Below are 131,608 nucleotides of genomic sequence, written 5' to 3' on the forward strand. Positions count from 1 at the left end.
AAATTAGCCGGGCGTAGTGGCAGGCACCTGTAATCTCAGCTACTCAGGAGGCTGAGATGGGAGAATTGCTTGAGCCCAGGAAGCGGAGGTTGCAGTGAGCCAAGATCACGCCATTGCCCATTTCCTGGGCAACAAGAGCGAAACTCTGTCTCAAAAAAAAGGAAGCAGCTGGTTCGTTTATTGTATACCATCATGAAAATCCAAGCTCAACTATAAAAGGGTCACCTTTTCGCTCACCATTACATCCAGGAATCTAAAAATACTTGCTTAAAAAAATGAATGAAAAAGCAGTAGAAAGCAAGCAATTTTACTTCTGAAAAATTATTCTAAAAAAATACACGTCAAGTTTACCAAGATATAGATATACATTTATAATAATGAAAAGAAATTGTCTATCTAACCAATCTCTCCAAATGAGTATTTTCTTTCTTTCTTTTTTTTTTTTTTGAGACAGTCTCATTCTGTCACCCAGACTGGAGTACAGTGGTATGATCTCAGCTCACTGCAACCTCCTCCTTCTGGGTTCAAAACAATTCTCCCACCTCAGCCTCCCATGTAGCTGGGATGATAGGTGTGCACCATCATACCTGGGTAATTTTTGTATTTTTAGTAGTGTCGGGGTTTTGCCACGTTGGCCAGGCTGGTGTCGAACTCCTGGCCTCAAGTGATCCATCCGCCTTGGCCTCCCAAAGTGCTGAAATTATAGGAGTGTGCCATTACGCCTGGCCATGATATTGTTAAATTAGTTATGGTATCTATAGAGGTATCAAAAAGAATATCAAAGACATTTTTTCTATTATTGAGTGAAATAAGCAGATTACAGGCCAGTATGTACGGTATGATCACATTAATGTAGAGAAAACAACAAAAATAGTATGTTGTTGTATAAGTTTAGAAGAAAATAAAACAAACAAGATATTAAAAATAGTAGCTGTCAATTTACTTTTAACTTTTTCCTCCAAGTTACCTCTGCCATGCCTCCTCCCCCACCTTTGCTGTATGAGAGAAAATGTGGACAAGAACAACTTCAGGTGACTACAAAGGAGTGATATTTTTTCTCAGCCTAGCTGTGGTAAAGAATGCCTTATTTTCATCCTTATGCTCTTTCACATATGATTCCAAAGTGTACATATCCAAATGCCTACTTTACCTCTCAAGATATCATTGCCAACAAAGTTATTACCCCTCTAAGATCCTAATATTTCAAAACAAACAGCATTAAATCTTAGTTTTGACTGTTCACTGTGTAAATCAGACTATTTCAGGTCTGAACTATGCCTTTTTAAAATTTCCCTTTTAAAAAAATCTTTATGGAACAACTACAATTTTTCAACAGACAGTGATAACTACTCCCTACTTTAAATACAGGCTGGACAACTCATACACAAAACAACAGTATAATCTTGTAGTACTTCAATTTCATTCTACTCTCTATGTTTGAAGAAAGAAAAACATTATAACTGAGTTCACAGCAGCTTTGTTTTATCTTAACACAAGTTACCAGTGTATACATAAGAAGCTGTGAACAACAGAAGCTGTTTATGATATTCAGATACAAAGCTGTTGAGAAAGTCTCAACAATGCCAGTCAAAGAGCAAAACATCTGGTTAGTTTTCAAACTAAGTGAGCTGCTTTGCCCTCCATGCCAACTATTAAGCAATAGGCCCCTGATGTCTTTCCCATTCATTACTGACGAACATAGCAGTTCTCAACATTCTCACTAGTCGCAGGATCACTCAATTTTTTTTCCCTTTTCTTTTAAATAACTCTATTTGGTTACAGATTAAATGAGCAAGTTGACAGCACACAAGTTTTCTTTAAGTTCTTAATTTTTAAGAAGTACTGTGTAATTTTATTTTCTAATTTTGGTATTTTTTTCAATAAAATGTTTTTCAAAACATTTAAACAAATCATGTAATAGCTGACCTGGTATCGAATGCTGTACTTAAGACATTCCTAAACTATTATTTTTTATATTTTAAACTAAGTTTAAACAAAAACTTTGTTATTACAGAATGAATATCCAAGGATCTTAAAGAAATCATTCAAAGTGTGATACAGTCTAGTGTTTATTTTATGTTATGGCAGGTACACTTGAATTTCAAAAATTTAAAACATATATAAAAAGTGGTTAGGGACTAACATTTGTATCAACAGTTGATAAATGTCTAAGATTGTTTATTATACAGCAGGGTACAATGGTAGTGCTAATGCCAACAGGGCACCATGGAAGTTAGTCTAAAAATTATCCCTAGGCTTTATACAAGCAACAACATATGCTGCTGTTTTTAGAATTTTGGGAAATGATCTGCTTCTAACACTAAGCAGTTCTTTAACATTTTAAAATGTTATACAGTGTTATAGTATTTAGTTTGGCAAATGTTTCAAAATAAAGTAGAAATGTACTCATAACATCACAGAAATGCACATCCAATTTTGTTTTCAATAAGAACCATAGGTACAGATCAGAACTCTTCCCTATATGAAATAATTTACACACAGATGAATGCTATAATATCACTATCTAAAATAATCACTAAATACAATTCTTTTTCAGAAATAAACAAGCAAAGATTTTTTTCATTATCAAATATCAAAAACATGTTGATAATGTATGTTGTTCAAATAAATGATACTCTAAAATTATAGGAATAATCTCAGTGAATTCAGTGAATGTGCAACCTAAATCAACCAAGTATACTGTAGTACAACCATATTAAGAAACCAATGATCAGAAAATACAACCGTATGAAAGAAATTTATAATCCACAAAACTTTTTCAGGCCTTAAGGTAAAATAGTTCCACAGTCTACAGGTAAAACCAAGGCAACAAAAATGCGTGCTTGTCTTGAATAAGTAGGTATTTTATGCAGAAGATGTAACACTTTGTTTGTAGACAGCATGGTATGCATTTCTCAGCAAGACATAAGGAAAACAAGATTCCAAAAGATCCATTGTAAGGAATGGGGATTCTTGTACAATCTGAAAAATTCAAAAAATGCATCAAAACTCAAGTTATTTATAATGGGAACATTTATTGACAACCAGTAAGACAGAATTTCTGTATTGTTCTTATTAGAAATAGACACATGTTATTTTCCTTTTACTTAATCTAAAATGTAAATGTGCCACAGTGAATATATATCAAAAAGTTTAAAAAAAGTTTAAAAAGGGCTACTTTTCAATTATAATATTTAATCAACAGGAATATACTGAGCACTTTCATTTTCCTCACTGATATACTAGAAATAAAAGACAATACAAAAATATTTAAAATATGGTCCATACCACCAACTCTACCTGGCAGTCCAAGACTAAGCTGGGAAGCAAAACCAAACATAAAACCAACTATAATGAAATGGAAAGCTGTAAATTCTATAGGAATTCAAAACAGAAGAAAAATTAACGCAGGCCAAAGTAATCAGGAAAGACTATCTGGAAAAAGATTTGAGGAATCATTAGGATAAATCCGATTTCTGCAGGTAAGGAAAATGATTCTAAGTGGGGAAAGAGCCACGTGGTAGAAACAAGCAAGAGCCGATTCATAGACACTGCAGAGAGGGAAGTGACTAGGCACAGAAAATTACAAGAAATGGGCAGAATAGAGTCAGAATGTAGAAAACTCAGAAAACTGGAAGAGAGCTGACGCCAATACACTAGAAAAATACAAGGCCTAAGTGTTTTCCAACAGGTTGAAAAATTGTTCATAAAAGAATACCCATAGTTAATACTAACCTTAGATTTTGTTATTTTCTGATATTACTGAAATGATAAAATATGAGTGATGTCAGTCTTCTCTGCAAATTTTAGAAAGGTGTGGCTTATGTGAAGTAAACAAAAGGGATCAAAAAAAGTATTAAATGACTAAAATGCCAAGAAAAGACTCTCAGGAATGACTGGAACTCTTTTATTTTTAGTAAAAATTAAAATGAGACTTACCATATCTAGCAGTAAATAAACTGATTCTCTATTTCTTGTTGTAGTTTTATCTGTCTCCTGGCCAATTTTCAGTAGACTGGAGGATGCAAGCTTAAAAGTATACATACACATAAAGTGAGTTAATAAAAGGTTCATCAGTTACTTATTTTAGGTATGCTTCAGCTTCCAACACATTTCAATCATTCAGTGCTAAATATAAAATAATGAGCAATTAAATAACAAATAAAACGAGCTTAGATACCCTACATTCAAGCAGTAATTTAGAGAGTAATTAAGGCACAAAGAGACACTAACATAATAAATGTAATCAAATATTCTTGTTGGTCTTTAAAACTGATTTTTTTCAGAACAAGTCTGCTTTTAAAAATGATTCAAATTATTTTCTCTTATCCCATCATCTATACTGACTATATTTCTTAGTTCCCAAGGAAGAAGACAGTTTCACACTGGATCTGACTTCACAGAAACACTGTAAGACTAAGACATTAAACCCTGAGTGAAGGAATTATCTGCAAATGGAAAGAAGCACTTAACGATTTTAATAGTGTTTTCCTTGAAATAGAAGTTATTTTCTCCTCAAGTTAGTACTGTATATGCATTTTTAATTAAAAAATTATTTTTGTAAAAAGCTGACAGGATTTACAACCGAAAAAGAAGTAAATGTTCTAGAGTTCAGTATGCCATGGTACATCTTTCCTTTAAATAAAATATGGAAAAGGTTATATTAATAAAGAAAATAAAGAACTACATTGATACAGAAATTAAAAACCATGTTTCATGAGGCTAATGAAACCATGTTTCATTTAGCACTCCTCTCTTTTGGTAGTGTGTAGTATTTTTAATGATGAATTTATCACCATTAATGGTCTTTCTCCAAAGAAATGGAAATAAGCAAAATACGTCTTTTTAGAGGGAACAGCCTCTCTCTTGGCCTCAATTTTCCTTTGCTTTTTTCTCTTTCAACCCTAGGAAAATTTCTAAGGCAGTCCAAACATCAGCTTAGGGAGAAAAGGTCATACCGCAGAGCTCTAGAGTTGGGAAAGAAACTTCCGAGTCTAAGGGAAATAATGGACTGCTCCACGATTTTAATGCCCCACCTTTACCTGTTTCTCCCTCCAAAAAAAGAAAATAAATAAATAAATAAAAATAAAAGGAGACTGAAATTCATATACCTGAGAAAATAATTTGAAAACAATATGCCATTAGAGGGCACAAAATAAAATGTAAAATTAAAGAGAATTTATTCTTATATCTCATAGTTGTGATTTTTAGTTTTCTTTATAAAATGTGATGAGTTTTGTTATTTGATTATACATACCGCCAGAAATTCTTTAAGACGGTCTTCAATGCTTCCTTTGTGAATTGTAAACAAAGCTGCAGCAATCTGGTTGATGGCTTTGGCCAAGCAATGTATGTTGTTGCAATGCCCTGAGAAAATGCAAATAGGGTTGTGTAGACCCCAAAATAGCAAATAATACATAGCAGGCAAATCTTTAATGACTTCACAATCTACAAAAATAGTGGCATAATTAAGAGGAGAGTTGGGACATGACCGGACTTGCTCTCCTTTGACTTTCATGAACACTGATGTTTTCAAAACTAGTGTAGCAAGAGAGTAACAAACGATCGTGTATACGTTAAACAGGCAAACACTTCTGAAAACATCTAAAAGAAATCACATATCAGTTTTATAGTACCTCGGAAACAAAAAAGAAGTGCTTAGCTGCTTTACAACATCTTATCATTCAATCCCTAAAATAATCCTATGAGTTGGATACGCCCTCACCGACCTCTACGCACATTCAGGCACATATGAGCTTACTTACACACATTTCATATATCAGGAAATTGCAGTTCAGGAAAAGAGAAACAGACTATCCCATGTTCCACTACCAGTTAGTGGCAGAACTTAACTCATATTTTATTATAAAATACCAAAACCCATGATTTTTCCATTGCCAAAACAATTTGAAACCACTATTACCTTCTATAGCGGGGCTATACTGGGACATCACATTACTGGCCAGTGTTGGCAAAGAAACTGCCACAAACACCATGAGAAGGCAGGCAATTTTATACTCCTCTTCTGGACTAATGTTTTCTAAGGGACAAAAATTAAGAATAAAATCAAGGTATTTCTTCAAGATTAGTTAAGATTTGATAATCTAAACTAAACAGATTTTTATTTTTAAAATGGCTTACTTTTTTTTAGAAATAGTAAAGTATTTTACTAGCATTCTATAGAATTGGTCACAATTTTGTTATAAAAAATAAAGTAGAAACAATTTATGTTACAATTGACTATTATCAACTACTTAGGCATATTTCAAGGACGTGTGATAAAACAATAAGGTAACATTTTATTTCTCTTAATTGTAAGATTATAGAACAAAAAATACAGTTAGGATAACTGCAATCCTACAATTTCCTAATTGAAAACTAAAGGGGAATTATTACTTTATGAGAAAGTTATATTTACAATTTAGAAAACTTATCTCATAAATTATTCTGCAAAATCACCAAAAAATTCTTAATTACTTTTTGAAATAGATATGAATATAATTTGAAATTTACTATTTAAAAGACATAAATGTGGGAAGTGGACTGGGTTTTCAACCTCTCTATTTTAGAAGACAGAAGAAACTAGTCATGAATAAAAATACCTAGCCTTGCCCTGAAGTTTTCAAGACACAACCCTTTCTAAAACATTATTGTGATATGCACTCAAACTGTGGGTTATTTAGGCTCTAATCACCATTAGATATAATTAAAAATTGAATATAAGAAAAAAGCCGAAATATGTTTTAAAGATTTGGTGACTACAAAAAATACAGCTGTAGAAAATCAAGTAAAAATTATAATTATCCATGTGACTAAATGTAACATACTGTATGAATAAGGAAACAAAAAGCATTGTTAAACGCAAAAAAAAAAAAAAAAAACTGATTACCTCAAACACCAGGCTGCTGCCTCAAGGGGGCAGAAAGGGCATTTTTGTAGTAGAAATAGATGAAATGCTGTATTTACTTTGTAGACAAATCAAGAAATATCTACAGGATTCTAAGCACTTTATTTCTAAGGGCTGGTCTTAAAAATTTCTGAATGTTTTATATAACACTGTACAAACTCTTGATGGTGAATAACTCTAGTCCAATAAAAATTTCTAGATCTCAATTTTATGCTATCTACTGGACCATCTCCCATCAGCATACTTCTCCTCTATCTTAAAAAAATCCTTCTCTTGACTTTGCTCTTGCCTCCAGCTGCTGAGATTTTATTTCTTTGCTCCCCTTTACAATAGAACCCTTTGAGAGAGTTGTCTTATGGTTATCTTCAAATCCTTTTCTTCCTATTCTCCCTTAATCTCCCTTACTCACTAATCAGCCTTTTGCCCATAAAACCTCACTGACACTGATCTTGTCAGTACCACCAATTAACTCTACATAGCTGATCATTTCCTTTCTATCTTCCTGGAAGCTACTCTTTTCTGGTTTTTCTTCTACTTCATTGGTCCTATCTTCTCAATTTCTCTAAATTTCTTTTTCGGTGGTTTTTCCTTTTCTCCCTGAACTCTTAAATCTTAGAATGGCTCAAGGCTCAGACCTGGATCCTCTTCACTGCTGCATCTATATACACTAAATGGCCCAGTAATCTCATCCAATCTTAAATTCCAGAAGGTGGGGATGTTTGTGTTTTATGCACTGATATAGTCCAACTACCAGCAATAACAATAACAAATTTAAAAAGATGAACACAAAGCAGGCATTTGAATATATGATTAAATATCATACCTATACCTATGCTGCCCTGGTAGCTTTAACTAAGAGAATTTAATATTTACTAATGCATTTTACCCGATTTTTGTGAAGAAAGAGCTACGACCAACGCAGGATCAATCTCACAAGGTAATCCAGCAGCTGACGATAATTCATACACATTCATTGCAACCTGATAAAAACATAAGAGTTACAGAGCAATAAACAGTCTAACAAATTTCTGAAAAAGCTCACTGTTTGAGTCTGCCTAGAAGAACACCAGAAAATTTCAGAAACTTGGCTGAAGCAGAAACTATAGCATAACTAAGTATATTGAACAACAGATTCAATGCAGGCTGAATAGTGTGAGGTGGTGCTGGTTCTAATTTCCTACTGCTAGGCCAAACAAAACTTGTATACTTTCTGTGGCACATTCCAACAGGATCATTCTAAAGTTATCATTTCTTTTGGAAGCATGAATATAAAATATCAAGTCAGAAAAGATCAATAAATGAACAAAGTGAATCAATTACTAGACCTATGTTTACATAGTAGTTTAATGAAAAATTATAGTGGTTCAATGTCCAATCATATCATATCTATAAATATGGCAAATTACTTACAATAGGTTTTTAAAGGAGTATTCATTTAAAAATCTGATTAGGGAGTTTCTAATAACGAAAGCAATTTTTCTGTATCACATATAGATTTCAAATATTCAAGATATTCTGACTGCTTAATAACCTCAGAAGAAAACTATCTATCTAACTGGTGTTACCTCTGATATTGTGACAAAAAAACCTTAGTATAAAATATGAAGTAAAACAGTATAGCTTAGAAAAACTGGGAACATGGCAGGGATTAAGTTCTAGATTAAAATGTTTGTAATCTATTACTCACTTCACACACACAAATTAACTCAAAATGAATCATAAACCTAAATGTAAGAGCTAAAACTGTAAAATGCTTAGAAGAATACATAGGCACAAATCATCATGACATTGCATTAGGCAATGGTTTCTTAGATTGACACCAAAAGCACAAACAAAACCCCCCCCAAAAATCGATAAAATGAACTTCACTGAAACTAAAAGACAACATCAACCTATAGAATTAGAGAAAAGATTTGCAAATCATGAATCTGTTAATGGACTTGTATCCAAAGTATATGAAGAACTCACAAATAGAGAAAGACAACCCAATTTAAAATGTCAAAGTTAGTTATTTCTCCAAAGAAGATATAGAAATAACCAGTAAACATATGAAAACACGTTCAACATAATTTGCCATCAGGAAAATGCAAATCAAAACAATGAGATGCCACTTCACACTCACTAGATGGCTGTGATTAAGAACACAGACAATTACAAGTATTCGTGAAGATGCAGAAAAAGTGAAACCCTCATACAATGCTGGTAGGAATGTAAAATGGCACACCCAATTTGAAAACAGTTTAGCAGTTCCTCAAAAGGCTACAGTTTTCATATGACCCAGCAATTCTCTCCTGATATATACTCAAGAGAAGTAATACACGTTCACATAAAAACCTGTACACCGATGTTCACAGTAGCAGTGTTTCTAATAGCTAAGAAGTGAAAACAACCCAGATGTCCATCAATTGATGTGAATAAACAAAATGTTGTATATCCATACAATGAAACATTATTCAACAATCATTAAAAAAAGTGCCATTATATGCTGTAATATGTATGAATCCTGAAAATATGCTAAGTGAAAGAAGCCAGTATCAGAAGACTACACATGACGATTTATATAAGTGTCTAAAGTATTCTAATTTAAACAGAAAGTAGATTAGTCATTGCCTAGGGCTAGGGATGGGCGACAAGAAGTGGAATGGGGAGTGACTGCTAACGGGTACAAGACTTCTTTTTGGGGATGATGAAAATGTTCTAAAGTTGACTGTGGTGATGGTTGAACAATTCTGGCACTACACTAAAAACCACTGAATTGTGCATTTTCAATGAGTAAATTTTCTGAGGTGACTTATAACTCAATAAAGCTGTTAAAAAACATGTTTGTTTGTTTGTTTTAAACAGTTAAGTTCTACTGAAAGTTTGCTGGAAACTAAACATGACTATGTCAGGTGAAAACTGAATGGCTGCTCAGAATATATATAGAATTCTCATAATTCTGCACATTAGTGTCTTCTCAAGAACTGATTAGTTTTTGTCTCCTTATTTTTTCTGTAGTGTTTCCACTTAGGAAATCATTTTGAGCTATTTGCACATAGTTTTCAATCATAGAATCACTAGACAATCACTGATCTCAAATGTTTATTCTGTACAACACACTGTAAGAGAAACAACAGCAACAACAACAACAACAACAATAACAAAAAGTCTGGATCTTCAAGATATATATGATTTGGTATAAATATAAGTAGAAAAATATAATTATAATACAAGGCAGATTATGTTCAACTCCACAGGAGATAAACAAGTTCTCTGATAACACTAAGAAAAATGAAGTTCTTTATCAGTGGAGAATCTAGGAATGTTTCTTAGAAAATGGCAATTGAATGAGGCCTTAAAATACAGGTAGGATTTCAAAAGGCAGAAAGAGAAAAGGGTGGTATTTTCAAGTAGAATAAATTACTTGATAATAATTAGTTGATAATAAATGCAACAGAAAGATCTAGTTAGCTCACAGAATACCATATAAAAAGAGGGGCAGAGTAAGAAAGAGAAGAGAGTGGGAGAAGGAAGAAAGAAGTGGTAGAAGATAAGCCTCAAAAAGTTTGAGTGGCACCAATTTTTTTTTTTTTTTTTTTGAGACGGAGTTTTGCTCCTGTTGCCCAGGCTGGAGTGCAATGGCAAAATCTCAGCTCACCACAACCTCCGCCTCCCTGGTTCAAGAGATTCTCCTGCCTCAACCTCCCGAGTAGCGGGGATTACAGGCATGCACCGCCACACTCAGCTAATTTTGTATTTTTAGTAGAGATGGAGTTTCTCCATGTTAGTCGGGCTGGTCTCTTACTCCTGACCTCAGGTGACAGAATCCACCTCGACCTCCCAGGGTGCTGGGATTACAGGCTTGAGCCACTGTGCCTGGCCTGAGTGACACCAATTTTAGAAGATTCTTGGTGTCATACAAAGGAGTTTAGACATTTTTTTTTTTCAGTCAGTGCTTTTCAAGATATGTGAAACAGAAACAATCTAAGAAATGTGTCAGTTTAGAAAACACAAACATGAGTCCTGATATATCACTTACTAGATGTATAACCACTGGACAATCATTGCTACGTTTAGATCAATAGTTGGATTTCATGGCTCAATAGATTTCCAAAACAAAAACGGTAAGTTCACAGAAGGCTGCCAACCTGCTGTTTTATATATATTACATATAATCGAATACTAAAAATATTTTTAAAATTACAGCCTACAATTACATCCTTTTATAGGAAATGACTTAACATCAATTTTAAACTTAATGAATTTCATTGTATTTAAAACAACTATTATTTCATTGCCTCATCTTTTTTTTTTTTTTTTTTGAGATGGAGTCTCACTCTGCTGCCCAGGCTGGAGTGCAGTGGCATGATCTTGGCTCACTGCAAGCTCTGCCTCCCAGGTTAACGCCATTCTCCTGCCTCAGCCTCCCGAGTAGCTGGGACTACAGGCACCCGCCACCATGCCCGGTTAGTTTTTTGTGTGTGTATTTTTAGTAAAGACGGGGTTTCACCATGCTAGCCAGGATGGTCTCGAACTCCTGACCTCATGATCTGCCCACCTCGGCCTCCCAAAGTGCTGGGATTACAGGTGTGAACCACCGTGCCCGGCCGCCTCATCTTTCTTAATTTCTTTATCCCCATGTATAAACAGCTATCCATTTTAGAAAAAAAAATCTATTTTTAGTCAATTTTGCATTGCTATAGGTGATCAAAGAAGATTGAATTTCAAAATGCCTAGGTAGTATTTTGGTGCTGAGCTCTCAAAGATTCAATTACAAAGGCAAGCATGTTAACTACATTACAAAGGCAAGCATGTTAACTAACCACTCTAAAATAGAAACTTTATAGTAGTTTAGGATTTATTACATTTTATTGCATATGTAATTTAAATATTTTGCTTTAGAGACTGTAAACCCCAACCATAAATTATATTATTACCTTCATATCAGTTTCCCTTGGAATGTGATCCTTAAAATCTTCAATTGAACTTACAAGAAAAGGAATGTGGTAGGACAAGACCTAGGCAGGAAAACGAATACAGAATTATTTTTCAATGGCAAACCCTAAACTTACAAAATATTACCAATTGATTAATTTTAGTTTCATAAAAATTATTTTACTTTATCTACTTTGTGAGTTTTCAAAAATTCGAAGACATATGAAAATGAAATGCATTCAAAATTATTCAATATTAAAGCAAGTATAGTCAAAATTGAAAATACTCTACTGATAATGAAGAGCAATAACCATGCAAGTTATATTCTCCAAGCAGCAGTACCACAACAAAAAATGAGCTTAAATAACTAATGTTATGTATGTTATTTTCTGTAACTACTAAAACTGGAATTTTAATTATATCATTGCCAAGTATGAATCTGAAAAGTAAGTTTAAACTTCTGAGAAATTAAAAGGGATTGTTTGGATACACAGTATATACTTGTAATGGTTTCTTACATCTCTAAGTGCTTCTTGTGCCAATGATCGGAAGGATAAAATTACACCAATTATTGTCATCCTCTTCAAGACACTGTCAACAGCTAAATTCAAAGAAACAGAAGGAGAAGAGAATAAAAAAGTGCGAACTGGATTCTTTCTTAACCTTGGAAAAAAATCTAAATTTATTAAAGTAATAAAATTCCCATGATAGCAGGCACAATTAACAGTAATTTGATTACAATAATGATTAAAGAGAGAAATATATTGATAGCTGATATTTAATCTGGTTAAACTTTTAAGTAACTATAGTTCACATCAAATGGAGTATATTGTATTCTTTTAAAAGGGTTAGACGGTTCACAAGTAGCTAACTATATAACCCTATTTCACAAAAGGTAGGGGCAGGAAGAAGGGAAGACAGACTAGATGAGAAAGAAGCTGATCAGAGTGAACAGGAGTTAAATCCTCAAGCAGCCCAGAAACTCAGCAGTGCTAAATTCTTAAATTGTTAAGGTCTTGAGTTAAGAAACAAAAAATGCCTGTTGAGAACACAAGCAGTTTTGGCAGGACCAGTTTGCTGAAGCCTATGAACAGATTTGATCACTTACATATTGGTTAGAGAGCTTTATTCTAAAAATTATTAATAGATTTTCAAGGCTGAGCACGGTAGTTCACATCTGTAATCCTAGCATTTTAGGAGGCTGAGCCGGGAAGATTGCTTGAGCCCAGGAGTTCACGAACAGCCTGGGCAACATAGCAAGACCCTGTCTCCACAAAAAATAAAAAAAATCAGTCGGGTGTGGTGGCATGAGCCTGTGGTCCTAGTATTCGGGAGGCTAAGATAGGAGGATCCTTTGAGTTCAGGAATTAGAGGTTGCAGTGAACTATGATCACACCACTGCACATCGGCCTGGGTAAAGGAGCAAGACCCCATCTCTAAAAAAAACAAAACTCTGTTAACAAAATAGGATTGGAAGAGTCAATATGATGGTTCAATACCTTCACATTTTATAAAGCCAAAATAAACATTTATTGCACACCATATACAAAGCCTTATACTATGTAGTAAAAGAAGAAATATAAACAGCATAATGATCTAGACCTCAAACAGCAGACAATCTAAATGGGCTGTCATGAAAACTAAGAAATATAATTCCATTTATGTAAACTAAAAAAGATATATATACAGACCTATATTTGTACTTACATAACAAATTTCTGGAAAGAGATGCATACTACAGTAACTATTTAAAGTTAACTAGTTGAGGAGTAGGAATAGAGAGAAGTATTTTATTTTCAACTTTCTACCTTCTGTTTAGCTTATTTAAACTTTGACCACAGCATCTTTTATTAAACCATACAAATAGGCCTAATATAAGCGAAATGTGAATTAAAATAGTCATGTTAACAAAATTATATAAGGCACAAATTAATTAAAAATTCCATGTGAGCAGGAACTACTCTTCATCTTTTCATCTACCTGTAGCACTCAGCATAGTATCTGATACCCAGATGACTAGTAGATATTCAATTAGATGGTAATAATCAAGATGAGACTCAGTTGGGTGGCTGAGGCGGGCGGATCACTTGAGGTCAGGAGTTCAAGACCAGCCTGGCCAACATGTGAAACCCCGACTCTACTAAACATACAAAAATTAGAAAAGCATGGTGATACATGCTTGTGGTCCTGGCTACTTGGGAGACTGAGGCAGGAGAATCGCCTGAACCCGGGAGGCGGAGGTTGCAGTGAGCCAAGACTGTCCCACTGCACTCCAGCCTGGGCGACAGAGTGAGATGCCACCTCAAAAATAAAGGAAAAAAAAAAAGAGACTAGGAAATTGCTACTACCCAGAGAAAGAAATGATGGTGAAAGAAAAGATTTCTCTGAGAAATGTTATCCAAGTTGGGCATAAAGGGGGATTAAGAAGAAAAAAGCCTTCCAATTCAGAAAATAAAGCAGTAACAAATTCAGAAAAAGGAATGATAGAGAATAAAATGAATCAGAGAAGATTCAGTGTGATATAGCCATATATTTTCCAAAGTACGTTACCCAGAATTTAATCAAGTTCTCAAAGACTATACCCTACAACCTCATCTTGAATGTGTACAATAATGACACATTAAAAGTTCTAAGATACTTCACAGTAAGAAACACTGCTTAACGTATTGTTTAATGGATTATTTGCCAAACCATTTGGCCACTGGCACTTCCCTTCACCCCACATAACGTCCACTAACTTCCCAAGGAACTAACTCTAGAACAGAGGCTACGTGGGTCTTGGACCAGGCAAACAAATAAGTAGTGGGGGACAGGAAGAGAGGCAATGCTGGTCAATTATTTCATTAATCCAAATAGCAGCTTTCGAACGTCATGCTGAGGAGTTTATACTGTATCCTTCAAGCAATGAGTGTGTTGTTCAGGGTTTTCAAAATATAAAGAGTTATATGAAAAGAATTCTGTTTAGAAATGACTCTTCCCATTTTAAAAATAATAACACAATTTTTAAAAAAAAATCTAATGTAGCATAGGGCCAAACAATGTATACCTTTGGACCAAATGTGACACACCAATTTATAAACTCTCATCTATAAGACACAGCTACAGCACATGGAATATGAGGAGTGAAAGAATCAGAGAGGATATCCAGTTTTTCCAGTATGACTCACTGGATGGATGGTGAGAGAGGTAACAAAATAGTTAATAAAGAAAACAACAGGTTTTTTCTCCTCACCTACTTATGCCTGCCATGGAAGAGATACTTCCCATTCCAGGGATGTTGTGGAAAACCTGTGGGTCATATAGCTGAAAATATTTAACACAATGTTTCTAAACTTTTGTATGATTCCAAATGACCCAGAGGACTTGTTAAAACACAGACTGCTGGGCCTCAAGCCCAGAGTTCTGAGTCAGCATGTCTGAAGTGGGGCCCAGTAATTTACATAGTTAACACATTCCCAGGTAGTGCCGTTGCTTGTCCCTGGGTTATACTTTGAGAAGCCCTGGTCAAACTAGTACTTGGTTTATTAAACATCTGGAGATCAACAGAAGATAGTTAAAGCTGAAGATAAATATTGGATAAGGGAAGAGAAAATTTTGGATAACATTTTTCCGATAGGATTGCTGAGTAAAAATGGAAGAGTAAGATATCACTTACTCTACACTACATAAAAGATGAACCTGCAAAAATGACGAAGAGTAGAGGTAAAAGTATTGGCAAATAAAGAAAATAAACCTTTAATAAAAAGGAGAATAAAACAGATAAACACTACAAAGAAATAAACAGAATGAGAGTTGAGGAAAAAGCACCAAATCTTGCAAATGAGTAGTCAGTAACAAACTTTCAGAAAGGTTTCAGGAAAGTGGACATATTGCAACATACCAAGAGTGGACAGGTGGGACGATCAAACAGTGCATACAAACTAGTCAAAAAGTTTCTAAGTAAGACAGGCGGTAAGATGAAAAAGAGGCCAGTTTAACAACAGACTTAAAAAGTGTTATTTCACAAGCAGTACTTGGCTTTCAGGGTGCAGAAGACTGTCTAGGGATCAGGAAAATTGCTTTGTGGGAATGAATGTAGCAAGGAAGAATGTAGCATAAGGGGGAATGTAGCAAGGGAGAATGTAGCATAAGGGAGAATGCATTAACCAAATTTCATAGTCCAGAATGGACAAAATACATAAAGCTAGGAATAGGTGATCAGGAAAGCAGACAGGCATAAAAGTTTCAATGAGGTAGAACAAGGAGTTCAATAGGTGCAAAGGAATAGGAGAGCTAGAAGGCATGGCTATGATCTGAGAGTTGAATTTCAAAGTTCAAGATTTTTACTAGTGGAACAATTTCAGGAAATAATAACATCCAAAGTACTGCTAAAGTAAAGATCTACAGAGGCAACTTTTGGGGTTTGTAGATGATGGCAGAAAGGCATAAGTGAATCGAATGAGTTTTCAAAGAAAAAAATTGCTGTAGGAAAACTAGAAATATTTTTAGTCTGGAATCAGGGAGTCAGTAAAGTGATGAACCTAGTCCCAAGAAACAGAATGTCAGAGAATTAAAAAATATGAAACAGAGACATAGATTTGCTCAAATCACACAGGAAGTCTTAAAACTGATACTAAGGCCAGGCACGGTGGCTCACACCTGTAATCCCAGCACTCTAGGAGGTCAAGGTGGGTGGATCACTTGAGGTCAGCAGTTCAAGACCAGCCTGGACAACATGGTGAAACCCCATCTTACTAAAAATACAAAAATTAACCAGGTGTGGTGGTGCATGCCTGTAGTCCTAGCTACTTGGGAGGCTGATGCAGGAGAATTGGTTGAACTGGGAGGTGGAGGTTGCAGTGAGCTGAGATTGTGTCATTACACTCCAGCCTGGGCGCCAGAGGAAGGCTCTGTCTCAAAAAATTAAAAAATAAAACTAGATAAAATAGAATGAAAATAAAATAAATTCTAGATTGCCTCCCAATTCAGACCAGCTTTTAATAAATCATAATGCTTTATCTTTTTAAAATAACGTGCTTGTTGACTGTGAAAAACTCCTTCAAAAACACATTGACCTCTGGATATGGACATGGGGAGAAGGAAGCACAAAAGAATAAACAAAAAGAGAATGTGTTAGAAAACAGTTCAATTGCTGAAAAAATAGTTCTCTCTACTCTCCTAAATGAGTCGCTCTCAAGTAAATCTTTTCTTTTCCCAAATTACAGAAAAGATTTAATAAATTATACTTAAAGACAAATTTGTTACATATGGTTCATTAATATTCAACAATTTAGATTTTGGCTTTGGCCAATTCCAAAATGGTCAATGAGTTAGTGGTCATCAGTCACCATTAACTATTATATGCAAAATTCAAGTAAGCAGAATCTTGACAAAAGACTATGAATTTTGTTTTGAAAACTTGCAAATTCTGTTTGGAATTTTAACAAATTCCATTGTTTCAATTCCACAAATGAGAGTTAAATAAAGTATTGAACACTGCAGTGAATTATTTGCTTCTCACTAGATGGTACAGTCAAAAGATTGTTAGTAGGAAAGTAAATAGGGTTAAGGTCAATGGAGCGGTCAAATGAGTATTTAAAAATGGGAGAAAACATGAAGAAAACAAAAATAATAAGAATAAAGGAGTGGAAAATATAAGTAGCTAGTAAACCAATGTACAGTAACAAAAGAAAGATCAGGAGAGGTTTAAAAAGTAATTTCCTACTTACTCATACTCCTTCTCCCTATAATGCTACCAAGTCTATTTTTTTGTTTTTAAAGTATCATATAATAAAAATGACCTTTTCTTTTCCTTTTGGTGTACAGCTCCAATTTTTTTTCCCTTTGAAATACAGTTTTGTTCTTGTCGCCCAGGCTGTAGTGCAATGGTGCTATCTCAGCTAACTGCAACCACTGTCTCCCCGGTTCAAGTGATTATCCTACCTCAGCCCCTCAAGTAGCTGGGATTACAAGCATGTGCCACCACGCCTGGCTAATTTTTGTATTTTTAGTAGAGACAGGGTTTCAACACATTGGCCAGGCTGGTCTGGAACTCCTGATCTCAAGTGATCTGCCTGCCGTGGCTCCCAATATGCTGGGATTACAGGCCTGGGCCACCGCACCCAGCCCCAGATGTTAACATGTATAGATTTGTGTTACTACTATGTAACACAGTGATATGTATTGTATGATACACATGATAGATTTGTATCACCACTATGGTGAGCAGCAGTTTCATCACCCTAAAAATCTCCCTCACTGCTTTCCCTTTATAGTCCTGGCAATCACGGATCTGTCCTATAAGGTAATCTTTAATTCTTATTCAATAAGAATTAAATAAGTTTTACAGGATAAAACAGCCTAATAAAGTGATTCTCTAAAGCATTTAAGAGAAAAATGTCAAATGTGAAGTATGTTAAATACTGCATGGCTTTACTTTTCTTTTGGATTATTTTTTATTTAGGAACATAAACTTGTTCTCTGGCTTTCTCAAATACAAAGAATATTTTATCTGGGATTTCATTTTTTTTTTTAGTGTTGAGAAGGCTTTTAAATTAATCAAGAAGTATAATTTTAAAATAATTTTTCATTATAACTTTAACAGTTCAAGTAAAAAAAGCAAAAGAAAATAACATTAAATCAAATATATCTAAAACAGTTATCTTGCTGAACACACTTTAATACTTAAGATTCACTGTTATTTCACAATATACCTCCCACAAAGAATCAATGTCAAGAAGACATCACACTTTTTTTTTTTTTTTAAGTTGTAGGTTCAGGTTTTCATCAATGGAATATTAGCTAAGAACAAAAAGAAACAAATTACTGATCACTTAACAACATGGATGAATGAATCTCAAAAACATTATGCTAAGTGAAAGAAGCCAGACACAAATTTAATCTATAGTGACAGAAATAAGATCAGTGGTTGTCTGGCCTGGGGCCAGAGACTGGGGTAGACCAACTACAAGCGATAGCAAACAATTTTTCAAAGTGATGGAACTGTTCCATACCTAGACTGTGGCAATGGTTATATGAATGTATCCATTTGTCAAAATCCATAAGATCGTTGGCTTAAATGGTACATTTTATTGTATGTAACTTATACGTATAGTTGATTTTTAGAAAACAGGCTCAGAAGCTAATCCTTTTAGTCTAAATTAATGTAGATTTATTGTATTAAATTTAATGGGCTCAAAACTAAATTGATACCGGTAATATTCAAGAAATAGCAACACATAGTATACTAAGAGTATGGTTAAGAAAAATTATGAAACAGATAAGTCACACACACGCTTATATGATCCTTTGCAAAAATGTTCTAGTTCTCTTCATAAGCTAAAGAGTACTTTTCATAATTTATTACTTGTATTTGTTACAAATGTTGAGCCAAAGCTAAATACTGAGTATCAACATCTTCTTATGTTTATAAAAAGTATCATGAGTTACCCACATGATAATCTTTTAAAGAGTGCAGCCATCTGGTCTGGTTTGTCAAAGCTGGTCCTCATTTGTGTTAACACATCAACATTCTCCACCACAAGTTTCTAAAAAAAAGAAAGATCCTAGGTCAGGCACAGACCTCTTCGTGTTAATGAGATAAGAGCATGCTTGGAAATTACAATCTGGCAAGTAGGAAACACGATTCATGAAATCCAGATGCCCTATGCTATATATTTTTGTTGCTGTTTCAAAAGAATCTGAAAATTATTTACATAGCTTAGTGTTTCCCTGCAGTTTACAAATTAAGAAGGAAGGAGTTCAGGAAAAGCAACAAAGATAAGTGGTAGGATAAAGAATCACCTTATACTTAGACACTGAACAGCATCAATAAAAAAAAGTAGACACTAAAATGGACATAGCAACAAATTCCAATTGAAACAAAAGAACTTGCTAAAGTTAAACCTGGCCAAAGTATGCCTGTAGACAATGAGTTTATTACTGGATACATACAATCAGAGGGAGAATAACTTGTTAGGGTCTGGTACCACTTGATGGGGATTACAAAATAGCAATGTTTCCCAACAAAAATTATAAAATGGAAGTATAAACTATCTACTTCTCTTTCACAGACCCCTGAGAAAAGGGAAGAGAAAAGAAGGAACAGATAAAGAAGGGAAGGGTGTGAAGGATAACTATTCAAGAAAAGTGTAACTCATTGAAGAATGCTCTCCTTAAAAGAAACATTAAAAAAGTAATTTAGTTTAAAAATTATAACACAAATGGAGAATTAATTTCATTCTGTCAGAGGTAAGCCTTGACAACGATAAACAGAGTTTCTAAAACAATGAAGGGAGAAGTGAGAGAGACATTCTGCTCTTTGTTGCACTGTTACCTAAGCGGTCTGCTTTTACCAGTAAGTTCACCACTATCACACTTCCCAGTTCTTTCACAATGTAAGTGAAGTTTATAATTTAATTTCTGATCTCTATATCTCTGCAAAGTTCTTATAAATCAGAATTTTCTTTACTTTTGTTCTCTATAATGGTTCTCAGCCCTTGTATACATCAAAATCACCTGTGGTGCTCTTTCCAAATACACATATCCAGGCTTCATTCCTGGTTATTTCAATGCAGCAGACCTGGTTGGGAAGGTGCAGCAAGCATATAAAATGCCACGGTGGTTTTTTACAAATGAAAGGTTGGTAACATCTGATTTAAGGGGAAAAAACTATGCAGAAAATCCATAAAAATATTTTTTTCAAAAACACTAGTATAAGTTTTGTTTAGGTTGCTTGATGTTACTACTTCAGATTATTTATTATGCTGCTAAAAAGAAGTTAAGCTCTAGTCACATTTATTTGCCGAGTTTAACTTCTATGGTCTCTGATTAGACTGCCTGCTCACTCTGGGCCAAAACAAAACTCTCCCAACCTAAAACTCGATTCAATAAACACTCAAACTCTATGCCCAAGCCTGACAGTGACCATGCACTTTAAACGTAGTATCACGTATTACTGAATCAACATCATGAATTTAAAATGCACCTTATTCTATGTATCACTAAAAGGAAAAAAAAAAAAACTACTAACACTATAAGATACATACAATTTCAGAAATATTAATATGTTTAATAATAAGAGCAACTATAACCATTAGCTCTTATACAAGGTAATTTATAACCATATTTACTATAATCCAATTAAGGGAGGTAATATTCCAAGTTTACAGCTGAGGAAACTAAGGTCAGAGAAGTTGGATAACTTGTCCAAAGTTACAATGATATTCAATAGTTAATTTGGAATTTGAATTCAGGTATGTCTCATTTTAAAATCCATGTTCTTAATCCCTAAAGAAATGGTTCCCCATCTTTTGTGTGCATCAAAATTCTCTAGAGGACTCCTTAAAAACACACATTGCTGGGTCCCAGCCCAAAAATTTCTGACTTAGCAGGTCTCAGACAGAGAACAAAAACCTGCATTTTTAACCAGCTCCAAAGTAATGCTGCTTCTGCTGGTCTGAGAAGTAAAATTTGTGAACCATTACCCTAAATTATTTGCTGGCTTTCTATTCTTTGCTCTCTATAAAGTTATTAATTAATCTCACTGATGAATAAACTGAAAGCTGGCAGTAACGATAGGAATTACCAATGCAATGGTTTAGAATAAGTTTAGACAGAGTGAGTGAAATAAATCAAGATTTTAAAAAATGTTTGATTTAATTTACTTGATATTATGTTAAAAAGAAAGTGTTAAAATTCTTGGTAAAATTCATATTTAAATTTCCTCCTTCATTTGAAAAAATGTCTTTTAGAATCCCATGAAGAACTAGAAGAACTGATCTGTAAAATGAAAACAATTCTTTTGGCCGACTGGAAGGAGAAATGGACTCAATGGGCACAACCCCAAATAAAACACCCAAGAGTTTTAGTAGAAAAAAAGATGGCTGCTTTCTTCTCCTGAAAGGAAAAAACATGTTTCACCATGAGTACACATACATAGTGTTATGTCTGACACACAATTTATTCACAACCATCAAATATAAAAAAGCTCTACTTAATTAGCACACAAATTTACTCTATAAAACAAAAAGGTCCTCAGCTAAAACAGGAACTAAAATAATTAAGGTCACCTTTAAGATAAAAAGAAAAAGATACAATCAAATGATATTTAGTTTCTATCAGTTTAGATTAAATCTTTTAAAAATGGAAATAAAAGCAAAGAAGTGGCCAGGCATGGTGACTCACACCTGTAATCCCAGCACTCTGGGAGGCCACGGTGGGAGGATCACCTGAAGCCAAGAGTTTGAGACCAGCCCGGGCAACATAGCAATATTTCGTCTCTACAAAAAACTTTAAAAGGCTGGGCACAGTGGCTCATACCCGTAATCCCCATGCTTTGGGAGGCCGAGGTGGGCCGATCACCTGAGGTCAGGAGTTCGACATTAGCCTGTCCAACATGGTGAAACACCATCTCTACCAAAAATACAAAAAGTACCAGGGCATGGTGGCAGGTGCCTGTAATTCCAGCTACTCGGGAGGCTGAGGCAGGAGAATCGCCTGAACCTGGGAGGCAGAGGTTGCAGTGAGCTGAGATTGTGCCATTGCACTCCAGCCTGGGCGACAAGAGCAAGACTCTGTCTCAAAAAAAAAAAAAAGCTTAAAAAAAATTAGGCACAGTGTTACATGCCTATATTTCTCAGCTACTCAGGAAGGTATGCCCAGAAGTTCGAGGCTGCAGTGAGCTATGAACGTGCAACTGCACTTCAGCCCAGGGGACAGGAAGAACCTGTCTCTTAAAAAAGAAAGAAAAAAAAAAACCAGCCAAGAAATTAAGAACGTTTAAAATATTACAGTTTCCCCCAAAACAATGTATATACTAACTCTGCTATTAGAGATATCACAAAGTTCTGCTGAGGAGAGTCACAGGGATATCTGGTAATATCAAAAAAAATTAATGTTCATACTCTTTGATCCACTTTTAGAAACGTTTCCTATCAAATGCTCAAACATGCTGCTGAGGTTGCAGAGAAAAAGAATGCTTATGCACTGCTGATGGGAATGTAAATTAGTCTAGCCACTGTGAAAAGCAGTTTGCAGATTTCTCAAAGAACTTAAAACAGAATTACTACTCAACCCAGCAATCCCATTACTGGGTATATACCCAAAGGAATATAAATCGTTCTAACATAAAGACCCATGCATGTGTATGTTCACTGCAGCACTATTCACAACAACAACAAAAAAGACAAGGAATCAACCTAAATGCCCATCGACAAGAGGCTCAATAAAGAAAATGTGGGGTGGGTGGATGGGTGGGTGTGGGTGGGTGGGGGGGTGTGTGTGTGTGTGTGTGTGTGTATATATCATGAACTACTACACAGTCATAAAAAAGAACAAGATCATGTCCTTTGCAGCAACATGGATAGAGCTGAAGGTCATTATCCTAAGGGAATTAACACAGGAAGAGAAAACCAAACACCTCACATTTTCACTTAAAAGTGGGAGCTAAATATCAAGTACACATGGACGGCACAGTGGCTCACGCCTGTAATCCCAGCACTTTGGGAGGCTGAGGTGGGTGGATCACAAGGTCAGGAGATTGAGACCATCCTGGCTAACACAGTGAAACCCCATCTCTACTAAAAAATACAAGATATTAGCCAGGCATGGTGGTGGGTACCTGTAGTCTCAGCTACTCAGGAGGCTGAGGCAGGAGAATGGCATGAACCCAGGAGGCAGAGCTTGCAGCGAGCCGAGATCGTGCCACTGCACTCCAGCCTGGGCGATAGAATAAGACTCTGTCTCAAAAAAAAAAAAAAAAGGTGACAAAATAATCTGTATGCCAAACCTGTGACATGTCATTCGCCCATGTAACAAACCTGCACATGCACCCGCTGAATGTAAAATAGAAGCTGGAAAGAAAAAAAAAAACGCTCAAACAAGTATGTAAACTGTGTAGAAGTGTTGATTAAATGTAGAGAATTTTAAATGTCTAAAACTGCTCCTTTCAGAAATCCACTCAAGTCAGAGGTAAAAAAATAAGGCATAAACCTATCAAAAAAAAAAAAAAAAGGAAACAGCAGAAAAAACAAGATCAAACGAGAAAAGTCAACACATTTCTGGAAGATGGAAACTAGAGCAAAGAATAAGGAGAGGTGAGAAATATGATTAGCAAGTTCTTATAATGGAGACACAATGTAGAAGCAAGTTAAATCACACCTCAAGAGGGAGGAAGGAATCAGAAATTGAAGGCAATGGCACAGAAAGGAAGGCTTGAGGCTGAAAACAAGACAATGACTTAATCATGGCCCTGCCAGATATATAAAACCTCCTATCTCCACCCTGCACTAATCTCCAAAAGACTTCTACTCTCCAGCTGAAGGTCCTGTGCTTGATGAATTATTTGCAGGAATCCTCTGAAGCCTAGGATGACTATACCTTTCTCCAGAGAAGATTTGTATTAGCTTCTGCTAAGTACATTGGGGCACTACTAACCTAGGACCACATTAATCCAGGTCCAAGGCTTGAGATGCCTTAGACAAAGCATACAACATAAACAGGCTGCAAATTCCCGGGAGGGGTGACTCATTTCCAGTTCACCCTTACCCTGAAGGTCTAACCCTTTGGAGTGTCTATATAAAGAGGGTTGGGGAGAAATTATGCAGACTTCTCACACCCTTTGAGAAAGTTGCTCTAGGTTTTTGACTACTGACACCCTTGTCCCAAAAGGCCACCAGAATTCAGCTTAGTTTTCCAAATGTTACTTCTGCTTCAGTACACGTACCTGGGTGAAAAGTGGCTTCTAAAGCTGGGCTTATGTCTCTGATTTCCCAGGTTCTCCCTGGCATTAGCCTAGAAATACTTCACTATCTTTTTAGTTCTTCTTTAAAGAAGATTCTTTTATAGATATATCTATGTATCTCCAGCTTTTTAAGTTGTTCTTTGAAAATAAGGTGGTCTGAATTACCTAGACTACCAATACTGGAAGCAAAAATCTGTAAGTTCTTTTGCTTCTATAATTTCAAAAATTAGGTTATTCTAAGGAAATTTTATAGGACACTAAAGAAATTAAAATAATCACTGACAGAATAACTTTTAGAGATTTCAATACAACATACTGAATTTATCTATATGAAACATCATTATGATCTGTAGGATTTCTTATGTAATAAAATACAAGAATACATATGAAGTATGCCTCTGTACGCAGAGGCTGAGAAAACAGAGTCACAAATAAACACCTTCTCAAGTTCTTAATAATACACAAGCAGTTGAATACTAAACAATCCGGATTACACCTTGAGGTTATTAGGAGAGATCTCAAACAAAATCACTATAAAACATTATACAATTCCAGAAAATGGAATCCTTACAACTAACCTTGTTTTGAAGAACTGAATGATGAAGGCACAATATTAAAAATACAAATATTTCATAGGAAGCCTTTTGAAAAACACAATCCTTAAATAAGTCAGGATTTAGTATTTGAGAAGCAAAAAAGTAAAAACAAATACCAAAACTAATCATAATTACTACAATATTAAATCTAATAAAATATGGAAGTTATTATGAAGGTAAAATGAAAAGTCAAGTAAGAAAAAAATCACACAGGAGATTACCAGAAAGCTAACATCAAAAGTTTTCAAGAAAAAATGCTTTAACATCCTTAACCATCTTGGTTAAGGATATTTAAAAAGTCAACATTGTTTACAGTAGTTCCACATTCCCCTAACTTTAAATTTTAATAATATCTGAGAAAGAGAGAATACAGCCACTCCAACATATGAGAGAGAAATGTTAAAACATAAGCACCTTCCATTTCTTCTCAAGAACGAGAATGTATTTGATAACATTCATACTTAGAGACAAGGCTAAAACAGTTAAGTTTATAAAATAATTGTTAAAAGACTAGGATAAAATCTGTACTCAAAAGAAGACCCTAGAATAATGGACAATACCTAACAAGATAAACTTTACTAAGAAAAACTACAAAGCATACACTCAGGTCTAAAAATTTCACAAAATATAAGATGTGGAACGCCATGGTTTAAGGTTAGCATAAGAGAAAAAAAGAGAAAATTCATCTGATTGCAAGTTGATTGTGAAAACAGTATGCCTACCAAATGTGTTCATGCTATCTTAAATTGTATGAGGAAGTACAGTATCCAGAATAGATCAATGTACCCTCACTTACCAGACCTTATCTGAAACTCATTATTGGTTCAGGGCACTATTCTCTAAGAGTGACACAAAAAAACCAGAGTGTGTACAGAGGAAGGAGTGACAAAGATGGCAAAGAGACTGAATATGAATCTATTCCACACGGGGAAGAGAAAGATGACACATGAAGGGAAGCAGTTTTTAAATATGCGAAGGGTGATCTTGTCAAAGGCAATCTCTGCCTCTTGATGTAAGAATGAGGACCGATAAAAAATTACTACTTAGATACGAAATCAACATAAACTAGAGATGTACAGTAACTGATAAGATGGCCTCATTTTCAAAAAGACCAGATAATACATCTAGAAAAATGCAACATGTGCTCCTTCATCAGATAAGAGTAGGTTAGATGACTGCTGAGATCCCTCTCAGTTCTACAGGCAGTGTAGCATGGTACTAGCATAATCTCTGGTGCTGGACAGACTGAGTTCAAATTTCGGTTTCGTCACTTACTACAATGTGAGCTTGCACAAGTTATTTAATCCTTCTTGGCCTCACTTTCCTAATTTGTAAAATAAGGAAAACACCTCTTTTAAAAATGTAAAGGAGTTAATAAGATAGGTGAAGATCTTAGAAAAGTCCTGGAATAAAATAGTTAAGAAAGCTGGGGCCAGGCACAGTGGCTTGTGCCTGCAATCTCAGCACTTTGAGGCTGAGGTGGGTGAACCATTTGAGCCCAGGAGTTAGAGACCAGCTTGGGAATAAGGCGAAACCCTGTCTCTACAAAAAATCAGCCAGACTTGGTGGCACATGCCTATAGTCCCAGCTACTCAGGAGGCTGAGGTGACAGAATCGTTTGAGCCCAGGGGAGCCGAGCTGGCAGTGAGTCATGATCACACCATTGCACTCCAGCCTGGGTGACACAGCAAGACTCTGTCTCAAACAAATAAACAAAGCTAGCTATTTTTATTTTTGCATTCAACAAATATTTACTAAGTGCCTACTATGTGTGAGGTCTGCAACAAGGTTTTAACAGAGTTTAGAACTGCGTTTATACACTAATGAGAGTGACATAAACAAATACATGGCATGAGAGGTCACAATTAAGATACACATACAGCTGAATGAAGAGAATAAAAAGTACTGTTTGCTATTTTAGAAAGTCTGGTCAGGTAGGACATTCTGATACAGTGACATTTGAAAAATACATGAACGTCATGAACAGGCAAGTTATGACCATGTCTTAGTGAAGGGTAGTCTGAAATGACACAACAGCAAGCAGGCCAGTCAGGCCGGGGGAGTTAAGGAGGAAAGAAAAGCAGAAGGCCAGATCCTTGCAGTACTGTTAAGGAACTGTTCATATAAACGAATTCAGAGAGATTCAAAATAGGCTAATTTTTATTACTGTACCATGATGCTGTATCCATCAAATTAAATAACAAAAAAGCAAAAAATAATACAGAAAATTCTAGAAGTGCCTAGTTTATTCGGTCTGAAATAAAAAATGGCTAAAGTAAAATTTTGGAGCCATAATTCTTCTATTATCTCATACTGAAGGAACATAAGAAAAAAAATCGGAGATGAGGAATTGGTTATTTGAGAACAGTAGGATAGAAAAAAAATTATGTATTTACAGGAGAATCAGTCTAATAAGAATGATACTGCTTGTAAAGAACCAAGACTAGCATTTCAATGTATGTATATTTTCAACCATATAAAGTTTATAAACTTCATATTTTAAGGCATCTAAAAGTTGACTTTTATACAACAATTGCAGAAAACTTCAAAAATAATGAGAGGATAATGATACGATCAATACTAAAATAAGAGACATTATGCTGAGTACCTAAAAGCTTGACATGCATGATGATCTCATAAAATTCTCTTAAAGTAAAAGCTTAAACATTTGACTGAAATCAAAGCTTGTAAGTGATTGATAGGTCTGAAATTCAGGAAAGCCTAACTTTAAAGCTTGAGTTCTTTTTTTTTTTTTTTCAGAGTCTCTGTCATGCAGGCTTGAGAGCAGTGGTGTGATCTCAGCTTACTGCAACCTCCGCCTCCTGGGTTCAAGTGATTCTCCTGCTTCAGCCTCCCTAGTAGCTGGGATTACAAGTGCCTGCCACCATATCCAGCTAATTTTTGTATTTTCAGTAGAGATGGGATTTCACCACGTTGGCCAGGCTGGTCTTGAACTCCTAACCTCAGGCAATCCGCCCACCTCGGTCTCCCATAGTGCTGGACTACAGGCATGAGCCACCGTGCCTGGCCGAAAGCTTGAATTCTTAACCAATGGGTAATATTGCCTCTCCTTTTTAAATCTTTGACTATACTAAGCTTTTAGTCACATTGACTCTTGCTATTTACTCACTCAACAAAATACTATTGTTTGTGGAAATTGTTCTATATATTTGCTCCATTTTCAGTAAATCAGATTATCACATTTAGAACTCTATGTGCTACATCTGAACCGTAGGCTACTTACCAGTACCGTCCATCATTTTTTAAGAAACTAAAAACTGGCCAAGCATGGTGGCTCGTGCCTGTAATCCAAACACTTTGGGAGGCTGAGGTGGGTAGATCACTTGAGGTCAGGAGTTCAAGACCAGCCTGACCAACACGGTGAAACACTGTCTCTACTAAAAATACAAAAATAAGCCAGGCTTGGTGGCGCGTGCCTGTAGTCCCAGCTACTTTGGAGGTAGAAGTTGCAGTGAGATGAGATCATGCCACTGTACTCCAGCCTGGGCAACAGAGTGAGATTCCATTTCAAAAAAAAAAAAAAAAAGAACTAAAAAATCGAGATGCAAGTAACCACCAAAAAGCTTTTATTAAAAAAATGTTTATTTTAAAACATGACTTCTCTATTCTGCTCATAAGTTCAAAAGTTTTGGTGGCCTAAGTTCAAATTCTTTCAAAAACTACATAGTTATATATAAAGATTCATTCAATATAAATCACCTTAGCTCTAGGATATTTCTAAAAGGCTAAAAAAAGGTATTTAAAATGCTGTTGCTTCAGTTCCTTTACATATTTACTGAAACATTAAGTATTCTAAAGGCATTTTTTCATCCAACTTAGAGGGCATAAGATAATTACTTAAGAAAAAACAATAAGCCTAATAATGTTTGTATTATAATCTATGGAAAGCAAATACATTCAAACTCCAAATGTGAACACATTTTTAACTCTGGCTGGAATTTTGAACCTGGTATTTCAAAGAAAACATCATGATACAATACTATGAAGGCTTGACCACAAGCCAAAGACCCTGAGGTTCTGTCCCCTTTACCAAGTCAATTCACCTCTTTTGGCTTTCCATTTTCTTACCTGCAAAACAGAGAAAACTAAAGTAAGATGCCATAAAAAGGCCCTGCTAGCTATTTAATTTCATTTTCATATTATTACTTTCATGTTGGAATAAAATAATTAACATTGTAGGCTTGCTGCTCATATCCCTGAAATGTTTTTCAGGAATTAATATTTAAAAGCTAAAATTAATAAAGACTATATTACCTTAAGTTCAGCAACTTGTGATGAAATATGCCACATAAGGCTTTCACTTAGAAACTTCATACCGTATGGGCCTAGTAGTTCTGATAATGACCTCATTTCTGAAAGAAAATGTACTTAATTTTATACTTCTGACAAATACTTTAAGAAAATGAACATTAACACAATAAACATCTCATTATAAAAACTAATATAAAATCCTGATAAAAGCCTCTAGAATGAAAGAATAAAAAATACAAAGGTAATTCTAAGATACAATATGCAGTTATGCATATAATTGAATGAAATAGTCACAACAGAATCAAAAGTCAAAAGAATCAAGACACTAGCAAAAGAATTAAGTTTTCTTCATTCTCTAAACTGTGGTATAGTATTATTCACCTGATATGTCAGAATATTCCTCTGCATTGAATGTTAATTCATTTTCTGTAGGTAAGTTCACAAATGCTTTCATTGCAGGAAAATATGCTATATGGCCATTGCTGACTTGTCGTAACAAAGTTTCCAAATACCTAAGGAGAAATGTAAACTTATAACTGGAAGAAACTGCTTAATTCAGAATGTATTATGATATACATTCCTGCATATAATTTTAAGTTGACTGATAATATGAATGAGTACTTATTCACAAAAAATAAATTTTCCTAAGTAGTTCATTACAAACTTTCCGTTACTACAAATTTCTAAATGCATTCCTTACCAATTTGTGTATAGACTTGTAATGGTTGGCTCTCCATGACTGTCTAAATGTTGTGTTTGTTGAAGCAGCACATTATTAAATACTCTTGTAATATCAATCTGCACATAGTTTTCTATTGACTGGAGTACAGTCATGTATGCTCTTACACTTGTTAGAAGTTCTGAAGGTTTTGCAATTTCCTGTGTGGCTTGATTATACATAGTCATCCCAACAATTGACCTGGGGAGAAGAGGTAGAAGAATAAGAAAAGCCTCTGACTTTTCCATTCATGTAAAATAAACCACTCAACCTACTGTTATCTAATGTTAAAGCAGCAATAAAATTAACTTTAAAAACAATTTATTACAAAGTATAAAATTACTGTCATTATCTTCCCAGGAAACAGTGTGAAAAAAGAATGAAGGCCAGGCGTGGTGGCTCACACTTGTAATCCCAGCATTTTGGGAGGCTGAGGTGGGCAGATCACTTGAAGTCAGGAGTTTGAGACTACCCTGGCCAACATGGCGAAACCTTGTCTCCACTAAAAATACAAAAACTAGCTGGGCCTGGTGCACACCTGTAATCCCGGCTACTTGGGAGGCTGAGGCAGGAGAATTGCTCGAACCCAGCAGGCAGAGGTTGCAGTGAGCTGAGATTGTGCCACTGCACTCCAGCCTGGACGAAAGAACAAAACTCCGTCTCAAAATAAATAAAATAAAAATAAAATAAAATGAAATGAAATAAAATAAAATAAATATATCTTTCCTCGGTAAACAAGCTGCTCCCTTTGCCTTGATCCTAATCACTAAGTAGATGTTTGGTTAAAAAAAAAAAAGAAATTGCTTCTCTGTGGATTAACAAAGCAGACTGTTTATAAGGAAAACAAGGGAGCTGTAAACTGAACCCTACCTTCCACCCACCAATCTCCCACCTCTAACCCACTTGAGAATAATAAACACCACAAGGCACAATGTCCCTTTGGTCTAAGTTCTAGGGCATTCCGGGTTTTACTGTCAGGCTGCCTGACTTACTAAGGAGAACAAAAGACAGTTCATCGCCAGACTCTTCTCAAGTCAACTGATAATTTAACACTCAACTTACTGCCAATGTATATACTGTCATATTCTATTCTCTAATTCTTTTAGTCATATCTCACCAGCTACAGTTCTATCTTTATCCCATTATTACCTAGAGTATTTAACACAATTGTTAAGTATATAGTGCAAATACAACTACCACCTGTTAATGACTACAGAAACTTTGAAAACCTTTTGACAAAATTTTGTTTTATAAATTGCTTCAAGGCTTCAAAGAAAAAAATTCTCAAATAAATAAAAATTTTCATGAATAAATATTAATAAATAAGTAGGTAACTTTAGAAAAAGGTTAAAACAATATCTATAAAGTTGAAAGGTTTCTGACTTATCAATGCACTATTTCATATACATACATAAATATATATTCATATATAACGTAGGAAATTCTAATTAGAATTGAGAATTCAAGAATCTGGAATTCTACTGGCTTATTTAACAGCAACATGTGAATTCAGAAAACATGTAAGGGTTCATCTAGAACTTAGGTTTTCAAACATCCTACTGTGACCTACTGCAAGACATGCATCTTAACACTGCATATATGTAACTGAACATTTCATGCATATATGTATGAACATGCATATATGTAACTGAAACATTTCCTGAAGCAATATACATATTTAATACATACAGTGTACTGGGTTTTTTTTCCTATTATTTTCTTCCTCTTGTCCTTTCTTTCCCTCCCGCTTCTTTCTCTAAACTTTGACTACAACCTAATAAACTGATTTCATGACCCTATTGGGTTGCCACCTGCAAGCTGAAATACATTGATTTGCTACAATCTTGTCACTTTGTATATAAGGAAGCTATGACTCAGAGATATTAACTGGCTTGCCTGGTGTTCCTAGTTAATACTAATAGGTAAGAGAAAAGAATCTGGGTATCATAAGTAATTTTCAGTTCACTATTCTTTGCACTTCCCAGTTCATTATTCTTTTCTTTTTTGAGATGGAGTCTGGCTTTGTCACACAGGCTGGAGTGCAGTGGTGCGATCTCACTGCAAGCTCTGCCTCCCGGGTTCATGCCATTCTCCTACCTCAGCCTCCTGAGTAGCTGGGACTACAGGCACCCGCCACCACGCTCAGCTAATTTTTTGTATTTTTAGTAGAGATGGGGTTTCACCGTATTAGCCAGGATGGTTTCGATCTCCTGACCTCGTGATCTGCCCACCTCAGCCTCCCAAAGTCTGGGATTACAGGCATGAGCCACCGCGCCCAGCCTGGTTCATTATTCTTAACACTAATCCAGTTCTACTAATGCTTTTCCTTATAAAACACTACATAGTCATTAATAATTAAATAACAAACTCATTACTGAGTCAACAAACAAAAACAGTTAATATTCTTTCTTACTTCGTAAAGCGTATTTCCAGATGAGAAGTCAAATATTCTCGTGGGGTAAAGGTATGTTCCCAAACCACCATGTTTGGTACATAATTTATAGAGAAGCATAACTCAGAAAGTGCAGTGTGCAATTTATCAAGGCTGAAAAAAACATGAATAAACAGTTAAGTAAAATGTTCAACATGTCGTCATAGGCAATAAAATATTAATTTTATAAATATATCAATCTTATTTGGAGATAATGCTTACAGAATTTGATTTTTTGATCTACTAAACTGAGAAAGTTCAAAATTTTTAAGGTTATAACATATAAGAGCAATATTCTAAAGATGGCATCATTTGTTTCTACCTTTAGGTAGTAATGACTATACTGACTTAATGTACAATAGTTAGAGCTTATTCTGCACTCACAAACATAATCACTTCCAATTCCTGCAGTACTTTTTGTTATGAGAGAAGGAAAGTTGTCTATAAAAGGGCAACGGCTTGTTCAATTTAGCAAGAAAGTAGGAACTATACTTTAAACAAAAAATATTTACCCAGTTATTACCCACCTACACCTCCCCTCCAAATAATTAAGCAAGCAAGCAAAGATCCCTGAATGCTACCTGGTCTGTTAATTCTGTTTTCTAATAATGACATTGGGTATGTTCTAATATATCACAAACATGCCAAAATAAAGTCTCAGCTATCTGATTTTAAATAAATTAAAAATTACAGATTGCTTATAATGTACCACACAAATTTTTTTAAACATATAATTGGCCTTCAGTACATAGTATAAAAAGACAAATATCACCTATTACATAAATTTTCTTCTAAAGGCCAAAATCTGTATTTTGAGATGAAATAAGCAACTAACAGGTTAATCAAGCTCAGAAAGATTTTTTTAAATGGCTGGAAAATGAAGACTATACAATTATTAGCATTTCCTCAGGACTAATGTCATAAAAAAAATGAAACAAATATTTTACCTGGAACAAAAACGTATAATGTAAGTGGACACTTACTTGGTCACAACCAGCCTGTTTTTCCTCATGCTCTCAACACCTGGTTTCTCCCTTTCAGGTTCCCCTTTCTTACCAGTCTGTTTTTTTGATTTCTTATTCACTGCTTGACTGATAGTTTTGGCACAATGCTTGGGCAGCAACTAAATTTAGAGAAGAATGAAATCTTACATTATACCAATTACTATGAAAGCATACTAACTATTCAAGCAAACATTAGCTGAATCCAGGCTATGTTGCAAATATCACAACAATATTAAAAGACAGAAATATAAGTGAGATATAGAGCTTGCTTAGCTAGCTTGGGTAATGCACACAGCTTGGTGGAAAACAGAAACGGGTAAATCTTGTGTGAAGAAACATATCATAGAGGAAATTCAGAGAGGCTTATTTAAATTACTATTAAAAAGACAAGTAAAAGCATACCAGACAAGCAAGGAATGAAAAAGAACATTTCATTGGAAGGATGAAATGGCCTTTGGAAAAAAACTATGTAAAGATAGGATGGTTCAGAGCTGTAGTGAGAACTACTATGTGGGGGAGCATGGCGTATAAGGTAAAGTACAGAGATTTCAACTATTAGGAAGGGCCTTGAACGCCAAGCTAGAAGTTGGATTGTAAACTGCAGGCCAAAAGACAGCAACAATTTTTTTTTTTTTTTTTTTTGAGACAGAGTCTCACTCTGTCTCCCAGGCTGGAGTGCAGTGGCGCAATCACCGCTCACTGTAAGCTCCGTCGCCTCCCGGGTTCTCCCCATTCTCCTGCCTCAGCCTCCCGAGAAGCTAGGAGCTGGCTAATTTTTTTGTATTTTTAGTAGAGACGGGGTTTCACGGTGTTCGTCAGGATGGTCTCAATCTCCTGACCTTGTGATCTGTCCGCCTCGGCCTCCCAAAGTGCTGGGATTACAGGAGTGAGCCACTGCGCCTGGCCAACAATTTTTTAAAACAGCCACAGCATAGGAGATATTTGATGTTATTATTATTTTTTTTTTGAGATGGAGTTTCACTCTTGTTGCCCAGGCTGGAGTGCAATGGCACAATCTCGGCTCACTGCAACCTCTGCCTCCTGGGTTGTCCTGCCTCAGCCTCCTGAGTAGCTGGAATTACAGGCGCCCACCACCACACCCAGCTAATTTTATTTTTGTAGTTTTAGTAGAGATGGGGTTTCGCCATGTTGGCCAGGCTGGTCTCAAACTCCTGACCTCAGGCGATCCGCCCGCCTTGGCCTCCCAAAGCGCTGGGATTACAAGTGTGAGCCACCATGCCTGGCCATGAGGAGTTTTCTAAGGCTAATTCTGATACTGGCAGAAGAAAACACTGAAAAAGGAAAACTGTATCAGAGCTGCTAGAAATAGTTCAGACAAGGCATGAAAAAGGGGTAAGAAATAGGCAAGTGTAATAAAAAAAAGTTAATGGGCAGATCTGAGACAGACTTCTCAGATAAAATTGAAAGTACTCTAACTCAGATATGTGAGAAAAGCAGGAATCAAGCATCAGGAGCTTTCTACCTAACACATCATTAAGACCAATAACTAAAAAAAAAAAAAAAAAAAAAACCACACAGGTACAAGTGAGAAATAACTGATTTCACTTGACAGGTAACAAAGCAGGCAAATGAGAAATGAGAACATTTTAGGTAGAAGGAAAGCTTCACTGTACATTACAGTAACCACATGTGAAATGTGCCCAGTCCAAATTCAGTTGTGTTGTAAAATAAACACCAGATTTCAAAGATTTAGTATAAAAACTATATAATATTTCATTCATATGATTACATGCTGAAATAACATTTTGGGGTATATCAGGTTGAATCAATGTTTTTAAAATTAGTTTTACCTGTTTCTTTAAGTTTTGTGTATGGCTACTACAAAATTTTAAATTACATATGTGGTTTGCATAATATTTCCACTGGACAGTGCTGGGCCAAGGAAAGTTATTTAGTCATTATACCTAGATAGTAACTAAAGCCATGGGATTGGTATTTGGGGAAAAAATGCATAAGAAATTACATTGCATTTGTATTGCGACAAAGGAGTTCCTTCCTAAAATGAAAATTTCTAAGGACATTTGCAACTTCAAGAATATTAAAGAGACCAGAGTGTTGAATATTTACAACACTCTTCATAAGAGACAGAGCTACTAGAAAGGCTGGTACATCTTGTCACACCAGATAACAAGAAAGCTCTCAAATGACTATAAGGACTCCTACTAGCCAATGATAAGGCAATCTGAGCTTCAATCTGAATTATAAGTACAGTGGATTGAAAATCACCAAATATGCTTAATTCCAGTTATTTTGCAACTTTCAATGAAATAGCAGAATCAGGTGCTAACACTACACACACAAAAAAAATATACATGTCTCCTGATTAAAGAACACAAACAGTACATAGAGTCTTGCCAAAAAGTTTACATTTAAGAAATTATACCTGTTAATGGAGTTTCACAGCAGAGGTATGAGGTTTACTAACATTTGTGGGAACTAAAGAATGGAAAGTAAAACAACTGGCTAAAAGCATATTTTCTTGCCTTCACACACAAAATTTCCTATCTGTTGGAAACATTTAAATTATTACCTGGTCACTAAGAGTACACTGTTCTGTGCAAATATCAGTGATCAGATTTCGAGCTTGTTTGGCCATTTCATCTAGGAACATATTACACAAGGAAAGACTGCGATCTCCAATATGATGTCGCTGTTAAGGCAGAATAATAATAATACAAGTTATAAAGAAAGTACTTTGAATTAAAAAGACTTCTAAATAGACATGGAAAATTAGGCTAAAGGTACATTTTGCAATAAGAAATAGGGGTGGGAGATGTCAAAAATTGCTTTTGGCTCTTGTAACAACTAACTCACCATACTGTATTTGAACATAAATGACAAAGTATTTGGTGATTATGAAAGCAATGTATAATTGGGAGGAGTCTTAAAAAATCAGTATTTTGCTTAACATGAAAAACTATATATTTAATTTTCAAATTCCACAAAGTCCTATATCCAGTTCTTAAATGTTAAAATAGTAAACTTATAATGTGAAAGGAAACAGATTTAGAGTACTGTTTCCAATCTTATTTCATTTAAAATCTGTGTCTCCATAAATGTATAAATTGTGACACAACTCTGTAATTGTGTAAATAGGAAAGAAGAGCTCAAATATTTAAATAGAAATCAATTTGGTAATAGAAAGTCCAAAGCATTCAAATCTCTAAACTCAAACCCCATTGCTCCCAGGAAGAAAAAACAAAAAAGCTGATCGTGCATCCATCTCTACAGGATTCTCTTTTTAGTTTTAGTGGGTTGCAATTGTTTGATGGTTTTTTTCTTATCTATGGTAACTGGAATGTTGAGTATAAAACACTGTAAATTTTTGCACTATACATTTGTGATACTTTACAAAGAAAAAAAATTTTTACAGTTTTCCTGCCCTGACCTTCCATAATCATATATGTAGAGCTTACATAGAGTATTTCTATGATGAAATGTAAAATACATAACATAAAAATACTTGAGCATACAAAATAATTTTTCCTAGATCTATTATGATATCTAACATATTTTATTTAAAATGCCCTGTAAAACTTTAATAGAAAGTAAAACCAAAAAAAAAATTTACAACCTGATACAATTAAATATTGGTTCACCTTAGGAAAGATTTCAATTAATAAACACTTAGTGCTTTTTCAATCAAATTCTGACTCCTGAAAGATAAGACATAAATCTTCTGCTATTAATTTTCCCTGAAAAAAGAATACTGAATTAAGACTGCTCAAATTTGTTCTTTACAGACACTAACTTATTTAAAATACAAATCTGACTTCACTACTCCCTTTCAATAGCTCAGAAATGCTGAGATGGAGAAAAACTAAGGTTTAACATGTCTTACAAGTCTCTTCATGATCTGACCTTTGCCTTTGGCTACAGTGCTGAGAATAAAGTTTAGGAGAACAATAGCAGAAGCAAAGAGACCACTTAGATAATCCAGGCAAAAGATGAACTCCATTTAGAGTACATATGAAGAGTATCGTAAATCTGAACTGTAATAATTACAACAGCAATGGAAAGTAGAGGATGGATTCAAGACATGTCATATAAATAAAATTAGAAGGACTTTTTATGGGTAATTTAATGAAATTTGATGGTGAGGAAACAGTTAATAATATATCTCAGGTGTCAAGTTTGGGAGAAAAAATCTATTAAATCTAAAAAATTTATAAATCTATTAAAATTGGTGGTATTAATATCCTCATTGGTATAAATTCTAAAAGTATTCCCTAATAAACTTCCTGTAAGCTAACTTCTGTCTCAAAGTTGGCTTACCCTGGAGTACTGGCATACAATCTGCAACAGATGTTGTCTAATGCTTAAAGAAATCGACCATGTTCCTGCTATCTCTAAGTTTCTTTTCTACAAGTTCTGCAATTTTACGTAAAGGGACTAAACACTAAGTTAAATTATAATAAAAAAATACATTATTTAATCTTTATATTCTTATCACACTTAGAAAGTATTTCTTCTTTAAAGATTAGAAGAAACACTGAGTACATTTTTCACAGATACTTGGCATCAGCAAAACTACCAAGCAGTTCAATTACCCTGCAACTGTGTGTGTGTGTGCACATGCATGTATGTATCCCACAAATAACAGCAAATCTGGATTTTGCTTAATACATTTATTAACAATTTAGTAATAACAAGTTAGTGAATCTCTCTGACTTGTTTGTTTATTCAGTAATCCATAAATTTAATTTTTGAGTCCTTTCCATGACAGTTAAAGAGGAAAATTAAGTATACAAAATCAATTACTATATAAATCTTTTCCACAGATATTAATACCTGACCCACCATTTATCTTTAAAAAAGGTAATTCCAAGTGACTTTATGATATATTATACTTATGTTTACTTATCTATATACATATTAAACCTATGTATCTATTCAAGCACTTTTCTGATTCTATATAGAGATGTATTCGATGGGAAGCTAAGTTAGGTAACTACGACTATAAATAGTTGGTTGGCTACAGGTTTGAACTAGTTTACTTTGCATACCATATAACTCACAGTAGTATACTGTAATTACCTCTTCTGGACATAGTTCATGCGTGCAACTCATAAAATGAGTGCAAAGTAGTGGAAATGCAATTGAGTATCTTGATTGAGAGGGTAACTCCAAACACTGTTGAAACATCTTCTCAAAAGCACGACTATAAAAACTATATAAACAAAAATCAGAATCACAATTTTTACAGTTAAAGTAAGTTTTCTGATATAGTACCTTATAGTTAATTTGATTCAAGTGAATGAATGATAACTGGTAGCACTGATTTAAGAAGAGAATATTTTTCCCCCAAAGTATCTTTTACACACCAATAATTATCCCAGAGTAATAAAAATATTATTTATATAACATTAACAACATTTTAAAAAACAATAAACCATAATCTATGGCCCCTTACGTAATCAAATTTCATCAAAGCTAAGTCACTATAAATAGGAAAAAATACCATTATTATGGCCAAGTGTGGTGGCTCATGCCTATAATGCCTAGCTCTTTGGCAGGCCGAGGCAGGTGGATCACTGGAGCCCAGGAGTTTGAGACCAGCCTGGGCAATGTGGCAAAACCCTGTCTCTATTTTTAAAAAATAAATTTAAAAAAAGAAATATTATTTTATGAACCACTAAGAAAAAAACATTGCCAATTAAATAATCGCATGCCATCAATTTTTTTTTTTTTAAACGGGGGACACTTTGTTGCCCAGGCTGGAGTGCAGTGGCACAATCATAGTTCACTGCATCCTTAACCTCTCAGGCTCAAGCAATCCTCCATTTCGGCCTCTCATGGTGCTGAAATTACGGGCGTGAGCCATGGCACCCAGTCTGACATCAGTTTTAATTTGCATCCACATTTAAGATGTTAAATCTACATGTAAAAGAATGTGAGTCAATAAAACACTGCATATCTTAGAGTAATAAGACAAACAGAAGTAGTAAACATTTCTTTATTTTAGATGTGACAGGCAAAAATAGAATGTAACTGAAAAAATATAAATAAAATCTAGGTATGACTGAAAATTACAAATTTCAAACATGATTCAAAGTGCTTTTAGTTCCAAGAAAGGGGATAGGATTTTCTAATTGTTGTATTTTTCTTTTGTAATAGGATCCTTTGCATAGCTAAAAATATCTAAACATATAATGTTCCATGTTCTACCTAAGTTAGACTTTGTGTCAGATAGACAGTAGTCCCTGGCTCCAAATAATCCTAAATATTCTTGCAAATTTGACCTGTGATGTGTCTAAATCTAAAAAGTATATTTCCCAATGTGCTTCATTATTTCCTTTAAGAGGCATGCTTTCTCTACCTGGCAATTTGAATTTCTTCTGCAATACTGCTAATTCAAGCCTTCCTAACAAACTGCCAAAATCAACATAGATTACATTATTTTCCAAAATCAATGCAATGAGAAGCTTTTCATGATGATCTCTACACAATACATAGAAATGACTATTACTATCCACTGAGATCATTACAGCATTTTAGAAATCAAGAGACATACTAGGTTATTCCAGTCCTCTTCCCTAAAGGAAAAAAAAGGTCCAAGACGCAGAAAATAGAGTTGATATTATACAGCTCTGAAGCGAGAATACTTGAGGTTGAATCCTAGCCCCACTGTTATTTATTTATTTGTTTATTTATTTATTTATTTATTTCTGAGACAGTCTCGCTCTGTCACCGAGGCTAGAGTGCAGTGGCGCGATCTCGGCTCACTGCAACCTCCGCCTCCCAGGTTCAGGCGATTCTCCTGCTTCAAGCCACCCAAGTAGCTGGGACTACAGGCGCCCACCACCACGTCTGACTAATTTTTGTATTTTCAGTAGAGATGGGGTTTCACTATGTTGGCCAGGCTGGTCTCAAACTCCTGACCTCAGATGATCCACCCACCTTGGCCTCCCAAGTGTTGGGATTATAGGCGTGAGCCACCGCATGCCTGGCCCCTCCACTGTTTATTAATCTGATCACAACCAAGTTGACTTATTCATTCAAAGATTTATTAAATAACTACTATGATAGACACTAACAAAACAAATTATAGCCATTAAGGACCACATTTTCTGGGAAAAAGAGAGGGAAGAAAAATAAACTAAGTATAACAAAAAGACTATAATAGACAAAGAGGAGAATGAAGCACAATGCAGGAAGTGGTCACCACATCATCTTAATATTAATTTTTAATTTAATATCATAGAAGTGAAGCTACCAGGCATTTAATTTCTAACACTTGCTCTATTTGACCCTAATCTACAACATTTCTTTCCCTTCAGTCTAATCATGCAAAGAAGGGCCTTAAGGTAATTTGAAGTGACTGTTTTCAACTCCTCAAAAAAAATGTAAGAAATAAAAGTCACATCAGTAAGTTGCTCTTTTAGAGAATTAAAAATAGACATAAAATCCCAACTTGGTTAAACTTCTTTTTGTTGGCACATTTTAATAAAAGTTCACTATTTCCTTTATTCTTAAGGGTCTATTACTGAACTGTCTTAAGGACTATGCCAACACAAAAACAATCAAGAAACATATACTCACATACTAAAACTTTCAAATCCAGATTTAGAGAAAATTACAACATACCAAAATATTGAGAGATCTGATGTTTCCACCAACATTTCCACCAAGGAATCTACCATTTTTGTATGAAAAATTATTGTATTCATCATCTTTCCAAGTTCTCTGTGATCTGCAAGGCCAAGTGAAGCCTTAGAGACACTAGTATATGCCTATAAAATACAGAAAAAACAAAAGTAGTTTAGGTAGAGATCAATGACTTTGGACTTGTCATTTTATAGGGGGGAAAAGCATCATTGAAAGATACTTAAACTATTTACTGTGACACTGATAGTAACATCTATTGTGTTAGTTGTCTGTAGTGAGCCTACCTTGAAATTCCTATCAAGAATTTATTTAGTTAACTGAAATACTCATGTCCATAAAACAGTGTCTAATATATGAGTCATTCATATTGAACCTCAAAGGAACTGAAATTACAGTATCAAAAGTGTAAAACAATTAACTGTCATGTTAACCATACCAAAAGAAATCTTCAATCTAATTTAAGAGACAAAACACACACAGGAAGCAATCAGATAAAACTAAGTACTGTACATGTTGACTCAATGAGGTTTTAGAGTATACTGATTCACTAAAAACTGGATTATATAATACACTGCATTAATTTGACACATTCTAGAAGAGTACTGAAGATAGTAAAAATTGGTGTAGTTTGGCCAAAAAAGCAAAAGAACTAAACAAAAATCATTAAGATAGGTTGTGGGGGAAAAAATTCTATAATTGGGATACCAAATCACAAAAAGCAGATCATGTCCATGGATAGGGGACATTTCAGAAGGGCAGTGAATAAGAATAGAAGGGGTGCCTACAGCATAAATACTGTTATGACTAGAGTTTGAGTGCAAAGAAGAAAAGAGAAATACTAAAACATGAGATTCAACCAGATTGGGAACAGCCTGTATGCCATATTAAAGAATTTAAACTTTTTAGTGAAGCACTAAGGGTTCTATGTGGTGGCCAGTTTTTGTTTTAGAAAGATTACTCTGTATAGTGGAGAAAACAGGGAAGCATGACTGGGAAGGGAAAGGAAGCAGAAATCTATTAGAAGGCAGTAGTGGCAATAAGACAGGTCTGGTTTTGAGTAATGGTAGTTTAAAAGAGTCTACTCTAGGAAATAATTAGATGTAGTGGAAAATAGAAGAATTATAAATAAGGGTCAGGATTTTGGCTATTGGGAGATACTCCTGCATGGGTCTCATGCTCCCACACAGCTTGCTGGGTGTGTCAAGAAGGCAAGGCCTGAGCCACTCATTATCTAGGCCATTTCTTAGGGTTATACTTGCAGCTATCAAATTTGAGGGATGAGGTAATGTCTCCCTTGGAACAAAGAGTAAGTATGCTTATGGCTGATGATAAAATAGAAGGTTCCTCAAACTTAAGTGTTCCTTATCTGCAACACAAACAGACTGCATGCACAGAATTCATTTTGGCTCCTCTGTACCACACCTGCAGAGCTTAGGGAAATAGCAGAAATAATGCATATATGCTGATGCCTATACTGCTTTCTGTGCAGTGAATTAAGTCTTTTGTCTTTTGTCGCTGACCCAGGAGCTCCATATCTTCTTGCCAGCGTCCATGAAATAGTAAGAGAGTAAATTGTCACCTTGTAAGTAGGATAAAAATTGAATCTCAAACCCTACCATGGTAAGGGGCCAATAGGTGGATGATGTTACTATTCAATGAGACAGTGACATCACAAAGGAGACTTTTGTATTTTGCGGTTTTTGTCTACCAGAAAAGGAGGAGGAATGAGGAAGAATGATGTCAATATTCTGATGACAAAATATACTTGACATTTATCACAAACTAAGCCTAAGGAGTTTTACTTACCATTTATCAGCTTTAGAGTATAAACAGGAATTAGCTATAGCTGTGGCCATGAATTCAATAAAGAGTTCCATTAACTGCCCCACATTTTCAAAAAGCAGAATTTATTCTTCTCATCAGAACATGGGATATTCTCCAGGAGAGACCATATGTTAGGCCACAAAACAAAGTTCAACAAATTCAAAAAACTGAAATCATATCAAGTATCTTCTCTGACCATAGTGTAATAAAACTAGAAATCAACAAGAGGAACTTTGGAAACTAACATATGGAAATTAAACAATATGCTCCTGAACAATATAGAAATTAAGGAAATAAAACATTTATTGAAAGAAATAAAAATAGAAACACGATATACCAAACCCTATGGGATACAGCAAAAGCAGTAGTAAGAGGAAAATTTATAGCAACAAGCACTTATATTAATAAAGTAGAAAGACCAAATAACCTAATAATGTAACTTAAAGAACTAGAAAAGAACAAACCAAACCCAAAGTTAGCAGAAGGAAATACGTAATAAAGATCAGAGAAGAAATAAAGAAAATTGAGACTAAAAATAATACAAAAGATCAACAAAATAAAAAGTTAGTTCTTTGGAAAACTAAACAAAATTGACAAACCTTTAGCTAAATTAAGTAAGAAAAAAAGAAAGACCCCCCCACTAGAAAAAAACCAGAAATGGAAAAGGAGACATTACAACTGATACCAAAAACTTCCAAGGATTAGAGATTATGAGCAACTATATGCCAAAGAACTGGAGAACCGATATGAAATGGATAAATTCCTAGACACATACATCCTACCAAGAAGAAACAGAAAACCTGAAAGGACCAATAATAAGTAATGAGATAGAAGCAGTAATAAAAAGTCTCCCGTGAGAGAAAAGCCCAGGACCTGATGGCTTCACTGCTGAATTCCAGCAAATATTTAAAGAACTAATACCAATTCTACTCAAACTATTCCAAATAATTGGGAAGGAAAGAATACTTTCAAATACTCATTCTACGAGGCCAGCATTATCCTGATACCAAAACCAAAGACACAAAACTACAGGAAAAGAAACTACAGGCCATCAACACTTACGAACATAGATGCAAAAATGATGAACAAAATACTAGCACACAGAATTCAACAACACACTAAAAAGATCATAATCCAGTAAGATAAATACAAGATGGTTCAACATATGCACATGAATAAGGACGAAACTGTATAATTTTAATATATGCTGAAAATGCATTCAATAAAATTCAACATCTCTTCATAATAAAAACTCTTAAACTGGGTATGGAAGAAAACATAGCTCTTAACAAACAAGGTATGGAAGAAAACATAATACCTCTTAACAAACTAGGTATGGAAGAAAACAATAAAGGCCATATATGATGAACCCGCAGCTAGCAACACACTGAATCGGGGAAAACTGAAAGCATTTCCTCTGAGATTTGGAACAATACAAGGATGCCTGCTTTCAACACTTTTATTCAACACAGGACTGGAAGTCCTAGCCAAAGCAATCAGACAAAAGACATAAATTAAAAGCATCCGAACTGGAAGACAAGTCATCAAATTGTCCTTATCTGAAGAAAATATGATATTATATTTATAAAAACCTAAAGACTCTACCAAAACACTACTAAAACTGATCAACCAATTCAGTTTCATGACATAAACTCAACATACAAAAATCAGAGGCATTTCCATGTGTCAATAGCAAACATGCTGAAAAAGAAATCAAGAAATCTCATTTACAGTAGCTACCAAAAAAAAAAAAAAAAAAAAGCCTACCAATAAACTTCACCAAAAAGTGAAAGATCTCTACAATGAAAGCTATAAAACATTGAAAAAGGAAACTGAAGAAGACACAACAAGATAAAAGACACCTCATGTTCATGAATTGGAAGAACTGATATTGCTAAACATACCACCCAAAGTGATCTACAGATTCAATGAAATCCCTATCTAAATACCAATGACATTCTTTACAGAAACAGAAAAAATAAATCCTAAAATTCATATGGAACAAACAACAAAAAAAACCTAAAAGAGTCAATCCAAAAAAAAAGTACAATCCAAAAAGTACAAAGCAGGAGGAATCACATTACCTCATCACAAAATCTACTACAAAGCTATAGTAAACAAAACAGTATGGTGTTGGCATAAAAACAGATACAAATATCAATGAAACGGAACCCAGAACCCAGAAATAAATCCACGCATTTACTATTAGCTCATTTCCAACAAAAGTGCCAAGAATATACATTGGGGAAAGAACAGTCTCTTCAATAAATTGTGCTGAGAAAACTGGATATCCACATGTAAAAGAATGAAACTAGACCTCTATCTCTCATCATATAAAAAAATCAAATCAAAATGAATTAAAGACTTAAATTTAAAACCTGAAACTATGACACTACTAGAAGAAAACACTGGTGAAAAATGTCAGAATATTGGTCTGGTCAAAGATTTCTTGAGTTAGACCTCAAAAGCCACAGGGAACAAAAGCAAAAAATGGATAAATAGGATCACATTAAGCTAAAAAAAACTCCCGCACAACAAAGAAGGAAACAATCAGCACAGTGAAGAGACAACCTATAGAATGAGAGAAAATATCTGCAAACTATTCAACAGACAAGGCATTAACAATCAGAATATATAAGGAACTCAAACAGCTCAATAGCAAAAAAAAAAAAAAAAAAATCTTATTGAAAAAATGGGCAAAAGTTCTAAACAGACATTTCTCAAAAGAAGACATACAGGTGGCCAACAGATATATTTTTAAAGTGCTCACCATCAGAGAAATGCAAATTAAAACCCCAATGAGACATCGTCTCACCCCAGTTAAAATGGCTATTATCAAAAAACAGAAAATAAATGCTAACGAGGATGTGGAGACAGGGTAACTCTCATATACTGCAGGTTGGAATGTGAATTAGCAGAGCCCCTGTTGAAAACAGTACTGTCTGAGGTTCCTCAAAAACTTAAAAACAGAATTACCATATGATCTAGCAATCAATCACACTGCTGGGTATATATCCAAAAGAGAGGAAGTCAACATACTGAAGAAGTATTTGCACTCCCATGTTTATTGCAGCAAAATTCACAATCGTCAAGATATGAAACCCAACCCAAGTGTCTATCAATAGATAAATGGTAAATATATACACAATGGAATATTATTATGCCATAAAAAAAAAGAATGAAATCCTGTCTGTTGCAACAACATAGATGGAACTGGAGGAAATTATGTTAAGTGAAATAAGCCAGGCACAGAAAAACAAATGTCACATGTTCTTACTCCTACGCTAAAAAAATTGATCTCGTGGAGGCAGAGAGGAGCATGATGGTCATAAGAGGCTGAGTAGGGAAGGGGGGAAGTGGGAATAAAGGATTGGTTAATAGGTACAAAAGAGTTAGGAGGAATAAGAACTAGTATAGCACAATGGGGCAACTATAGTTAATAATTTACTGCATCTTTCAAAATAACAAGAGCAGATCTGGAATGTTTCCAATATGATGATAAGTGCGAGGTGATGAAATATTCCCACTACCCAGATTTGTTCATTATACACTGCATGCTTGTATCAAAATATCACATGTACCCCATAAATATGTACAACTATTATGTATTCATAAAATTTTTAAATTAAAAAAATTACATCAGAATTTAAATAACATTTTGAAAACAGATTCAGAAGAAATGATTGGCAACAAAACAAGATAATGATTTAACTGCTTGACAATAATGCGGGGAGAAACACGCTACTACTAAAAAAGAATAGGTTTAAGTAAAAGAATATGAACAACTTGAATAAATCAGAAGACAGAGGAGAAAAGATATTTGAAAGAGCAACTAAAAATGCTTAAGGGACTGATGAAATACACAACAGAATGAAATCACTTAGGAAGTAGAAAAGAATGACAAAAATACAGAGAGAATTCTCAAGAGTAGGAAAAGGATAGAGAAAGATGAAAGTGACCTATAAAAAAAGCAATAACCTTAGAACCAAACTAAATAGGACATCAGTGAAGGCATAAAGTACACTACTAAAATTCTCCCACAGGCTTATTCTTCTGGTCTGCTCTACTCAACCACTACTGATTATCTATAGAACTCTTCACCACTCTCTGGCCATATGCTTTCACCTAACAATTCTTGTACATCTACCTGAAACCAAAGGTCAGTGATCAAAGTCAGATCATTCATAATTTTTGTGAATATTTTCCCCTTCTTACAGTAATACTTTATATAAAGTCTCTTTACTTGCTCTTTACTCATTGTTTGTCCTTTTCTTTTTCCTATTCAAAGCAATTTCAACTTGAAAAATGCTTTATCCCTTCTAAGACTGAAATTAACTGATACACATATCCTGTCTATGACATCTCTTAATCTTTCAGATTTTCAGCTGCTATTTTTTACATTTTTTATGCTTTGTCTCCATAGCTAGATTATAAAATCCTCAAAAGGTGAATGTGCTATTTTTCTATAGATTACATAATACTGCTCAGTATTTTATCTTCTGTATCCTACAGTCTAATTTGTAGGCTTGGAACTTTCAAGCTGCTGAGCTGCTCTTCAACACCTATGTAAACCTTTTAGATTCTGGACCCTGCCTGCTACTTTGCACTTTTGTTCTCTACTTCTAGCGAACACTTCTCTGGCTTAGTGGTACATCCCATTCCTTCCTTCCTTTGTGTACACTGTCCTGTTGTCAATTTAAAAAAAAAAAAAAAAAAAAGGAGGATCTGTATGCAGTAGAAATGGTCTGAGTGACTGCATGTTCTAAACATGGTTAACAGCGATGTTATGCATTGAATTGCATCCCCGAAAAAAAGATGTGCTTAAATCCTAACCCCCAGTACCTCAGAATGTGACCTTATTTGGAATTAGGGTCTTTACAGAGCTAAGCATGTAAAAATGAAGTCATTTGAATGGGACCTAATCAAATATAACTGGTAGCCCTATAAAAACGGAAAATTTGAACATGAAATATGCAAAGAAAAATGATGTGAAGAAACACACGGAGAATGCCTTTAGATGCAACTACAAGCAAGGAACAACAAAGATTACCAGCAAATCACCAGAAGTTAGGAGAGAGAGATGGAACAGGTTCTCCCTTGCAGTCCTTGAAATAAACCAACCCTGCCAACACCTTGCTTTCAGACTGCCAGCCTTCAGAACTATGAAATAATACATTTCTATTGTTTAAGCCATTTAGTTGGTATTTTGTTATGGCAGCCCTAGGAAACTAATTTAAGCAGGTACAGATTACATGGGAAAAAAAAAAAATCAGATAGCTAGCTAGTAATGCTCTTATAAAAATCTTAAAAAAACTTAAAAAATCTACACAAAGGAATAACCAAATCTACATTCTTCATGTTCACTCAATGCTTTTTATTTTGCTGTAATTGAAAAAGGCTAAAATTCTCACATGAATACTTCAAATGTAAAGGTGCATTTGAAATGCATCTAAATCTCTAAAATTCTCTGAGTCCAAGTACTGGTTTAGGCACTCCCATAAATGCACAAATGTAAAGGTGCATTTGAAATGCATCTAAATCTCTAAAATTCTCTGAGTCCAAGTATTGGTTTAGGCACTCCCATAAACCGAGAACAGAAAATTGAAGCAGTTCAAGCTTTGTGACAATGACTTTCTAAGTCTGAAACGTGTATATCCTTTGGCAAAGCAAATTCCACTTCTTTTTTTACATTACAAGTTCTACTTCTGTATTGTTTCATTGCCTTTTTAAAAACAAAGAGATGTCAATTTTAAAACTTCATTTGTAATAAGAAAATAATATATAATATATACACATTTAACAGTTTAGGATGTTGGTATTTCAAGTGTACTTCCCTGATCTTCCACAAACTGGTAAGTTATTTAATACTTTTATTTATAAAAGTCTTCAGTTCTAAAAATAAGCTCCCTATAGAATACAGAACAAAAAGGAGAAAAGTGCTCATGCATTTTGAGGTTGAAAGGAAAAGAACCTAAGAAAAGTAAAAGCACCTCAGAGTACTAAGCAGACTGCCAGAAAAGCATAGTCATCCTGAGAGTCATTCTTGAGACTGTTTCCATCTAAAAATAGCTTCCACAAACAAATACTACTTATATTTTCTCTTTTTAATTAAACAAATAGAAATTTTATTTATTTATTTGTAACAGCAAAACAGGCCAGGCACTGTGGCTCATGCCTGTAATCCCAGCACTTTGGGAGGCTGAGGTGAGAAGATCGCTGAGGCCAGGAGTCTGAGATCAGCCTGGACAATACAGCAAGATTCAGTCTCTACAAATTTTTTTTTAATTAGCTGGGTGTGGTGGCTTGCACCTATAGTCTCAGCTATTCAGGAGGCTGACGTGGGAGGACTGCCTGAGCCTAGGAGCCGGAAGTTACAGTGAGTTATAATCATACCACTGTACTCTAGCCTGGGTGACAGGGCAAGACTCTGTCTCTAAAATATAAATAAGTAAATATTAAAAAAATAAAATAAATAGCAAAACAGTACATAGTACTATCTAATTTACTCATTTGAACATCTAAAAAAATATAGGCCAGTTATTAAAAGTGAGTATTTCTGGAGAATGAAACTGGGAATGGGGCAAACTGAATGTTTTGACTTCACAATGAGTCAAATGACTATATTATGATATAATGACTATTATCATTTACAAATATATGGATTTTTAAAAGATGCAGATTATTGAGAACACTGGGCCATTTTCCCATAATCACTTAAAATATTTACAGGGCAACTAATTTTTATCATTAAGGTTACAGTATACACCAAAGGGTTAGGCTTGCATTTTTAATGCCTTTATGAACTATTTATATGAGACATATATTAAATGAACACTCTAATAATATTTATTTCTGTTTTTCAGCAAACGGAAGTTTTTGGTACATATCGTAGTGGTAAACTACAGCCTGTGGGCTACCTGCTGGTTTTTATTAATAGTTTTACTGGAATACAGCCATGCCCATTAAGTTATGTATTGTCTACAGCTGCTCTCACACTGCAATGGCAGAATGCAATCATGATGACAGAGACTACATGGCTGCAAGCCGAAAATTATTATCAGCTGTCTCTTTATTAAAAAAAAGTTTGCTGATGCCCACAGTAGATTTTAAATATTGTCTCAAAAAAGATTTTGTGCTTTTACTTTAGAATTAAATATTTGAATCAGGATAATCAAGAGAGAGAGATTGGGATTTAAATTTTTAGATATTTTAAAATTACAATAATCTATTCAAAAACTCTTACATATTGGCTTAAGTTAAAAATATATTTATCCAAGTTTAATAATGAGTACAAAATGTTTCTTTTATGGTTAATTATACAAAAGAAATATTTTCAATAGGTATATAACAATGAATATTTTATAGTTCTGTTATAAAATTTTTCATGTTAAATAAAATAACAAAACAGAATGACAATAAAAGGTTATTCTTACCTGTAATCTAAACCAATCTAATCTCATTCCTCTGAAATCAAATACTTCCCCATCTTCAACTGTAGTAACAGAAAAAAAAAGATTACAAAGCAAATTAATGTTTTCAGAAATCTATAAGCACATTTTAAATTTTAACAGCTAAGACAATTCTACTTCTGAGTATAGCTAAAAGAATTAAAGCCAGGGTCTTAAAAAGATGTATGTACACCCATGTTCACAGAAGAATTATTCAAAATAGTCAAAGGTAGAATCAACTTAAATTTCCATTGATAAATGAATGAATAAACAAAATCTAGTATCTAAATACAATGGAGGCTGAGCACAGTGTGTCATGCCTGTAATCTCAGCACTTTGGGAGACCGAGGCGGGTAGGTCACCTAAGGGTCAGGAGTTTGAGACTAGCCTGACTAACGTGGGAACCCCATCTCTACTAAAAATACAAAAATTATCTGGGTGTGGTAGTGTGTGCCTGTAGTCTCAGCTACTCGGGAGACTAAGGTGGGACAACTGCTTGAACCTGGGAGGCAGAGGTTGCAGTGAGCTGAGATTGTACCACAGCACTCCAGCCTGGGCAACAGAGTGAGACTGGGTCTCAAAAATGAAATAAATAAATATCATGGACTATTATTCTGCCTAAAAAAGAAAGGAAATTCTGACACATGCTACTATGGCTGAACTCGAGGACATTAAGCCTAGTGAAATTAGCCAGTCACAGAAAGACAAATACTCTGTGATTCCACTTATACAAGGTATCTATAGTAGTCATGCTCACAGAAACAGAAAGTTGAACAGAGGTTGCCAGGGGCTAGCAGGAAAGGGAAATGGGGCATTGTTGTTCAATAACCATTAAAAGAACTTGTTTTGCAAGATGAAAATGTTTTGGAGATTGGTTGCACAACAATATGAATATACTTAACACTATTGAACTATACACTCAAAAATGGTTAAGATGGTCAATTTTATGTATATTTTACAATTAAAAAATAAAAACATTTTAAAATTTAAGAATGAAGACAGTGAAACAATTCTCAAATCCTGTAAAGATGATGATAAAGGAGACAGTTGTGCTAAGTGAAGTAAAGGCTTCTCTCCTAAGCTCTCTGATTCTCAGTGTGCTTACATGTCAATTTACAGGAGTTTGAATAGAATTTGAGAGATCCTACCAATAGAAACTTTGGACAGCATGCTGAAGTTCCACAAAATAACTCTATAGAAACCAAATATCACCAGAAAAAATTATTTTAGTTTCATTACTTAGATGTGGTAGCAATACAGGCTGAACTAAGAAAAATGTTTATATATTTATTACTCACAAGTTTTCAAGGTTTCTGATATCCTTTATTAAAAAACTAAAAGACTATAAAACTAAAACACACTAATCATTCCACCAGAATGGAGTGTTCGAATAATGGCAAGGTGATTATATGACATCAATTTTTGAGACTGACAGATTTGAGCTCAAATTCCTACTCCTGCTTAATAGCTATTAGAGCGTGGCAAATTATGCTCAAAAACTGAGAGGTTAACCCTAAAACCCAGAGTTTCCAAATCTGTCAAAAGTAATAACAGTGTTGAAAAAAGAATGTGGAGTAAATGGGATAATATATATGTAAAGTGCCTGGCACAGACTAAACATTTTATAAATGGCATTAAATATTGTTATTGGTATGCTTGGATCAAATACATGATTTGCTACAAAATACAAATGTTTTATTGTTTTTGTTACAAAATGCTTTTCTTCCTGCTTAATAATTAGAAATATAAAACTGTAATTATTATTTTTGTAAATAGCATCACAAACCCATTTTAGAAATCTTTGCTTCAGAGAACAATATTAGGACAAAAAATAATAGATCATTAGCCAAATTAACTGGTAAATTATCTCCTTAAAAATAATCAAATTTGAAAATCTAATTAGAAGAAAATATGCTTTTATTTAAAAGGCTTCTTACCTTGTTTTACACTTAGGGAAGTCATAGTGTTCACAAAAGAGGACATGATGATTGATTCATCTTCAGGGCAAACAGAAAGATTCTTAAAAACAAAAAGACATCTAGTTGGGAAACAACTCAGGTCTATCAATTAGTGGATGGATAAACAAACTGGTATACCCATACTATGGAATATTTTTCAGTAATAAAAAAGAAATGAAATTTTAACACACACTGTAATACGAATCTCAAAACCATTATGTTAAGTGAAAGAAATAAAAAATAAATGATTATGTGTAAAAAAGTACTTTTTTCATACACTTTGTAGGAAAATTTATATGAAAAAGTATTTTTAAGGTGAAAGTATAGTATGACTTACTTTCATACTATACTTTGTATGCTTTGTATGGACAAACACCAGTTGCTGTCAGGGGCTCATGGAAGAATGATGAAGGTATACCATAAGGGTATATAAGTAAACTGTTAAAGGTGTTGGAAAAGTTCTGTCTTGAATGTGGTGATGGTAATAGTTGCACAAATGTACACAGCTACCGAAATTTACAACATGCACTAAAAATGAGTGATTTTTATCGTATGTTAGGCCTCAATAAAACTAAGACCTAAAAACCCTTTTCAACCTAGCTTTAAAAATGAATATTTGATAAACTGTATATAAAGTGGATGCTAAAAAAAAAATTGCTTTTAAAAAGTGGATGCTTAGCTTACAAACAGCATAAATAAAACACAATTTCAAAACTTTATGATGTGAGTGAACCGTACACTTAAAAATCGTGAAAATGGTAAATTTTGTTAAACATATTTTACCACAATAAAATATTAACGCCTATTGCAATCAACTATGCTAACAGGTTTACAACCTTAGTTCTAAATTTATATGCTAGCAAATGGTGAAAAACATTGTGAATATACTTTGCAACAGAAGAGGGTGGTAAAATGCTCAGACTTTGGAGTTAAAACTTGAGTTTGACTACCGGCTCTATTACTTATGAGCTGTGTGATAATGAGCAAATCACATAAGGCATTTCTTCTTCAACAAATAATGATAACTATATCCACTCTCACAGAGGTATTCTACAGATTTGGTAAGAGACACTGTCAATAAATCTGGCAATTACTAATATCAGTATGATTGCTGCTGATACTATACTATCATATAATCCAGAAGAAATGCTAAGAATTAATTTTCTCAGTATTAGTAAACTCCACTTTATATAAAAACAGATGAAGTGACTCAGGAATTCTGGTTTACTTTTTAAACTGTATGCTAGTATGAATAAATAATAAATAAGAACAAAAGCTTCTGGCTTATCTGGTAAGTAATAACTATTCAAATAAAATTATAGTAAGGCAATAATACCCGAGGTTTTCTGTTCCCTTTTTAAATGACCATAGAAAGGAAGTATCTGAGCTCCATCTAGTGGATAAAAGAAGAAATAAACTATAGAGTTTAGAATACTAGCTTGTAACAGTATATAATTCAAGGTAAAAAAAAATTACATGAACAATTTTTTTCCTTATTATATTTTCAGGTTGATTTGAAAAAAATGAGAACTTCAAAGTATGGTTATTTCTCTGGAAAACTAGCAGCTTTAGAGTAGTCTTTATATAAAGAGGATTCTTAACTGTTCTTTCTTTATACATTAGCTTACAGTCATTTGAAACGTAATTCTACAAAGTGAAGGAAAATAAAATATTATTTTCTTAGGGTCAGTTTATTTGGAATAAAATTTTTTTTAATTTAAATAAAGATGAAAAACACTAAGTAAATTATGGAAAGCAAAAAAAAAAAGGCTAAAAACCAATTAAGGGAAAAAAATTGGACATTTAAATGGGAATATCTATATGAAATCTTTATTTACTGGTCATCCTTTAACAATCTTCTTCAAAAAGATTTTTATTCTTTCCTTCTAATAGTTAATTATCAATTATATTGTCTCTATCATCTCTTCTGAATCTCCATAGCTTCTGCCCAAGCTCAGGCTCTCATCACCTCTCATTTAGCCTACTGCTGTCATTTTTCTTCTGGTCTCTCTGCCTCCTTACTTGGTTCCCAGCAATCTATCATCCACACTGAACCAGGGTGATCTTTCTAAGTAGTACATCTGATTTATGACTAACCTCCTCTTTCCCAAGGCCCTCTGTAATTTGGTGAGTATACACCTTCATCTTCAGGATAAATAATCGTGTCTTTCCTTGTGTTCACTCTGAGCTTTATATACAGTTTACGCACAATACCTATCACATTGGACTACAACTGTTTCTTCCCTTCTAGGTAATGATCTCGACAAAATATAAACATGATTTATCGCTTGGCACATGATATTTCATAAATGCTTGTTGAACAAACAAATCAAATACTATCAAAGGTGGGAAGGAAGGAACAAAAGGGAAATAGTATAAGATAGTTTTTACCTGCACGAGTTCATTGAGGACAACAGCATCAAAGCCAGAAAGGTACTGCACGTAATACCTCTGCATTACAGGTCCATATTTCCTCACATGTGCTCTAAGCTCTTCCATGTAAAATATTAATTCAGCAATGTGCCTTTTTTAAAATTTCAAGAAAAATATTTCAAATAATAAATTCACCATTATTAAAGAATATATTAGAGGCCCTAGATCTCATTCCTAAAAGTATTTTTCTTATAAAGGGCACTGTTTAATACCTGATGTCAATTACTTCCTTTTTAAATTGTTTCATAAATAAAGAAATCATGGAAAGCAAAGAAAAAAAGAAAAAAAGCTAAGGCTAAAAATTGATAGCAGAAAATCCAAACTGAAAATAGTGTTCACGGGTACAGTGGCTCACAACTGTAATTACAGCACTTCGGGAGGCCAAGGTAGGCTGATCACCTGAGGTCAGGGGTTCAAGACCAGCCTGGCCAACAAGGTAAAATCCCATCTCTGCTAAAAATACAAAAATTAGCTGGGCATGGTGGTGGGTGCCTGTAAACCCAGCTACTTGGGAGGCTGAGACAGGAGAATCGCTTGAACCCAGGAGGTTGAGGTTGCAATGAGCCAAGATGGCATCACTGCACTCTAGCCTAGGTGACAGAGTAAAACTCTGTCTCAAAAAACAAAACAAAACAAAACAAAATTAAATTAAAAAAATAAAAAAACAGGACATGTTATAAATACATCATCAAAAAATCTCAAATAAAAGAGGATTAGCAAGAAATAAAATTTTCCTGTATGCTCTTATTTCTCTGCTCCATTTTTCTAACTCTTATTGAGAGACTGAACTAAAACAACACAAAGACATTTTAATGACACACTGGGTTGCAACTCTACAAACAGGATTTTTATTTAAATGTTTTGTGTAGTAACTAGTTTTAAAAAATGAATTCTGTAAGAAATATTACTGAGCATAGCAAGAAAACAAAAACTTTATCACCACAAAGCATACTACGAGAAAACAAAAGCCCTAATTTAAAACTAAAGTTGACTTTGCAGTCTAATTAATATCATCTAATGATATATCACAAATATTCCAAGCTCTTCAAAATAATTTTGCTTCAAATATAAGTCTCCAGATTCCCCAGCCCATAAATCAGAATACAGATGGTGCACACCTTACAGTGATTTGGATGTACTATCTTTCTAATTTACAATGGTGCAGAAGCAATACACATTTAGTACAAATTGTACTCTGAATTTTGACTTTTTTTTCCAGGCTAGCAATAGGCAGTATGATACTCTCTCATGATGCTGCCGCAGTTCCCAGTCAACTATGTGATCAGAAAGATAAACAACTTACACTCTTCAGTGTACTATGTTGCCAGATAATTTTGCCCAACTGTAGGCTAATAAAAGTGTTCTGAGCACATTTAAGGTAGGCTAGGCTAAGCTCTAATGTTCAGTAGATGAGATGTACTAAATGCATTTCAACTTAACAATATTTTCAACTTACAATGGGGTCTATCAGGACATAACCCCATTGTAAATCAAGCAGCATCTATATACAGAAAATAATTTTTTAAATGTTGCTAACGTACTTATCTATAAAGTCGTCTGCACTCTTCTTTGGCATGTTATCTGCATGACGAAGTAGCCAGATGATTTCATCACGGGCAAAGGATAACGCCATAAAAACAAAAAGTGCCTGTTTAAAAAAAATAAGTGTTTATTCTTATTCAATGACAAAAAACAAACTCGTAATCTCTTTCTATGTGAAAAGTCATTGGCAAGAAGTGATAATATCAATTCAAAAGAGTGAGGAGACTAACAGGAGAGAGCACAAGAGAACTTACAAGTATGTAGGAGAGAGAGAGCATGCATACAAGGGAGAAGAATGCAGGGAGGTACGATGTATGAATGTCAAGTCAGAAAATTCATGCTCCACTAAATATAAAAATCCTTTTATGTAGTCCCTGACTCAAATTTCAGTAAAATTTCATTTAGAAATGTTTTTTAAAATTTTAATATGGCACAATTATTGAAATAATAATTAAATCAGTTACCTTGGGACCTAGCAATCCAGGCTGATCAGAGAGGACAGTAGCCAATTCCTTCAGTGCAGATCTTAAAAACTTGCGTCTTTCTCTGTGCATTGAACCGCTACAGGGAAAGACACCATAATAGTTTATCTGCTTCTACTAAAATTTTTATTGGCAATTAAAGTAACTAGCATTACAGGTTCAACTTCTAAAGTCTTTTTTTAGGAAGCCAAAGTTCCTATAAAAATAATCTTCTATGTGTTTGTCATTGAGTTTCTAATCTTACAGTTATCCTGCCTTTCTTGTGTTGCTTTTTAAACTGTGTTTCTTCTGTTATTCTCCATCTATCAAAATCCTACCCAACCTTCAAGACCAGTCCTTCAAGAAGCATTTCCCAACATCCAGCTATTTATTGACGAATAATTTCTCCAATTTTAGTACCACACAGCTTTAAGCACTTTACAGACTGAAATTCTTGACGGTGACCAGGCCCATGCTTATAATCCCAGCACTTTGGGAGGTCAAGTTGGGTGGATGCCTGAGCTCAGGAGTTCGAGACCAACCTGGGCAACATGGCAAAACTCCGTCTCTACTAAAAATACAGAAAATTAGCCAGGTATGGTGGGTGCCTGTAATCCCAGCTACTTGGGAGGCTGAGGCAGGAGAATCACTTGAGCCCAGGAGGCAGAGGTTGCAGTGAGCCAAGATCATGCCACTGCACTCCAGCCTGGATGACAGAGCAAGACTCCACCTCAACAAAAAAAAAAAAAAGAAAGAAATCCTTGAAGCCAAAAACTGACTAACTGTATACTTTTTTGTCACTTCCATATAGAAATTAACAAATACAACTTAATAAATATCTGGTTATCTATATTCTTATTAAGTTATATTCCTATTAAATATACAAAACTGAATACACAAGAGCTATAGTCAATAAAGGTATTGAGATGAGATCTACTTGGCACTCTTGTTCAAAAATAGAAAGATGGGGAAAGGAAGGGATAATCATAAATATTCATATACTAGGTATTTTAAAATTAAGATTAGAAAACATTCTCACATATTAACAGAAGGAAAAAAATCATAAAATGTTCTAAGTATTCAAACTCCTCATACTACACAAAATACACACTGCTCCAAGAAAGTTTTAGAATTTAGATAGGTGCATAAATATGTGTGTGTGTGTGTGTGTGTGTGTGTGTGTGTGTGTGTATGAATGACGTCTATGCCAAAAACCCAACACTAGTAATTTTGCTGTGACACAGCAGGTCAGTTTCAGAGGACTCAAATTAAAATCCATCCTCTCCCTGCATGACCTTAGGTTCCAACTTTCTAAGTTTCAGTTTTTTGTCTATAGAATAAGTATGATGGCACCTGTCTCAAAAGATGCACTATCTTTCATGATGCCTCATATACAGTGCTTCTATGTTACTTTAATTTCAATGACAAGCTCTTTTTACTGACAATAATAAAGTCATCGTATCATTTCCAAGAAGAAAATGAACAAATGTTATTTTGATTATTTTACTTCACAGGATTACTGTGAGAAGTCTGTGATGTTTATTGGGAGAAAATGTCTATAAAGTACTTGGGCCTGGCACTGCTTACTACTTATAATTATTTTATTTAATAAACAGAAGGAGGAAAATAAAAAGACCTTACTTGTAAACGATCTTTATAAAAGATAGCTATGCCTATATTTCTGCCTATAGTAGGGTCTATCCCGTGAAGAAATAATAATTATGTGCATTTCTGCAAGTCTAGAGAGGAATTCTAATGAACTCCAAAGTATGTTATTTGCACTAGGAATCATTTTTGAAAAATTAAGCACATGTACTTCATTCAAGTAAATAAAATATGCATGAGGAATGATATAGCACAGATACAATGAGTAAAGATGGTTTAAATTCCCAATATCTATCTTATAGCCTAAACTGAAATTCTAAAACTTCCCGTGGTTTCATAGTTTTCTCTATGGAGTGATGCTTGCCTTCTCTCTGCCTTATATAGAAATACTGATAGATCAAATACTACTATCTGTATATAGTACCTAAGTTCACTGCAGAAAATATTCTACATTAAGTATATCATATATGTAACAAAGTAAAATATTAAATTATTTAGAATTATTTGAGAAAACTGGAAAGCTGTTCAAAGATTTAAAATACACTAATTTTTCACTTAGGATAGCTATATATTTACTAATATAAGAAACTAAAATTGGGAAAGAGGTGTACTTTTAAAAGTAAATACTTGCCGAGCACGGTGGCTCATGCCTGTAATGCCAGCACTTTGGGAGGCTGAGGCGGGCTGATCACTGCGGTCAGCAGTTCAAGACCAGCCTAGCCAACATGGTGAAAATCTGTCTCCACTAAAATACAAAAATTAGCTGAGATTGTACAGTGGGTGCCTGTAATCCCAACAATGCAGGAGGCTGAGGCAGGAGAATTGCTTGAGCTGGGAGGTGGAGACTGCAGAGAGCCAAGATGGCATCAGAGACTGTCTCCAAAAAAAAAAAAAAAGGAAATATTATCTGGAAGAGTTATAAGGATATATTAATTTTCATGCAGTAGTACAAAAATCATATTGGTATGCAGAGCATAGTGGCAGTGAGATTATACCCAAAGTAAGAGTCCTTTGTGTGATACTTCCTTATAGCATTTTATCAACACTTCAAAAACATTTAAAATCTGACTTCACTAATTCCAAGGTTTTACATATTGAGGCTATATACTTAATATTTTTCATTGACTGAAAGTCCCCCTCTACTACCATATCTTCCATACTATTAATCTGTACTCACTTCAACAAAATGATGCTTTTAAGAATTTTTTTCTTGATTAAAACTACCACAGATAAAATAAAACTACTTACGCATGTGACACGGCTGCCTCCTTGCATTCTCTTATGTCATTAATACGTTTATTATAGCTAGGTGCAAAAACAAATTAGCACGTTAGTTTAATTTGATCAATAACTGTCAAAATGAGTAAGTCTAATACTAGAAGTCAATTAAAAATGACATTTTCAATTTAAAACCTGGCCCTCAAACTGGAAGTGCATGGAAGAATCTACCCACACTTTTTCCTAGCATTTAGATGTCCATTCAAGCCTTCCTAAAAGAAAAAAAGTCACATTATATTAAATCCAACAATAAAATTAAACTTCACAATGTAGATTTTTTAAATTAAATGTTATTGCTTCCTTAAGCCTCAAAGGAGACACTGAAATTATACTTCTGATGTAATTAACATCAGAAGTTACTTCCAAAAATCTAAAGTACTGACAAAGCTATCATTTGTGACTTTTTAATCAAGTCTATCTTTAAGCATGAAAAAATTCTGAAAGGATATATATTAGTGATCAAAAGTAGTGACTGTTTGGATAAAAAGGTTTTGTGATGGAGAAAACTGAGGCAGAAAAGCATTTGCCGACTTTATTTTAAGAGAACTATATATTTTAAGCTATGTATTTTTTTTTAAAAAACTTACTTTTCAAATAAAAAAACATTTAATTAACATCAGCTTAAAGATGCTACCATAAAAACAAATGCTAATAATAAACAATTTCATGAATAACAGATATAAAAACTCAAAATTCCTAAAATGTTAAAGAAAAAATATCTTCCTGACAACCTCTCTAAAAATCTCTTACACCATGGCCGGGTACGGTGGCTCACACCTGTAATCCCAGCACTTTGGGAGGCCAAGGTGGGTGGATCACTTGCGGGCAGGAGTTCAAGACCAGCCTGGCCAATACGGTGAAACCCCGTCTCTACTAAAAATACAAAAATTAGTTGGGCGTGGTGGCGGGCACCTGGAATCCTAATTACTCAGGAGGCTGAGGCAGGAGAACTGCTTGATCCCATGAGGAGGAGGCTGCAGTGAGCCAAGATTGCACCACTGCACTCAGCCTGGGTGACAGAGCGAAACTCCATCTCAAAAATAAATTTTAAAAAAGTAAATAAATAAAAATCTCTTACACTAAAATGAACTCCAACTTCTATATTTAAGTGCTCTAAGATTTATGTATTCTTTGGGCAAATTTCCAAAATATAATAATTCTGTAACCATCACCGTCTATAATTAATCAGATTTTATACTTATGGTTTGACTATGATAATTCATATTTTAAACTGGATGATCATTCACAATTAAATTAAAAATGGAAACTTCTCACAACTTTAAATACAGAGATTCTCAAATGATAAATTTATCATTAATAAAGCATAACAAAGACAACTGGTTTCACGGTGCCATTAAATTTACTTGCACCATACATAAGTTCACTCAATACACAGAGGCTAATTGGTTTTAAATGTTTACATTTTTAAAATATGATTCCACAACGAGTTTGTCAGTATGCTAGTATATGATATTAATATAAGTTTCATGATTTTCAATCTAAATCAACTAGAAAATGACAAAGCCCATCTTGTATATAATATTTCAGGGTATTCCACCATCTAAACTAAGAGCTGAAAAGTACATAAGGCACTATTTATCATATGACTGACAGATCACTGGCATAAGAATATCAGTATGGTGACAGAAATCAGAGCAGTACTCACTAGAGAAAGGAGTAGGGGGAGTAGGGGACTAGGCATGGCAGTACTGACCAGAAAGAAGCACAAAAGAATTTTCCAGAGATGATGGAAATGTTCTTACATCTTGATTTAAGTGGTGATGACGCAGGAGTATTCATATGCAAAGTCAATCAGTTATACAACTAAGATGTACGTATTTTTCTGTTTGTATATTTTATCTCAATAAAGTACTTGGGAAGAAAAGGGCAGATTCCTTTAACCTCTCCAAGATACAGACACAGGAGGTTAAAGGTAATGCTCAGGAACCTGGATTTCAATTTGCATTTCAGGGTAATTCTTACGTACACTAAAATGTGAGATATATTGGCTTAAATTTAGTGTCAGACATATACACATACATTGAAATATCTAGAAGTTTTATTTCATTTTAATTTCATTAGGTCATTATTCAACTGGATGTGAAATAAATGTAGGCAAATTTCATTGTTATCTGAAGCTAGGAAGCCCAACATAAGTACAGCGGATCCTAGGTATTTTTAAATATTTCATAACTGCCACCAAGTCTGAGTTCAACTTAGCTTTTATATATTGGCGGCAGAATCTCAAGTGGAGAGAAATAAAGTTATTAAAAATTTCTAAGAAACACATTTCAGATAATTATTTGCTGAACTGGAAATAAATGAAAATAAATCACGTGGAATATTTTGTATTATTTAAATAAAAACAACATGATTTCCTACATGCAGTGGTATCACTTCTGTAATTGTTATAATTAATCCAATTAACTATTTTTTATTGCTTCATATACTTTTACAAGTACACCCTATTCTAAAATAACACTTACAAAAATTTTAAACCTCTAAAATGTATATGGTACTTTCGCATCGAAAATCATATATGACTTGCAAAAGAAGACACATCTTCCTTCTCCTATATTACATATTGTGAAACGTCAAGTAACCTCAGTTTTTTTTAATATGTGAAGTTACCTGTAAAAAATATGATTATTACCTATCAGGCTGACTGTTAAAAACAACTTCCTGGGATCCAAGTCAGATGGTATAGGCTGTATCTTCCTGCAGAGTGTGACTACTCCTTTATCCCCAAAACTTCAGTAAAGATAACTCACTCACCACCCTTCTCCAAAAAAGATAAAATAAATGAAAATGCCATACCCTCGTATGTTTACAAATAAGTCTTCTGCAGCTTTGTGTATGTGGAAAACTTCATCCCGAAAGAGAGAGAGGCAAGAACTACTTTGAAGAGCTAGCTTCCAAAGGTTCAGTGCTGTAGCATCAGTATTTAGGATCCCATGGCACAAAATAAAGCCAACTTTAAATAAAAAGAAAAGCAAATATAAATGTAAATGTAAAAGTATTCCAAAGTTTGGTAACAGTGTAGCTTTTGGAAAATACAGAAATGTAACCACAATCACTAGATTGAGGCTTCTGAGTAACAGTAACAATACCTATGTATAAGCCATGGTAACAACATGTTTCTTTCCCAATTATAATTTTCTGTATTCTGCAAAACCAGTTATTTGAACCTGCACTGACAAAACAGGAAAAATGTCACTTCTGGGTTATGAACCAACTCATTTTAATAAAAGTAACATTTATAAAATATTTTCAACCAAAGATCAGAACTTTCAAATTAACATATAATGCAGTAATCATTACAATTGTTATACTAACTTAAAAATAAAGCTTATCTCAGGGCCCGGTGCTGTGGCTCATGCCTTTAATCCCAGCACTGCAGGAGGCTGACGTGGGAGGATTGCTTGAGCTCAGGAGGCAGAGGTTGCATGAGCCGAGGTTGCGCCACTGCACTCCAGCCTGGGTGACAGACCCTGTCTCAAAAAAAATTTTTTTAAATGGCCGAGTGCAATGGCTCATGCCTGTAATCCCAGCATTTTGGGAGGCCAAGGCAGGCGGATCATGAGGTCAGGAGTTCGAGACCAGCCTGACCAACATGGTGAAATCCCGTCTCTACTACAAATACAAAAATTAGCCAGGAGTGGTGGTGCACCCAGCTATTCAGGAGGCTGAGGCAGGAAAATCGCTTGAACCTGGGAGGCATAAGTTGCAGTGGGCCGAGATCATGCCATTGCACTCCAGCCTGGGCGACAGAGCAAGACTCTGTCTCAAAATACATATATATATAATTTATATGTATATAATTTACATATTATATATAATTTATATGTATATGATTTACATATAATATATAATTTATATGTATATAATTTGTTATATAGTTTATATGAATATAATTTATATATAATATATAATTTATATGAATACAATTTACATACTATATATAATTTATATGTATATAATTTATAGACATATAATTTATATATTGTATATATTTATAATATATAATTTATATTATGTATAATTTATAGTTTATATAATCTATAGTTCATATATTATATATAATTTATATATAATATATAATTTATATGTATAAATTTATACATATAAATATTATTATACATACATACAGAAAATAAATCATCAGAATATTTCCTAATCATGAGAATAAATCACAGCATCTCACATTTTAATAGCATCTCACATTTTTAATAGCAATTTATAGTTCATTAAGCCTTCTCATATATATTATTTCAAATGATTATCCTGTATAGTAGACAAGACAGGTGGTATTCTTTCTTTTTTTTTCTCTTTTTGGTAGAGACGGGGTCTTGTCACATTGACCAGGCTAGTCTCAATCTCCTGGTCTCAGGCCATCCTTCTACCTCAATCTCCCCAAGAACTGGGATTACAGGTGTGAGTGACTGCACCTGGTCCATATGATTCTTACAGTTGAAGAAGTGAAGGGTCATTGACTTTACTAAAATACTATTAAAGTAATAAAGCTAGGACTTAGCCCCAATTATTCATCCTTAAAGTCCAATACTTTCAATATATTAAGTTGCTCTCAATTATATGAATTCTAAATATCTTTACCTTTTGTTATCTAATCTGGAAATCCTACAAAAAATATAATCTTATACATGCTGACTGATATCCTCTCTAGTCTTCTATACTAGGACGTAAGACCTCATCTTTCATTCACTGAACATTTACTCAGTGTCTACTATATATAAGGTTCTGTAGTGGGCCAGTTAGAAACCAATCCCATTTTGTTTGAGATTTCCCTATGATTCTCAATAATCACTCCCATGTTTAAACTCCTATTATAGCTGTACAGCTATCTTGACACTTTAACATAAAACTTGCCATTTATCTTTTGATTCTTAGCTCAGGCTTCCTTCTTGGGCCACTATAGAAGCAAGCTAACTCTGTAAGCAGGCATATATTGTAGAGTCATACACACATATTTAACTTCTTTGACTTGGAACTATACAAAAATATTTCTCATATAACAGGGCCCCTAAAACAAGTCAATTATTCAATCCAGCACACAATCAAAGAAACAGAATACATGTATGAAAGATTAAAGAGCCCTCAAGAGAAATTTTCTTTATAAAACATTATCCTCTTACGTACTCGACTTTCCACCCTAATATCAAGTGAAATCAGATTTCACTTAGTGTCTTACACCTCTTTGTACATTAACATTTACAAAATACTTGCTACTACTAATATAAGGTTTCTCTGAAAATTTTTATCACTTACAAGTTAAAAGTGTTTGTTTTTAACATACGTGTTATGAGTTAAAGTATATTTATTTGTTTAAATTGGAACAAAAAAGGCAAATGAGTTTAAAACAGATTGCCCAGGCTGGACGTGGTGGCTCACACCTGTAATCCCAACACTATGGGAGGCCAAGATGGACAGATCACTTGAGGTCAGAAGTTTGAGACCAGTCTGGCCAACATGGTGAAAACACCCATCTCTATTAAAGATACAAAAATTAGCTGAGCATGGTGGTGGGCACCTGTAATACCAGCTATTTGGGAGGGTGAGGCAGGAGAAATGCTTGAACTCGGGAGGTGGAGGGTGCAGTGAGCCGAGATCACGCCACTGCACTCCAGTCTAGGCGACAGAAAAGACTGAAGTCTCAAAAAAATAAAATAGATTGCCCAAGATTAGGGGGATGACTTATTAATTAAACTACACATCAATCTCCTTTAGCAAAGTTAGGATGAAAGGACAAAAATAAAACTAAAAAGTTTAAAAGTAGCTAAGTAGCTCTTAAAACAGATGACCAAGTCTTGACAAGGAAGTTGAAGAAAACCTTTGAAGGCAGAAAACAGATAAAATTGGACTATCAATATAAAAAACAAGGCAGAAATTAGTAATCCAAAACTCTGGAGTTAAAGAAAAAAAAAGTTTCCTAAGGAGTCTCCCAAGTCTAATCAATAGACCCAAAAATGAACCCTAAAACACGTATCAGGATAATTAATTTTACAACTGTACTCCAAGTGCTGGGTCCTCAATATTCTGGGTCCTGAACAACTCTTAGCATCAGGCTATAATCTAGAGCAGTGATTCTTAAACTTTAGCTTGCACCAGAATCACTGAGACAGTACATTAAACAGATTGTTAAGACCCATCCACAGAGTTTCTGTCTAGTAGGTCTTGGGTAGGGACCAAGATTCTGCATATCTAAGAAGTCCCCAGGTGTTGGTGATGTTGCTGGTCCAGGAACCACATTTTGAACTAATCCAGAACAAAGCTCCAAAGAGAGTAGACTACCTATTGAAGAAAAATCCTAGTCTGGGTAGTAGTTCCAAAAAGAGAAGTGCAGAATTTGAGACAACTCCTAACCTCTATATTAGCTCTACTCAGGGTTCAAAAACACGAAAGAAGCAAAACTCATTCCTTATTTTGGCAACTGTGGTTATCTCAAATCTGACTTCTCTATGCCCATATATACCCCATTAGGGTAGCCTGCTTCCTGATCAACTTACCGGCTCATTACACAAACTCACGCTATCAGCATTCCCATTTAAAATAAAGATTAGGGGGAGCAATCCTATGTGACTCCAGAGGTCACTTATGACATCTAACTCTACTAATTAACTCAATTATTCAGCTGCACATCCATAAGCATGAAACAACTAACAATTACCACACAACTGAGCAAGATCAAAACTCTGAAAGCTGTTTTTCTAAATAAACTATGAGACAAAGCATGAAAATCTCATTTATCTTTATAGAAGAAAATATAAATATCACAAACCTGGTCAATGTAAAAAATAACACAATTAATAAAAATAGCTAAGGCCAGATACTATTGTTAAATTCTTCCTCTTTCATACTAAAAACAACTCAAAGTATCAGTCCATAATGACACTAAGTATTGGAACAGGGTATTTAGAAATTTTCATAAAAATTTCACAGTGACTTTGGAGTAAAAACCTAATAATCTGTTAGACTGAATCTAGTAATAAAAACTATGGGCTTGTATTTTATGTCCTTATTACTTCATTTTTCTGGGGAATTCTAGCAATTCATTTTCTTTATTTTATTAAAGGATCAATCCAAAAAACATTAAAGGAGGAAAACTGGTCCTTCACCATAGTTTGAGAAACACTGTAATAAAAAGTCAACAAATACAGTCATCTCTCAGTGTAGGGGATTGGTTCCAGGACCATCGACAGATACCAAAATCTGTGGATGTTAAAGTTCCTTATATAAAATGGTGTAGTATTTACATATAACCTACACCCTTTCTCCCGCATACTTTAAATCACCTCCACATTACTTGTAATACCTAATACAATAGCTACATATCACTTCATTTGCATGAACTCAATGTAGTACTCATTATGCAGTAAGTTTTGCTTTTTGGACCTTTGTGAATTTTTTTCCTGTATTTTAATCGGTTGTTGACTGAATCTCTGGATGCAAAACTCCAGAATATAAAGGGCCAACTCTACTCTCTAAAGGTTAATAAATCAAAAATAAAAACGAAAAAACACAAACACTTCAAAATTATTCCCCTGTGGCAGTGAGCCTAGGGGTGAGTAGGAGGAATTTATCTATATTACAGAAACTCTCATTCTGTATTAAACCTATGTGTCTCCATGGAATAGTACACAGCCATAAAAAACAATGAAATCGTATCCTTTTCAGTAACATGGATGGCGGTTATTATCCTTAGGAAACTAAGGCAGAAATAGAAAACCAAATACTACATGTTCTTACTTATAAGTGGGAGCTAAACACTGAGTATACATGGGCACAAAGAAAGGAACAATGTAAGACACCAGGGCCTACTTGAAGGTTGGGATAAAAAAAAATTACCTATCAGGCAATATGCTTATTACCCGGGTGACAAAATAATCTGTACACCAAACCCCCATGACACGCAATTTACCTATATAACAAACCTGCACATGTACCCATGAACCTAAAAGTTTAAATAAAATATCTTTTGAAGCTGATAAACAAACAAACAAACAGCTTAAAAGGAAATACAACAAGCTATTAGAAGTCATAGAAACTTGGTGGTAGATTTATGGGTGTTCACTCTATAATTATTTCAACTTTCTTGATGCTCACAATAAAATGACGGAAAACAAAAAAGCAAACAAAAAAACTTGTGTCTATTTCTCTCATAGTTTGTAAGCTTCTCAGAAGCAGAAACTAGTACTTTTATCTCCTATGCATCTAAAAAACTGCCAAACATATGAGTAATTTATTAAATAAACTGCAGTAAATTAAAACCAAAAACTTTAAGTGAACAGATGTGACATTTAAATAATAATTAAAAGCAAAACCAAAATTTAGTTTTGAAGGTTATGTTGAAAGGCAATATAACGTAGCCCATGAGCCTTGGAGTTAGGCTGGGTTCTTAATCTTGTCTTTGTCACTCATTAGCTGTGTGGTCTAAGCTTTAGATTCCTCAACTTTAAAACAGATTACCTGGCCAGGCGCAGTGGTTCACACCTATAATACCAACACTGTGGGAGGCCAAGGCGGGCAGATCACCTGAGGTCAGGAGTTCGAGGCCAGCCTGACCAATATGGTGAAACCCCCCACCTCTACTAAAAATACAAAAATTAGCCGGGCGTGGTGGCGTGTGCCTGTTGTCCCAGCTACTCAGGAGGTTGAGACACAACAACTGCTTGAACCCGGGAGGCGGAGGTTGCAGTGAGCTGAAATTGTGCCACTGCACTCCAGCCTGGGTGACAAAGCAAGACTTCATCTCAAAAAAAAAAAAAAAAAAAAACAAAAAACAACACACACACACAAACAGACTATCTACTCTGATAGGATTAATATGAGGACTGAAAGAGGTAGTGGACATAGATGGGTTAGCACAATGCTAAGCACAGAGGCAGTAATCATGTCACCTGCTATTTTTCTCTGAAACGTAAAACCTGGGGAATAATCATAACACTAACCCATTTTACTTACAGATAATCCACTTTTCCATTGCATCCAAAGAGAGGTATTCACAAGGCATCTTAAAAAGAGAACATATACATTTGCAGTTAAAAGAAATTCTAAAAAATATTCCATATTGAGTCACTCTCCTCCCCTTCTCCTGATAACTTACTACCCAACTCTTCGCCCAAACACTACCACAACAAATTTGAAGAGCTGGATAAAATTTTATTACCTATACTGAAACTTGCAGTCAATAAATAACAATGAGAGGTGTGCCCCTTTCACATCTGCACACCCTTAAACTTCTCTTTAAAAAATATTGTTGCTAATTATCTTTAATCTGGTAAATGACAACTTATCAATTTCTCAAGCCTATTTCAAAGTTTACAATATTCCAAAAGATAAAATTTTAGTCAAGATAAAAGACATTTATGTGTCTGAATGCTCACTGTCTCACCAAAATCAGTAGCTATGCGTGTGTATTCTCCATATGTGGAAAACCTATATTCATAAATACAGAGAATAGACGGAAAAGAATACAAAGGAATATAACAATGATTTTGTCTACTTGGTTCTACTTGGTGAGATGTGGGGTGATTTTTGTTTTTTCTTTATACTTTAAATTTTTCTATCATGATAAAGCAAAACAAACTTTTTAACTTTAAAGAAAAAAGTACTCATACTATTTACCATATTAATTTATCACCAGTTTTCATTAAGACTCTAAAGCTAAAAAATCTGAACAATATGACTTAAGTAATGAACATTTTATAATGAACTTCAACTAATAAGCTAATGCTAATTAGAAACAAACTGCAACAGCATTGCTGAACTATTATTTTTTAAAAGTCACTTTATTTTCATTCAAAAGAGAAAAATAGAACCATACAGTGTCGGACTGCGCTGGATTAAGCATTGTACTAGGTGCACTGATGAGGCTTAATAACTGGGCATTTCTCCACTGGTCAGCTGAAAGATTCCTTCGAGGATATACCATTTGAAGAGAAATTAGTGCATCTGAAAGAGACTAATTAAAATACGAAAAAGAAAGCTGAAGAATTTTGTTTTCCTTTTCTGTTTACATTCCAGCTATAATTGCTGTGGGTTTCTAACTATACCATTATAAAACAACACAGCCTAATTACAGCCATGCTCCTTATAATATCTGAGTTGGGTTGCGGCTCCTCTCCTCTAGAATTTTTTTTGCTAATGTTATAAAAACTACACAGATTCTGCATTTTTGAGCAAAAGCTTAGGTCAGAAACTCATGTTATTTTCTTAAAGGTTAAAATATGTGGCAATCTTGGGAACTTTATTCCAAAAGGAACAGAGAGCCTACTGTCATCTTTCTGTCAATACAAGTTTCCATTCTGATAGCTTTAAAAGAAAAAGACTTTGGGGTTATATGACTAAGTGTTAATAAAACTCAACATGCTTTATATTTCTCTAAAGAATGTCTTATAAAAATAATACACTGTATCTCATCTTAATAAATTACTTCTCTTTATCAACTGGTTTGTTGATTACAGCTTTATTATCAAGATATTTAATGTTTCATCTCAAATGTTTCTTTCTTGCTTTCATAAATGTCTTTTGCTATTAATCCCTGCTTCCTAAAAATTCTGTAAAGAGTGATTCTTTTTTTTTTTTTTTTTTTTTGAGATGGAGTCTCGCTCTTTCGCCCAAGCTGCAGTGCAGTGGCGTGATCTCTGCTCACTGCAAGCTCCGCCTCCCAGGTTCATGCCTCAGCCTCCGGAGTAGCTGGAACTACAGGCGCCCGCCACCACGCCCGGCTAATTTTTGTATTTTTAATAGAGATGGGGTTTCACCGTGTTAGCCAGGATGGTCTCAATCACCTGACCTCGTGATCTGCCCGCCTCGGCCTCCCAAAGTGTTGGGATTACAGGTGTGAGCCACCGCGCCTGGCCTTAAGAATGATTCTTTAATCTGACTTCACACAGAGTGCCAGAAGTTTGTTCTGAAAACAGAATACAGGGCTCCAACTGAAATTTAGTGAACCTGAACCTCTGGAAACAGAACCCCAGAATCTATCATTTTATTAAGCTACACAAAGTGATTCTGACGTAGCCAACTAAGAATGTCTTAAAAATTATGTTAATTTTTTTAAATCCTGGGAAATTTGGGAGGTTGTATGTTATGGGAATTTACCGCTTCCTCTAGATTTTCTAGTTTGTGTGTACAGAGATGTTTCTAGTAGTCTCTGATAATCTTTAGTATTTCTGTGGGATTGGTTGTGATATTACCTTTCTCATTTGATTCTGCTTATTTGCATCTTCTCTTTTTTCCTTGTTAATCTAGCTAGGAGTCTGTCAACCTTGTTGACAATCCTTTCAAAGAACTAACTTTTTGTTTTCATTGATCCTTTGTATGGTCTTTGGGGTCTCAATTTCATTTAGCTTTGCTGTTATTTTGGTTATTTATTTTCACTGCAGGCTTTAGGTTTAGTTCATTCTTCTTTTTCTAGTTCCTTTAAAGTGCAAGGTTAGGTTATTAATTTGAGCTATTTTTATCATCTTTTTAGTACCATATACTTTCCTCTTAACACTGCTTTTGCCACATTCCAGAGGTTTCAGTATGTTGTGTCACTATTTTCATTTGTTTCAAAGAATTTTTTTATTTCTGACTTAATTTCATTATTTACCCAAGTCATTCAGGATCAAATTGTTTAGTTTCCAGGTATTTGTGTGCATTTGAGAATTCCTCTTGGTACTGACCTCTATTTTTACTCCAGTATGGTCTGAGAAGATGCTTGGCATGATTTTAATTTATTGAGATTTGCTTTATGAAACCAGGAATAAACAGAAATCCTGAACAGACCAATAATGAGTAATTAAATTGAATCAGTAATAAAATACCCACCAACCAGAAAAAGCCATGGGCCACACAGATTCACAGCTGAACTCTACCAGACATACAATCCTACTGAAATTATTTCAAAAAGTTGAGGGGGAGGGGCTCCTCCTTATCATTCTATGAGTGCAGTATCATCCTGGTACTAAAATCTAGTAAAAATACAACAACAAAGAAAGAAAACTACAGACCAATATTCCTGATGAACATAGACACAAAAATTGTCAACAAAATACTTGCAAACCAAATCCAGCAGGACATCAAAAAGTTAATTCACCATGATCAAGTGGGCTTTATTCCTGGGATGCAAGGTTGGTTCAACAAATAAATCAATAAATGTGATTAACTACATAAACAAAATTTTATAAAACACCATATGATCATCTCAATACATGCAGAAAAAGCATTCGATAAAATCCAATATCCCTTCATGACAAAACTTTCAACTAACTAGGCATCGAAGGAACATACCTCAAAATAATCAGTGCCATCTATGACAAACCCATAGCCAATATACTGAATGGGTAAAAGCTAGAAGCATTCCCCTAAGAACTGGAACAAGACAAGGGTGTCTGTACTCCTACCACTTCTATTCAACACAGTACTGAAAAGTCCTAACCAGAGCAGTCAAGCAAGAGAAAGAAATACAAGGCATCCAAATAGAAAAAAAGGAAGTCAAATTATCTCTGTTCATTGACAATATAATTCTATACCTAGAAAACTAAATGACTTCAGCAGTCTCAGGATACAAAAATCAACATACAAAAATTAGCAGCATTTCTACACACCAATAACATTCAAGCTGAGGACTCAAGAACAAAACCCTGGCTGGGCACGGTGGCTCATGCCTATAATCCCAGCACTTTGAGAGGCCAAGTCAGGCAGATCACCTGAGGTCTGGAGTTTGAGACAAGCCTGGCCAACATAGTGAAACCCCATCTCTACTAAAAACACAAAAATTAGCTGGGCGTGGTGGCAGGCATCTGTAATCCCAGCTACTGAGGAGGCAAAGGCAGGAGAATTGCTTGAACCCGGGAGGTGGGGATTGCAGTGAGCCAAGATGGCACCACTGTACTCCAGCCTGGGTGACAGAGTGAGACTCCATCAACAAAGAAGGAAGGAAAGAAGGAAGGAAGGAAGGGAGGGAGAGAGAGAGGAGAGGGGAGGGGAAGGGAGGGGAGGGGAGGGGAGAGGAGAGGAAGAAAGGAAAGGAAAGAAGGAAAGAAAGGAAAAAAAGAAAGAAAAGAAAGAGAAAGAAAGAGAAAGAGAGAAAGAAAGAAAAGAAAAGAAAGGAAGGAAGGAAGGCAGGCAGGCAGGCAAGCAAGCAAACAAGCAAGCAATCCCACTTACAATAGCCACAAAAAGATAAAATAACTAGGAATACACCTAACCAAGGAGGTGAAACCTCTCTAAGAGAAGAACTAGAAAACGGTGCTGAAAGAAATCACAGATAACACAAAGAAATGGAAAAGCATTCTATGCTCATAGGCTGGAGGAATCAAAATCATTAAAAGTACCATAATGCCCAAAGCAATTTAAAGATTCAACACTATTCCAATCAAAGTACTGTCATTTTTCACAGAATTAGAAAAATCTATTCTAAAACATATATGGAACCAAAACCCAGCCTGAATAGCAAAGGCAAAGTAAAGAGACAACTTACAGAATGGGAGAAAATAATTGCAACTATGTACCCAACATAGGACTAATATCCAGAATCTATAAGGAACTTAAACCAACAAGAAAAAAATCAAACCACCCCATTAATATGTGGGCAAAGAACGTGAATAAACACCTCTCAAAAGAACACATATAACCAGCCAACAACCATATGAAAAAATGCTCGGCATCACTAATCATCAGAGAGATGCAAATCAAAACCACTGGTAAAATGGGTACCATCTTACACCAGTCAGAATGGCAATTATTAAAAAGTCAAAAAAATAACAGATGTTGGCAAGGCTACTGGAGAAAAGGAAATGCTTATACACTGTTGGTGGGAATGCAAATTAACTCAAACCCTATGGAAAGCAGTTTGTTGACTTCTGAAAGAACCAAAAATAGAATTACCATGCAACCCAGCAATTTTCATTACTGGGTAGATGCTCAAAGGAAAATAAACTGTTCTACCAAAAACACACTTGTACTCGTATGTTCACTGCAGCTCTATTCCCAACAGCAAAGACATGGAATCAACCCAGGTGCCCATCAACAGTGGATGGGATAAAAAGAGTGTGGTACATATGCACCATGGAACACTATGCAGCCATGAAAAGGAACAAAATCATGTCTTTCTCCAGCAACATGGATGGAACTGGAGGCCATTATCGTAAGACACCTAATGCAGAAACAGAAAACCAAATACTTACTGTACTCACTTATAAGGGGAAGCTAAACATTGGGTACACATGGACACAAAGCAACAATAGACACTGGGGACTCCAAAAGTGGGAAGGAGGGGGACAAGAACTGAAAAGCTACCTACTGGGTACCATGTTCACTACACTTTGGCAACGGGATCATTAGAAGTCCAAACCCAGCATCACACAATATACTCATTTAACAAACCTGCACATGTACCCCATGAATCTAAACAAGAAACAGAAAAACAAACCCTGGCAAATAAACAATAGTGTTTTATCAAAATTCTAAGGTATCATGGAATATTAGAAAAAAATCAAGATTGGAAAATAACTGGTCTAATTCAAATGAATTATCCTATGTAATTATCAATAACCTACTATCTACTGAATATGTTAATGTGCTAACGATACTATATAGAACTTAAAAAGACAGCCAAGAGCCTAGCTTGGAATTTTCAACAGGCTGTCAAGGAAATTTTCAACACCTAAGTAGAAAAAGAACCAAATCTAAAATAGTTAAATAAAAACAAGACCATACATGATTAGGGAAAAATCCTAAATGGATCCAGAGAGAAAAGAGGAGAGGAATAGAAAAGACAGTTCCGGGTGGGGAAAAACCACTACTGATATTAGAGACAGGAGATGACCATGATATGTGCAGCATTTTGAGGAATTCTGATACTTCCATCTAAAATGTTGATTTTTTTAAATTTCAAAACTGATGCCATCTACTAGCTTCTTGCAAACTAATAATTCAACCAATTCCCAGACAGAAAACCTATATAAATTTGTGTATAATGTAGCTACGCAAATCTGGAAAAAATTCTTCAGAATTTTCATGGGAGTAAAAAAATTCAAAGAAAATTATTGGTGTTAACTGTATGTCAAGAAAAAAGCACAGTGGCCAGGTGCAGTAGCTCATGCCTATAATCCTAGCACTTCGGAAGGCTGAGGTGGGTGGACTGCCTGAGCTCAGGAGTTCGAGACCAGCCTGGGAAATATGGTTAAACCCTGTCACTACTAAAATTACAAAAAATTAGCCAGGCGTGGTAGTGCAGGCCTGTAATCCCAGCTACTCCCGAGGCAGAGGCAGGAGAATCACTTGAGCCCAGGAGGCGGAAGCTGCAGTGAGCTGAGATTGCACCACTGCATTCTGGCTGGGGCGACAGAGCGAGACGCTGTCTCAAATAAAGAAAAAAGCACAGACTTACACAAGGTATTAACTTTCATGATTCAAAGAGAACAATGTAGACCAAGATTACAGTATCCTGGGCTTCAGTTCTGGTTTTGCCACCATTATTACCAGATGACTTACCTTGTCATGATACTGCTGCAGCCCTTAATCCTTAGCTATAAATAATGAGATTGGATGAGATACCTATAAATTTCCTTGAAGTGTTTAGAAACTACCATTCTGTGAATCAGCCCTTCTGCAGAGAATCCATAATGACAAGACTACTTACAAACAAAATTATTTCATTATTTTTAATATCTCTTAAAAGATAGTCATTTCAAATTATTTTCATAAAACCCCTGTCATTTTTTTCATTGAGACTATAATAATAGTTAAAATTTATCAAATACTCTGTACTTTTTAATGAAGCAATTCATTTAATTCTTCTAAGAACCATATGAAATTAAGTGCTATTATTATTCCATTTTTACTGATAAGAAAACTGAGGTATTGTGAGGTTAAGTAACTTGACAAATATTATACTATAATTTGCAGAATTGCTACTAAAACCTATTAGTGTGAGAACAGACCCTCTCAAATACCACATGGTAAATTCTATTGTTTAGTGCTGTATTAAAATCTAAAAAACTATAATGAAATCAATCAATATATTCTTGAGTCTCTATACACTATTCTGAATCTCATTAATTAGTTCCCTGTCCATAATTAGATAAAAGCACACATAACTATTACTTATATCCCATTATAGTATTTTTCAAAAAGAAGATTATCCCTTTATCCAACTATCTATCCTCACGCTATGTTATATGCCTATTCTCTCATATGCCTAACAACTGTCTCTTACCTTGCTATGGGGTACAAATTCTTCCATCATCTTCTTTAAAGGGTTTTCATAATCCACAATCATCTGGCCAAGGCGTGGGTATTCTCTGTCACTTAAAACAGACATATCAAATTTCAATGAGTTGTAATCTATCACATTGAGCATTTTAGAAAGACTTTTATAATGCAAATCTACCTTGCTCCATGAGTCATTTCATGGGCATAGTTGTATAATCCAATGATTGCCTTCCTTTCTTCAATTCGAGACAGCAGTATCATTAGTGTTGTATAGGTTATAATTAAATCTAAGTAGTTCTTTGTTAAATCAAAGTTTACAGTCTAGGAGAAAAAAAAATCAAGTTCAACTACTTCCTATTTCTTAAAATTTAAAACACACACAAAATCTTCACAGAAGCTATTGAGAGCTAATAATTTTCTGTATTTATTTTATCCCCATTCTAAAATGCTATCTAATTCCTTTCACTAAAAGCATGTCTAAAACTTGGCAGTTACAGATAACAGTTTTGTGTTTGACACAATTTCATGGATGAAAGAAAAAGAGCTTGTGATCACTATATTCAAACTGGTAACAGTTCAAAAGGATAAAAGCCAGAATAATAAGGAACACTGGTGCCAATCTCACTAAAGAGGAAAAAAAATTATTCTTTTTAAAGTTCACCATTAAGTAAATGGAGACAATTTTCACTTTGACTTCTTGTATCTAAAAATTATCATACTAAGAAAGAGTCCAAGTATGCCTTTTAGAGAGAAAATATTATCCACTTAACTTTTGAAAATTGGGCCTATTAAATAAAATACTAAAGTTAATGTGTATTTCCCAATACGTACAAGACTTAAACTCAGTGACAATCAAAACAAAGAGAATATACACTTTACTTTTTTAAAAAGCTATAAAACAAGCCAAATTAATAATGCTAAAACTTTATATGCTAGTTACATAAACCAGCTAAAGAAAAGCAATTGGTCCCTGAGCTCTTCTGGAAACAGAATTGGACATTTTTCTGAAAATGATACTTACAATATCAAAGAAGACTTGGCAAACGTCAATAGTATTCAGCAATTCACAAACATGGTCCTGAAAAGAAATACTTATTGTAATCTTTTATCTGTATAAATCCGTTTAAATTCAGAAAACACAAACAAATAAGGTATGTTTTAAATTTCAGTTCTGGAAGATTTCTATTTTATTATTTACAAGTGACACAGCAATTTACACAATTAATAAACATTTAAATCTACTTCTGAAATGTTAAATATTATATATTAAAATACATACCTTAAATTCCATAACATCTACAAATGTGAAGTAATATAATGCCAGATTTTTCAGAATCTCTGATTTTTCTTTCTGTAGTTGTGCAAGCTGTTGCTGTTAAAACAAAATTAGAATGCATTGCTCATAGAGAACAAAAATATTTAATTTTACTACAAACTATCTTCTTTTATGACTGCTATATGGAAGCACAAGCTTTTAGAATAATACTTCTAGATGATTAAGGCTTTTTAAAAAACCAAAGTACTCGAGACAGCAACTGCTAATAGTGATCAGCAACTGACAGTGTGAGGCTATAAAACAAATCAAAGCATATTAGTACCAAAGTGCACTACTATTGAGGAAAATCTGAAAGTGTTAGGAAAAAAGTATCAAATGAACTCTTAAAAAATTAAAAACAAGTCATGAGCATGATCACATTACTAGAAATGGGAGAAAAGAAGGTGAAAAACATTACAACTTACACTACAAAAAAACAATATGCTATATAAATTTGGAACTTACCAAAAAGAACATCCAGGTAAAGCCACGTTACGCATGCAAAATAAAATGTAGATACAAACATAAAATACGGTAACGGTTCCCTGACCAGATCCACAAAACACAATAATATATTAAACAAAAGCAAAAACCACAACAACAAAAAAGAAATGAGAAAGAAGCAAAACTAGAGTTAAGACATGAAAGAGGGAAATGTGAAAGACAAATAGTATTTTAATCAACCATATAACTAAATTTACAAAAGTCCCAATTTTCTTTTAAAATCAACTTATATCAATCAATGATATAATTTCTAAAAGAATCTAGCTATCTTTAATGCCCTATAAGATTCTCAGCATTCCAATAAATGATCTAGAACCTTGATACTCTTGAGTGCAGTTTGCTGAATAGCCACTCCCACACCATTTAGGAGCATGTTAGAAAAGCAGAATCTCAGGCTTACCTCAGATCTACTGAATCTGAATCTGCCTTTTAACAAGATACCCAGGTGTTGTAAACATACATTAAATGTGTAAGAAGTTTATTCAGAACATGAGAAAACTGGAAAATATAAGTGGCTCAAAATATCAGATTTGCTATCAAAGCCTATACAAGGCTGAGGCCTTCATATGGTTCTGAATTACACTTAGGAACATTAGGGTGAAGATGCCTCCACACATAATTGTACTGAACCACTGTGATATGTCAGAAATTTTACAGCAGTGAGCCTAACAAACATCAGAGGAATTGTTTTTTAAACTACAAAAAGCCAATTTAAAACAGCACAGCAGTCTGCTAGACCCTACTATTATAAGGGTAAACCACCCTAAATATTGCACTCCCTGAAGACATTTAAAGAAGTAATTCTATCTAGAAAATATTCACACTCAAGCCTGTAATCCCAGCACTTTGGAAGGCCAAGATGGATGGATCACCTGAGGTCAGCAGTTCAAGACCAGCCTGACCAACATGGTGAAACCCTGTCTCTACTAAAAATACAAAAATTAGCTAGGCGTGATGACGCATGCCTGTAATACAACCTACTCAGGAGGCTGAGACAGAATCGCTTGAACCTGGGAGGAGGAGGTTGCAGTAATCCTAGACTGAGCCACTGCACTCCAGCCTGCGTGACAGAGATGAGACTCCATCTCAAAATAAAAAGAAAATACTCACAAACGAAATATTTCATTACTACCCCTAAATACCAGACAAATTAAGACATATACTTGTAGTGACTATTTTTAGCTTCATCTGTGAGAGTAGCTGACTCTATTTTGCACAACATAATCTGTTTCAGAACAATTTCATGTTTATATATGCACATTTTAATCCTTACTACTCCAAAAACATCAAGTGAATTACTTACTACCTTATTCGACAACATTAAACATTTAGAATTGACGTCTTAGTCCTTTTTCCTGCTTTTCAGTACTTTAAACTTGAGTTTCAAAATACAATAGGTGAAAGTACATTCATAATAATAAGATATGAACGGTATAATTTGGTTTACATTGGGCTTAATAATCCCAATTTATTTTAGTTGCCCTAGTGTAATTTGATTAATTGTGTCCCCTTCCCTTCCAACTTCTGTGTCCTAGTCTGAACAATAAATAATACGGTTACCATCTTACTATGAGCCTTAAATGGTCTTAAATACAAATCTCATTTTCCATATTAAGAACCTAAGAACTACAGACCTTAAAACAACCTTCTTAAAGTTACAACTACTTAATGACAGAGCCAAGATTGGAAATCTCATCTCTTTACTTCTGAAAGTGTTCTTTCTACCATTCTACATGCCCATCGTTTCCCTTTTTAATAAAATCTCACAGGCTAAATTTCTCATTCAACTTTATTTCCCCCAAAGTCATATATGACCAGACTCTACTTAGCTACAAACATTTATCAAACAACTACTAGATGCCTAAATTCAAAACAGTCAAGCTTTCAAGGCCCTCCACAATCTGGCCCTAACTTACTTTTCCAATCTACATTTCCCCTACATGTATTCACACACTACATATGGTAGCCAAAACAATCTATTCACTACCTTCTATACACATCTCCTGCTTTCTTACTGTTTCCTCTACTGGAATGTCAGAATCCCACCATTTAAACATGTCCAAACCCCACTATTCCTAAAGCACTTAGTTTAAATGCTAATCCCATTTCCAGAAAACCATACCTGATTGAACTCCCTCCCTGAAATGCTAACATCTCCCTCCTCTAAACATGTATAATGTCTAACAGTAGCTATCACTTTCTATCTTCTATAATAGCTATCTCCAGCACAATTAGACAGTGTACCAAACTCAAGTTTTAATTTCCCTAGTCCATATCATACAGTTCCGGACACAGGAAGTATCCAATGCAAACATCTATCAGATAAGGGATTATAATGACAAACTTCAAAGACTATCAGTGTCAGATGATATGTTTTGGGAGGTGATGCTAGAAAGCATACCTTATGCAACCATGGCTAAGTGACAACATCTCCAGCCTAATACCCTCCTCACCAAAATGGAAGCTGATGTGGACAATTAACCAAGATAATGTACATAAGAATATGTAGCAATGCCTCGCAGCCAGAAGCTGTACATTAAATATTAAGTGAATAACAGAGGAAGTTTGCAGATCACTTCTTCAAAATAAGTACAATAAAACTTTAATATTCCTCAATATTAGCCATAGTATTTCTAATAAGAGCTGATATTTACTGAGCATACATTATGTGTCAGGCATCGATTGTTCCAAACATTTTACAGGTCTCTCACACAATCCTCTCAATATCTCTATGCAATCACGTTCCCCATTTCAATGAAAATAAATTCCATAAAGCCTGGGTGAAAGAGGTCAACTACAACGATGAAGAACAAAAGTGTCTACAACTCTCTTGCTTCAACTACAAAAAACGCTACATTTTAGTTCCTAAAGTGAGGGAGAGTAGATACTACCAAAAATTACTAGTATCTGGAACAAACTTTTCTTAATTCAATATCTCATTGTTTTATAGAAAATAAAAAGCAGAAAATGGCCTCAGAACATAGGTAACACATTGTTCGAAGTAATACAACAGAACATTAGAAAAGTACTATTGTGAGAAAAAACTGATTCTATTCACTACACTAATACTTTATTTTGAGGATGGAGTCTTGCTCTATTGCCCAGGCTGGAGTGTAGTGGTGTTATGTCGGCTCACTGCAATCTCTGCCTCCTGAGTTCAAGCAATTCTCCTGCCTCACCCTCGCGAGTAGCAGGGACTACAGGCAGACACCATATATCCAGCTAATTTCTTTGTAATTTTAGTAGAGACGGGGTTTCACTATGTTGGCCAGGCTGGTCTCAAACTCCTAATTTTAGGTGATCCTCCCGTCTTGGCCTCCCAAAGTGCTGGAATTACAAGCATGAGCCACTGTACCCGGCCTCAATACACTAATACTTATAAAAGCATATTCATGTGATACATGCAAATATTTTAGCAAAGTATTTGTATAATGTTTTCCTTAAACTTTTTAGCTATGGGTCATTATTCTAAATATTCAAGAAAAATATGTAAAAACTGAAAATAAACTGGATAAACATCAGGCATGCTTACGGCAAGGAACCTATCTCTAAATTGAAAAGTCCTGGTAATTGATCTTTGTTCAATTAAGAAGCATTTTCCACACAAATATAAGTATCTAGAAAATTGATGGAAATTTATTATTTATTCTAAATCCTCAAGTATTTCATTCTTCCAGAGAAAAAGCAATGGCAAATTACTATAAGGAATTAGTGCCCACAGAGCTAAACCACTGAATACAAAGGAACGTGGGTATAGTTTTTATTCGCTCATTTCAATTATTACCTTCTACTGTTATTGAAATTGCTTATTCATAAATTATTTTTCTTAATGTAAGTTTTGCTAGTATTTTGTTCCTCTTAAAAAACAACCAAATTCAGAAGTTTGGTTTCAAGGAATGCCTTGCTCAAACTCTTAGTATGATATTCTAAGGCCAGGCTGTTTAAAGTAAGAGTGTACTGAGATGCTATTTGGGTAAATCTCTGCCTAAACTGTCCCAGCTACCACCCTAGTCATCAACTCTCATGTGGACCCCTACAGTAGCATCCTAACTAGTCTCTGTACTTCTGCTCCTGCCTCTTCAATCTTCTCCACATAGCAGCAGCCCAGAGAATGTATTTGGTTTTTTTCTTTCTTTTTTTTTTTTTTTGAGACGGAGTTTGGCTCTTGTTGCCCAGGCTGGAGTTCAATGGCACAACCTTGGCTCACCGCAACCTCCGTTTACCAGGTTCAAGCAATTCTCCTGCCTCAGCCTCGGGCCGAGTAGCTGGGATTACAGGCATGTGCCAGCATGCCCAGCTAATTTTGTATTTTTAGTAGAGACGGAGTTTCTCCATGTTGGTCAGGCTGGTCTTGAACTCCCAACCTCAGGTGATCCGCCCTCCTAGGCCTCCCAAAGTGCTGGGATTACAGGCGTGAGCCACCATGCCCAGCCACAGTGAACATTTTAAAGCACCACACTACCCTAAAAAAACTGATTCCACTGATGTTATGCAAGATGTTAACAGCACGTGAAGAATATAGGGGAATTCTATATACTGTTTTTGCAAATTTTCTGTAAGTCTAACAATACTTCAATATAAAATTCATTTTTTAATTCCAACAGTTTCATCTCACAATTAGAATAAAATACAAAATATTTACCAGTGCCTCAGAATAAAGTCTAAATCAAAGCCCTTGCCTATCTCTAAGACCTCATCTTCTTTCACGCTCCTCCACCGTCACTCAGTATAGTTGCCATATTGGTCTTTCAGCTGTGTTTGCATTCACCAAGTGTGTTCCCACCGCAGAGCCTTTGCACTTGTTCTTTCTCACGTCTGGGGTGCTCTTCAACATTTCTTAGCGTAGCTTACTCCCTCACCTCACTTCTCTTCTCTTCGGTGAGGGAGAGAAGATACTACCAATTTTAAAATTTCATTGCTAGTCATAAATGAACTTGATAGTAGGTATAAATTCATGTCTCAAATGAGTTTCTAAATTGATTTAATCCCTTGAATAAAATTCCCAAAGTTGGGTAAAATACTTCACATTATGTCCTTTCAGAGTAGGAAAGCATAAAAGAAATGAGTGGCAACTAACAAGACATATGCATATCAAACACAAGCAAATCTCTTAAGATTACCAAAAAATTCTAATTAACACAAAGAATAGTCATGTTTTAAAAGAACCTTAGGATCCTATTTAAAATTATTTGTAGTACATTTCTTTTTTCATATACAAAGTGATTTTACTGGCAGTAAATATTTCAGAAATGCATTTTTCTGAGGAAACGGTAGTAAATACATGTTAGGAAAATATATCCAGGCCAGGTGCGGAGGCTCATGCCTGTAATCCCAGCACTTTGGGAGGCCAAGGTGGGCAGATCACCTGAGGTCAGGAGTTCAAGACCAGCCTGGACAACATGGTGAAACCCATCTCTACTAAAAATACAAAAATTAACCGGGCATGGCAGGTTAGCCACCTGTGTTCCCAGCTACTCCGGAGGCTGAGGTAAGAGAATCACTTGAACCTGGGAGGTGGAGGCTGCAGTGAGCCAAGATTGTGCCATTGTACTCCAGCCTGGGCAAAAAGGGGAGGGGAATGGGGGATGGGAGGGGAGTGGAGGGGATTGAAGGGGAGGAGAGGGGAGGGGAGGGGAAAGGGGAGGGGGAAGGGGAAGGGGGAGGGAAGAGGGAAGGGGAGAGAAGAGGGAAGGGGTGGGAGGAAGGAAGGTTGGTTATCCTAACACTAGCCTAGTAAAATGTGCATTACTGAATTACTGAGTGTTTAAGATATATTACCAAACTGAATCCTCTTAATACTTTTTCAAGGTACATTACTTTTTTTTATTGTGGTAAAATACACATAACATAAAATTTACCATTTTAACCTTTTCAAAGGGTGCCGTTCAGTGGCTTTAAGCACATCTGCACTGCTGTGCGACCATCAGCACCATCCATCTCCAGATGGTTTTCATCTTCTCAATCAAAACACATTTTAATCCTCATTTTGAAGATACAGAAACAGACCAGAAAAGGGTAAGATGCCAATCCGGGTCTACGAGATTTCAAAACTTGAAACACTTCTTCAATACACTTCAACATTCAAGTTGCTTTACAATGACATAAAAATAGTGTAGGGACAAGCTAAAGAAAACATTTGTATTTAATTATATTATAATCAATTACACAGACTTAAACTTCTAAAAAATCTCATTCAACCCTTTCACTTTATAATTAATGTTATGTTTCTCTAAATTCATATTGCTAGTCTTCTGATTAAATTAATTCTGGAATGCACAAAGAGTTTTCTATTAAAGAACTGAAAGGCAAAGAAAAAAAATTAAAATTTGTGTCCATGCCTCCTTGCAATAGAACTCTACTGCCTCTCCCATTAAGCACTGTTGTCTATTTTCCCACCCTTCCCATCTTGGCTGGCCTTGTGACTTGCTTTGAGCAATAGAAAGCAGCAGAAACAACAATGAGTCACTTCTAAGTCTAGGGCAAGGTCTTACAGCTTCTGATTTTGCTCTTTTGGAACACTGTCCTGAAGTGCTGTACATGAAGAAGCCTGAGATCTCATATCACATAGAGAAAGGGCACTTCAGCATCCCTGCTGTTCCAGCTGGTCCCATCCCCCAGAATGCACCAGTGGAATGCACTGCGGCAACCTAAAACCAGTGAGACCAGCAGAGGAAATGCCCAGTCAACCCACAGAATCCTAAGAAAAAAGCTGCTGTCGTTTTAAGCCACGAAATTTAGAGGTGATCTGTTATGCAGCAATAGGTTACTGAAACAATTAACATCAAGTTCAGCAATATAGATTAAAATAATTTCTATTTCACCACCTGAGCACATTAATGTGCCTCAGCTAAAACTTTTAAAAATTTAAGATTCTGGCTATAGATGGTCAAATTAAAGCAAACTTGAAATTAATTTTATCATCAGTGCTACAAAAATCACTAATTATATACCGTGGTATAGTGGGGTTGGTCAACCGTAACATTTTTGTATAAAAGGTATCACACTGCATTAATAATACAATTTACCTCATTTAATGGCACTATTTTCCATTACAAATAGAAATATAAATAGGTTAGTTCCTCTACATTCAATCTTAGTAATTTTTTAAACCCCTTCTGTGATTAACTTACTTTCAAAACCAGTACACCAGGCATAAATCAAGCTTTTCTTACTGATTAGATGTCATCATTGTAATTGATAATTACACAGATTTATTTATGTCAAGGTGGCCTCAGATGCTATTGACACGTACAAGATAATCTGACATTAAATGGTCCTTGCCTGCTATACTTAAGAGTTTTTATTTCTCTATCAATTATCATTTGCTCCTGATGAGAGTTCCTTTTAATGTACAGTGTGTTAGAAAATATACTTGTTACAATTTTGCCTAACTGACTCAACAAGCTTGGTCACAGGAGAACCAAAATGCTTTTCTCTGAATAAACTTCATTTATTCTAGAATACCATTTCTAGTTGTTCAAAATCATTTGGTTTTTTACAGCTTTATTAGGGTACAGTTTACTTACCATGAAATGTACCCATCAAAAGTGAAAAATAATTTTAGTAAATTAGAGTTGTGAAACTATTCACTCTATCCAGCTTTAGAACATTTCCATCATCCTAAACCCTTGTGCCCATTAACAGTTAATCCTGCTGTTACTCCCAAGCCATAGGCAACTACTGATTTGCTCTCTGTCTCAATAAACTTTCCTTTTCTAGACATTTCCTATAAAAGAGAATCAGACAATATGCAGCTTTTCACATCTGGCTTCACTTACTCTGTTACAGCGTTTATCATAGTTTGTTCCTTTTAATTGGTGAGTAGTATTCTGTTAAAGGTGCACGCCACATTTTGTTTATTCATTCATCAGTTAATAGGCATTTGAACTGTTTCCAGTTCGGGGCTATCATGAATAACAAATTCTGCTATGAACATGTCTTTGGGTAGACATATTTTCATTTCTCTTCGGATAAGTCCCAGAAGTGGAATTGCTTCCTTCCTAACTCTGAGATGTGATTCAGAGAGGCAAGTGACATGAAAAGTACAGATAAGTGAAGAATTACTGTAATAACATTTTATTCATTTAGACAACAAATATATTAACCTATTACATTACCAGGCATTGTGGGAGAAGCTGAGAAAAAATATGAATAAAGCACTGACCCTGCCCTAAACCAGCTCATTGTCTGGTGAGGGATGTGTATATAGGTATATAGGTGTACAGGGAACTCCCAATTGTTTTTTGTTTTTTGGTTTTGTTGGCTTTTTTGTTCTTTTTAAGGTAAATATCCAGTTTTAGAAGCTGATTATCCAGTTTTAGAAGCTGATTAACTTCTAGGTGCAAGGTTGAAAGATGGTGAAAAACTACTATTCCCATATTCCCTTAAAGACAAAGGTTCTCACCAACTGGCAATAACATGAAAAGGGTAACAACAAAAACAAAATGTATACATTAGTGTGATAAAGACCACAATAAGAAAGGTCAGAGCTTCTAAGAGTGGTGAAAATGTGGAGCAAAACAGGGAAGTTAAAGGAGAGGCTGCACTGAGTAGGTACCCAGGAATGATTTTTGGTACATGAATACATACTGACAGAGGGCATGACAGCTGATGTTAACTTTTCTCAAGCTGTAAACCAGAATAAAGTTGGTGTTTAAATTATCCTGGCTTCTGTCTGGCCTTTTTGGACATCTGTTGTTCTTGGGAGATTTGGAGACAAAGTGAGGTGGCATCACTGGGAGAATAGTTCCCACTTAAAATCTCTAATACTCTGCCTCCACAAATTCTCTCAACACAGAGAGGCCTCCTACCCACTCACTCTACCATCTTTTTACTGTCACTCATCCTCTTATGCCTTTTTTTTTTTTTTTTTTTTTTTGAGATGGAATCTTACTCTGTCCCAGAGCGTAGTGGCATGATCTTGGCTTACTGCAGCCTCCACCCCCCAGGTTCGAGTGATTCTTGTGCCTCAGCTTCCCCAAGTAGCTGGGACAACATGCACACATCACCTCAACTGGCTACTTTTTTTTTTTTTTTTTGAGATGGAGTCTCACTCTGTCGCCCAGGCTGGAGTGCAGTGGCCGGATCTCAGCTCACTGCAAGCTCCGCCTCCCAGGTTTACGCCATTCTCCTGCCTCAGCCTCCCATGTAGCTGGGACTACAGGCGCCCGCCACCATGCTCGGGTAGTTTTTTGTATTTTTTTAGTAGAGACGGGGTTTCACCATGTTGGCCAGGCAGGTCTTGAACTCCTGACCTCAAGTGATCTGCTCACCTCAGTCTCCCAAAGTGCTGGGATTACAGGCATGAGCCACTGTGCCCAGGCCCCCTACTTTCTTATCCATCTTAATTTTAAATGGCTCATCATAATTACTACCTTGTCCTTCCCTCCCTCGTTCATAACTGTCTGATAAAACCTACAGTAGTAGAAAAGCATATACTTATGCTGACTTTGATCTCAACCTGATTTCATGATCATTGACCATAACTGAGTGGCAATACTACTCAATTTTTTCTGTCAATTCATTTTCCTATTCTCCTAGATGATTATTCCACTCCTTTTTCTCTCTCTCAAATCCCTCAATAATCTTCCTCAACTTGACAGTCAGCTTAAACCTAACCTGAGATCTAGATTCACATAAACAATTGGCTATTTGATATCTCCACTCAGACTTCCAGTAAGCCTCTCAAACTTAACATGTCTAATATTGAGCTACTGGGTACTTTCCCCACTGCATTCACTGTACTACTCCCACCGCACTACCCCAAACCTATTTCTCCTGTTCTCTCACCCTATTATAGCTTGACATTTTTTCAAGCCAAAAACCTTAAAGTCTTATTTCTCACTGTCCATACAACCAACACCCAATTCCTCAGCAAATACTATAGGTTCTGTCTTCAAAAATACATCCAGAATCTGAACACTTCTCACCTCAACCACCCTATTCCAAGCCACCATCAGCTCTCATCTCAATGATGGCAAATTTCCTAACTATTCTCCCTATTTTTACCTTTGCTCTCCTGTAGACTATTCTCTACCAAGTAGCCATAGTGATCACAGTCATATCACTTCATTCCTCTACTACTGCCCTCCTATGGCATCTCAACACACTCAAGGTAATTAGCTAAGGTCCTTACTATGGTCCAGAAAGCCCTATATGACCTGCCTATTCATTATAACCACTAGCACTTCATGTCCTACTACGGTGCCCCTCAATCATCTACTCTGCTCATAATGCCCTCCTTGTTCCTGAACATGCCAGGCAAGCATCCACCTGAGCCTTTGGAGCTGAGGTTCCTTCAGCACAGAACACTCCTCCCCTAGCTAAACTCATTCCCTTGTATCTTCAAATCTCTGCCCTAATGCTTTCTTCTCATTAAGGCCTTTCCTGGTCACCCTAAGTAAATTAGCATCTGCCAGGCATTAGTGTTATGCATTTACCCTGCTTTGCTCTTCCTAGAACTCTTTACCTGGTATTATATTCTTATTCGTTCATTATTTATTTCTGTTCAACATAGTAAGCTCTATAAGGATAGACTTCTGTTTGTTCACTGCTGGATCCTTCTCTTCCAGAACACAACTTGGCTCATAGAAGGCACTCAATAAAGGACTTAAATAAATAAATGAATAATCACTAGAGAATGTGATAGAAACATACATATGCAGAACTTAAACTAATTTGGAAAGGTCAGGGAAAGCTTCTCTGAATGGTGACATCTAAGCACAGACCTGAAAGACAAGCTAGCCTAGTGAAAGAACATGGGAAAGAGAGACTATTCCAGATAGTAAAAACTGCACAAACAAAAGTCCAGAGGCAAAAGAAACGTGGCCATTTGTTCAGTGAAAGTATAAACATACTTTTCCCAAATACAACACTCCTTTAAAAAATAAAGCAAGCAAATATATTTTCCTTAGGTTCTACATTCTATCCTACACTAGACAATTGGAATTAACATAGTATACTAGCCTGCATACTCTTGGCCAGGGACCATTAATGTACCTATTGAAAATATTCTTAGCCAAGATGAGTGCTAGGAAGAATAAAAGAAAGTAAGTACTCTGCAACATGTATGATTTATTCCATTGTAGTTTTTATTGTGTTATTTTCGATCTTGGCAATTAACTTTAGATCTGACAAAAGGTAGTACTGAATCTGCCATGAAGAAACAATGAGAAGATAACATGCTAAAGGTACTTTAAAGGCACAAGGTTAAAAGTGGCTAAAGGCCCCAAAGAAATGACCAAGGAAACCAAAGTTAAAGGTCAACAGGTGATTAGGTAGTGATAATGTCCTCTGCTACCATGAAGGGTATCAAAATCACCACTGCAGCCAAACAGACTAATGACTGAAAGCTGAAAAACTATCACTTAGAGGCAAGACATAACTTCAGGAAATTTGAAAGTATGGAAAAATGATTACAGATGCCAGAAAGGTATATACTTGAAGGCTATGCTATGGAACCCCAGTGTAATGCTTATTGGCAGTCTCATTTCCAGGAAAGCAGAAAGTCTCATTTCAGTTGAAGAGGTTATGAATATAGTTTAGTATGACAAAAATACAGAGTACATAAGATGCACAAAATAATATTCTGAAACCACAGGTAGTTATATAAAAAGGATAAGAAAGGAGATGTTTTAAAATAGATGTATTTTGGGATCATAAGAACCACCCCTGAGAATATGAAAAAAAAGCTTAAAAATTCATTCACACACACACAAATTCTAAATGCATTTTTAGGGGATTCTCAAACTCATGAAAATTCAGTGGAAAACCGCAGGTAAAATCATTACATTGAAGACAAAAATATAACCCATAATGAAAGCTACACAGCAGGCTTTTATAAACTATCTAGATTGATGTTAGAAGACAGAAAGTTAGAGGAGAGTAGGTTCCAGGGGGAAAAAAAATTATAAAAAGATGACATGATTATCAGGCCAAATAAATTTAAAGATAGTAAAAAGGCTTATAACTATAATTTCAGAAAGTCATGGTATAACTATGAAACTGTAAAATAATTTTAAGTAAATGATAGAATTTAGGAAGAGAGATTCCTTTTCTCTTTAATGCTAAATATATTATTCATCTTACAGCCCAAAGTGTGACAACGGAATGAAGAAACACAAACCAAGCACTTAGGCCTTTACTAATACATTTTTTTTCAACCAACATATAATAAATATAGCATCAGAACACTGTATAATTACAAAACCAAAAAAAAAGCATAAACAATTTTGACATGAAAATAAAAGGATAAATGGATAAATAACCAAGGGTGAGGAAATTAAAAAAAAAAACTATATTGAAGTTAAAAAAGGAAGTAATCAATGATCCAAAAATACTAACAAAAATCACTGGGAAAAAGGCTTGAGGGGGGAAGTAAGGGGAAGTAAACTGAGCAAGCTAAATCCTCATCTTTTGTTGCATAGAAGAGAGACTGTCTAAAGTTGGTAACTGAAGTTATAAGGGAATAAGCATATTTGTTATAGTTCTAGCAGTAACCTGTAGAAATAACTAAAAATAGAAGTTCCCTCTGAGGAATACGACTGGGGTAGGAAAAAGTAAAGTAGGAGATATTCACTTTTCATCCTAAATTCTTCTGGACTATTTATTATCATGTATTCACGTTCTTTAGGCAAAAATAAAAAGCAAAAAATTTAAATCACTTTAGGTAGGTCACCAGTGCTGATGCAATTCCCTGCCACTATTTGACCTATTTCAATTACTTTCCAAATATATCAAAGCAAGGCTTACTTGCATCTCCTGAGGAGTTCTTTTATTTATGGTTTTGTCAAGATAGAATTAAAGACTTTTGTATGTCAAAGAGTCATTAACAACTCAATACTGATGATACCTTTTTAAAAGAACATTGACATTTCAGTTAATTCTCATTGTATCAAAACTGCTTAAATTCTGGCAATGTTTAATTGCTCAGGACCAAATATTCCTTTGATTTTCCATTAGGGTATATATATTTATTCATGATGAAGTATGTTGTTACAACTCCCAGTTATATTATTTTACAGTAAGATGATTCCTTCTAAACCAAACTCTTATTTGTTGGCCTACTACATGCCAGTCAACAGGGATTCAAAGACGAGTGTGTGGTCCAGGAAGATGCAGACATCGGGTATCACAGAGAAAGTGATTTTTTGTTTTGTTCTGCTTCTCCTGGTGGAGGTTGGAGGGAGAGAAGAAGGGAAGGTGAAAGTAAGAGAGATTGGACGGCATAAAAATCAATGTTTGGATTAACATGGCATTTGTCCCAGCAGGAAATGTAGACCTGAAGGGGATAAATTCAAGTGACATTATAGTGGGGAACCCGGACGAGCCATATATGACAAGTTTGATATTTTTTACAAGTCAAAAGGGATTCTGAAGGTTCTAGTTTAGATAACCAAGTGGAGGGTGACAGCTCAAGGGGGGAAACACAAAAGAGAAAAAAAAGGTAGGATAATCACATGTTCCATATTGGATAAAAAGTTTTCTGTTTAGCTTGTGGAGCTGTCCAAAGGGGTAGCCAGAATTCAGTTCCAGAGCAGCAGTCCCTAACCTTTTTAGCACCAGGGACCAGTTTCATGGAAGACAATTTTTCCATGTACTGGGGTGGAGGGGTGGCGGGGTGGTTTGGGGTGACTAAAGCACATTACATTTATTGGGCACTTTATTTCTATTATTACATTATAATATATAATGAAATTACACAACTCACCATAATGTAGAATCTGTGGAAGCCCTAAGCTTGCTTTCCTGCAACTTGATGGTCCCATCTGGGGGTGATGGGAGACAGTGACAGATCATCAGGCATTAGATTATCTCCTAAGGAGCTTGCAACCTAGATCCCTCGCGTTCACAGTTCACAACAGTGTTCACGCTCCTATGAGAATCTAATGCCACTGCTAATATGACAGGAGAAACAGCTCAGGCAGTAATGTGAGTGATGGGGAGTGGCTGTAAATACAGATGAAGCTTAGTGTACTCACCCACCACTCATCTCCTGCTGGGCAGCCGGGTTCCTAACAGGCCATAGACTGGTACCTGTCTGTGGCCTGGGGGTTGGGGACCCTGATCTAGAGCACAGAATATAGGAGATCGTATATGTACTTAGTTGAAGCCACAGCGGTAAGTGCTTTCATACACATACACCACAGGTGGGAGAAGTCACTTAGAAATACCCACATTTAAAGGGTACCCAGAAGAAAAGCCAGCAAACTAGACCAAAAAGTCAAAGAGGTAAATGTTAACAGCTTCCATTCTTCAAAAGCAATTTGTCACACACTGTACTACGTGCTTTAGGAAGCAACGAACTACTCCTTGAGATTGGTATTATCACCATTTTGAAAATAAGAACAATGATACCTGGCTGGGTGCGGTGGCTCATGCTCATGCCTATAATCCCAACACTTTGGGAGGCTGAGGCAGACGGACTGCCTGAGGTCAGGAGTTTGAGACCAGCCTGGCCAGCACGGTGAAACCTGTCTCTACTAAAACAGAAAATCAGCCAGGCATGGTGGTAGGCACCTGTAATCCCAGCTACTCGGGAAGCTGAGGCAGGAGAATCGCTCAAATCCAGGAGGCAGAGGTTGCAGTGAGCCAAGATCATGTCATTGCACTCCAGCCTGGACAACAGAGTGAGACTCCGTCTCAAAACAAAACAAAGCAAAACAAAAAAAACAAAAAACAAACAAAAAGAACAATACCTTAAGATGTTAAATAATTTGCCCAAAATCAGCCAGCTAGTAAGTGGAAAGACCAGAACTCAAATTCTGCTTTACTGAATCCAGAGTCCATCCTCTTAACCAGTATGTTACTATCTTAATAGGAATCGCGACAAAACAAGGAATGCCCTCTTAAAGACAAGTTAGGAAGGAGTTAAATATGCCTACCGTTTCTTTCTAAGTCCTTACCAAACCACAGTGCGTGCATGTGTCAAGGGCCTCCCTACACCAATTCCACCACCCCACCCCTAAAACACATTTATGTTTTTAGGAGCTGAGACTCTTGCTCTATTTCTGGGTTACTTTCAATAATACCATTAATGAGATGTATTTGAATAGTTCTACTAAAAAGTACAACCTTTTTTTAGCTAAAATTAACTCAATAACTTTTAAAAAGTGTCGATAAGTTCAGGTCCTGACATAAGTCTAAGGCAATGTTTGAATACAAGTGAAAGCTGGCTATGTTGGAGTGTATTAAATAGCTCCATTCACCAATGGGACATTTATTGAGTGCCTCTTAAGTATCAGGCGCTAGGGATAAAACAGAGTTTTAAAAGGCTCTATTGCTACGCCTCTGAACCAATTTTACTGCTGATTATTACACTTAGAGTTACTTTGTCTTTCCTAGAGTGACTTTATAAGCCACTTAAATAAAAAATATGTTTTACTTAACATCTTATAATTCTATGTTTTTTGGGAGAGGGGATAAATAATATCTATAACATAAAAGATTCCTCTAACTTAGGAAAACATAATTTTCAAATTATTTCAACAACAGCCTGTGTCCTAGTCTAGAATCCCTATATCACTCTTGTGACACTCTACTCGCCAGCAATGTCCCTATTCTTAAAGACTTCAAGATCTAATTCAACATATATAGGATAGTAATTTTTATCATTTCCTCATTGATTTGGAAATCAAATCCAAAATTTCACATTCAAATGTGTAATAGGCTAATTCCATGATAACACTATTGTTCCAGATAATATTTTTACTGTTTTAAAAAACACAAACTACCCTTTTAGGTATAATGCAATATAGGAAAGAGGCAAAAAAAAAAGTTTAAAAAATATTGGAAAAAAAATTAGAAAAGTTTTAACATACACCTGAACATTTGCTTACATTGCCTTTTAGGTTTCCTGGGCAAAATAATTTTTATGTGTTAATAAAATAAGAAAGGACTTTCTACTATTTTGTTCATCCAGAAAAATAAGAGATTCTCCTCCACATACTCTTAAGAAACCTACGAGAAACAAATTCTATTTGAGAGTTACACTTTCAAAATAATGAAAGCATTTATATTATAGATAAATTAGATAATCTTTCAGCTCAAAAATACTTTGCTTAATCTGAAATAAAATGAGGAACTCTATTAATACACATAACCTGGCACACATTCAGATAATAAGTGGTTGCTATAATTATAAAACTGGTATGGTTTTTATTCATTTTGAAATTCATTTAATCAGCTTGCTTTGAAGCATATGGGGCATTTAGTTCAACATCATGACCCAAGGAAAAAACCTCATTCCTTGGTCCCAGATTTTCCCTAAATACAGAATTAGAAATACAAAACTTGTTACAACTGGTCACAAAGGGCCCTTACCAAGAAAGTAAAAATGACTCAACAGAGTTCAACATCATCACTGTAGAAGCCATGTCTGAACCAATCCTGCTACCTGTCAGCAGTGCCTTCCTTTGTTGCATATCAAATAACTATGTGCTCAAGGACTCTAAAGGGATTAAAAAGTATGGAGATTAGGGCAGTTACTAAAAAAAAATAAATAAATAATGAAAAATAAAAATAAAAAATAAACGATTTTTTTGGCTGCAAGATAAGAGCAGAATCTTGCAAGAATTCATTTTAGAAACTTCAAAATATATATATATATATATTGAGGCTGGGCGCGCTGGCTCAAGCCTGTAATCCCAGCACTTTGGGAGGCCAATCCAGGAGGATCACTTGAGCCCAGAAGTTTGAGACCAGCCTGGGCAACACAGCAAGACCCCATGTCTACAAAATATACAAAAAGTTAGCCAGGTGCGGTGGTTGTGCCCCTGTAGTTCCAACTACCTGGGAGGCTGAGGCAGAAGGATTGCTTGAGACCAGGAGGTGGAAGGTTGTAGTGAGCTGAGATCGCTCCACTGCACTTCAGCTTGGGTGACAAAGCAGGACCGTGTCTCAAAAAAAAAAAAAGTATTTTCACCAGAAATCTGTTTTTTTGAGTACCTTTTCTGAAATTGGGGACATGCGTTACTTGTAAGACTTGAATCAGAGTAGAAATAGTACTAACCTAGGTCCCTGAGAAAAAGTAAGCATGTTCTGTTTCACCTATTTATGTAATAATCCAAAGCACAAGAAGAAGAAAGAAAAGACTGCGGTATCAATACCACTTCTACAGTGCACTTAGTAGCCAGAAATCCGCAACCTCCTATCAATCCTAGACACTACTATCTTTTCCAGTCTTTAAGCTCCATCAACTAATTCAATAAGTTAAAAAATAATAATAAAACTGAAATCTCACTTCTCATGTCTTGATTCGAGCTGGCTAGGAACTTCTCACCAAAATTTTAGCAGACCCAGATCAAAACTGAGATCACAAGACTTTATATATACCCAATACATAGTACTTCAGCAGGTAAAAAAACAACAGAGTAGCATTACAAAGAGTAATTGTAAAGGCAATATGAAAAAACCCAGGCTTTGCAAACAAAACAAAGTAAATACTACAAGTAAGTCATAACATTCAACAACATTGTACAATCAACTTCATAGGTTAAGCACAGAATTACCACACCACCCAGCAATTCTTTCATAGGTTTATAAAGCCAAGAGAAATGAAAACATATCCATACAAAAATTTTCACATGTTTATAGCAACATTATTCATAATAGGCAAAAAAGTAGAACCAATCCAAACATCCATCAACTCATGAATGAATTAATAAAATGTGGTATATCCACACAATGGAATATTATTTGGCATTAAAAAGAAATGAAGATTGGGCACAGCAGCTCACAGTTGTAATCTCAGTGCTTTGGGAGGTCAAAGTGGGAGGACTTCTTGAGCCCAGGAGTCTGAGACCCACCTAGGCAACATAGCCAGACCACATCTGGATAAAAAATTTTTTAAATGTTTAAAAAACAGCTGAGCATGGTGGTGTGCACCTGTGGCCCTAGTTACTCAGGAGGCTAAGGGGAGAAGATCATTTTGGTCTAGGAGTTCAGTGTTAAGCTATGATGGCCACCACTGCATTCTACCCTGGATGACAGAGTGAAATCCTGTCTCTTAAAACAAAAAAAGTACTGATACATGCTACAACTTGGATAAACCTTGAAAATATTATGTTAAATGACAAAAACCAGTCACAGAAGACCACATATTATATTATTCCTGATGAAATCTTCAGAATAGGCACAGAGACAGAAAGAAAGTATATCAGTGGTTGCCTTAGGGCAGGGGTGTTGGCAGGAAATCAGGAGTGACTGCTAATGGACACGAAGTTTCTTTGGGTGGTGATGAAAATGTTCTAAAATTAACTGTGGTATTGGATGCACAACTCTGTGAATGTACTAAAAAACACTGAATTGTACACTTTGAATGGGTGAATTATATGGTATATGAATTATATCTCAATAAAACTATTATTAAAAATATCGATTTTGTGCAACAGTTAGAAAGAGAAGAAAAGCTATTAAAGAAAAAAAAAAAAAGGCATGATAATAAACAGTTTGCCCAGTATATCAAGAACAGCAGACTCTTAACTGGTCTTTTACCAGACAATTTTACTGTTGTTTCACCAGATATTTCTAATTTTCTAAGGAAAGACCTACTATTAAGAAACAATGCACATTCTCACATATAAGTTTACACACAAACACATATGTAAACTAAGCTTCAAAGATTCTCTGAAGAGCTCATGTCAGAAATTTTACGAGCTGTAAGAAAAAGAAGTGTATATAAAATAAATATAAGACAGATTTTCATAATAAAATCTCTTTTAGAGTACATAATCTCTCAGATGAGTTAGCCAATTAATGTCAGTAACTAAAAAAAAGTTCTCCACACAAATAATAGTGTTAAGAAATGCAAGTTTTGAATCACCTATTTTGTAATCAGGAACTAATTATAATGTTTTAATATATTGATATAATTATAAAACAATCTTTCTGGCTGGGCACAGCAGCTCATGCCTGTATTCCAGCACTTTAAGAGGTCGAAGCAGGGGGATCCCTTGAGCCCAGAAGTTCAAGACCAGCCTGGACAACATAGTGAGATCTCATCTCTACAAAAACAATCTTTTATGAAACCTCTACTAACCTGTACTCCCCAAAAACAGACTTGATTTTTTTTTTAAATGCCTTAAAAAGCACTTTATCTGACTTCTTTTTATTGGTTCTTACTAGCATTTTCTTTCTACATGAAAGAGTTTTTAAGTAAAAGTAGTGTCAAAGGCTAAATACAAATCTTCAATGAACATACATGATTTGAGAAAACAAAAAGGTGACAATGTATCTTTTTATTTTTAAACTAGTCAAGTGCAGTAGTGAGAAGGGGCCAAAGAGTAGAACAAGGAGCTGGATCTGTAACTGATGGGGAACAATCAATTGAGATAACTCACTATTTTTGGACCAGCTGACAATATATCTTTTCAACAGAGCTTCTCAAAATCGAAGATCATATGTGAGAGGAAATTTCTAAACTAAATTTGTACGTAAAGCAAAAGAGGCAGCAAAGATAGTAACAAGAAAATATCAGAGAAAAAAAATAAAAAGAGAAGACAGGCAGAAAGATTCTGAGTCAAAATTTATATGAAAATACCACACTGAGGCGAAAAATAACTAATTTCCCAAAAGTAGTTATTCATAGAAATTATTATAAAGATATGTAAACATATCAGAAAGACTCTGAATATGACCATTCTTCAGTATACTAAGAAAAACTTTCCCACATGAAAAGTAATATGAGGATAATAAAGACCCTAACACAATCATTTTCTTATACTATTTAATCTTTAGAAATCATTGTCAATTACAAAAATACCAGAAAAACAAATACATTTTAAAACTAAACACAGCTAATTACTTAAAACAACAGAAGCTCTATGAAGACATTTACTAACTTCAACAGGAAGTTTATGACTATAAGAAACAAAAACATCCCAAGTAGTCACACAAGAATTTGGAATATATACATATCTATTACCTTACTCTTGTTGCAATTTGAAAGGGAATAAATATATAGGAATCTAAGATCTTATCTTTTCTGTAATAAAGTGGCAATGTCGATAAGAGTTATTTTTTCTGGTCTCAGACACAAGAATATTGTCTCAAAAAAAACTCTTAAGGTATATAATCTGTATATCAAAATGTTAACAATTAGGTAAAGAAGAGCTACTATAAGCACTGTGTTGACCACTGTTTATCTAAAAGATGGTTAAAATCAAGTAATAGAAAAATTTAGATAACTTACATTGTTGTTGCGGGTTTCTACAGCAGGGAATTTTCTGACTATGAATTTCACAGCAGATTCCAGGTTTTTGTCGATAAGGTAGGATGGTTTTGCCTTGGGGTCCCCACATGCCTATAAAACAACAGTAATAAAAAAAGTGAAATGCACCCTTCTTCTAAAATCAAAAATAGCAAATCTGCAATTAGAAATTAAAGAGATATTTATTGTTTTTGGTGAGCAGGTGATAAAATGAATAGGCAAAGTGCAGGGATTGTCACAGCTGAAATATGCAATGGGAGACAGTACAGAGATGTTCTTCTACTGAAAAAAAATGCATGGAAAGTTTCAAAGCAGTTAGCGCAGAACAGCAGTGAAGGAAAAAGCTCAAACCTAAAAAAAAGAAAAAGAAAAAAAAATTCTTGGTTTGAGGTAGGATTGTATTCATCTGAAGCTAATAAAATATTACAAAATTAAATATTCAGTAGAGTACTAGACATGTTTCTTTCTAAGTGTTATAAAATAAAAGCTTATGTTTAAATGTCTTTTCCAAAATGTTTTCCTCATTCACTTGAAACATTTTAATACAAGAGCCCTAGTTCAAAAGAACTGGAAGCTGCTAAAATTGTCTTTATAGTGCTAAGGTGTGTTGCCTGATCCTCTGAGTATCTGAGTTACAACATTGTTTTCCATCATACCAGCAGCACTTCAAACAATGAATCTACATCTGTTCTATATATCATAAGCACAGAACAAATGGATATGTTTACATTTTGACCATATCAGCAGCACAGCATTCTCTGCAGTAAACCGTAAGGCACTATACAAATGTAAGGTATTATTATTAGAAAGAACTTTCTACCTGAACTACTACAATACAGAATATAATCTTGAATACTGTTCTTGTTTCATTAGGTGACATTTAATTAACTGCTTCCTAGTGAGATGTTATTCCTTAGGGAATTACTAAAATTGTAACATTTCTATTTAACTTCTTTTTATTGCGTTTTAAAAAGGATGTGTCCTTTGAAAAGTTGTATCTGTCTGCTATGTGTGAGGAAATATACTACTGCAATTTTATATTTTTCCATTGTTTACTATGGCTATGTTGTGGATTGCAGAAAGAGAAGTTATGAAACATGAAACTGATCTGAAAGCGGGCAAGCGGGCAGAGGGAAGGTGAAAAGCTTTGCAAACCTTCCAAACTTGTCCTTGCTGGGGAAGCATTGTAATAAAAAGAGAGAAAATTACGTGTAAACAATGATTGTCAAACTATGATACACGTTTCAGAAGAAAACTTATGCACTGCAGACTATGAAAAACAGAACAAGATTAGAATTATATGGTGCTACAATTTTAAAGGTATTCTAAGTAGCGAGTTTTAGTATAAAATAAATTTATAGAGTTTATACTATTCATATAAATACTACTGTGTACGTGTACAATCAGGTCAGTTTCTTGGTGCTCTTTCTAAACCAACTTAAAATAATACTAGAAAGAAGGAAAATAAAGACTACATGCAGCTATAAAAACAGGAGCAAAACCATCAGTGAAATTTTACATACCTTAAAAAGAAACGGTAGCCGAGAATAAAAATAAATCGTTATTGGATGACTTTTGTATTTCAGCTCAAATTGAAACTATTTTTCAAACATCACCTAACTTCCTACCACGCCAAAGTATAAAAATCAATGTTAACATTCCTACATTTTCCAAATGGAAATAGGAATGCAGTAAGAAAGCTCTTAATTCTCAAATATAATGAAATAAAACAAAATCTTAAGAAATGTAAACTTCATAATCTTTAACCAGATTGACATTACTACTATGTATATTCCATTTCAACATCATAAATATTAAAATATATCCAACTTTCCCTGAGTAGACTATCATTTCTTTAAAATATTCTTAAAACCTTCCAATTTATATTCTTCCCCCCAAATATTATATAATAGCTAAGAATAATAACCATATAACTAAAAGTTTGCCCAAACACAAATAGCTATAGATTAGCATTGCCTTACATCAATCGCATAATAAAAATCAAGTATCATAAACATGCTTGAGGTAGTGCAAAATCCTAAAGTGATTCCAAATTATGTACAGTTTTTTCATAAGTATTATCTTTCATATTCTAACTATGGAAAAATTTAGCTATCCATTCCTCTATTAGGGACTACCACATACAATGAAAATGACAGATCACCATATCCATTTCCCACAATCACAAATTTTACTGTTTAAGAATGTAAACATATAAACAACTTCTTTGGTTGATAACCAAACAAGCGTGTGTGTGCGTGTGTGTGTATACACACATATACATATATAAATGAGCAGCTCTTCCTTCTTACACTGAAAACAAAAAGAACAGAATTTTATTTTGTCCGAGTCCAGTGGCTCACACCTATAATTAAAGCACTAGGGGCTAAGGGGCTTAAGCCAGTAGTTGGGAGACTAGTCTGGGCAACATAGCATGACCCTGTCTCTACAAAAAAAATGTTTTAAATGAGGTTGTAGAGAAGTAAGCTCAGGGCTTTAAGAGAAAAAAAAAATTATAAGGGCGTGGTGGTGCACAACTATACTCCTAGCTACTTGGGAAGCTGAGGGAGGAAGATCACTTGAGCTCAGGAGTTCAAGGCTACAGAGCTATAATCACACCACTGTACCGCAGCCTGGGCCACAGAGTGAAGCTCTGTCTCTTAAAACTAAAAAAATAATAAAAAATAAATAAATAAAGGACCATATAATCTGCTTTCCCTGGAACTGATTTACCTTTTACCTTTTCCACATTGCTCAGTAGACATTATCTAACATACTTAATTGGGAGGCAGTATGCCTCAAAGGTTAAAAACAAATATTCTGGAATAAAACTGGCTGAGTTTCAATTTTCATGGCTTACTAGCCATGGGACCTAGAATATATTACAAAATATCTCCTAATCTATGTTTCTTCGCCTGTAAAATGGGGAAATTAGTACTTACCTCACAGGGTTATTACAAGGACTAGGAGATAAAGAATCCATGTAAAGCATTTAGCAAAATGATAAGCACATAAGTGCTCTAAAAATGCTAGCTGCTTTTTAATAATAGCTATAATGATGATAATAATTATCCAAGTCTAATATGAATAGTAATCATAGTAGTAACAGTTTTTATATCATAATATATATAGAACTAGCAAGTTAGTGTTAACTTTCTCATGCAACTATTAAACACAATTCTCTCTCTCAATCAAATATTTCCTTTATTCAATTCAAGCCTAAACATCTAAATATAGCCTAAACACAGTCTAAAGTCTACATTTGTTGTAACTGTACAGAGTTTAACCTAATTGTTAAGAACCTGAGTTTCAAGACAGGCTGTCCATGTTCAAAATCTCGGCTCCATCACTTAACAGCTCTGTACCCATGAGCAAGTGATTCTCCCTATCTGTGCCTCAGTTTCTTCATCTGTTAAACGCATAATAATTACAACCTATGCTAAAAAGTTTTTATGTTCACTACATGAAAGTGTATCTGCAGACTTTATAAGAGTATTTGGCATACCAAGAGCACCCAAAAAATGCCAATAAAAAAATAAGAGGTTAATAGATACAGAAGTACTGGGCCCCATCTTATCTTTTTCTAAAATCCACTTACTTGATGTATTTGCTTAATAACAAGAGAGACACTTGTATGGGGAATACTTAGGCAAAAAAAGAAGTATATGAAAAAAATAAACTGACATGACTAAAAGTTATCAGCTAGAAGAAATATATCCTGGCAAAGAACCATAACAAATAATTCAGGTAAGAAGGCTGATTGGGCATGGTGGCCCACAACTGTAATCCTGGCACTTTGGGAGGCTCAGGTGGGAGGATCACTTGAGGACAGAAACTAGAGACAAGCCTGGGCAACACAGCAAGATCCTATCTCTACAAAAAAATTTTTTTAAAAAATTTTAAGGTTTCCTACTATACTAAAACAGTATAGCAAAATTCCAACTAACCAGAAGTTATAGTTTATAAAAATTCATCTTATTCCCCACCCAAACTCAAAAAACTTTCATTTTGAGGACAAAAAAATCACAACTTGCAGTTTCAGAAAACAGCCTGCTATTGGTATACTTGAAACCATGTATCTTCCTATTACATCTACAACATTACACAAAATTAATCCTTAACTCAAAGTCATCGCCTTCTGAACTACCAAATTTTTAAAAACTAAATACGCTATTATATTTAGTTATCAAAACATTTTAGACTAATATATTTCAGAAAGGCTTACCACAAAGACTTAATCAAAAGATTTAACATATTACCAATTCAATTAAACATCTGAGCATTTCTATTCCCCCATACTCCCAAAAATAGAAAAAAAGGAAAGGTGAATACAATGTAAAATGATGTCTGAATCCCTGAATTTTATAGCCCTACCATAAAAAACTTTTTCAGAGAATTGATTAAAAGAGGTATTTCACTACACAGAAAGAAAACTATGTATAAAGTACAGAATTGAAAAATGAAAACTTCCCCAAGTACCCTGTTTTACTTTATCTTGAGTCAGCATATTTTCATAAAACATAAAATACTATAATTTCAAATTTCAGAAGATCTAAAATAAATGTAAGTATTTATATAGTTAAATTTCCAGTTCTCAGAATTGGAACTTTATTCTTCATGAATATTCTAATTATAATCTTTTAAAAGTTAGGACTATTTAATGTGGCAGATAAAATTATAGTAATGTTAAAGGATACACTTAAACATAATAATTAAAAGTCTTGTCTCTTGGGTCCAGTGAATAATAGCCTATATGACCTTAGGCAAGTTGCCTAACCTCTCAGCCTCAGTTAACTAACCTATAAATTGAGGATATTATTACTACCTACTGCATAGGGTACACTGTTAAGATATTTAAAAGATAAGATACACATAAACTGTTTATTTTGGTACCTGGCACACATGTAGTTAATAAATAAGTTCTAAATAATTTTTTAAATAAAACTTCTTTATATACATGTATATACATAGAGAGTTCTCAATTACGGAAACAAGATTTTCCATAAAAACAACTCTAGGCTGGGCTCAGTGGCTCATGCCTGTAATCCCAGCACTTTGGGAGGCCAAGGCGGGCAGATCACGAGGTCAGGAGTTCGAGACCAGCCTAGCCAACATGGTGAAACCCCGTCTATTAAAAATACAAAAAAAAAAAAAGCCAGGCATGGTCTGGCGCCTGCAATCCCAGCTACTCGGGAGGCTGAGGGCAGAATCGCTTGAACCCAGAAGGCGGAGGTTGCAGTGAGCCAAGATCGCGCCACTGCACTCCAGCCTGGGCAACAAGAGTGAAACTGTATCTCAAAAACAAAAAAAAAATTATAGGTCAGTAGTCAATTCAGTATCTCTAAGTTCCTTTTAAAACATAAATCTGATGTTATTAGTAAAAATAAAGGACAAAGATGTTTCAGAAAACTATACAATATATTATCTGGGCCACAAAACAAACATCTTTGATTAGAAACATCAAGCCTAGACTCTATGCCATTTTAAAATATGACTTTAAAACAAATCTTTCTGCCACTCTACCACAAACCCCCGTACTGAGGCCTTTCCTCAAGCTGTTACAGCATAAGATTACATACCACAGCTTAACTTTACGTGGTTAATGTTACTGTTTTTCCAAGAACTTACCATGATGACAAAAAAATATAGAGAGAGATTTTTAAAATTCCTCTATCTATTCATAAGAGATTAAGCAACAATCAAGACACAAAAAAACAGACTGCTCAGTAGCTCACACCTGCAATCCCAGCACTTGGGGAGGCCAAGGTGGGAGAATTGCTGGAGCACACAAGTTTGAGACCCTGTCTCTACAAAATATTTAAAAATTAGCCAAACGTGGTGGTAAATGTCTGTGGTTCCAATGACTGGGGAGACTAAGATGGAAGGATTGCTTGAGCCAGGGAGGTTGAGTCTATAGTGAGCCCTCTTCACAACCACTGCAAACTCCAGCCTGGGCAAGAGTGAGACCCTGACTCGAGGAAAAAAAAAAAAGAGAGAGAGAGAGAGAGAGAGAGAGAGAGAGAAAGAGAAGGAAAAACAACAACAAAATAATCAAGATAAAGGTGTTGGAAGTAAAAAGAACATTTACTGTGCAAAACACTTGTACTTTAGAAATTATCTAAACTATTACTCAACAGAAAGGAAAGGAGCTTCTGAAAAATTAAGTAACTTGATCAAGATTTCACAACTACTGACAGGACCTACAGAGAAATTCGTACCTGATTCCAAAACACTAGAAAAGCTTATCTAAAAATATATGTCCCCTCCCAAAAATAATGTTTAAAAACATGCTCCACTTATTCAAAACTTCAGCTGCTAACCCCAGGAAGCAGTTGCTATCACAGTAAAAATCTGATCAGTTCAATCCGTTTTACTTTTCCGAGACAGCATCTTGCTATATTGCCCAGGCTGGACTTGAACTCATGGTCTCAAGAGATCCTTCTGCCTCAGCCTCCTAAGTACCTGGGATTACAAGCATGCACTATTACTGTGCCTAGCTTCAGTTTTATTTTTTAATTCCTATTCTAACTCAGGAATAAAACACATTTCTTTGCCAAAATAAGGAAGAACAATTATTTTCTAGTACAATTCTGGAAAAAATGCCAAAATATGGAAGAAAAAAATGATTTTCTAGTACAACGAATTAACTGAAAAAATATGAACAATATCTCAGGGGTCAGAGTGAGAATGCTATTTGTGAGGGCACAGAAGCCAGCTCCATCTGAATAATGTCAAGGATGATGAGGAAAACACAAAATGTGGCCAATTTATACTAGAAAGAGGAATTTAACTTTGACTTAATAACTAAGAAACACCACATATTTTGCAAAATTGAAGGAATAAAGGGACAAAGATTCTTCCCTGAGTTTTCAACAAATTGAAATTAAAATACCTAGAGGAAGAGTAGACATTACCTGAAATTACAGAATGTAAAAGTAATATATACCTATCATTATTTTATGTTCCAATTTTTTAATAAGGAAAATATTACAGTATGAAAATTGTACATAAGTACTGGAAAACCTATCAAGAGCAAAATAAGACTCAAATTCATCAGTAGTTAGTTTTCCGATTATTTTTTTCCTCCTGTGTTATGATGTATATTTTGGCCAACCGATCTGCTTTAAGTTAGCACTTTCCCTCTATCTTAGCTAGGTCAAAAGAAAAGAGAGCAATCTACTGCTAATAACTTGGATTAAGAGGCTTGATAACAAAGTATACTGAAATTATTGGAAATGCTTTCAAATTAATGTAATTTATCAATAACTATCTCCTAATTGGAGTCAATAATAAAGATCTAAAAATACAGAAATCACAGTTACTGTCCTTTAGACACAAGTTCTGAGAAAGTCATGAACTTGAAAAACTTCAACCCAGTATACACTTCAAAATTCTTTTTTAAAAATTTTAGTGACTCAAAAAAAAGAAAAAAATTTAGTGATTCAAATGAGTTATTAATTACCATTCCATTTACAAGAAGATATATATGTCACTGTTGCCTTTAAACAGTTTTTAGCTTCCAATATACAGGATCATCTCAGTTTATGAAGCAAAGGTATTTCTGCAGTTTTTTAAAGTATATATATTGTCACACCTTTGCTGTTAAAAAGAAATTGTTATTTAAAGGACTGCTGTGGAACACATACTTCTGAAATACAAATAGTTATTTTGTCTTAGCAGTAAGTAGAGATCAAACTATATCAGGCAGTAAAATAGAATAGTTAGGAATGTTTCCTAAAAGGTAGTGTTGAGCTTAATTTAATCTGGGGGTGGGGGGGAATGAACATTTATTAAGTGTACACTATGTTCTAAGCCCCAGAAATAGAACTAGTAACAACAGCCACCATTTATTGAGCTCTTACCCTTGTTACAAGGCACTGTACTAATACTTCCTATGGATCAACTCATTTCATTCTCCTCTTAACCTATGAGGTTAATAAAAGTGCATTCCAAAAACATCGGATAACTGGAACAGCTATTTAAGATTACAAGAATTAGAATCAGTAAGACGAGCATGGCTTAGAAAGCCAAAAAATACAGCTTGAAGCATAACAGAAGCTGAGAGCAAATAAGTACCATGGAGCTGGTTTTGCTAGTAGAGAGCCAATGTGCAGCCTTCCAGAAATTTAGTTATAACTCAGACAACTAAATTAAATCCCTACAGTTAATAATTAGCAGGAAAAGAAATTACAGGTATTTAAAAACTTACATTTCACTTATTTCAGTAGTTAACACCGGAACTATTTCCGGGATTTTTTTCTGTTCAAGTAAGTCTGGGTCAGGATCTAGATGTATGGAATTTGTAAAAACCTTCCAAGATGATTCTATTATGTATACCTGGCTAAGAACCACTGATCTCCTCACTCTGTAAGTAAACTACAGCCCAGAAAGGTTAAATAATTTGTTCAAACTAAAAAAAAGTATCAGAGCATTATCTAGAATCTAGCTCTCTCAACTCACAGAATATTCTGCAAGTAAGGAAAATGTTTAGAAAATAAGTGAAGTTTAGAGGTTATATGCTGGCAAGAAGAGCATTACTATTTTATACTCTTACACAGTCATGCATTGCTTAATGTCATCAGAAGATTCTGTCATTGTGTGAACATCAGAGTGTACTTACATAAACCTAGATGGTATATAGCCTACTATACACCCAGGGTACATGGGATATAGCCTACTGTTTTCATGCTACAAACCTGTACAATGAGAATACTGTAGGCAATTGTAACATAATGTATTTCTGTATCTAAATGTATCTAAACATAGGAAAAATACAGTAAGAACACAGTATTATGGGACTACTGTGTATATGCAGTCCACCATTTAGGTGTTATGTGAAATATCATTATGCAGTATGACTGTATTTTGTTATCTTTACACAGATGCTCCTCAACTTAACAATAGGGTTACACTCCAATAAACCTATCTTTAATTGAAAATATCATAAATCAGCCAGGAAAGTACTCCCAAAGAGTATTTTGGGAGGCTGAAGCGAGTGGATCACTTGACCCCAGGAGATAGAGACTAGCCTCGGCAACACGGTGAAACCCCAACTCTACCAAAAAAAATACAAAAATTAGCCAGGCATGGTGGCATGTGCCTATAGTCCCAGCTATTTGGAAGGCTGACGTGGGAGGATTGCCTGATCCAGGAGGCAGAGGCTGCAGTGAGCTGAGATCCTGCCACTGTACTCCAGCTTGTATGACAGAACTAGACCTTGTCTCCAAAAAAAGAGAAGAAAATGCATTTAACACACCTAACCTACCTACTCATAGTTTAGCCTAGCCTACTTTAAACACTTACATTAGACTACAGTTGAGTAAATCATCTGGTAATACAGTACACTGCAGAGTATCAGATCACAAGAAAGTATCATACCACTTCCTACTGCATGCCATAGCTTTTGTGCCAACAAGAAGTCAACAAATCGTTAAGTCAAACCATCACAAGTTGGGGACCCTCTGTATATTCTACTGAATAAAAACTCTGCAATCGGAAATAGTAACTAGTTAGTCTCTGTCAATGCCTGCCTGAAGTTTCTAGTCATACTTCAAAACCAAGTACAAATGTCACTCTCCTCTTTACCATCTCTCTCAGATTGTAATCTTTAACGCCCTTCTCAACACTTCCACAATCCTACTTACCCACTGCATTTTAGTTAAATATCTATACATCTCTCTCCCCACTAAGATACTAATTTCTTGGCAGTAGAGACTTCATCTTAATTTACCTCTATTTCCCCCATGCCAGGGAACACATTCAATAAATGAAGTGTAAATGAATAAATAAAAGGGAAAACCTCATAAAAGGGAAAACCTCAATATTTGAGAGTAACTGAAAGAATAGCTCATATGATGGCTTACAAAACAGTTTTACAGATGCAATTTCATTACTACCTAAAATAATCAACTATGCAACAACGAAGTATTTTCCAGTATAGGTTCTTCTACTTAAAATAGGAGAATCATTTGAAACCGGCATATATACAACCCTACTTACAAACTAACAATTCAATAGCTTATAAAGTTATAAAGATGGGCAGACAGTGAATTTTTGAAGTCACTCATTTATGTTATGTTTGAGTTTTTGACAATAAACATATATTCCTCTGGTAATCATTAAAGAATTTTAAAGCTACTTAACAATTCCATAAATGAAACAAAAGATGGATTATTTATCACTGCTACTTAAAAATTAAAAACAATTATTTTTCCTAAGTATCTTTGGAACATACTTCTGCATCTGATTGACTAAAAGAGAAAATAATGACATAAGTGGAAACAAATACAATGCTGAAAGGTAAGACTAAAACCAGTTCCCCTCCCTTTACCCTGCACTGCTCCCTTCACAAACATTTTTTCTTCCCCCACTAAATAAGCAGATACCAGCTAAAGACCTTCAATTTTACAATGCCACTCCTGTTAAATTTTTCCTTAGAAAATAAATTTATCCAAAATCAGAAAAGGATAGGGGAAAAAAAAGAAAAATATTCCTCCAATGTTTTTAAAGAAGTAAAACTGCATTTAAACCACCACAATATTCCATTTTAAAAAGTTTGTAAGAGTTGTATGTTTTTTTTTTTTTTTCTTCCTCCTTTTCTGTCCTTTACAGTCCAGGCAATAATTTAACAGAAGGAAAAGACACAAGTTATTAACTGAGATGTTCTTAATACAGAGATCAATCTCATGTTGGTAATGGTGGAGGAAAAGAAAGGAAAAGGAAAAAAAGAATGAGTAAACCACACACACAAAAATTTAACCGAGCAAAATGTTTTCTTTGGGTATTTGGTATTTGGCAGTTTTGTTAAACAGCTATATAATTTCAGAAAAACAAATGTTGCCCAAAAAAGATGCTCAGATTCCTAAATACCATTTTCACATATTATCATCCTCTATCTTCAGAAGCAATTCTGTGAAGTAGGTAGGGCAGACATTATGCTCCCTATATTACAGAAAACTAAACTGAGTTCAGTTACTGTTTAAAATGAACCATAATTTCTGCTCTACTACTTCACCATAAACTCATAAAGACAGAGCTGGAATAGACTTTAGTGTTCCTTTTACAATTAATTTTCCCCATGTTACAGATGAGGAAAAGTGAAGCTCAAGAAAGTCAAATTACTAACCAAAGTTAGAGAACTGTCAGTGACAGAAAGAAGATTGGAATGCAAGTCTCTCATCTTCTGGCCCAGTGCTCTTAATCCCACCATTACACAACTTGCCATGCTAGAACCTTTAAAAATGTTACAAGTCTCTACATAAGTGAGGGACATTATTAGGTCTGAAAAAGGGAAGCCATATATTTAAAAAAAAAAAAAAAAAAAAGGAATTAAGCAACAAGTTAATTTAAATGTAAAGCTACCAATCACCTTCAAGACTTTTCCCTAAAATTCGCTTTTATGTGTTCTTACATCCTCCATCAAACTACAAGTTCCCTAAAATTCCCATAAATTGTAAATATTAAGCTCTCAAAATTTTTGACTGATGAAATTTTAAAAAACCATTCTTCAGTAATCAAGCTCCAACTCCCCTAGTAACATCAAAGCATATTATTGAAAATAGTAAGTTATTTTACTTAACTCTTTTTCACTGTATACGTTCATTAAAACATTTCCACGGTATACTTCCAATTGAAATAGAGTAAAAAGATCTGGTAGACAATCACATGCATTAACGAAAATGTGATAATTGATTGGCAAACATGTATTATGAGGTGGAAGTTTTTTTGTTTTTTTTTTTTTAGGACTAAAGGAGGTTGAGAGTGAAAAGATTATGTGGTTTATAATGCAGTAAGAATGTAGACAGCATGAACCTAATAAACACATGGTGAACAGATCTTACTCACTTCTTTGGCAAGATATTTGAACAAATGTTTCAATCCCTAGCCAGCTGGGAAGATATGCCAGACTCACAGACAATTCTATAGGCTGAAAGATCCAAAATCTTATCTGATTCATTTACATGCAAAATTACACAAAGGGAGCAAACCCAAAGCTATTATTATTAAAACTAGAGCACACAGGTTTCGAGAGAGAGGAGGGAAATAATTCATTCATTTCAACCTGGCCTAACTGAAGGCCTCCAGTATCAGATAAGGCCCTAAATACTCTAGTATTTCAAAAATTACACTGTCCCTGCCCAGAGAAAATTCTCAAGCAAGGTAGGCAATGTATTTCTTAAGAAACTAAAAATATAAGGTAAGTGCTAAAATATAACGTTTCAATAAATCAAAATATTTGACATGGATATAATAATGATCACATTCAACTCATTTTAACTTTCACAAGTTCAATAATACAAGAGCCTGAAGCTTCTCAAAACAGGAAGTGAAAAAACAGTGCTTTTGAGAAAAGGCAATGAACTGGAATTACAAGAGTTCAAATGCCTAGAATTTCATTTAATCTTATTTATGAAGGTGGGATATTAAAGCTTGATTGCATTTATCCTATAAAAATGTTTAATGAATGCTTAGAAAAGGTATTTTGCTCAAATACCCAAATCACTTTTGATGTTACTCTCACTTCCTCTTTTAGAAACCATCATAACCATTTCCTCTAAACCACAATACCACAGGTCTAGTAACTTTCATAATGTTTGACTTTCTCGTTTTTTCGACAAAATTCATATAGAAATCAATTTCCAAGTTTTCTAAGCAGCATAGTCTCCCCAAACAGTTCAGGTCAATGCAACCTCTAAGTAATACTATTTAAAACTGAATTATTCCTAACCTATATAAATGTATAACCTAGGCTCCTTTGTAAATGCAGAGGGGCTTCTTTGTCATGACACTGAGCTCCTGCCACATAAAAAGTAACAAACTGAATAAGCATGTTGCAGTTACTCTCCAGATAGCACTGGGTTTAGAGTAATCAATCCTTGCAATCAGGTGAGCAACCAGATTTTGTCCTTACCCAAAATTTATCATCATTAAACCAGGACACTCTTTAGAATTAGTGTCTACATCAAATTGTAAAAATAAATCAATTTCACACTCAAATCCTTGGATATGAATTTCCAAAAAAAAAAAAAAAAAAACCTTTCTTCAGAAGCCCTCTCAACCTACAATCTATGGCTATGATTAAAAGGTAACATTCACGACATATTAAAAAGCCAACAAATATAGTTATGAAGATATGACATCAAAGACACATTGGAAACTCAATGGATCTAAACTTTCCAAATATCTCTTTTTCTCTTTATCAAATTGTTTAAAACTTACCAACCTTGCTTTAAGAGGAAAGAGATTTTGTTGTTTTGTCCCAGGATAATGAATGTAACATCTGTTCTATCCTTACATGTTGGACTTTTCTAAACTTCCAGTGGTCTTCCACTCCTTACTGTACTGAGGACATGTAAAAGCCTTTACATGGGCTTATAAGCTATAGTTGCTCAAATTATCAGACTATGCTATAAACCAGCAGTAATTGCAACATTTCTACGGTTTTTATTTTGTACAGACACCGAACTTTAAGAAATGGTATTGGAAAATCTAACATGAGGAGGAGTACAGGGGAAAGAGTAGAAGGTTGTTATTCCAGTTCTAGTGACTCACAGCCTAGAAGCATTTCAGAAAACTGGTTCCACCCTCACTTCCCCCTCCTCTCCACCTTCAAAATGAAATAATCCCAAATCGTCAACACACTCTCAATGGCTTTTTATTTAGCAATCTGAAATAAAGTGGCAAAGTGGAGGGGATATCGGATTCATCCAAACAGCCCTTCCCTATCCACATTCCCACACCAAAAAATGGGGATGTCGGGAGTAATGCCTGTTCACTGCTGCCATCTCCGCCAGAACATGGAACGCTCAAGTTTTCCTATCCACCTACAATTTCGCCCACCCACCATCCTCCCTTTCCTATGGGCCCCGTCCTGGGGGCGGGGGTGCCGAGGAGGGGACAGTTCCCGGCTCCCAGCGGCTCCTCCACCCCATGCCGGGCCCAGCGCCGGATCCCGCCGCTGGGAGCCGGGAAATGGCTTCTCTGCCTTCGGCCGGCCGGCAAACCACCGGGAGAGGCGCCCGGGACTCCGCATTAGGCCGCGGCGCATCCAGGCGACCCCGGGCCGGGCCTGGGGCGGCGAGGCCGAGATTTCTGCACCCGGAGCCGCCCGCCGCCCCCCGCCCCCACCCCATGGCCTCCCGTGCCCTTCATCCCTCCCGGGCCCGCCCGCCCCCGCCGCGGCCTCCCCGGCCCGTGCGCACCTTCTTGATGTTGTAGAGGCGGGTGAGCATGCCGACGCCCCGGTCGTTGAGGATGGTGAGCTTCTCCGCCAGCTTCTGCTGACTGGGCTGCAGCACTGAGCGCGACATGGTGGTGCCGCCGCCGCCGCCGGCCGCCTCGCGCCCAGTCACTGGCCCGCGGCCTCCGCAGCAGCCTCCCTCGGGCCTCCTCCCCTCCCGCCCGCGACCTCCGCCTTAGGAGAGCGCGCCCATGGCCCTCGCGCCCCAATCCCGCGCCGGCACCAGAGAGAGCCGCGGCGGACGCCTCGGAGCCCCTTCTCCCGCAGCAGCCCGCGCCCCGGCAGCCTTCTCCCTTCCGCCCGCCGCCCTTCCGCCCCCACCCCCGGCGCTCTCCGCCCCAGCCCCCAACGAGCCGCCTTGCCCGGCTCCTCCACTAGGTGTGGCGGCGGCGGCGGCGGCGGCGGCGTCTCCGGCGGCTGAGAACGAGGCCGCTTCCCGCAGCCCCGGACGGGCGCTCGGTCACCTGATCGGCAGCGCCGGCGCCCCCGCGAGGCCGGACGGGGAACAGCGGCCTGCGGGCCCTCGGCCTGGCCTCGCCGCCGCCGCTCTGGCCCTGGCCCTGGCCCGGACCCCGCCCACTACGCCTGATGCCGGAATGGGAGTCCCAAGCGGGGACGGAGTGGGGTCGCGTTCTGCGCTCTTTTCACTTCGCCCCACACCCCTCTCCTTCAAGTTCCCAAAAGTTGCTTTTCCGCACCACCCTCCTAAAGAAACCAGCAGAAACTCTGCTGGGAGGTGGGGTGTTTTCCAGGCGAGTTACGCTTAAGAGTGGGCCGGTGGCTCCAAGCGCTTTTTCCTCCCACTGCTTGACAGGCGCTCCCCGCAGAACACAGCAGATGTGCTCCGCGAGGCGGGGATCGCCTCTGCCAGCCTCCCCAGCCCATCCTCAGTCTCCTCGCCTGGAGCCAGTTTGTGAGAGAGGAGGTCGGAAGTGAGCGTAACTCAAGTTCTTGAGATAACCACAATCTAGACTTTGTCGGCGAGGAGCACCCATCCGGAGGAGAGGCAATAGGTCCTGGCATGTGGAAGGCAAAAAATAAATGTTTGTGTAATGCATAAAGGAATCGCTCCCATTTTTTTCCAGCCTCCACCCTAAACCCCACTTCTTGGAAACACTCTTCTTTGCCATCTCATTTTTTTTTTTCTCATCAATTTCTTCTTAGCTGCACTCCAAGGCTACTCCCTTGTCAAATGTATTAGACGTGATTCCAAAAGTGAACTAATTGAGGACTTACGTAATTGGGGTGAGAAACTTCAGCCAAGAGGACTCAGGCCTCTGATATTTTTGGCTTTGCCTTCTCTCGATATGTTAATCTTTTATATTATATTCATTAATTTTAAGTGAGTGACAAAATGTCCGGCCACATTCAATAAGACATTCTAAGAGTAATAAGCCATCATTGGATTGATCAAAACACTTTCTGAAAAGGAAATTGTAATGAATAGCTTTAAAAAATATTTACTATTTACTATTCGTAAGAAGTCTTCATTTTAATATTCCAACAAGAAAGAGGGAGTGGACTGAATGGATTTAATCTAAGGAGCATTTAAAAGAGTCCTGTTCCCACCAAAAAAAGTCATAATCATACCTGCCAGTGTGCCTGAAATTCTATATACAAAGCTGCAGTACCTTGAATGGATGCTTTGTACCTAAAGAGTCTTAAAAATACAAACAATTTATAGATATCATCTGTCAAGCTATTACTAGTCATTAACTGATCAGGGAATTTAATTTATCTGGTTACTTCTCAGCCTGATAGTTAACGTTTTAATTTAGAGGAGGCAAGGTTGCGGGGCCTGGAATAGTAAGGGCAGACCTGAGAAGGGGAGGCTTCAAGGAGGGGTTTGGGGTAGCCAGATAAGAAAATTTAAAGATGCTGAACATTGGGGGAAATATGCCCTCTTTTAGGGAGACTACAAATAGCTAATTCTAGACACAGAATTACAGAGTGCGACCAATAAAAGATTGTCTCATTTTCTAGTTTTTAAAAACTGCTGTGTAGGGAGAACAAGAAAATGACACTGTATTATAAATTTGAACACAACTCTTACTCCCCAAGAAAAACTATCATGTTGCCATATGAACTTGAATACTAGTAGCTGCTTGTAACTCAGAGAGTACCCAATAGGAGAACGCTGTAGATAGCAGTCTCATTATTCAATATTTATTGTCACTAATTTACAGACATACTGGCCCTAGACTGTAATGAAACATATCTATTTGAGTAAAAGAGATTAGATGTAGATTAATTACAATTTTTGTCTTTCTCTATATTTTGCATTAAAAAGAATTTTGTTATTAAGATAGTAAGTGTATGTGTATTTTTTTTTTTTAACTTTTTAACTTTTTTGTGGAGACAGGGTCTCCCTATGTTGTCCAGGCTGGTCTTCAACTCCTAGGCTCAAACTCCATCACACGTGTAACCCCTCACACTTTGAGAGGCCAAGGCAAGAGGATTGTTTGAAGCCCAAAGTTCAAGACAAGACTTGGCAACATAAGGAGACCCTCATATCTACAACACTTTAAAAATTAGCCAGGGATGGTGGTGTGCCTGTGGTCCCAACTACTCTGGAGGCTGAGGTGGGATGATCACTTGAGCCCAGAAGGTAGAGGCTGCAATGAGCTGTGATCACACCTCTGTACTCCAGAGTGACAGAGCAAGAGCCTGTCTCAAAAAGAAAGAAAGAAAGAAAGAAGGAAAGAAAGAAAGAAAGAAAGAAAGAAAGAAAGAAAGAAAGAAAGAAAGAAAGAAAGAAAGAAAGAGAGAGAGAGAGAAAGAAAGAGAGAGAGAGAGAAAGAAAGAGAGAGAGAGAGAAAGAAAGAAAGAAAGAAAGAAAGAAAGAAAGAAAGAAAGAAAGAAAGAAAGAAAGAAAGAAAGAAAGAAGAGAGACAGGGAGGGAGGGAAAGAAAGAAGGAAGGGAGGGAGGAAGGAAGGAAGGAAAGAAATACCGATGAGACAAAGAAAGAAAAAGAGAAAGAAAGAAGAGAAGAGAAGAGAAAGAAGAGAAGAGAAGAGAAAAAAGAATTGGGGCCAGGCGCTGTGACTCATGCCTGTAATCCCAACACTTTGGGAAGCCAAGGCGGGTGGATCACATGAGGTCAAGAGTTTGAGACCAGCCTGACCAACATGTTGAAACCCGTCTCTACTGAAAATACAGAAATTAGTCGGACATGGTGGTGCATGCCTGTAATCCCAGCTACTTGGGAGGCTGAAGCAGGAGAATCACTTGAACCCGGGAGGAGGGGGTTGCAGGGAGCTGTGATTGCACCACTGCACTCCAGCCTGGGTGACAGAGTGAGACTCTGTCTCAAAAAAAAAAAAAAAAAAAGAAAAGAAAAGAAAAGTAAAGAAAAGAAAAGAAAAAAGAAATAGAATAAAGACTACATCATCCATCATCCAGCCTCCCTTGCAGCTTATGTTCTGGCCAGTAAGAGATAAGCTGTCAAGAACCTTCCTGAAGAGACTGTTGCTGCTCTCCATTTGCCAGTTCTTCCTCACTTCCTTCATTCTGCCACACCTAACAAGGATGCAATGACCACTATCTTGGACCAGGAAGACAACAGCCACTCAGTAAGGGTGACAAAACATAAAAATGGAAGGTGTATGTGGACTTCTTAGAACACAACAGCCATATCAAACTCGGCCTGTCTATACCTGGTTTTGTATGAAAGAGAAATAAACTTTTAGCTTTTTTATTTGTTTTTTTTTTTTTTTTTATTACTTACAGCCAAGTGTGATCCTCAATAAAAAGTTTCTGTGGCCAACATTATAATATCTCTACTAGGAATAAAATAGGGGATAATAACTAGATTTAATAGTTACAGTTTTTGCACTGTGTCAGATGTTGTTACCATTTGAGCTACATTTTCTCATTTACTTCTCTCAAAAACCTTCAGAGATATTATCATCTTTAGTTTTACAGATGAAAAAAACTGAAATGCAGATCTTTTTTTTAATTGCCAAAGATCACGCCCATAGAAACTGGTAAAGCTGGTATTGAATCCCTTATCAGTCTGACTCCAGAGTTCATGCATGCTCGTAACTACTGTGACAGGACAGTTGGATGGCACTCCATTTTTCATGCATCCAGTGAACTTGATTCTGTAGTTTTCTCTAGAGTCCTATAACCCTGATTAAACCTCTATAAACAGTTCCTTCACTTAACTTTCTTCAATTCACAGTTAAGAGGCTGCCATATATTTTCCTGACCAATACACCAGCTCCTTTAAGTGGCTTTCTTTAGCTGTGCTTTCTCCAGAAACTAGCATGAGAATTATTTCTATAATGCCTTTTGCTAATAATAAAGAATGTTTATGGATTCTTTTTTTAAAATCACTTAGTTTACCCAACCCACTGTTGCTTCTCTATATAAGGCAAGAAGTGAGAAAAACTGATTAAGGACATCTCTATGGATTCTTAGGATAAAGCCCTTCGATTAGGAGGTCTGCCGTCAAAGGTAGTGTTCCACTTGATCTTAAAGACAAATATAATGTTTTTCCTCCCATTGAACTTCTAACCAGGTATTACTACCTAAGTATGACTAGAAATGTCTGAACAAATTTCTCTTTGAAACAGCCTGGGAATTGAGAAGTAGACATAGTAATTTTGTCTGTCCTTCAACCCTTCCTTTGGGAAGCCGCTACCTTCTGACAAAATTGAATGCAGAAAGAAAAAGGGCTCAAGCTATGGAAAGAGTCAGACATAAATGAATAACAAATTAATAGAGCTTTTCAAGGAATTGCCATTCTAAAAACTTGCATTTGGTGAGACCATAATGCAGACAGAGGAACCAACTCTGGTTGAACAACAGTGGAAAAGGACAATATATTTCCCTGTAGTTTAACAGTAATTCAAGTCCTGTTCTTCTGCCTGGCAAAGACCACAAGGTATGACATTTATTCCCCAAAAAAATATTAAGAAAGAGAATGAGGAAAAGACGAGCAACAGTATGCCAGTATCTGTGGTAAATGAAGGAAGGAGTTAAGACTTAGCCAGAGATTGCAACTCAGTAGAGCAGAAGAGTAACTGAGACCGGCCTAAGGAAACATGAGATATCTCCAGTAGTCAGTAGAAGAGATGCCAGAAATACAGCTGATCTGAAAAGTTAAAAAAATAAAATAAAATAAAGAATTAATTACAGCCTTGATCTTGACCACTCACATCCAATTAGATTCATCTTATAGTCTGCCTAATCTTTGGTAATATAACTCACACATGTTTATTTGCACCTGCTCTACAAAATTATAGATTTAGCTTTCCTTTTTTGTTGTTTTTGCTTTTCTTTTTGTTTTAGAAATGTTATTTGGCTAGACTTATGCATTAATAGTATATGATGGAATATGTATCAGTGAATACAAATATTGGTTGATCATTTTAGGTTTATAATTTTTTAACATTAAAATGCTACATGGAAAATAGGCAATATCAATGGTAGAACAAAACCAGTTGGAATAGAGGGTAAGCATTTTGATGATACCAACTTTCAGCCAAACAAAAATAATCTATTTACATTTTTACATTTGATCTACTCCAGATCAAACTTTTGAATATTCTTTCAAAAATTTGAAAAGATATTGAATCTATTGAACTGGACCTCCAAGGAGAGGCCTGGCATACAAATTTGAAGTTATCAGAATTTGGATATTATTTGTAGCCATGGGAATAAATTGAGATACTTTTTGGAGAGTATTTGTTTAAAAAGGAAAATAGTGTGTAATAGGAAGGAAGGAAGGAAGGAAGGAAGGAAGGAAGGAAGGAAGGAAGAAAGAAAGAAAGAAAGAAAGAAAGAAAGAAAGAAAGAAAGAAAGAAAGAAAGAAAGAAAGAAAGAAAGAAAAGAAAAGAAAGAGAGAAAGAAAAAGAAAGAAAGAAAGAAAAAGAAAGAAAGAGAAAGAAAGAAAGAAAGAAAGAAAGAAAGAAAGAAAGAAAGAAAGAAAGAAAGAAAGAAAAGAAAAGAAAGAAAGAAACCCATGAGGTAGAAGCAAATCATAAGCAAATGGCATCTCAGGAGGTCAGGAGCCAGGGGAAGAAAGTATTTCAAGATGATGTGGTCAACCAAGTTGACTAGTGCTGAGAAATGGAATAAGAAGTAAACTAAACAGAAAAGTACTCACTGAATTTGGCAACCTGTAAGTTTTTGGTACTTTGAGAAGAACAATTTCAGCAGAATGGTAGAGGTTAATTAAGTATAGGATGGGAGAAAGGGATGTGAAAATAGCATATGTAGATAAACTTTTTGAGACTTTTGATTGTGAAGGGAACAAGAGAATGGGCAGTAACTAGAGGGTTAAGGGAAGGTTTTTATTTTCAATGAAAGTTGCCAGATTATCCAGTAGAGAGGGAGAGGTTTATGTTTCAATAGAAAAAGAAGGAATAAGCAAAGGAGCCGAGGCCTTGACAGAACAAAGAAGAGAGATGGATAGGAAGCACATGATATATGTCTAATATATGTCTAGACTGATTTTTGATTGGTTGCAGGGAGAAGTGCAGGGAGGAGACAAGATTTGATATTACCTAACATTTATTGATCACTTTCAATGTGTCATGTCCTGTCCAAGTGTCTTACATGTATTAATATGTTTCATCTTCATATCAAAGTCTTAAAGTAGTGCTGAGACCAGCTTGGTCGGGACGACCCTAACCCAGCGGCGCTAGAGGAATTAAAGACACACACACAGAAATACAGAGGTGTGGAGTGGGAAATCAGAGGTCTCATAGCCTTCAGAGCTGAGAGCTTCGAACAGAGATTTACCCACGCATTTATTGACAGCAAGTCAGTGATAAGCATTGTTTTTATAGATTGTAGATTAACTAAAAGTATTTCTTATGGGAAACAAAGGGATGGGCCAAAATAAAGAATAGGTTTGGCTAGTTATCTGCAGCAGGAGCATGTCCTTAAGGCACAGATCCCTCATGCTATTGTTTGTGTTTTAAGAATGCCTTTAAGTAGTTTTTCTGCCCTGGGTGGGCCAGGTGTTCCTTGCCCTCATTCGGGTAAACCCACAACCTTCCAGCATGGGTGTTATGGCCATCATGAACATGTCACAGTGCTGCAGAGATTTTGTTTACGGCCAGTTTTGGGGCCAGTTTATGACCAGATTTTGGGGGGGCCTATTCCCAACCTGTTCCCCTTCTTTGATTTGCAAAGTGATAAAAGCAAAGGCAGCTTTGTCGGTGAGCTACTTCTTGCGGGAGTCAGGATCTGCATCTGCAGACTATACAAAGACAAATGACACAGATTAAAAGCACAATATTCATTGAAATCACAGAGCTTCTAAGAGTTTTTATCCATGTTAATGGATTACTAGCTGCTAATCTGTCTGCAGCTCCTTCAAGCACTCCAGTTCCTGGCATCCCAGGTGTGCCTGGGATGCTTTAAATATTTGTTCTTTTAATTTTGCAATATGCAAAGACAAGTTTGTAGAGTGTCCTTCTAGATCCCTTTTTGTTCTTTCCCAAATTTTTGATCTTATTAAGAGTTATTAACAGTTTCCACAAATCTTTATGTTTAGCTCCTACAACGGGCCATATCATTTGAGGTTGAGATGCCACTATACCGCCATGATTTCAGATAATACAAACTCTTGCCATCCTTCTTATCATTTCTACAATCTGACCATTTTGTTCAGACCAGCTGAACATGGTGTCACCGTGGCACGCAGACTGAGAGGTGCAATTCAAGCTAAACATCCCCTTAGGGGACCAGTCAATAATGATTCCGTAAGAATCATTGTGCGGCACCTCTGCCTGTTCTGCAATGCAATGTTCCTAAACAAGTACATTCACTTCTTCTGACTAGTTTACAAATAGGTTTTTGAGGGCAGTATGTCTCAATTATAGGAGCAGATTTATTATGGTAAATACTGAGATCAGAAAGCATGTGTAACTGCATCATAGAGTGATTACATCCAGGCATTATTACCAGCCAAGATTGATAAATATGCCCAATAAGTATAATTGTTCTCTGTGTCAGCCCTTGTTGAAGGAATGCTCACGGCAATGGTGATCACTGCTATCATAGCTACCATTCAATTAGTCATTGTGACTGGTTGTCTTGCTTTCCTCAGGTTTTCTTCCGCCTTCTGTGACAGCTTCTTGATCTCTCCCCAGGTAGGTAGCTGTGATTGACGGGTGTTGCTCGTGACAGTTGGGTCCTCCTCAGTGACAACCTTGACATGGCTGCAACCGGGGGGTCCTCGGATTTCTCCCGGAATCTCTTCCTGGGATAATTGCTCTGGAATTAGAACTTGTGCTCCCAATTGTTGTAATAAATCTCTTCCCCATAAATTTATGGGTACAGAAGTTATAATTGGTTGAATAGTCCCAGGTTGTCCATCGGGCCCTTCACATTGCAAAATATAACTACTTTGATATACTTCAGGGGCTTTACCAACTCCAACTATGTTAAATTGAGCAAGTTGAATGGGCCACGTGGACGACCAGTGCTGTAGAGAAACGATTGAAATGTCTGCTCCTGTATCTACCAAACCCTTGAATTTCTTTCCCTGAATAGTTATTTCACAGGTACGATGTTTATCAGTAATTTGATTTACCCAATAAGCTGCTTTGCCTTATTTGCTTGCTTTGCCTTAATTGTTTATTTGTGCTTCCAAATCCTCCTGTTCGTTTAATTTCACTTTTCCCCATTTCCACATACGGCACAATCAGGAGCTGTGCTATATGCTCTCCTGGCTCTGCTTTCCAGGGAACAGAAGTAGATATAACAATTTGAATTTCCCCATTGTAATCTGAATTAATGACTCCTGTTTGTATTTGTACCCCTTTTAAATTTAAACTAGACCTTCCTAGAAGTAATCTTATGGTCCCCGCGGGCAAGGGTCCACAGACTCCTGTTGGGACCTTTTGCAAGGGTTCCCCAGGCCCAAGGCTCAAGCTTTTGTGCAGCATAAATCTACTGTGGCACTACCAGCTGTGGTGGGGGACAGACATTGTACAGGGGTGAGGGAATGGCCTGAGCTGGAAATGCCCTGGTTTGGAATGGGGCCCAGGATGGGCCCCTCACGGCGTTTCCTGAATTTAAAAGGAAAAGGCTCAAATGTATCTCTAATATTTCCCTGGTGATCTTGGGAGTGTATTCTAACAGGGGAACTGCCAAGCCTCTAAATCACCCTCTTGTCTAGCTTGCTGAATTCCTGCCTGAATAGAACTGAGAGTGGTCGCTGGAGGCGCTGCTCAAACAGTCGCTGCGGCAACTACTTTTCACCCAGTGTCCTCCAGAAAAGAAAGATCTGGAGGGTCAGGCCACTCTTTTTCTTCAAAATAAGGATGGGGTGCAGAAGGGTAGGGATGAACCTCTCCCTCCATTGCCACTTTAGCTTTAGCGGGCAAACGAACCTGCTCTGTAACTTCTTCTGTTACTTCATTATACTCTTCCTCCTCATCATCAATGTGAAAAGGTTCCAAGGTGGAATGAACCAGAATCCACACTTATCCCATTGTTACCCTGATGCTTCTGAGCTCCCCTTCTTACTCACCATGGGGATTGCTTTAAGGGTACTCGGGTGTCCTCCAGCTAGTTCCACTTTCTCCAACTGTCGCTCCGGCAACCCTTCGACCTGGATTCGAGCCCTCATGTATGGGCGCCACTTGCTGAGACCAGCTCGGTCAGGGAGACCCTAATGCAGTGGTGCTAGAGGAATTAAAGACACACACACAGAAATACAGAGGTGTGGAGTGGGAAATCAGGTGTCTCACAGCCTTCAGAGCTGAGAGCTTTGAACAGAGATTTACCCACGTATTTATTGACAGCAAGTCAGTGATAAGCATTGTTTTTATAGATTACAGATTAACTAAAAGTATTCCTTATGGGAAACAAAGGGATGGGTCAAAATAAAAGAATGGATTTGGCTAGTTATCTGCATCGAGAGCATGTCCTTAAGGCACAGATGGCTCATGCTATTGTTTGTGGTTTAAGAACACCTTTAGGCCAGGCGCTGTGGCTTACACCTGTAACCCCAGCACTTTGGGAGGCCGAGGCAGGTGGATCACGAGGTCAGGAGTTCAAGACCATCCTGGCTAACACAGTGAAACCCCATCTCTACTAAAAATACATTTAAAAAAAAATTAGCCGGGTGTGATGGCGGGTGCCTACAGTCCCAGCTACTCAGGAGGTTGAGGCAGGAGAATGGCTTGAACACAGAAGGCAGAGCTTGCAGTGAGCCGAGATCGCACCACTGCACTCCAGCCTGGGCGACAGGGCAAGACTCTGACTCAAAAAGGAAAAAGAAAAAAACAAAAAAAGAACGCCTTTAAGCAGTTTTCCACCCTAGGTGGGCCAGGTGTTCCTTGCTCTCATTCTGGTAAACCCACAACCTTGCAGTGTGGGCGTCATGGCCATCATGTACATATCATAGTGCTGCAGAGATTTTGTTTATGGCCAGTTTTGGGGCCAGTTTATGGCCAGATTTTGAGAGAGCTGTTCCCAACAAAGTAGGTACCCATAATCATTCCTGTCAAACAGATGAGTGTCTAAGGTCACAGCTGGTAAGGGGAAGAGCTCACACTCTTAACCACTGGAGTATACTGATGTAGGTCAGTAGAACTGGTTTTGAGAAGACGAGAATTTCCCATTTTTCATATCTTCTATTTCTCCAATGAAATAGAAATATTTCATAATCCTAAGAGGGAGGTCATACATCAGAAAATGTTAAATGTTCATTTGTGCATGGTGTCATGTACTTAAGTGGTCAGCAGAAAAAAGCCTAGAGTCTGGGGTCAGATTAACAGAGTTGAAAACCTGGCTTTGCTACTTACAGTAGTGTGACCTTGGACACACGAATAAAGCTCTCTAATCCTCAGATTTTCATCATGAATGGGGATAATTGTACCTACCTCACTAGATTGTCATGAGGAATATATGAGATCATTTTTAGCATTTTCTTTTGTGCAGTTATACTAGCTATAAATGTTGCTTTTTATTACTACTCTTAAAGTTATTGTTATTATTATTGTCACTCCATTCTGCCCAGTTTTGTGATTTTCTATGTTGGTACATGGCTTCAGGCCCAAAGAAGATAGAAAGTTATGGATTTTTCTTTTTTTAGATGAGTGTAATGGAGGGAGAGAGTGACAAAGAAATAAGAGTAGTGACTAGAGAATAATAGCCTACTTTAAATAGCCAACACATTGTGTTTTAGCATTCAACAAAAAGAGAATTAAAAATCTACCTAAATGTATTAAATTGCTGTGCTTGATAAACTCCTATTTCAACGTAATAACTTCCAGAAATGACATTTTCACTTTCACACTAAGTACACACCATAATCATTATACTTCTAAGCCTTGATTGTGTGCAAATGTTAAGGACATTAATTTTTTTCTTATTATAAAAATATATATTATGTTACAGTATTATAAACTTATTGTAAGATTATTTTCCCCAGTAAGACACTGCTGAAATCTAAATGTTTACAATAAGTCAGTTGTTCACTGATGTGTCAATTTAACTTTGCAGTCCCACTTAACTTAAAATCCAGGCCAAGTGCAGTGGCTCACACCTGCAATCCCAACTCTTTGTGAGGCAGAGGCAGAAGGATCACATGAGGTCAGGGGTTCGAGACCAGCTTGGGCAACATAACAAGATTCCCTCTCTAAAAAAGAATAATAATAATAATTGTAAACATTAAAATTCAGGCCAGGTACAGTGGCTCACACCTGTAATGCCAGCACTTCGGGAGGTCGAATTGGGCAGATTGCCTGAGCTCAGAAGTTTGAGACCATCCTGGGCAACATGGAGAAACCTTGTCTCTATAATAAATACAAAAGAAAAAATTAGCTGGGTATGGTTGCACGTGCCCGTGGTCCCAGCTACCTGGGAGGCTGAGGTGGGAAAGTAGCTTGATCCCAGGAGGTAGAGACTGCAGTGAGCTGAGATCGCACCACTGCACTTCACCCTAGGTGACAAAGTGAGACCCTGTCTCAAAAAAAAAAAAAAAAAAGCCAATGTTGCTTAACTACAGTCATACAAACTAAGCTGCTACTATAAAATCATGTTTTTCTGCTTTGAAACTATGAACATACACTGCCCCACCTAGACTGTTTGCATATTAAAGTTTTACCATTTCATAGATTATTTTTAATTGCTTCAACTCATTACTCTTTGCACAAACCTTTAGAATCAGAATTTATTCACATTTTCTACAACTACTTTTTACATTTCTTATTTCCCAATGGTCTTCATTTGTGCTATATTTGAAATGAAAGGATGAATAATTTACTTTTAGTTTGTGAAGAGAGGAAACCCACATTTCCTAACTAGTGTCCAATTTATTTATTTATATAGTTGATTCTACATGTAAAATATTAGGAACACATTAAAGCAAAGTTTAGCATTAAATATGTATCTATAAATACTTTCTTATGTCACATTTTAATTATATAGTTATATTACTTAAGTAGTAAACATTTGTAAGTTGATTTAAATAAAAATATGTTACCTAATATATTAGCCAAAAGTGCTAGTAGTTCTGTTATAAACTATATTAGCTAAAAATGCACCTGCTACTACATTACAGACTATGGGACTACCAAACATCAGAAGAGAACTTTGGCTGTGCAATTCTGGAAATAACAGAATTAGCTTAGCGCACCTTCCTGTTTTAAAAGACAGTGAAAGACTTAAAGCCCGTTAATTGAGTCGGAAGAAAGGAATGAAGTGAGCCACACATCTTTATTCATTTTCCCCATGAAGTCAAAGCAGAAATAAAAACAAAGTTGAAATCATTTTTTCTTTATGCTAGTATTGGCCATTTAATTTTTGGTTACAAGTTTTCTAATTAGCTTTTTTTTTTTTTTTTGACAGAGTCTTGCTCTGTCACCAGGCTGGAGTGCAGTGGTGCTATCTCGGCTCACTGCAATCTCCACCTCCCGAATTCAAGTGATTCGCCTGCCTCAGCCTCCCAAGTAGCTGGGACTATAGGCATGTGCCACCACGCCCAGCTAATTTTTTGTATTTTTAGTAGAGACAGCGTTTCACCATGTTGGCCAGGATGGTCTCAATCTCTTGACCTCATGATCCACCTGCCTCGGCCTCCCAAAGGGCCGGGATCACAGGCGTGAGCCACTGCGCCCGGCCTCTAATTAGCTTTGAGTAATGGATCGCCCTGTATAAATCCACTGAAGCTGTGCATCCTATCCATGAAATATATACAAACATTTTAGTACAATTTTAAATAGTTGATAGTTTAATTAAGACTATATAAAGCTCCAGAGACCCTAGATTTGAAAACACTCTGCATTGTAATGGGTCTACCAAAAATGACATAATAGGAGCAATTGTATACCCTGGTAATCATGTGCTAAGCATCCAGGTTTAACCTGACATAAATGTTAAAAAGAAAACTTTTTATACTGGGGGTGGTGGCTCATGCCTGTAATCCCAGCACTTTGGGACGCTGAGGCGGGTGGATCACCTGAGGTCAGGATTTTGAGACCAGCCTGGCCAACATGGTGAAACCCTGTCTTTACTAAAAATAAAAATAAAAAAAATTTTTTAAAGGCAAAAAGCTTCTTAGAATGTCATCTGGATCTGTAAAAGGGCCTCTTTCCTGATGAGTTCAACGCATTACCCTATGGCAATCCTTCCCTGACAGTAATAAGGTAGCCTCCGTTATCAACATTTTATCAGAACTAAATATCCCACTGTAGATCAATTACTCAAGTTCTCTCTTTATCTGCCTCCCTCTGGCTGCCAAGCCCTTTGGCACCTCCAACAGAAAGTGGGAAGGAGAACTGAAAACATGAGGCTCAAATTGTTTTGTTTTGCTTTCATTTGAACACCTTGCCTAAACAGTTTCATGTAAAAGAAGATATGGAAACTGCTGATTAGAAAAAGTCTTTTAATGGTCTGCAAGTTATCATTTGTCTACGTGTCCCTTTTTCTTATTGTTGTAAGTAATAAAGGGTTGGATGTTTCTTAATGAAATGTACAGTGTTTTAAAGAAATCCTGTGGCTTCTGCACATTACATAAGCCATAGTTAGTCTGCCTCAGAATGATTGCAGAAATATTGTAAATTTAGTCTCAGAAACTGGCTGCTAATGTAGGCCCAGCCAGCTTTTCAGCTTTCAACACTGCTCTGTGTAAAATAGCACATTTGGAAATCTGTTGCTGGTACACCCTTTTCATACCATACCCTGTTCCTAAGAAGTAAAACTTAACATGAAGAAGAAGCATAAGATATGTGAAAGGGTCACAAAAACGGAAGAAGCAGCAACAGGTTCTAAAAATATTTGGTATTGGTTCAGCGTTCAAATACCTAGGCATTCATGTCTTTGAATGTTGACAATATTCTCTCGTTAGCATAATACCTCTTCTCTTGATTTCAGTGCTAGCTGGCAAACTCCCATTCCACAGATGTACAACTGGCGTCTATTTCATCCTGCTTTTGTTTTTGTGAGGAAAAAGTTAATGTAAGGTAAATATCACCACCACCACCACCACCACCGTCATTATTTAATGTTAAATATCAGTTTGACACAAAGCAATGGACTTGACTACAATTATCAGAGTTAGTCAAGCTGCCTCAGATTTTTTGTGGAATGAGGTCATGTGAAAATATAATCAAACACTGTACTAGAAATAAGGAATTTTTTTTCCTTCTCTCCCTGGGAGACAGATTAGCTTAATTCATGTGAAATTGTTTCTTTTTCTCTTATGTCCTTTTCATTTCAAGAAGTATTCCTACCTTTAGTGTGAAGGGTTTATTTATTTATTTATTTATTTTTATTATTTTTTCTTTTTTGGAGACTGAGTCTCGCTCTGTCGCCCAGGCTGGAGTGCAGTGGCGCGATTTCGGCTCACTGCAAGCTCCGCCTCTTGGGTTCACGTCATTCTGCTGCCTCAGCCTCCCGAGTAGCTGGGACTACCGGTGCCCGCCACCTCGCCAGGCTTTTTTTTTTTTTTTTTTTTTTTAGTAGAGACGGGGTTTCACCGTGTTAGCCAGGATGGTCTCGATCTCCTGACATCGTGATCCACCCACCTCGGCCTCCCAAAGTGCTGGGATTACAGGCGTGAGCCACCGCGCCGGCCTTGTTTTGTTTTGTTTTGTTTTGTTTTGTTTTGTTTTGTTTTGAGACGGAGTCTCCCTCTGTCTCCCGGGCTGGAGTGCGCAGTGGCGCAATCTCCGCTCACTGCAACCTCCACCTCCTGGGTTCAAACAATTCTCCTGGCACAGCTTCCCAGGTAGCTGGGACTACAGGCACCTGCACCACCCCGTCTGGCTAATTTTTGTATTTTTAGTAGGGGCGGGTTTGAGACGCGGAAGCTAGTCTCAAACTCCCGACCTCAGATGATCCGCCCGCCTTGGCCTCCCAAAGTGCTGGGATTACAGACATGAGCCACTGCCTTTTAAAAACTTTTAAAAAACTTTTTATGTGAAACCCCGTCTCTACTAAAAATACAAAAAATTAGCCGGGCGTGGTGGCTGGCACCTGTAGTCCCAGCTATCGGGAGGCTTAGGCAGGAGAATGGCGTGAACCCGAGAGGCGGAGCTTGCAGTGAGCTGAGATCGTGCCACAGCACTCCAGCCTGGGAGACAGAGCGAGACTCCATCTCAAAAAACAAAACAAAACAAAACAAAACAAAAAAACTGTTTATTACTGAGAATTTCAAACACGAAAAGAGTAAATAGAAGAGTATATTAACTTCCCATGTAATGATCACCCAGCTTTGACACTTAATGACATTTTTCCAAACCGGAATGTGAAAGGTTTGTCCACAATCTAAACCGGAAGTCTTATTTATGCTAAAATAATACATTAGAATAAAAACTAATATAAGTAATAGTTAGAAACTTTTTGTTTTCGTTTTTCTTTCTTTTTTTTTTTTGAGACAGAATCTCGCTCTGTCCCCCAAATTGGAGTGCAGTGGTGTGATCTCAGCTCACTGCAACCTCCACCCGCCAGGTTCAAGAGATTCTGGTGCCTCTGCTTCCCGAGTAGCTGGGACTACAAACGCACACCACCACTCCTGGCGCAATAGTTTTTGTTTGTTTGTTTGCTTGCTTGCTTGCTTGCTTGTTTGTTTTTGAGATGAAGTCTTGCTCTGTCGCCCTGGCTGGGGTGCAGTGGCTGGAGTGCAGTGGTGTGATCTTGGCTCACTGCAGCCTCTGCCTCCCGGTTAAAGTGATTCCCCTGCCTCAGCCTCCTGAGCAGCTGGATTACAGGTGCACACCACCATGCCCAGCTAATTTTTGTATTTTTAGTAGAGACGGGGTTTCACCATGTTGGTCATGCTGGTCTCGAACTCCTGACCTTGTGATCTGCCCACCTCGGTCTCCCAAAGTGCTGGGATTACAGGTGTGAGCCACCGTGCCCAGCCATTTTTTTTTTTTTTTTTTTTTTTTTTTTTTTTTTAGGACAAGGCCTTGCTATGTTGCCCACTCTGGAATACACTGGCTATTCACAGGCTCACTGCAGCCTCAAATTCCTAGCCACAAGCAGTCCTCCCTCCTCAGCCTCCCAAATAGTTAGGACTACAGATGTGGCAAGCTAGACATTTTCACATTTCTTAATGGTAATTTTAATCAACATTTTAAAAAGAGGAGATGGTAAGAATAAATATCAAAGTGACACTCTTGGCAATAGCCAAACCAAGGAGTAAAACATGTCTATCAAACTGAACCTAAGCTAACAGCATGTGATATCATAATTATATGAGGAGTGCTTCCTAAATCCTGGTTTCTCAGAGAAGTAAGTGAAGAACGTACCCAGTGCTTTCATTTTGCTGAGTCACCATGTTGAAAGAGAGAACCATCAACCACTTACTGAATGAATCACTTTTATTTTTCTTCCAAGTAATTCACTCTTCTTTAAGAACTGGCAGGCATGAAGCTACCAGGACTTGTGCTGTCTGTCTTGTCAACAATAATATTCACCCAGGGATTACAGAAATGCTCTGAATAATAACATAGATTAGACACAATCTAAATTCTCATAGTAGGAAAGAGTTACAGGAGTTACAGTACATCTACACCAAGAAATTTCAAAATAATTGTATGCCCATGAAAGAAAATGTAGATAGGCAGGTCTTAGTAAAAGTAATGTATACCTACCTCTTTAAAGTGTTCTAGGGTCATAACCAAAAAGATTATGTTATTCAGACAAATGGGCCTTCTGAGAGGTATATCCATTTTTGATCTGACAAGGGATCAGGACAAGACAGGCATAGTGATCTCAAGTTCCACTTGGCCTGTGGACAATGACTGATTGAGTTGGACTTTTGAGGTACAAAATCCAGACTAATTTATGGGAACCAAAATGAAGTTGCACTTGAACTGTTTTATATCTTCTGTGGCACTTTAATGAAAACCATGCACTGAAGAGCCCATTGCCTAAACCATCCCATTCACAGGCATTCTATGGTGCTGCTCTACTCCTTTGAAATCCCCAACATTCTTTGCTTCAGCCAAAAAATGTAGTGGCACTGACTGCAGAGGGTGGCATTTTAAATGTACTTATGTCCAAAAGGTAGATGCAAATGCTCCAAACCCCCCTTTCCCTTTGTTAGCATGGATTAGGTCAGTAGGCAGCCTTGTATTGAGGAGGAAGGTATAAGAGGAGTTAGTCTGTTTGCAGGTGGGTCTGGTGGGTCTGGAGTTGGGAAAAGAATAACAGTGGTAGTCTTGGTCTGGCCAGAATGTGCTGTAAAAAGTTCTCTATGCCCTGATAAGAGAAGGAGGAAGTTCTCTGTAAGGTCCTCTGAGCTGGCCACACCATGGCCAAGCCATCGTGACATTCCCCTGGCCTTGTGATAATGTACTTTGTGATATTCCCCATCCTTGTGAATGTACTTTGTAACATTCCTCCCCGCCCTTGTGACAATACACCCTCCCTGCCCTTGAGAATGTACTTTGTAACATCCATCCCCTGCCCTCAAATAATTGCTCCTGACTCCACCGCCTATCCCAAACCTATAAGAACCAGTGATAATCTCACCACCCTTCGCTGACTCCTTTCTCAGACTCAGCCCCCCGGCACCCAAGTTAATAAACAGCCCTGTTGCTCACACTAAGCCTGCTCAGGTGGTCTCTTATACGGACGCTAGTAACATTCTCCTTCCCTGAAGAAGAGCAGAAGGAGAGAACTTATCAGCATTCAGGAATGCTATGAGAGAAGATGTGGCACTCCAAAGGCAGGAAACCATTTCAAAGAAATGTACTCAGAGTTGGGCGGTCAATAAGGATTGCTCTCAAAGGAAAAAGATGGTGTCACAATTCTGCCAAAGGCTGCTCCGAAAAAATCGTTTACCCTTATAAAAATAAAGCGGCCAGGTGTGGTGGCTCACGCGTGTAATCACAGCACTTTGGTGGGCGGATCACGAGGTTAGGAGATCAAGACCATCCTGGCCAACATGGTGAAACCCTGTCTTTACTAAAAATACAAGAAATTAGCCGGGTGTGGTGGTGCACGCCTGTAGTCCCAGCTACTCAGGAAGCTGAGGCAGGGGAATTGCTTGAATCCAGGAGGCGGAGATTGCAGTGAGCCGAGATCGCACCACTGCACTCCAGCCTGGAGACAGAGCAGGACTCTGTCTCAAAATAATAATAATAATAACAATAATAATAATAATGGCTTATGTTCTCCCTATCCCTCTAAATCTTGGAACATAGATAATTTAATGGCACTGGGAGTTGCAGTGTTAGGGGGAGTGGTAGAGCTATGAAACCCAAGGAGTTAGCTTTCCATTTCCCAGGAGCTGAAGAGGGCTAGGTAGAATCAGCCCTGCTTTTTACCATTCTCTTCATTGACATCTATTCTGCCCCTGTTCACTTCAGGATCACAAAGGCTTTCCTGCTCTCTTAGAGTCTGACATCGAAACCCCAGCAGAGGCAATGTGGAGGGGTATGTGATGGATGAGCATCTTTAAAATTACAGAAAGGGGTTCCCCCATCTTGAGAACACTTTTCAATCTATCCTCCTTTGGGAAAATTAAGATATTCTAAACTTTAAGAAAATGCTGCCAACTTTAATAGGAAAAAAAGACTAAATTATTTGGAATTTATGGGAATGCAATCCAGTTATGATGGTAAATAGCTTTTTTTTTTTTTTTTTTTTTGAGATGAAGTCCCACTCTTTTCGCCCAGGCTGGAGTGCAATGGAGCGCTATTGGCTCACTGCAACATCCACCTCCCGGGTTCAAGCGATTTCACTGCCTCAGCCTCCTGAGTAGCTGGGATTACAGGCATGTGCCACCATGCCCAGCTAATTTTGTATTTTTAGTAGAGACGTGGGGGAGGGGTTTCACCATGTTGGCCAGGCTGGTCTCAAACTCCTGGCCTCAGGCGATCCATCCACCTCGGCCTCTCAAAGTGCTGGGATTACTATTTACCCGGCCCAGTAAATAGTTTTAAAAGTCTCTTTTAT

The 131,608-nt window shown here is 36.0% G+C and overlaps 1 protein-coding gene across 4 annotated transcripts; it reads right to left on the reverse strand.

The window, feature by feature from the left end:
- Nucleotides 1-2,051: 2,051 nt before the first annotated feature.
- LOC105499550 (NCK associated protein 1) lies at nucleotides 2,052-112,361 on the reverse strand. Of its 4 annotated transcripts, none has more exons than XM_011772173.3 (32): nucleotides 112,189-112,361; nucleotides 99,143-99,160; nucleotides 97,970-98,080; nucleotides 77,242-77,328; nucleotides 76,984-77,040; nucleotides 76,141-76,283; nucleotides 75,967-76,057; nucleotides 69,583-69,720; nucleotides 68,721-68,769; nucleotides 62,559-62,715; nucleotides 59,712-59,768; nucleotides 56,862-56,958; nucleotides 56,397-56,503; nucleotides 54,814-54,946; nucleotides 52,402-52,483; nucleotides 50,450-50,508; nucleotides 41,172-41,317; nucleotides 38,622-38,754; nucleotides 36,115-36,234; nucleotides 33,543-33,682; nucleotides 32,542-32,673; nucleotides 30,111-30,329; nucleotides 29,792-29,922; nucleotides 29,414-29,511; nucleotides 19,254-19,347; nucleotides 12,340-12,422; nucleotides 11,824-11,904; nucleotides 7,794-7,887; nucleotides 5,924-6,040; nucleotides 5,258-5,367; nucleotides 3,940-4,029; nucleotides 2,052-2,982 (listed from the first exon to the last, which is right to left on the reverse strand). In XM_011772173.3, the coding sequence occupies exons 1-32, from the start codon at nucleotides 112,294-112,296 to the stop codon at nucleotides 2,866-2,868; spliced, it is 3,399 nt and encodes a 1,132-aa protein (XP_011770475.1). In that variant the 5' UTR covers nucleotides 112,297-112,361; the 3' UTR covers nucleotides 2,052-2,865. The 4 variants fall into 4 exon arrangements, with proteins under 4 accessions (XP_011770475.1, XP_011770474.1, XP_011770477.1 ...); XM_011772172.3 differs by having other exon boundaries at nucleotides 77,242-77,334; XM_011772175.3 differs by lacking the exon at nucleotides 99,143-99,160.
- Nucleotides 112,362-131,608: the final 19,247 nt, after the last annotated feature.

Source organism: Macaca nemestrina, chromosome 11 (genome assembly GCF_043159975.1).
Source record: "Macaca nemestrina isolate mMacNem1 chromosome 11, mMacNem.hap1, whole genome shotgun sequence".
NCBI lineage: Eukaryota > Metazoa > Chordata > Mammalia > Primates > Cercopithecidae > Macaca > Macaca nemestrina.

Bases quoted from the DNA above. Each gene is read 5' to 3' on its own strand.
- LOC105499550 (XM_011772172.3), bottom strand. From the start codon at position 112,296: ATGTCGCGCTCAGTGCTGCAGCCCAGTCAGCAGAAGCTGGCGGAGAAG. The intron at 76,058-76,140 runs GTAGATTTGCAT...GTCTGTTTTAAG, and splicing joins GAAATGACTCATGGAGCAAG to TGACAGAGAATACCCACGCC. The intron at 41,318-50,449 runs GTAAGAATAACC...TGTATTTTATAG, and splicing joins TAGATTGGTTTAGATTACAG to GCATATACTAGTGTCTCTAA.